Genomic DNA, 139,542 nt, shown 5'->3' with positions numbered 1-139,542 from the left:
TGTGGCATTGTGCTGTGTGACAACACATTTTAGAGTGGCCTTTTTATTGTCCCCCAGCACAAGGTGCACCTGTGTAATGATCATGCTGTTTAATCAGCTTCTTGATATGCCACACCTGTCAGGTGGATAGATTATCTTGACCAAGAATAAAATGCTCACTAACAGGGATGTAAACAAATTAGTTCACAGAATTTGAGAGAAATAATATTGTCGTGTGTATGGAAAAAATCTGGGATTGTTTATTTTAGCTCATGAAACATGGGACAAACTTTACATGTTTGCGTTTTTATATTTTTGCTCATTATATTTAGCAATCTTGGGGGTAAAAGCTGTTCAGGCCAGTGTCCTGTTGGTTCCAGACTACCGTTTGCCATGCGGTAGCAGAGAGAACCGTATGACAAATGTCATTTTCACTGCAGTTTACAGCCTACTCAACTGTACTCACTTGAAAAAAGTAATGCAATTTCTTAATTAGATTGTGCTGTTGTTGGGTAGTCTAGGTAGGATCATGTCATGGTCCCTAAACGAGATCAATAGGGGAGCATTTTGAGCTGCGTATCTTCAACTGTTCTTTAATGCGCAATGAAGCATCTGGCCTCCGCTGCCTATCAGCTATTCCTCTCTTGTGTATTTATATAGCAAATTGGTTCAGATTTGAATGATTTTAGAGAGCCTTCGTGGAAGTATTCAGACCCCATGACTTTTTCCAAGTGTTGTTATGTTACAGCCTTTTTCTTAAATGGATAAAAAATAATAATAATCCGCAGCAATATACACACAATACCCAATAGTGACAAAATGAAAACAGGTTTTGTATTATTTATTTCTTTGCAAATATATAAAAAACAAATACCTTGTTTACGGAAGTATTCAGACCATTTGCTATGAGACTCAAGTTAGCTCGAGTGCATTCTGTTTCTATTCATCATCCTTGATGTATCTACAACTTGATTAGAGTACACCTGTGGTAAATTCAATTGATTGGACATGATTTGGAAAGGCACACACCTGTCTATATAAGGTCCCACAGTTGACAGTGCATGTCAGGACAAAATCCAAGTCATGAGGTTGAAGGAATTGGCCGTAGAGCTCCGAGACAGGATTGTGTCGAGGCACAGATCTGGGGAAAGGTACCAAAAAATGTCTACACTATTGAAGGTCTCCAAGAACACAGTGGTCTCCATCATTCTTAAATGGAAGAAGTTTGGAACCACCAATACTCTTTCTGGAGCTGGCCAAACTGAGCAATCCGGGGAGAAGGGTCTTGGTCAGGGAGGTGACTAAGAACCTGATAGTCACTCTGACAGAGCTCTAGAGTTCCTCTGTGAAGATGGGAGAACCTTCCAGAAGGACAACCGTGTCTGCAGCTCTCCACCAATCAGGCCTTTATGGTAGACTGACCAGACAGAAAGCCACTCCTCAGTAAAGGGCACATGACAGCCCGCTTGGAGACTCAAACCATGACAAACAAGATTCTCTGTTCTGATGAAATCAAGATTGAACTCTTTGGCCTGAATGCCAAGCGTCACGTCTGGAGGAAACCCTGGCACCATCCCTACGGTGAATCATGGTGGTGGCAGCATGCTGTGGGGATGTTTTCAGATTCAAGGACTGGGAGACAAGTCAGGATCGAGGGAAATGTGAACGGAGCAAATAACAGAGAGATACTTAATGAAAACCTGCTCCAGAGCACTCAGGACCTCAGACTGGGGCGAAGGTTCACCTTCCAACAGGACAACAACCCTAATCACACAACCAAGACAACGCAGGAGTAGCTTCGGGACTCAATGTCCTTGAGTGGCCCAGCCAGAGCCTGGACTTGAACCCGATCTCTGCAGAGACCTGAAAATAGCTGTGCAGCAACGCTCCCCGTCCAACCTGCCAGAGCTTGAGAGGATCTACGGAGAAGAATGGGAGAATTGTGTGTAGATTGATGAGGGGAAAAAACGATTTAAAACATTTTAGAATAAGGCTGAAACCTAACAATGTGGAAAAAGTAAACGGGTCTGAATATTATCCCGAAGGCACTGTATGTGTGGTATGATTGCAGATCTGGACAAACGATCCACCTACCACTATTGTCACTATGGATAGATGGTAGGATAGACAGTTTACTGGTAGACCATATTGACCTGTAGTATTGTAAGTGCGTGAATAAGTGTGGTGCATAAGGGAAGTATGCAAGCAGATGAGGAAATGTTTCTATATGGAAGACCTTCATTTATAAAACCTGAAAAATGGAGACTGTAAATCAGGGAAGAAAAGTGCACTACCCTCCCAAAAGCAAAAACAAAGTTTGAGAACTGTCCCTTATTTTGGACCAGCCCCCACACCACAGTACATTTCAAACTGTCCCTAATCCCAAGTTAGGACTTGTGCCTTGATGTGTTTATTGACAAGGATTTCGTGTGAGTTCATTTGAGGACACAAGCTTCAACGGGTATCAAAGGTCCTTTCACAGAGAGGGAAATCATGTGGACACACACACACACACACTGAAACACATCCACGTACTCTGGATCAGTTGTCAACTACCCACACACACACACACACACACACAGAGAGACCACACTTTTATGAAGCTGAGGAGAGAAACGTTAGTTCTCCCCACCCTGAAATTAGAGAGAAAACAACATGGAGCACAGCACTAGAATAACAGGAAATAAGACCCGAACCAAGAGAGAGAGAGGAAAAGTGAGAGTATCTATGTGTGTAACCAGACCCGGCTCAAAAACAAACAAGATAGCTAAACCGGCTCAAATTGTAGACCATGGCAAATGTCCAGAATGAAGTTTCGACATTTGTGCCACTCTCACATGGACGCCAACGTTGCTCTTCTCAAAGCACCTGTTCACACTTATGTTTGCTTTACACTGCAAGGTGCAATTCAGCAACTGGACAAATAACAAATACAGTACCTCATGAAGTAGCTCATGAAAAGAGGCTTCGTACGCTTCATTTACACACAATGCACACACTTAGCTACGTGTGTGTGTGTGTGTGTGTGCGTGCGTCTCTGTTCTGCATAAGGCGCGTGTGTGTCAGTTCTGGGTGAGACTGGCTGAATGGAGTGTTGGATTGGTGTGTGTGGTTTTTAAGGGTGTGCCTCACCCCACAACCCATTCCTCTACTTATGAATACCTAGCTCTAGTCACCCCACAACTCATTCCTCTACTTCTGAATACCTAGCTCTAGTCACCCCACCACTCATTCCTCTACTTCTGAATACCTAGCTCTAGTCACCACACCACGTGGCCGTGTGTTTGTGTGAGCCCAGCATTCTTCCCTGGAGCATGTCTCCCATCTCTGAAGAACTCATCCACTCCCTCCATTACGCGTCCCTCCCTCAGTGGCACGGCTGTATATCAGTCTACGACTGCGGCTCCCGCTGGTGTGCACTCTGTTCTAAATTCGCCGTCTAAATCATAGTCGTCTGCTGACACTGTTATTTTCTATACATTAGACCTGTTGGAGATTTTCTTCATGATTTATGCACCTCCCCACCCCTTCTACTCCACACATAAGGCCTGAATGAAGTCTAGACTTCAATGAACTTGGCGTCGTATACGGTGTGTATACAGTTCAGGACGGTTTAGAAGCAGTCATACAATAACCAAACACACACCGAGGGGACTAGGTTTGTTTGAGCGGATATTCATTCTAATCTGTTCAAAGCTGGAGGCTATATTTAAAACCTCCCAACCCAGGAAGTACAAGGAAAAATAGGGAGAGTACAAAGAAGAGGGGGAGGGGTGAAGGAATTAGGAGAAATGTTACGCAACACCTCTTCAGATCTCCTAAATGTGTTTAACGAGCAGTGAGCACACTCAGTCTGTACAATACCTCGGGCCATATGCCCAAAAATGGAGATAAATATTTGCTTTGTTGTGTCTGTTTACGTAAACAAATAATGCAGTAATTTCAGTCATGTTGCCTCACGGATTTACAAAATGGACGGGGAGAAACTCGTTTTCAGCGAGGACTCTTGATCTCGAAGAGAAGCAGCAGAATAGATGTAAATGAAATCTTGTTTTGTCTTCAAAGCTTGTTTTCTGGTCCCATGCCACCACGAACCCAGCTTCCCAGAAGAGCATCTGCCTTCCCAGTAAAACCTTGTGCTGCAGCAATGCTACAGAGTCTCTTAAACACTCACCCCCTCACATATACATGCATACACACACACCCACATTCACATAAAACGCTCATAGAAACACTCAAACAGTACAGACTGAAACACACCTACTCTACCTCTCATACATGCACACCGATACACGCCGCTGTCTGATTGATTGACCCAGGCCAGGAGAGGGAGTCTCCTTACAGTGCTGAAGGAGGCCAGAAATCATGGGAGGAATTTCAGCGGGATTACCTAGCGACCGCTTCCCAGAATGCCCCAGTCAGCGCATGGAAACGGCTTTCCCAGAAGCCTGATTAGAGGGAAGTGGCAAAGTGCCAGCCAGCCAGAATCCATCCACAGGCCACGCTGCCGTGCTGCAGCTACGACGTACACACACACACACACAGTAATTAAATCACACACTCTGACAGACACACACATTAAATCATACATGATTCCACGTATTTTCAACCACCCACACACACAAATGCACTCATACATTTGCATCATTTATGAACACACACATCGCCATCACACACACTCGCCCTAACCTCACAGACAGACAGACAGTCGGTGACAATCCGCAGTCCAATCATGTCTCTCTCTCTGCCCTGTGGGGGTCACCATGACACTAAACACTAATAAGAGTATTATAAAGAATCCCTATCCCCTGAGTGAGAGTATTAGTAGTCTAGTGTGTACACAGAAACATAGTCAAGCACATTAGCCAGGTATGTTTACATGTGATGTGCGTTAGGTGTAGGTTGTCTGGCGTGTAGGAGTGTTGAGCCAGTAATCGAAAGGTTGCTGGATCAAGTCCCCAAGCTGACAAGGTAGAACTCTGTCGTTCTGCCCCTGAACAAGGCAGTTAACCCACTGTTTCCCAGTAGGCCGTCATTGTAAATAAGAATTTGTTCTTAACTGACTTGCCTAGTTAAATAAAGGTAACATTTTAAAAGGTAGTGTATTTAAATGTAAATAGGCCAATTCCCTGTAGATGAGTGGTTAGGTTAGCTGGACCCAGGCCATGTTGAGGTACCTGATACCACAAGGCTTTCCCTCTGAATGTGTGGCAGTGGATTTCACTGAGATGGGACACAGATATTATCCTCTCTCCTTTTTTCTCTACCCTCTCTTTCTCCTCCTTCGCTTTAAGAGATAAACAATATATTAAAGCTGGATGTGAGTTTGGCTAGTCATGAATCGGTTCATACTGTGTTCTCTTTCCTGTCCTCCTGTCTTTCCCGTCCCTCATGTTCTCTCTCTCCTCCTAATCACTTTAATATCCTCTGTCTCCTTCCCTGTCTCCTCCACTTCATGTGTCTTGGTTTTGGCATTCATCAATCCCATTGTTCTTCCAAACCTTTCCCTTCTTTCTCTCTCTCTTTCCATCTGTTCTTTGTGTACAAGGCAGACTCGAGCATCCCTCCGCCTCCTCCTCCTTTCTTACTCTTCCTGTTCAGAAGATTGCAGGGTTCTGAAGGATCTAACCATATGAGGTGTGATGGAGAATTATTGAGATTGAAATTGGACGTCAGTAAAAACCTGTTTGTTGGCTTCCAGACAAGCTCTCACTTTAATTGGTGCGTCTGTCGGCTCCTGGCCTGATTCCCTGACCCCGAGGGGAAAGGGAAAAGAGAGAGGGGGGATGAATAGAGGGAGGAAGAGGAAAGTGGCTGCGTGTTAGACACGGTTGGCTCAGTGTGTAATTACATCCTCATCTGTTTAAATCCCAACGGGATGTTTTCTCCGAATTAGCCAGCTTTCCAACTCAGGTTTTATTATCCTGATAGGTTTCAGGGAACAGTTCCTTCTGTATCTGGAAAAGAGTCCGATGAACTACTATCTGATTAGTGATCCAGCTGAATGAGTTAGCTTGATTGTGCAGTATAGACGACTCCTGATAAGTGTGCTTGCCTTCGGATAAATAGTTTTACAGTCCCAGTTCAATTACATTATTTTCTTATTTTCTCTTAAAATGGTCTCCTGGAATCTGCATGGCCCAGTTAAGTCCGTGCGACCACAACAGTCCCAAGAACGTGTATGAGTATCTATGAATTTGTTGTTTAGGCTACACACCCACCCTATCTTCACAGAGAGTGACAGGCGGTGACAATCCTCAGTCCTCTGGTTCTCCCCTGTGAATGGGGGTCAATGATGGGGTACACCATGATACTAAACACTAATAGGAGTATAATAAAGAGGGCACTGCCAGGGAGGCCCATAGGGCGGCACACAATTGGCCCAACATTGGCCGGGGGGGGGGGGGGGGCTTTACTTGGCTCAGCGAGCTCTAGCGACTCCTTGTGGTGGACCAGGTGCCTGCAGGCTGACCTCAGTCGTCAGGTGAACGGTGTTTTCTCCGACACATTGGTGCGTCTTGCTTCCAGGTTAAGCGGGCCGATGTTAAGAAGCGTGGTTTGGCGGGTCACGTTTTGGAGGATGCATGACTCGACCTTCGCCTCCCGAGCCAGTTGGGGAGTTGCAGCGATGAGACAAGATCGAAATGGGGTAGAAAAATAGTATTATAAAGAATCCTTATCCCCTGGGTAAGAGTATTAGTAGTCTAGTGTGTACGATATACACGGCACTTAGCATAGGCTACACAAACACAGGCAAGCACATTAGCCAGGTATTAGTAGTGTCTATTTTTTCTTGTATCTTCCTAATTGTATGTTGTGTTATGACTATGTTTTCTGATTTAAATTGGAAAGGGGTGAATTATACAAGAAGAGAATATTCCATATAGTGCCGTAGCGTGAGGAGGAAGCAAGTCTTTTACTCAGCTCTTAAACTTGACAACACATACCACAGGGATAACCACCTCTCAGAGAGCACTGTTTTACACTCCCATGTTTCCACCTCGCATGAACTACACACACCACACATTGACCGACGGGCTCATATGCATAATTGAACCTGCATTCTCTCACACAGACATACAGTACTGTGCATAAATAACAGACACTCAGACAACAATGATCACACACACAAATCCAAACTTATGCAAAGGTGACAAGTGCATGAGACCACACACCGACATCCACAAACACACACACACTCATTTATAGATTTTGTAACTGAGGAGAACCAATGTTGATGCTGTGTGTCAGTGGGTCACACAGCTCAGCATTGATAAAAACCCTAACCTCAAAGCATCTGAAGAAAGTCAATTTTGAGGCTGTGTACATTCAGCAAGGGAAAAGTGTGTGTGTGTGTGTGTAATGGTTATGTAAGGGAAATCTAAATTACAGTAAGTGAATAATGAATCCCTAGTCCTGTGCCAGCGACATCTGAGAAATACTGCAGCAGAGCAGCAAGGAAAGGAAGAGAAATCATTGACCAGTAGCCCTTATTCTCAGAAGCAGCAGCCTACCCCAACCTGCCTCAGCCCCATTGGCAAATTACAGGTATAATGTGGAGTTATTGGAAGCAGCTGTCTCTCTCAGCAGAGGGATTTCTCTACTGGGTCAGGATGAGAGTTGTCTTCTCTCTCTCTCTGAGGAGGCTGGACCCCCGCTGGCCTGGCTGCCGATGGACCTCCTTCCCCCGGCTGAGTTCCCTGAACTGGGAACGCCATGTGGAAATCTGGAACTACTGGGGGGGATTCTAAGTGGGCCACTGATGAATCCATACATCACTGGCCTTTCTGTGAGGTGACCCACGGGATTAGTCCTGTGGCATAATCTAATGTCATTATGACATAACCGCCACCGCATAACGTCTCAGTCAGGAGCGCTGATTCCATATCTAAAGAGCTGTCTTAGACCCAGACATTGGTTGGCAACCATTGATCGAGTTTCACAATAGCTTACAATTCCCATTACAGTGCAATGCTCTTCCTGTATTACGTTTGTTTCGTTACAGAGGGTAACACTTTATATGGTGGGCTATAACTACTGTTAAGTGCCATGAAAAGGGAAATCTGCCCAGGCTATGAAATAGGCCATTAGGACTGTAAGCAACCTGCGTCATCTGAGATCAATTTCGAAGTGTCCTTTGTGATTCACTCATTCAGGCCCTGGTTTGTGCTGGAAATAAATGTAGCCTAAAAAAAGAATAAACAGACTAATGTTGCAGACCCCTAATGTTATCTCTCTCACATATAAGGCCTATCATCACGGTTAAGGTGATTCATCAGGATCTCAATGTAAGCCTATGTATATTATAATAATGGTGTTTTTTTATGGTAAACTCTGGGAGAGTAGGCTACACCTGCCACATGGGTGAACACATCTTTCGGCCAAGGCCTGTGTGTGTTGGTGTAGGCCTACTTGTAGCAATATGTGTGTGTGTCTAACCTAACCTGGACAGCTACTCTAATCGATGTTCCATTTCAGACACTGTGATGGCCGGCGACTTCCTAGAACAGCACTAGAGTGAAATAAACATTTGAAAACTCCTTGGAATCTCAGAACGAGGCAATCGTTCCCGTATTGATCTTCCCACAAAGGGAGAGTCCCGGGATGTGGTCATTACTGTTGCCGTGGTGACTGCATCGCTCCATGGCTGGGTGGATAGGTATTGGAAAATACAAACGTGGGGTGGGGGGGGGGTTTGAGGGCTTTGGGTTGCAGCTATATGGGTACCGAGCTGTACTGTGCTGGCCTAGTTAAACATCTACCATAATATGCTGGAATACTGCATGAAAGGTCAATGTGACAAGACACTATCTGAGCTAGCATGGTACGGTTCAGGTCTTTACGATAGTGTGAAAGGGGTTCTGGTAGAGTACAGATTCAAGGCCATATGAAATCACACAGCCAAAGACAAGTGTGATGAATCACAAGGGCTGGCTTACTGTAAACTCTAAACAGTTTACTGTGTGGGAAACCGCTCATTAAGGATTCCTTTCTCACAAAGGCACATTTCTAATCTAATGCTATGGAGCCTCCCTAAGAAGTCTACTGGTCATGTGTGTGTCGTTTCATTTTGCTGATTGGCTGAGCTGTTGTCTAAACAGTACACAGGATGTGACATCACTTGATTGGTTACAGGTGAATGTTGACTTGGCCGTTAATGACATCTGAGCTGTTATAAAAGCTGTGGCTTAGAATATACCCCTAGGGACTTCACATACTGTAGGGACAAATATATTTAAGATATACTTTATTGTCCATTAACTTGCAGAGAACAGAAATGTGCCTTTACACTCAACCAACCCCCGAACACTGTCACGCCATAGAGAGGCTTTTTATTCTCTATTTTGGTTAGGCCAGGGTGTGACTAGGGTGAGCATTCTATTTTCTATGTTTTTGTATTTCTTTGTTTTTGGCCGGGTATAGTTCTCAATCAGGGTCAGATGTCTGTTGATGTCTCTGATTGAGAACCATACTTAGGTAGCTCTTGCCCACATGGGTTTTGAGGGTAGTTATTTTCTGTTTAGTGTGTTTTGCACCTGACGGAGCTGTTTCAGTTGTTTATTTTGTTCCTTGTTGTATTTAGTGTTCAGTTTATTAAAATAATGATGAACACTTACCACGCTGCATCTTGGTCCTCACCTTCTTCCACCAACGGCCATTACAAACATACACAACCTGAGGGGCTGGAAGAAACGGGTCAGTCCCTTGCTCAAGGGCACAATGACAAGGATGATGTCAGCAACCCTCCTGTTGCCGACTCACTCTAAGCCCGATTTTCCCGTTGGAGCTGGGATCCGTACCTGCAACCCTGCTGTTGATGGCCCTCTTCTCTTCTCTTACTGCTGAGCTACCTGCCTCCCCCAGGGTCCATTTGGAATTGGGCATCAGTTGGCTATTTGTGGAGTCCCTATAGGGCATTGGGAGTGTTAGATTACAGTGAGCTATAATGAAAAAAACATAAGACACAACACAATAAATAACATTAATAGACAATTACAACTGAAGGACAGAACTGCATAAAAGGAAACAATGCATAACATTATTAATTGACAGATACAGGACTGCATAAATTAAAATGTTTAAATGCAATGGGCCCATTCTCAACTTTAAAGGCATCCTCCAGTGATTTAAAAAAAAAACGTTTCCTGTTGAAAGCTATATCCCAAGTATAAATACAGTAAAGTACACACACTAAAGGGTAAAAAAAGAAAATAAGTGTTTTTTAGACACAACTGCAAACTTCAAGGAGTTGGTCTGATGATGCCTTTGTGATGTCATCGACCTCCACCCTTGCTTGAGGAACAAAATTGGAAAGGCCCCCCCATTTGTGCCATGTCATGAGGATACCTGGAACACCTATTGAGATATGCCTTTTTTTAAAGGCCCAGAACAGTCAAAAATGTGATTATCCTGTGTTTTATATATATATTCAGTTTGGAATAATACTGTGAAAATGATGATAATGCCCCTTTAGTGTATGAGCTGTTTTAAAAGAACGCCTGACATTTTTACCTGTTTTGGTGGGATGAAGCTTTGGTCCTTTCAATGGTGACATCACCATTCGGTAAATTAGTTGATAGACCAATAAGAAAGAGAGGTTCCAAACCTCTGCCAATAACAGCTAGTTTTACGTTTTCCCGTGCCCACTGAAGGGGTAAAACCAAAGCCTCATACCTTTTAAAAGGTTAATAAATTGTTTATGAGACCTCTGTGTGTGTGTTAACACCTGTTCTGAGTGTTGTGCCCTTCAGACACTATCAGAAGGTGGAAACCGCCTACGCTCAGACTCCTCCTGTCTGGGCCCCACTTGGCTATTTGAGATTCTGAGAATACGACTGGTTTTCTGAGAGCACAAGGCTGCCGCAGGCCTGATGAAAACAGCCACCAGTCAGAAGATGCTTGGACTCATTCACCTTGTTATGACCCTATACTTGTGATGAAATGTCAAGTTTCAGTCAAACCCACTGCTGAGCTTTTAATTGCTGACAAGATGGTTGCTGCTGTCAGGGGGAGGTTAGATTTATTAAAATGTTGTTGCTAGGGAAACTCACACAAGGAGGACTGGGGAGGCTATATGAGTTACAGGATGTCTTAGACATTTTGCAGAACCTGGGGAGAGCTATCATATACTGTACTCTATACCAACTTCTGCCTACAATTGTATTACTAAAAGAGAATTGTAATACTTAAACAACGAGTCTGTGTTTCCTTTCCATTACTAATGTATGTTTGATAATTATATAGACCTGATCATCTGTTGAAGAAATTGACCAACACTTTGGCGAGCCTGCCAGGAGCGAGTGACCACTTCGCTGGACTGACCATTGATCCACGTGCAAGCCCTACACAATTATAAGTTAAGCAGATGCCTGTTGTATCCAAAGTCTGTAATTTGCTATAGCACGTTGCGGTTAATGAGTCATTCTGGCACGTAAGTGGCGCCTCGCTGTTAAATTTATACGAACCTAAATTTCTCTGTAATAGTGGAATAATTGAACGTGTGAAATTATTGTTACACAACCCGTGGGAGGAAGCACAGACCGCCTAGGTGGAAATAGGTTCTAAATTCCTGGGTTGAATGTTTGTGATGAGACTTGGTGATAGGATTTAGGGCACAAATTCCAAGTTTAAAACGCCGATTGTTGATAGAATTGAGAGTTGTTGAAATATTTTCCGATAACTGAATTTGTAATTGTTCTATTTATGATGTTTTCTGTGTGTTATGACTGTATGGTGGGACATTAAATCAGGAGTTAGTTATAAACAATATAATTCCCGTGTATTTGAATTAACTGAGTGGACATTCGGATCAGATGCTGGAAGAGTTGCCTGTGGGGGTATAAACCTTAATGCATACACCATTGCTGTATTAGGGAATACACCTGCCCGTGTGTTACTGACCCATGCTATTTTAAAAAGAAATAGTTTTGAAGTAATAGTTTCTCCCTTTGAAGGAGTAGATTATCACAGAGATACCAGGATGGTTGTGGAGGTCACACCAACGTTTATACCAGCTATAAATCATCTTGGACCCTTTATTATGTTGTGGTTTCACCATAGAGGATGATTCGTTTACACCACCCATACATTACATGGTATTCAGTTATAATTTACTTATCACCCTGCTTTAAAAAAAAAAACGTTTGCGAGTTAAGGGATAGACTATACACATATAGAGTTATTTTGCACTAATTCATCTGTATTCACATTAGAGCCTAATTAAAAAAAATAGATATGGCAGACTGGAGCTCAGAGTTGTCTGAGGGGCCGGTCGCAATGAAACCCGTCACCCCGCTACAGTTTTTAATTGGGAAATACCCCATGTCATGACGTTGGCCTGGGGGGTTGGTTTATGACAGTCATAAATACCTCTTCCCCCCTTTTTCTTCTCTCTAACCTACTGAGGTTACATTTAAAAAAAAAAACTTGGTTAACATAGAGATTCTGGGAACATCAGTATGTGGGGGGAAATGAACTATTTTCTGGTAATCCGAACAAGTGAACATATGCAGTGGTACTTAATGAATATGATGTCAGTTCGGTTGTCATCTGAGACACTCATCAATGATAAGATGACATAAACTCTACAGTGGAAAGTCTACACATCAGAGTTATCAGATTCACATGGAATTGTTGTTCAATTTAAATGTTTGAATATGAAATTATTTGTGATGGGATGAAATGTGATTTTAGCTTCTAAAATGTGAGATGTGGGTTTTCATAAGTTAGGGCTGCTCACTCAGTGGCCCGCCCACGTGAAGAGACAGAGGGTGTAAACTATGACACACACCCCTTTTCTCCCTTCCTATATAATGCCTTGACGACAACATAACTTCCTGTTCCAATGAGGTAGGATGACGATCCTATGTCAGAATGGTTCAGATAAAAGTACAGAACGAAGCCAACATCAGCTTGAGCTTTGGTTGCGAATGGAATTAACTTTGAACTCTTATTCACGACAGAAGTGATACCTCCTAGCCGTTGAGTTAGCGACTGCAGCTGCAAACGCAGGTTAGGAAGGAACAAACAGAGTATCCCATCTACCAAACAACGACGTTACTACAACTTATCCAAGTGACCACCAGAGACATTCTTCAAAGGACAGACGACTCGGTTTGGCAACACGGCCTTCCATCTACCACCAACCTACTGAAGCGTAGCTCAGAGTAAATATTTATTGCATTTTCCTTTTCCAAATGGGCGGTAATTTAGAATGCATAAGATACTGTATTTATGATAGCACAGCTTCGCCTTTGTTCCAGTCTCCCGCTCTTTTACCCAACACAGCCCCTTTTCCTTTGTGTAACAAGCTGTCATATCTGTTCCGCCCGCAAGGGACGTTTTCCTATTACGTAAAGAATTATCCAGGTATAATTAATTATTTGTATATGTAATTCTGTGTGATTAGTTAGGTATTTAGTAAATAAATAATTAAACCCAATTTTGTATTGCTGATTCAACTTGTTAGCCAAGATTCTTGCAGATAACCAAGAATTTACAACTTTCAGATTATGAGACTGAAGTAAGATGACGATTAATGTTGACTGCTATTGATGTAAAATATGACTAAATCTTTAAGAGTTTATTCGGAAGATAACAGCTCTATAAATATTATTTTGTGGTGCCCGACTCTCTAGTTAATTACATTTACATGATTAGCTCAATCAGGTGATATTCATTACGGAGAAATTGTTTTATAGAATAGCATGTTTTAGCAATTAATCCAGCATAGCCAAAGACGCGACACCCACTATGGAAAAAGACTTAACCTGGGTTTTCATGAAATGGCATGAGTGGACCAAAGAGGCTTTTGAATATGGATGGCCTATGGATGGGTCATTTAACAAAACCGAATATCAACATGTGCAGGACATTGTGAAAAGAAGACAGGAAAATAAGACCAAGGGAAAGAAGAAAAAAAATCCACCCTGTTTTCTGTGACTGCTTTGTCGAGGTCAAAAACTGAGGGTAACCTATTCTGGACTCAAAATAAAGCTACCTGTTTGAAAAAGGAATTGACAAAGATTAAAGACCCTGCCTCCGTCAAGACAGAGAAGTTTCCTCTAGAAGGCAGCGCCCCACCATATGCTCCACCGCCCCCTCCCTACTGCGGAGATAGGTTTAAGGGAATTTATCCACTACTCCCAAACAAATTAGTAGCTCCAGGAGATAATTCTTCTCCACCATCGGCACTGGGTAGAATGTATCAAGAACTAGGAGATATATGGAATGATGCCAGGGCACACTCAACGCCTCTCTACCCTGGAGTTACCACGGCAAAGGACCTCATGGCAGCTCAAGAAAAGAAGGTGCAGAGAGAAATGGATAAAGCTGTTGACAAACTCCGACGACATTGCGATGATGAAGACAAAGACAAAAGGAGGAGTGGAAGTAACATAACAAAGGAATTGAAGAGAAAAGAGGAAAAAGATGAAGACTGAAGAAAAAGCAAGGACGACTGGACTTGACACACAGCTCAAGAAGGCCCAGCTGGACAAAGGAAAGACCAACAACTTGATGGTGGCTGTAGCCTCTACCCCTCAACAACCACCACCACAACCTCACCAACCACAGCAACAGCCACCCTGGCAGCAGAGAGGGAGAGGGAATGCTGGCAGAGGGAACTTCCAAGGTGGTAGAGGTGGAAGACCAGCCTACACTGGACAGCCTCAACCTGTTTTTTTTCCCAGACTCAACCAATGAATGGTCGACAACATGGATGGCTCCAACAGCCTCCTTTGACAAACTAGGCGAGGTTCCCACCGCAGAATAATCAACAATAGGGATGACCTGCCCCCCTTCTCCAGTGTCACCAGTATATACTTCCGGATTGTACCTATTGTACCTATTGTACCTATCATATCATCAGCTTCATTACTCTGAAGCTCAACGATCAAGAGGTACCATTTTTAATAGACACTGGAGCTCACTCCTCCTGCATTGGAGCTACAGGCCAACACCTCGGCCTGGGACTTACATCTAAGTCAGTGAGGACGATGGGAGTCGCTGGGATATCTCAAAAGCTGTACTGCTGAAGATACAACAATTGACCTGGGGGAAGGTAATACTATTAAGGCTCCCTTTCTGACCTCTCCGGCCACTCCTGTTAGCCTACTGGGTAGAGACATCTGCCTGATCAAGTCCAACGTGATTCAAAGGCCCGACCTGACCTTTACGGTGAACCTCGAGCTCCCTGATGTTACTCTCTTTGTCGATGGCTCTGCCTTTATTGATAGGGAGACTGGTAGGAAACATGCAGGGTTTGGTATAGTCTCACTGGATAGGTCATTGTTGATTGAACAGCCCTTGCCTGAACATTTCTCAGCACAACAAGCTGAGCTCCTGGTCCTTACTGAAGTATGTATATTAGGTAGTAGTTTGAAGGTTAACATTTATTCTGATTCTGCATATGCCATTGGTGTTTGCCTCTGCTGGGATGGCGTTTGGAAGGGTAGGGACTTTGTTAACGCGTCTGGTACACCTATTAAACACAGTTTACAGATAGTTTCAAGCAGGGCTTCTATGTTGCTTCCTGCCAAGTCGGCTATTCTTAAGGTCCGTCTCCACACAGGTAACACTGACAGCATTAGTTTAGGTAAGGCTGATGCTGCTGCTAAGAATGCTGCTTCTCGCTGCCATACTCATGCCGTTATGCTTACTACCCCGTGTACGTCTTAAATCACTGATCTGGACCAACACCAAGCTGCTGATGCACTTATTCCCCCCTTATGGGAATCTAGGGGCTGCTCCAGAGGCCCTGATGATCTGTAGAGGCAAACCAGTTCTGCCTCTGCCTCTCGTCTCCTCGGTGTGTCGCCTGGCCCACAGGGTGGGCCACACGCCAAGGGGGGAGATGGTAAGAATAATATCTGACACCTGGTTTTGTCCAAATATGATTCAAATTAGCAAAACACACGTGTATAAATGTACTACATGCATGCAATACAACATTGGTAAGGGTACCCCCCGGAAACCAGGGAAATTTCCAGCGCTGGCCGGCCCGTTCACCCATTTAGCAATGGATTTCATAGACATGGCTGAACGAAAAGAAAGAAAGAGAGATACTGCCTGGTAATAATTGACAACTTTACCAGGTGGGTTGAAGCATTTCCAACCGTGCACTGTGTTGCCAAAACAGTAGCGAAACTTCTGGTAAGGGAAATTATCCCTAGATTTGGTGTTCTGGAAGTTCTTCCCGCAAAAAAATGGCACACATTTCATAGGAGATGTGGTTGCACAGGTGGCTGCCCAATTGGGGATAGATCAGAAGTTTGTATCTACCACCCACAAAGTAATGGGATTACTGAGAGGGCTAATCAAACCATAAAAGGAGGGCTTGCCAAAGCATGCCACTCCACATGGAAGTCATGTGTAGAGTGTCTTCCCTTAGTCCTGATGAAAATGCGCAATAGTATAAACCACGGAACGGGGCTTAGCCCACACAAGCTCTTAACTGGCCGGTCAATGAATGTATCTTTACACAGACCAATGACTCCAAAACTGACTGACCTGACTGCACTGCAAATATATGAAGGAACTAACCCATGCTGTTAGGTTTTTGTATTCCCAATACAGGAAAGCCCAGGAAGTTCCAGAACAGGGTGACCCAGACAAGCCTACCTGTTGATGTTGGAGAATGGATCAAGCTGAAGGTACACAAGAGGAAGTGGAACCGTACCAGGTCATCACAGCAACACCTACAGCGGTGAAGGTGCAGGAGCGTCAGGGGTGGCACCACCTATCGCACCGCCACAAGACGTCCCAACCATCATAACAGAAAAGAGTGTACACCCAGACCCAGATGTTGTTACACATGTCCACTATGGTCACATTGTAAAAAAACAAAACTTTGGGTAAACCTTTGAAGTACATGTTTTTGATACTTTTTATCATCCACCAGCAGCCTCTGTTGGGGGGAATAGATATCAAAGAAAATCAATTGAAAACCAGTAACCAATGGGTAAACATGGCCCAGAACCTGAGCCGACAAGCCACACCCAGTAGTTCATATGTAGTCATTAAAAAAAAAACTCAGTCAGAGTGAATTGCTTGGATCAATTGTAGTCCCATTGCTAAGTATACCTACTCCATGCAGGCCCATTAATTTGGCAGTAGCTGATTTTGCCCTTCTTTCTACTGATGTTCAGAATCTTAAAGCTGTTACAGCCAGGCATAGCCTGGCATTAGACTACATCCTGGATAATGAGGGGGGATATTGCAGGGCCCTAAATTATATTTCCCCCACTGAATGTGTTATGCTTCTCGCTGACTCCTCTGATAATATGACAGAGATTTTGAAAGAATAAACACAATTGGCTGATACCTACGCCCCTTACAGGAGAAGACTCCTGGTTCCCGTTTGGGTGGTTGAAAGATAAGTTATGCGATTTTGAATTGAATTTCCCATTTTGGTCCCATTACTGGCCCCACTGCTTGTTCTGCTGATTTGCATTTGTGCATTCTGTGCAGCTGCAAATGTATACTTCATAAGGCTATGCCAGGCATGTTTATGCTTCGTGTTCCTCATCCCCCAGACCCTTATTTCTATCCTCAATGTCCTGAGGATTGCTTGCAATCTAAGGCACCTTTTTATGGATGATTCTTATAATCACTATGCTTGAGTTACTTCACTTTTGTTGAGGCCTAGTGGCCTCAAAGGGGGGAAGGAAGGGGTTAAACCAAGGCCTCGTACCTTTTAAAGGGTTAATAAATTGTTTTTTGATAAACTGTAAGGTCTCCTCTTTAGGAGACCTTTTGTGTGTGTGTTAACACCTGTTTTAAGTGTTGTGCCCTTCAGACACTATCAGAAGGCGGAAACCGCCTACGCTCAGACTCCTCCTGTCTGGGCCCCAACTGGCTATCTGAAGTTCTGAGAATACGACTGGTTTTCTGAGAGCACAAGGCTGCCACAGGCCTGATGAAAACAGCCACCAGTCAGAAGATGCTTGGATGCATTCACCTTGTTATGACCCTATACTTGTGATGAGATGTCAAGTTTCAGTCAAACCCACTGCTGAGCTTTTAATTGCTGACAAGATGGTTGCTGCTGTCAGGGGGAGGTTAGATTTATTAAAATGTTGTTGCCAGGGAAACTCACGCAAGGAGGACTGGGGAGGCTATATGAGTTACAGGATGTCTTAGACATTTTGCAGAACCTGGGGAGAGCTATCATATACTGTACTCTGTACCAACTTCTGCCTACAATTGTATTACTAATGGAGAATTATCATACTTAAACAATGAGTGTGTTTCCTTTCCATTACTAATGTATGTTTGATAATTATATAGACCTGATCATCTGTTGAAGAAATTGACCAACACAACTCAGACCCCTACCAGACAGTCCTAGCAAAATTCTTGCTTGAGAAATTGCTCTTTGCTTAGTTTATTTTTGTTTATTTTTGACCATTTGAATCGAAATCAATCACAGTAAGGTACTTAATTGTTACCCAGCAATGTGCTGATATTAAGATAAAAACGGCTGCATTGAACCTTTAAGTTAACCAAGCGTTAAATGAGGTGAAAAAGAGACTGGAGACTTGACTTGCAGCTACTAGTTGGGACTGTCGGAGGCCCAGGCGAGGAAGAAGGCGGATGGCGAGAATCTGCCAAATACAAGCAGAGTACTTTCTCGTTTGAGTCAAGTACAGATGAGATACATACATGTTGCACTCCTGAAACCCTGAGCAGTCAACGGATAGCGGACTTCAAATTGAACCTGACAGAAGTGAAGAGGAAGAACCTGCACCGAAGGGTGAGGTGAAGGCTTCCGAGCCTCACCCCAATGATCAGGAAAATGCCCGAGATGACTCTGGCCCAGTGGGAGCACTCTGCACTGACTCTGTTGCACCGGCTCTATGCACACTTACTAGACTACCCACACACTCACACTACACTGACATTCTTAACACACACATGCACACGCGACATACACTCAAACACGTAAAACACAAGCATATTGACGCCACACATAGACACAGTGGCGAGATCGAGACGAAGAAGAAAGACTCCGTCTGTCCTTCTGAGTTTTGATGCAGAATGTTTATTGCTATGGTCATTCATTGTACCGAACAGATGAAAAGGAGATCTCAGAGGATTGAATTGGTATTAGCAGCAACAGAGAAGTTTTTGGGTGTCAGAGATTTTAGTGCAGAAGAACTACCGGGGGTTTTGAGAGATGGGGTTCCAGCCTCCCATGCGGACGGCCTGGTGTATGATCTGTTGGGGCCAAAGTAGTGGGAAGGGGTGGTGGAGGGTATTGGTGATAGTGTTGTGTATATATAGGGTTAGATTTTGGTGACATATCCTTTTCTCCCCATTTCCCTTTTTTTTCTGAACAAATGTACAATGCACTTACCGAACTGTGACAGCAACAAAGCATCTAGTCTGCCGGAAAATCACGAGAAGAAGGAGACTGGAGTAGGACTTTAAGTCCTGGTTTAACATCTGCAGTAGGACTTTAAGTCCTGGTTTAACATCTGCAGTAGGACTTTAAGTCCTGGTTTAACATCTGGAGTAGGACTTTAAGTCCTGGTTATACATCTGCAGTAGGACTTTAAGTCCTGGTTTAACATATGCAGTAGGACTTTAAGTCCTGGTTTAACATCTGGAGTAGGACTTTAAGTCCTGGTTTAACATCTGCAGTAGGACTTTAAGTCCTGGTTTAACATCTGGAGTAGGACTTTAAGTCCTGGTTTAACATCTGCAGTAGGACTTTAAGTCCTGGTTTAACATCTGCAGTAGGACTTTAAGTCCTTGTTTAACAGGAGGAAGATAGAAGCACAGTACCAGAACCTGACCGAGGCTACTTGCATTTGGGTTCTATTTGTACTGTTATTAGAGCGCCATCTTCTGGTACAAAGTTGAAACCTTTACAGAGGTTTCTGCTGTAGTGTATACACAGGGGACAGTTGAATGTATGTGAGCGTACACTTTTTGTTACATGTATTGTGTGTGTTGATTGATTGATTGGTTCGGTGGGCCTGTTTCAAATTAGAACCACAAACAATTGAATATTTTTCTTAGGTGGTTGTTACCTATCCATTTTTAACCCAATCTTAATTCAAGACCTGGTATGTGTGTCACGGTCGTCCTCCTCTTCGTCTGAAGAGGAGAGACGAGATGGATCTGAGGACCAATACGCGGCGTGGTAAGTGTCCATGGCAAATCTTTAATCAAGAAAGACTGAACACTATACAAACGAGTAACAAAAACAATAAACCAAATTCGACCGTGAAGCTACAAAATGAGACCTGTGCTGAAACAAGCCATCAACATAGACAATCACCCACAAACAGTGCAACCCAGGCTACCTAAGTATGATTCTCAATCAGAGACAACTAATGACACCTGCCTCTGATTGAGAACCATACTAGGCCGAAAACATAGAAATGCCCCAAAACATAGAAAAACAAACATAGACTGCCCACCCAACTCACGCCCTGACCATACTAAATAAATACAAAACAACGGAAATAAAGGTCAGAACGTGACAGTACCCCCCCCCAAAGGTGCGGACTCCGGCCGCAAAACCTTGACCTATAGGGGAGGGTCTGGGTGGGCGTCTGTCCGCGGTGGCGGCTCTGGCGCGGGACGCGGACCCCACCTCATCATTGTCTTAGTCCGCCTTATTGTCCGCCTCCGTGGCTTTCTCAGCATGACCACCCCTCTCAATGACCCCACTGGACAGAAGGGCAGCTCGGGACAGAGGGACAGCTGCTCGGGACAGAGGGACAGCTGCTCGGGACAGAGAGACAGCTGCTCGGGACAGAGAGACAGCTGTTCGGGACAGAGAGACAGCTGCTCGGGACAGAGAGACAGCTGCTCGGGACAGAGAGACAGCTGCTCGGGACAGAGAGACAGCTGCTCGGGACAGAGAGACAGCTGCTCTGGGCAGAGGGGCTCCGGCAGCGGCGCCGGGCAGAGGGGCTCCGGCAGCGGCGCCGGACAGGCGGGAGGCTCCGGCAGCGGCGCCGGACAGGCGGGAGGCTCCGGCAGCGGCGCCGGACAGGCGGGAGGCTCAGGACAGGCGGGAGGCTCCGGACAGGCGGGAGGCTCCGGACAGGCGGGAGGCTCCGGACAGGCGGGAGGCTCCGGACAGGCGGGAGGCTCCGGCAGAGGCGCCGGACAGGCGGGAGGCTCCGGCAGAGGCGCCGGACAGGCGGGAGGCTCCGGCAGAGGCGCCGGACAGGCGGGAGGCTCCGGCAGAGGCGCCGGACAGGCGGGAGGCTCCGGCAGAGGCGCCGGACAGGCGGGAGGCTCCGGCAGCGGCGCCGGACAGGCGGGAGGCTCCGGCAGCGGCGCCGGACAGGCGGGAGGCTCCGGCAGCGGCGCCGGACAGGCGGGAGGCTCCGGCAGCGGCGCCGGACAGGCGGGAGGCTCCGGCAGCGGCGCCGGACAGGCGGGAGACTCCGGCAGCGGCGCCGGACAGGCGGGAGACTCCGGCAGCGGCGCCGGACAGGCGGGAGACTCCGGCAGCGGCGCCGGACAGGCGGGAGACTCCGGCAGCGGCGCCGGACAGGCGGGAGACTCCGGCAGCGGCGCCGGACAGGCGGGAGGCTCCGGCAGCGGCGCCGGACAGGCGGGAGGCTCCGGCAGCGGCGCCGGACAGGCGGGAGGCTCCGGCAGCGGCGCCGGACAGGCGGGAGGCTCCGGCAGCGGCGCCGGACAGGCGGGAGGCTCCGGCAGCGGCGCCGGACAGGCGGGAGGCTCCGGCAGCGGCGCCGGACAGGCGGGAGGCTCCGGCAGCGGCGCCGGACAGGCGGGAGGCTCCGGCAGCGGCGCCGGACAGGCGGGAGGCTCCGGCAGCGGCGCCGGACAGGCGGGAGGCTCCGGCAGCGGCGCCGGACAGGCGGGAGGCTCCGGCAGCGGCGCCGGACAGGCGGGAGGCTCCGGCAGCGGCGCCGGACAGGCGGGAGGCTCCGGCAGCGGCGCCGGACAGGCGGGAGGCTCCGGCAGAGGCGCCGGACAGGCGGGAGACTCCGGCAGCGGCGCCGGACAGGCGGGAGACTCCGGCAGCGGCGCCGGACAGGCGGGAGACTCCGGCAGCGGCGCCGGACAGGCGGGAGACTCCGGCAGCGGCGCCGGACAGGCGGGAGACTCCGGCAGCGGCGCCGGACAGGCGGGAGACTCCGGCAGCGGCGCCGGACAGGCGGGAGACTCCGGCAGCGGCGCCGGACAGGCGGGAGACTCCGGCAGCGGCACCGGACAGGCGGGAGACTCCGGCAGCGGCGCCGGACAGACAGGACCACGTGCAGGGAGGAGACAGAGAGACAGCCTGGTGCGTGGGGCTGCCACAGGTACCACCAGGCTGGGGAGCCCTTCAGGAGGCTTGGGGTTAGGAGGAGGCACCTGAAGGACCGGGCTGTGGGGGAGCACTGGAGCTCTGGTGCGCAACCTTGGCACCACCTCCCCAGGCTGGATAACCACTCTAGCCCGGACCGTCCAGAGTGCAGGCACAGGTTGAACCGGGCTGTGGGTAAGCACGGGAGATCTAGTGCTTACTACACGCACCTCTCCCTTCGGCTCCATTCCCACATTCGCCCGGCACGAGCGGAGCGCAGGCAGAGGACGCACTGCACCCTCCCAGCGCCCCGGAGACACAGCACGCAGAGCCGGCGCAGGATACCCTGGACCAAAACTGCGTACCGGCGACCAGACCCGCTGAGCAGGCACCATACGCCCTGGCTCGATGCCCGCACTCGCATGACACTCTCGGGGGGCTGTCCTATAGCGCACCGGGCTATGGACACGTACTGGCGACACCGTGCGCTTAACCGCATAACACGGTGCCTGCCCAGTATCGCGCTGCTTATAATAAGCACGAGGGGTGAGCGCAGGTCTGCTACCTGGCTTAGCTCCACCCCTCGTGTGCCCCCCCCCAAAAAAAATTTGGGGCTGTCTCTCGTACCTGTCGCACTGCCGTGCTGCCTCCTCATATCTCCGCCGCTCAGCTTTCGCTGCCTCCAGCTCTGCTTTGGGGCGGCGATATTCCCCAGCCTGTGCCCAGGGTCCCTCTCCGTTCAGTATCTCCTCCCATGTCCAGGAGTCCTGTGATACCGGCCGCTGTTGTTGTTGCTGCTGCTGCTGCTGTCGTCGCTGTTTTCTACCACGCCGCTTGGTCCTTGGTTGGTGGGTGATTCTGTCACGGTCGTCCTCCTCTTCGTCTGAAGAGGAGAGACGAGATGGATCTGAGGACCAATACGCGGCGTGGTAAGTGTCCATGGCAAATCTTTAATCAAGAAAGACTGAACACTATACAAACGAGTAACAAAAACAATAAACCAAATTCGACCGTGAAGCTACAAAATGAGACCTGTGCTGAAACAAGCCATCAACATAGACAATCACCCACAAACAAACAGTGCAACCCAGGCTACCTAAGTATGATTCTCAATCAGAGACAACTAATGACACCTGCCTCTGATTAAGAACCATACTAGGCCGAAAACATAGAAATGCCCCAAAACATAGAAAAACAAACATAGACTGCCCACCCAACTCACGCCCTGACCATACTAAATAAATACAAAACAACGGAAATAAAGGTCAGAACGTGACAATGTGAGTAGATTCTGGTGTCCATAATGCCAGTCTTTAGGCTAGTAATTTGTCTATTACATTCTAGTGTTAGCATAGTAGGACTAATGCAACATTCTAACCACCAGGACGCAGCAAATGACTAAACAAAAAAAGTCACCTTTGAGTATCCAATGAGGTCAAAAGTAACGTGTGAGGCATGCACTCTCAGTTAAGTATTTAATTGTTAAATCTAAGTATGTATTTCAATCTCAATAAAGTCTAGCCTATGTGATAAATGGCACTGGCATTTGAATAGATAATGTAGGCATTACCTAAAATGCACATTTGGAGACCCTTTGGAAACATTCAAACAACAATGTTACCGATGCATCCTCCTCTGAGATTGAAAGGTGTCACACCTGTATGGGGTCTGAGTTGCCTGGTTTCCAGGAGCAGACATCATTACTCCAGGTACATCCAGCTGACATGCACTGAGAACACCTGAGAGACATTGAGAAATTAAAAAATCTACGAAATGTGTGTGTGTGTGCATGCTTACGGCACAACGGGTTGTGGTGAACTCACAGACTCTGTCTGTTTTCTGCACGCATGCTGGGATAATGGATCACATGATTGTGCCCAGGGGTCAGTAGTAGTAGATTTCAAACCATCCATTATAATTACATACAGTATCCACTGTTTGTGTCCTTTATTAACACTGGTTCATTAAATAAATTAACAGAGCAGATTTAAATCACCAAACTAAAAACCAAGCCTAGGGCCACAGAAATATCTAGTGTATAGAAATGATTTAGTTTAGCTTTGATGGGTCAGTAATCGAAAGGTTGCTAGATCGAATGCATGTGCACGCACACACACACATCAATTTGCATTTCTATAGCAATTCACACACGTTTAAGATCCAACAACATGGGTTCACCTTTGGAACGAGCTATACAGAGGTTAAGAAGCATGCCTTTAACTCTTTTCTATAAATGGCTACTGGCTGTGGTGTTGTCTGCTGGGGAAAGAAAGTGGGCGTGGCAAGCTGTTTTTTTACATACTTTATTTATTGTGTTTTTAAAAAATTGTTACAACTTTTGCCATGAAGCATCTTTGTTTTCCACTGGCTTATTCAAATAATGTGGTTTAGACATGACTACAATTCCCATCAGCACGCTTGGTGTGACCAATAACCCTCCTCTGATTGGTTGACTTTGTATGTGTCCTGCAGTGGGAAGAGGAAAATCAAGGTCCAAGGGTCCCATCTGGAGTTTGTGGGGGGGGGGGTTGTTCATGACCACGCCCCTCAGACCATCCATACCACCTACAGCTCTGGGGTAGCCATCTTAACAGACTGATTTAATTGATTTCTTGACTAAGCGTCATGTCTTTACCCACTCACCTAACCAGTCAGCAACCTAATATGAACCTAATATACACACACCTGACCAAACTTTCACCTTCACACAACACAGAAATCAGTCATGGGGGCCTCAATATCTGAGGTATTCTAATTCATGTTGTTGGTGTTTTTAGACTCTGTGGTACCACAACCACCTCTCACATAAACCAGCCAATCACCTCCACTGTGTCTCTGAGCGAGGCCAATCAGACACTGGCCTGCTCATCACAGCTCCCCTACCCTCCCGATCCTGACAAGTTGAACATCACCACAGCAGAGATCTCAGTGTTGGTTGTTCAGGAGGAGAACCAGGATGTAGAGTGTGTCATGGACACCATCGATACGAGGAAAGGGACTGACTCTCATCTGTGAGATAAAGAACATGCTAACATCAAGTCAGTGAAGGTAAACATCTTATTCCGATGAAACCTCAACCCACCATTTTATTAGTTTCACTGGAACACTGTCCTTGGAAATAGTGAACAATAATCATGCATTATGTTGTCTTTGTTCATCAGATAAGAGTTGGCAATGTCACGACTTCCGCCAAAGTCGGTCCCTCTCCTTGTTCGGGCGGAGTTCGGCGGTCGACGTCACCAGCTTTCTAGCTACTGCCGATCCACTTTTCATTTTCCATTTGTTTTGTCTTTGTTTCACACACCTGTTGTCAATCCCACAATCACGTGTTCATTATTTAACCGTCTGTTCCCCACATGGTTTTTGTGAGTGATTGTTTATTGTAATTTCAGTCCGTCTGTGTGTGCTCAAGATGTTACTTTATATATTTGTCTTTTTTGAGTAAAGCACATTTTTTTTACTCGCATCTGCTGTCCTGCGCCTGACTCTCTCACCAGCACATGAGACGTTACAGGCAATGTCACAATAAACCTTGATTCAACACATACTGTACTGCTAAGACTCTTTCTGCTTATACCCATCATCACAATAGTCGTCGTTGGCAAGTATTCCTTACTTCAGCTTCATTCTCATGGTTTTCGGTAGCTTTTAAATGTGGTTACTTATTTAAGATGTACTATTGAATCAGGCTCCTAGTTTTAGGTATGGTGTGGAGATGGGGATGATTGTGGACTACAGGAAAAGGAGGACTGAGCACACCCATAGACGGGGCTGTAGTGGAGCAGGTTGAGAGCTTCAAGTTCCTCTGTGTCCACATCAACAACAAACTAGAAGGGTCCAAACACACCAAGCTAGTCTTGAAGAGGGCACAACAAAGCCTATTCCCCCTCAGGAAACTAAAAAGATTTGGCATGGATCCTGAGATCCTTAAAAGGTTCTACAGCTGCAACATTGGTTGCATCACTGCCTGGTACGGCAATTGCTCGGCCTCTGACCGCAAGCCACTACAGAGGGTAGTGCGTACGGCCCAGTACATCACTGGGGCTAAGCTGCCTGCCATCCAGGACCTCTACACCAGGCGTTGTCAGAGGAAGGCCCTAAAAATTGTCAAAGACCCCAGCCACCCCAGTCATAGACTGTTCTCTCTACCTCCGCATGGCAAGCGGTACCGGAGTGCCAAACTAGGACAAAAAGGTTTCTCAACAGTTTTTACTCATGAACAGGTAATCAGATGGCTACCCGGACTATTTGCATTGTGTGCCCCCCCCAACCCCCCCCAAACCCTATTTTTACGCTGCTGCTACTCTCTGTTTATCATATATGCATAGTCACTTTAACTATACATTCATGTACATACTACCTCAATTGGGCCGACCAACCAGTGCTCCTGCACATTGGCTAACCGGGCTATCTGCATTGTGTCCCAACACCCGCCAACCCCTCTTTTACGCTACTGATACTCTCTGTTCATCATATATGCATAGTCACTTTAACCATATCTACATGTACATACTAACTCAATCAGCCTGACTAACTGGTGCCTGTATGGAGCCTCGCTACTTTCATAGCCTTGCTACTGTATATAGCCTGTCTTTTTACTGTTGTTTTATTTCTTTACATACCTATTGTTCACCTAATACCTTTTTTGCACTATTGGTTAGAGCCTGTAAGTAAGCATTTCACTGTAAGGTGAATACACCTGTTGTATTCAGTGCATGTGACAAATAAACTTTGATTGGATTTGGTGTGTGTTGTGATGCCCTTGGCACTAACTTCACGTGCCTCCTTTGCCACTCACCACGCACGGGGTCATTCATTCTGAAACAGGAAAGGGCCTTCCCCAAACTGTTGAAACAAATTTGGAAGCACAGAACCATCTAGAATGTAAGTTTATGCTGTAGCATTAAGATTTCCCTTCACTGGAACTAAGGGCCATAGCCCGAACCTTAAACAGCCCCTGACTATTATTCCTCCTCCACCAAACTTTACAGTTGTCACTATGCATTCGAGCAGGTATCGTTCTCCTGGCATCTGCCAAACCCAGATTCGTCTGTCAGACTGCCAGATGGTAAAGTGTGACTCATCACTCCAGAGAACGTGTTTCCACTGCTCCAGAGTCCAATGGCGGTGACCTTTACGCCACTCCAGCCGACGCTTGGCATAATGTATGGTGATCTTAGGCTTGTGGCTGCTCAGCCATGGAAACCCTTTTCATGAAGCTCATGATGAACAGTTCTTGTGCTGACGTTGCTTCCAGAGGCAGTTTGGAACTTGGTAGTGAGTGTTGCAACTGAGGACAGACAATTTTTATGCGCTTCAGCACTCGGCGGTCCCCGTTCTGTGAGCTTGTGGGGTCTAGGACTTTGCGGCTGAGACGTTGTTGCTCCTAGACACTTCCATTTCACAATAACAGCACTTGCAGTTGACCGGGGCAGGTCTAGCAGGGCAGAAATTTGACGAACTAACTTGTTGGAAAGGTGGCATCCTATGACGATGCCACTTTGAAAGTCTATGAGCACTTCAGTAAAGTAATTATACTGCCTATGTTTGTGGTGTCATGGCTGTGTGCTCGATTTTATACAGCTGTTGGCAACGGGTGTGGCTGAAACAGCCAAATCAACTAACTTGAAGGGTTGTCCACATACTTTTGTGTGTATACAGTGCCTTGCGAAAGTATTCGGCCCCCATGAACTTTGCGAACTTTTGCCACATTTCAGGCTTCAAACATAAAGATATAAAACTGTATTTTTTTGTGATGAATCAACAACAAGTGGGACACAATCATGAAGTGGAACAACATTTATTGGATATTTCAAACTTTTTTAACAAATCAAAAACTGAAAAATTGGGCGTGCAAAATTATTCAGCCCCCTTAAGTTAATACTTTGTAGCGCCACCTTTTGCTGCGATTACATCTGTAAGTCGCTTGGGGTATGTCTCTATCAGTTTTGCACATCGAGAGACTGAAATGTTTTCCCATTCTTCCTTGCAAAACAGCTCGAGCTCAGTGAGGTTGGATGGAGAGCATTTGTGAACAGCAGTTTTCAGTTCTTTCCTCAGATTCTCGATTGGATTCAGGTCTGGACTTTGACTTGGCCATTCTAACACCTGGATATGTTTATTTTTGAACCATTCCATTGTAGATTTTACTTTATGTTTTGGATCATTGTCTTGTTGGAAGACAAATCTCCGTCCCAGTCTCAGGTCTTTTGCAGACTCCATCAGGTTTTCTTCCAGAATGGTCCTGTATTTGGCTCCATCCATCTTCCCATCAATTTTAACCATCTTCCCTGTCCCTGCTGAAGAAAAGCAGGCCCAAACCATGATGCTGCCACCACCATGTTTGACAGTGGGGATGGTGTGTTCAGCTGTGTTGCTTTTACGCCCAACATAACGTTTTGCATTGTTGCCAAAAAGTTCAATTTTGGTTTCATCTGACCAGAGCACCTTCTTCCACATGTTTGGTGTGTCTCCCAGGTGGCTTGTGGCAAACTTTAAACAACACTTTTTATGGATATCTTTAAGAAATGTCTTTCTTCTTGCCACTCTTCCATAAAGGCCAGATTTGTGCAATATGCGACTGATTGTTGTCCTATGGACAGAGTCTCCCACCTCAGCTGTAGATCTCTGCAGTTCATCCAGAGTGATCATGGGCCTCTTGGCTGCATCTCTGATCAGTCTTCTCCTTGTATGAGCTGAAAGTTTAGAGGGACAGCCAGGTCTTGGTAGATTTGCAGTGGTCTGATACTCCTTCCATTTCAATATTATCGTTTGCACAGTGCTCCTTGGGATGTTTAAAGCTTGGGAAATCTTTTTGTATCCAAATCCGGCTTTAAACTTCTTCACAACAGTATCTTTGACCTGCCTGGTGTGTTCCTTGTTCTTCATGATGCTCTCTGCGCTTTTAACGGACCTCTGAGACTATCACAGTGCAGGTGCATTTATACAGAGACTTGATTACACACAGGTGGATTGTATTTATCATCATTAGTCATTCAGGTCAACATTGGATCATTCAGAGATCCTCACTGAACTTCTGGAGAGAGTTTGCTGCACTGAAAGTAAAGGGGCTGAATAATTTTGCACTCCCAATTTTTCAGTTTTTGATTTGTTAAAAAAGTTTGAAATATCCAATAAATGTCGTTCCACTTCATGATTGTGTCCCACTTGTTGTTGATTCTTCACAGAAAAATACATTTTTATATCTTTATGTTTGAAGCCTGAAATGTGGCAAAAGTTCGCAAAGTTCAAGGGGGCCGAATACTTTCGCAAGGCACTGTATATAGTGTATCATACCATCAAGACATGCTAACCTCTCACCATTACAATAACAGTGGATGCAAAAATATTTGGGGGGGGTTAAGATATTTGTGGGGTTTACTTTCTTACTCATCATTATTCACTATTCATTCAGGATTATGGTAGCATCTACATTCATGTAGAAGTGTGCTTGATGCAGTCATTGCGTGCTATGAATTTGGGAACAAATACTTACATTTTTACTACTTGAATACATGCATACAGTGCATTTGGAAAGTATTCAGACCCCTTGACTTTTTCCACATTTTGTTATGTTACAGCCTTATTCTAAAATTGATTAAATAAAAATGTTTCCTCGTCACTTTACACACAATTCCCCATAATGACAAAGCAAAAACAGATTTTTAGAAATTTTTGTAATTTATTACAAATTAAAAGGATACCTTATTTACATAACTATTCAGACCTTTGCTATGAGCCTCTAAATTCAGCTCAGGTGCATACTGTTTCCATTGGTCATCCTTGAATTGATTAGAGTCCACCGGTGGTAAAATTCTATTGATTGGAAATGACAGTGCCTTGCGAAAGTATTCGGCCCCCTTGAACTTTGCGACTTTTTGCCACATTTCAGGCTTCAAACATAAAGATATAAAACTGTATTTTTTTGTGAAGAATCAACAACAAGTGGGACACAATCATGAAGTGGAACGACATTTATTGGATATTTCAAACTTTTTTAACAAATCAAAAACTGAAAAATTGGGCGTGCAAAATTATTCAGCCCCTTTACTTTCAGTGCAACAAACTCTCTCCAGAAGTTCAGTGAGGATCTCTGAATGATCCAATGTTGACCTAAATGACTAATGATGATAAATACAATCCACCTGTGTGTAATCAAGTCTCCGTATAAATGCACCTGCACTGCAATAGTCTCAGAGGTCCGTTAAAAGCGCAGAGAGCATCATGAAGAACAAGGAACACACCAGGCGGGTCCGAGATACTGTTGTGAATAAGTTTAAAGCCGGATTTGGATACAAAAAGATTTCCCAAGCTTTAAACATCCCAAGGAGCACTGTGCAAGCGATAATATTGAAATGGAAGGAGTATCAGACCACTGCAAATCTACCAAGACCTGGCCGTCCCTCTAAACTTTCAGCTCATACAAGGAGAAGACTGATCAGAGATGCAGCCAAGAGGCCCATGATCACTCTGGATGAACTGCAGAGATCTACAGCTGAGGTGGGAGACTCTGTCCATAGGACAACAATCAGTTGTATATTGCACAAATCTGGCCTTTATGGAAGAGTGGCAAGAAGAAAGCCATTTCTTAAAGATATCCATAAAAAGTGTAGTTTAAAGTTTGCCACAAGCCACCTGGGAGACACACCAAACATGTGGTCAGATGAAACCAAAATTGAACTTTTTGGCAACAATGCAAAACGTTATGTTTGGCGTAAAAGCAACACAGCTGAACACACCATCCCCACTGTCAAACATGGTGGTGGCAGAATCATGGTTTGGGCCTGCTTTTCTTCAGCAGGGACAGGGAAGATGGTTAAAATTGATGGGAAGATGGATGGAGCCAAATATAGGACCATTCTGGAAGAAAACCTGATGGAGTCTGCAAAAGACCTGAGACTGGGACGGAGATTTGTCTTCCAACAAGACAATGATCCAAAACATAAAGCAAAACCTACAATGGAATGGTTCAAAAATAAACATATCCAGGTGTTAGAATGGCCAAGTCAAAGTCCAGACCTGAATCCAATCGAGAATCTGTGGAAAGAACTGAAAACTGCTGTTCACAAATGCTCTCCATCCAACCTCACTGAGCTCGAGCTGTTTTGCAAGGAGGAATGGGAAAAAATGTCAGTCTCTCAATGTGCAAAACTGATAGAGACATACCCCAAGCGACTTACAGCTGTAATCGCAGCAAAAGGTGGCGCTACAAAGTATTAACTTAAGGGGGCTGAATAATTTTGCACTCCCAATTTTTCAGTTTTTGATTTGTTAAAAAAGTTTGAAATATCCAATAAATGTCGTTCCACTTCGTGATTGTGTCCCACTTGTTGTTTATTTTTCACCAAAAAATACAGTTTTATATCTTTATGTTTGAAGCCTGAAATGTGGCAAAAGGTCGCAAAGTTCAAGGGGGCCGAATACTTTCGCAAGGCACTGTTTTTGGAAAGGCACACACACCTGTCTATATAAGGTCCCACAGTTCACAATGCATGTCAGAGCAAAAACCAAGCCATGAGGTTGAAGGAATTGTCCGTAGAGCTCTGAGACAGGATTGTGTCGAGGCACAGATCTGGGGATGGGTACCAAAAAATGTCTGCAGCATTGAAGGTCTCCAAGAACACAGTGGCCTTATCATTCTTAAATGGAAGAAGTTTGGAACCACCAAGACTCGCTCGGCCACTGAGCAATCGGGGGAGAAGGTGTAATGGGATTTTTATGAATAATGACTAAATTATGTATACATTTAACTTAGAACTATAACTAAACAGAATACTACTCTGTTACTGTATGAATGTATGAATCTTATTATAATCATAATACTGAATATAATGTGTGAAGTTTTAGTCAAGAATTAGAACAAGGACTTTCTGTTCCTTGTTAGAAACTAATGGAGCTATCGTCAGACCGGCTGGAATACTGTGTTCCTTACAGGACATTCTGTCCCTACCCAGGGAGGGGAGAGACCTTGGGCTTGTAGTAGATTGTTTAACAGGTGGCAGACAATGTGAGAAGTCTTGTGTAGTATATTGCCATTGTATCTGAGAGGAGGAGGGACATTTATGACGAAATGTGAGGTATATAAACCAATGTACATGGTATTATGACCAGAGCTCTCGAGAATAAACGCTATTGGCTAATTTTGGTGGCTGGTCTCTGTAAATAAGAACCTTACAAATCCTTAGAAACGGACAGAGTGTTTTAATTGAATTGGTTAATGAACACATAAGAACTAAACTCATCTAACAGAAGGGCCTTGGTTAGGGAGGTGACCAAGAACCCGAACCCGATGGTCCCTCTGACAGAGCTCTGGAGTTCCTCTGTGGAGATGGGAGAACCTTCCAGAAGCACAACCATCTCTGCAGCACTCCACCAATCAGGCCTTTATGGTAGTGGCCAGACGGAAGCCACTCCTCAGTAAAAGGCACATGACAGCCCGCTTGGAGTTTGCCAAAAGGCACCCAAAAGACTCAGACCATGAGAAAGAAGATTCTCTGGTCTGATGAAACCAAGATTGAACTTTTTGGCCTGAATCGCAAGCATCATGACTAGGAAGCCTGGCACCATCCCTACAGTGAATTGTGGTGGCAGCATCATTCTGTGTATCCATGTTTATGAGCAGCAGGGACTGGAAGACTTGGATTAAGGGAAAGACGAACCGAGCAATGTACAGAGATCCTTGATGAAAACCTTCTCCAGAGCACTCAGGACTGGGGTGAAGGTTCACCTTCCAACAGGACAATGACCTTAAGTACACAACCAAGAAAAAGCAGGAGTGGCTTCAAGACAAGTCTCTGAATGTCCTTGTGGCCCAGCCAGAGCCAGGAATTTAACCTGATCGAAAATCTCTGGAGAGACCTGAAAATAGCTGTGAAGCGACACTCCCTATCCAACCTGACAGAGCTTGAGAGGATCTGCAGAGAAGAATGGAAGAAAATCCGCAAATACAGGTGTGCCAAGGTTGTAGCATCATACCCAAGAAGACTTGAGGCCAAAGGTGCTTCAACAAAGTACTGAGTAAAGGGTCTGAATACTTATGTAAATATGTTTATTTATGTGACATTTCAGTTTTATATTTGTTATACATGGATGGAAATAACCTCAAATTAAAGCTGACAGTCTACACTTTATAGACATTGTTTGCTTCACTATCCCAACAATTCCTGAGGTAAATATATATATTTACTTTGTTTAATTAATTATTTTCAATTTTTTTCCCTTTTGCTTGATTTAATCTGCTATTAGGTCTGGAAGGAACCTGCATTCTGAGGTCAACATAGAAGACTGTCCTTTGAGTCTTCGCAAGTATGTTGGCAACTTACTCCAGTGTAAATCGCCTTCTCCTCCATTATTCTTGGATGAAATAGGTCTTACATTTTTGGAAATTGTACAAAATATCATGTACCTGTCAGCCATTCTTTACTTGGGCCGAGACACTATCATTCCTCGCCACTCAACAGTAAACTGCCTGCACTTGATTTGTGTACCACTCTCATATATCTACCTTTTTTTTGTTTTACCATGTTACCATATATTTGTATGTATAAAATAACATGCATATTCTTCATCAATTGCCATTTGCATTAAAACTGTGAAAAAAATATATTTTGTGATTCCCCCATTCAGATGTGGTTTGTGCTATTTGTATATTCATGTAGCTTACATAATAGTGCATAAGGCTAATTTGAGAAATAATGTTACCATCCTTCAATGTGTGAATCAATTAGGCCGTCTGAACTGTTGTGTAAACATGGTACATGGATGTAAAACTTGATTGGTAGCAGAGGAAACTTGTCGACCAGTGTCAGTTGGCATAAGCCTTAAAGCCCAAACCGTACAAATGCCCAATCATACCAACTCAGCGGCCTTGAGGTCAGTGTCTGCCCTGAGGTTGGAGGTTAGGAGTTTGATCCCCGGCTGAGTCATACACTCATAATTAAGGAGATTGCTGGGAAGGCCCTGCGCTAGACTAGAGTCGTCTCCAGGGGGTGGACGTGTACATCCAGCTGCCTCACGCTACAGAAACAGGAGATCCTGTTCCTATGAATTGTTCTGGCTTGCAGAAGCCAAGGCTACTTACTTATAGGACCTTGTGGAGAGTTGGAGCACTTTGAGCTTTATCACTCCCAATCTAGAGAGTGCTGAGAGGGATGCCATGGGCCCATTCTCAATATTGAGTCCTGTATCAAGGGCCTTTTTCTCCGCTCATGCAGGAGTAATAAAGGCCCAGTTTATCAGGGGGAGCTGCAGCACCCTTATTTACCATGGCTATGGGGACAGATGAATGTGTGTGAATGTAACCTTTCAAAAAGTATCATTAGTGCAAGATTTCACTTTTTGTTACATGTATTGTTTGAACACAAACAATAAAAATAAAAACATCTTGTTACCTTTCAACTTGTAAAATTAACGGAGATCTGGACACTAGGAGCTCAGACGCAATAATTTAATAATCTAATAACCAACGTTTCGACAGACAACGTGTCTTCATCAGGGTATAATGACAAACACTGCGGAGGGACTAGTTTATATAGTGTCAAAAGACACAGGTGTCTAATCATGGCAGGGTGTGGCCTGATATCATTGGTACATTCTCAGATGTAAAAATAACATACCAAAAACATGAAAGGATAGCATATGATCATAGATACAATTTGGCTACATAAGCCTACAAACATTTACAATAGCAAAATCACAATAATCACAGAATGGCTTCAGATAAAAGTCTACATTGAGACGGAAGGGAGCAAGAGTCTTTAAATTAAAGATCCAGGCAGCCTCTCGTTTTAACAATAAATCGTCGAGTTCACCCCCTCTCCTAGAGAGGGTGACACGTTCGATGCCGATATAACGTAGGGACGAAATCCAGTGGTTGCTTCCAAGAAGTGGGCCGCAACTGGGTAAATTGAGTTTTTGACCACCTGATGGCGCTAAAATGCTCCGAGATTCGTGCTTTTTAATTCGAGCTTTGTTTTACCCACATCATTTTTACCACAATGACAAGTTATAAGATAAATAACTGCCTTAGTGGAGCACGTGATAACACATTTGATTGGGATATGTTTCCCTGTTTGGGGGTGTTTAAAGGATCTTCATTTATAAGTGCCATTGCATTGAACACAGCCATTACACTTGTAGTTTCCATCCAGTACGGGCGCAAATAGACTTGTAATTAAATCTTAATTCAAGACCTGGTACGCGAGTAGATTCTGGTGTACATAATGCCAGCAGTGGTAGAAAAAGTGACCAATTGTCACACTTGAGTAAAAGTAAAGATACCTTAATAGAAAATGACTCAAGTGAAGTTACCCAGTCAAATACTACTTGAGTAGAAGTATTTGGTTTTAAATATATTTAAGTATCAAAAGTTCAATCATAAATAATTTCAAATGTCTTATATTAAGGCAGCCAGAGGCACACTTCAACACTCAGAAATAATTTACACACAAAGCATTTCTATTTAGTGAGTCCGCCAGATCAGAGGCAGGGATGACCAGGGACATTATCTTGATAAGTGTGAATTTGACAATTTTCCTGTCCTGCTAAGCATTCAAAATGTAAGGAGTACTTTTTAGTGTCAGGAAAAATGAATAGAGTAAAAACTATTTTCTTTAGGAATGTAGTGGAGTAAAAGTTGTCAAACATAAATAAAGTACTGATACAACTGAAGTTTTTGGTGTATTTTACTTAAGTACTTTACACCACTGCATGCCAGTCTTTAGGGTTGTATTTTGTCTAGTAATGTAACACTTTCTCCACCAGAACGCAGTGAAGGACCGAACAAAAATGGCCCCCTTGGGATCATGAGGACATCATAGTAATGTGTGAGGCATTCACTCTTGGTTAAGTATTTCATTATTGAAACAAAGTATTTAAATCTCAATAATCATATAGGTGATGGTGATGTTGACACTGACATTTGAATAGGCAATATAGGCATTACCAGAAATGCCCGTTTGGAGACGTTTTGGAAACATCCAAACAACAATGTTACTGCAACACCCTCTGCTGAGATTGAAAGGTAGGGAACTAACGTTAATCTCGACATCACAGTAGAGAGTTAAACACGGAAATCTGAGTCTCAGTACATAACCGCCGCTACTAAATTGAATGACCTAAAGTTAACACATAGTTGCAGCATCCATCCACTGTGCGCTTTTACGCAATCCCTTTTATTGGCCTTCGGCACAGTAGGAGAGTGGCATCAGAGGCGCAGAACAGAGTTTACCATGCACTCTCTCAGGCTTGACTGACTACATTACATACGAGATGAAGGCTGTTTTCTGGGGGGTTCTCCTCGCCTGTGTGGACTGGGGTTGGGGCCAGGAGAATCTCACATTTGATGGAGACGTCCGCGACTTTGCCATTAGTGACCGCTCCGTATACGTCGTTACGGATGACCGACTCTACCAGCTGAACCATGATTTTACCAAAGTTATAAAGAGGGATACTCCGAATGTAGTTTATCCTAACCAAGAAGCACCTCTTTTCAATGAAACGTATCCATTTAAGGTAAACATTTTACTGCCATTCATCAAAAACAATACCTTGATCACCTGTGGAACCACAAAATGCGGTTACTGTGAAATACTGGATCTCAACGAAATCTCGAAATCTGTGCATTCGGAGAATATTGAAGTGGGTTCCTTGGACCCTGGAGATTCAACCATTGGCTTTATTGTTGATGTCGGGACGAACTCCTACATTATGACTGGAAGGCTGCAGAGCCGTGTGCGTAAAGCGTGTGCGAATTCAGATCATTTGCTTGACCTACGGAATACACTAGAAGGACAGCATGGGGGAATCTTTTCTTATTCAGATGAGAGTACGACTCCGTATATTGACGCCAGACAAAAGGAGAAGTTTCAGTTTGTGGACGGCTTTCAGAGTAATTCACACATCTACGTGTTCTCGAACGTTCCCCAAGAGCGTCAAGTTCGAGTTATTTTGTTCAAGAGCGAGAACAGTAAAACAAAAACTTTGGGGAACTTCCAAGGTGCGACACTCAAATGCTGTGGAAACACGGAGCGGCGGGAGCTCCTGTCTTCCTCTGTGATTCAAGGTTCTGGTGGGCTCCATGGGCAGGTGCTCTGGGCAGGTGTGTTCACGGCTGGTAACACAAGCGACCCTATCAACACCGTGCTGGCCATCTATAACATCAGCTCTACAGGGCCTCAACTCAAATACAAGGACCCAGACTTCTGCTATAAAGGCTGTGCAGAGGTTGGTGAGATGATAATGATTTTATGTATGGTTTATAACCAACACCATAACAAAGACACTATCATTATCGTTACCCTAATTTCTTAGCAAATGTGTTGAGATTGTCTTTAACACTGATATGTATACTGTTCCAGGCATTGCCAACGGGTACCACTCAGGACCTGCATCCAGAGGCGGTGGTGTTTAAATACAGCTCCATGACATCAGTGTTGGCAGTGAGACACAACTCCTGGCTGGTGTTCTTCATTGGGACAGGAGACGGACAACTCATCAAGGTCTGCGGAACACAGTTATGAGAACTCTTAACACACACACACACACACACACACACACACACACACACACACACACACACACACACACACACACACACACACACACTGGCCTCATAACACCCTTCTCGTGTCCTTATTTCTCCCTTGAACACACAGATACTCATACAACAGAATAACAGCATTTTTTTTACAGAGGTCTAAATTAGCCTGGAGAAATCCCACAGTTACTTTATTAGGCACAATAGTCTCCTTTGTGCAGTGTTGTCCCTGGAAAGCTTTAATAATCCAGCCAAATCCCCTGCATGTTTCTAACAGAAATATCACCACCATGCAGTACACTCACCACTACACATCAGTGATTGTTAGTCTATCATGTATCATCATCATCAAATCCATACTCTTGTTGACAGAGAGAATGTGTGCGGTCAACTGATATTTACAGCTGCAGTATAGGGGATTTCCTAGGGCCATGTTATGTATTGTGGTTTGTGAGTGTTATGTGTCAATCTACAGAGAGATGTTATTAAAGTGTCACTCTCTGTCCCATGTCAGCTTGCTGTAGACAAGGCCTACAAACCTGCCTGTCCCAGAGTGCTCTACAATTCAGATGACGACCGCCGTGTGTTTCCCAAGATGCACCTGGATCCAGTGGACCGCAAACATGTGTACATGGCACTGAGGAACCAGGTAAGTTCTACTGTACACAGAGATAAATATTATACAGTACAAGCATTCTGAAATAGGACCCAGGACATAATATTGTGTGTTTGTTGTAGATGGTACGTGTGCCTGTGGCTCAGTGCAGTGAACACAAGAGTCTGAAGGACTGTTGGTCTGCTCAGGACCCCTTCTGTGGCTGGTGTGAGTCAAGGTCAGTCACAAGAACCACAACTACACACTTCTACAACTTACGCTATATAGAGATTTCTTTATTATGTCACATATTTTCTTTTCTAAAATGTACTTTTTCATTCTTGTTGTGAAGATCAACAGTGGCAGTCATTTCAATGTAATTCAATGAGGACAGGTGGTTTGTCTGTGTTAATGACATACCTCGGCCCAGGTTTTTTCATATCATATGATCTTGATTTTTACAAATTCAGAGTGGTAGAACAAAGGGCATTTCCTCTATCACCCAGAGCTTCTTAAAATAAACGCGGCACTATAGATTAAACTTCCTGTGAACATACACTACCGTTCAAAAGTTTGGGATCACTTTGAAATGTCCTTGTTTTTGAAAGAAAAACACATTTTTTTGTCCATTAAAATAACATAAAATTGATCAGAAATACAGTGTAGAAATTGTTAATGTTGTAAATGACTAATGTAGCTGGAAACGGCTGATTTTTTAATGGAATATCTACATAGGCGTACAGAGGTCCATTATCAGCAACCATCACTCCTGTGTTCCAATGGCACGTTGTGTTAGCTAATCCAAGTTTATCATTTTAAAAGGCTAACTGATCATTAGAAAACACTTTTGCAATTATGTTAGCACAGCTGAAAACTGTTGTTCTGATTAAAGAAGCAATAAAACTGGCCTTCTTTAGACTAGTTGAGTATCTGGAGCTACAGCATTTGTGGGTTTGATTACAGGCTCAAGATGGCCAGAAACAAAGACCTTTCTTCTGAAACTCATCAGTCTATTCTTGTTCTGAGAAATGAAGGCTATTCCATGTGAGAAATTGACAAGAAACTGAAGATCTCGCACAACGCTGTGTACTACTCACTTCACAGGACATGGCAAACTGGCCCTAACCAGAATAGAAAGAGGAGTGGGAGGCCCCGGTGCACAACTGAGCAAGAGGACAAGTACATTAGTGTCTAGTTTGAGAAATAGGTGCCTCACAAGTTCTCAACTGGCAGCTTCATTAAATAGTACCCGCAAAACACCAGTCTCAACGTCAACAGTGAAGAGGAGACTCCGGGATGCTGGCCATCTGTGTTCTTTTGCCCATCTTAATCTTTATTTTTTTATTGGCCAGTCTGAGATATGGCTTTTTCTTTGCAACTCTGCCTAGAAGGCCAGCATCCCGGAGTCATCTCTTCACTGTTGGCGTTGAGACTGGTGTTTTTTGTTTTAAAAAACAGACGTTTCCAGCTACAATAATCATTTACGACATTAACAATGGCTACACTGTATTTCGGATCAATTTGATGTTATTTTAATGGACAAAAACATTTTCTTAAAAAAAAAACATGACATTTCTAAATGACTCCAAACTTGTCCTGTTTATCTGTGTCACCCTAAACCTGCTCACCCTGACCCCTCTATGTGATGTGATCTAGATGTTCGTTTCAGGGTGACTGCCTTCAACCTTCAGCCTGGATCTCCATCTCTGAGGACTCCCAACAACAGAACATGGTCTCTTACCAGGTGGAGAAGAGCAGCAGTGGAGAGAGGATCACACTCACTGTCAAGGTCCACCTGAATGTGAATGGGACAGGAAGTCTCACCTTCACCTGTAACTTCTTCAATAGAAGAGGTGATCTGTGTGACAGGACAAGCCCCGCTCCAGCTTTTCCACAATGCTCCTGCCTGTTCTCCAGCGACCAGCTTCCTGCTGAAGGTAACCTTTCACCTTCTAACTCTCCTGTAGATTTTCCCATTGACAAAATGGAGCATCTTGCTTAGAGATTGTTTCCCTGTGTTGTTCCACATAGGTCTGAATGTCACAGTGAAGATACGAGTGGGGAAGCAGAACCTTGCTGAGAAACTGATGCTCACTAACTGTTCAAACATCTCTGGACCACCTACCTCTGCCCTGTCAGTCAGAAATCCCAGATCTGTCATGCTACGCCTCAGCACCTTGATATGGCTATGTTTAGACCTACTTGTTTAGACCTACTTCAATATTTACTCTAAATGCATCTTTTAAATGATATGTTGGGCAGATTGTGTTACACACTTGCCTTTCTGTATGTTATAGATTTGTTAGTCCACATTTTGCTTGAGTAGCAGATGGTACACATGTTTATGATTAAACTCAGTGTAGTATTCTTATTCCTGTCTCTGTGTCTCTCAGGTGTTCTCAGTGCATGACAGCTGGATGTAGCTGGATTAATGATGTCTGCTCCTGGACAACCAGGTCTGCCAACTCAGACCCCATACAGGTATCTCTCTCTCTGTCTCTCTCTCTCTCTCTCTCTCTCTCTCTCACACACACCCCATCTTTGAGGGTGTTCATCTCGCAACTTCTTCACCGTGTGTTCCTGTATCTTGTTCATCAACCCTCTCTCACTTCCTTCCCCAGGACACGTGCAGACTCAGCCAGTCAGGTTTCAACTACTCTGTAAGTCCATCCTGCTGATCACAGCCTTTTCCTCTTCATCAGCATCTCTCAGTGGATCTTCTGTCCCTTATAGGGAAGTTTGATCTCAGAACAGGGAACTAAGTTCGTATGTGTGTGGGTTTTTTTTGTGCGCAAGTGTGCGTTGTGTGTCTGCATGTGACACAGAGTGGACTTGAAGTGGTCTGAGATTTTCACGGTGACATTGCCGGCACAGTCATTTCATGCAAAGTACCTGTCACATAACAGATGTCCTAAGCTATTTGATAAGGACAAAGCTTTCTTGTATATGGTCACTACAACCTATACACTTTAGATGTGATGAATATAGCTGTGTGTGTTTGGTGGTGAAGGAAGTGTTTGTTCCTTATAGGGTTTGGTGTTTGTGAAGTGTCATAAAGTTCCTTTGGCCTTATCAAACCTCACTCTCTCACACTCGCTCTCGAAAGCTAAGATTGAGGACAAAATGAAGACACTCAAATGGATGTCTACCAATGCCAAGATACTATATTCAGTTAGACAGAGCAATATTCATAGATCTGGGCATCTTTTGTAGATTCGCATCCTACATCTAGATCACTCGTAAAATAGAGATTTTATTTCAACCAGACAGATCAAAAAGGTTATATATATATATATATATAGTAAGAAGATGTTTGTGAATAGAGCCTTTGTCTCTGAGTCAAGTCATTATACCTCTTGCAGTGGGGATCATGGATCACATGACTTTGCCTCGGGGCAGTAGTCGTAGATTTCAAACCATCCATCATAATTACATACAGTGAACTCCAAAAGTATTGTGACAGTGACACATTTTTTTGTTGTTTTGGCTCTGTACTTTGGATTTAAAATGATACAATGACTATGAAGTTAAAGTGCTTTAATTTGAGGGTATTTTCATCCATATCGGGTGAACCATTTAGAAATTACAGCACTTTTTGTACATAGTCCCAACATTTTAGGGGACCAAAAGTATTGGGACAAATTCACTTACCTGTATGTGTTTTAAAGTTGTCAAAAGTTTAGTATTTCGGTCCCATATTTTCTGTTTGTTTTGGTTGTTTCAGATCTTTTTTTGGCCCAATTGAAATTCATGTAATTTCGTAATTACATTTCGTAAGTAATTTCGGAGTCACTTTTATTGTAAATTAGAGTAGAATGTTTCTAAACACTTCTACATTAATGTGGATTCTACTATGATTACAGATAATACTAAATGAATCAGGAATAATGATGAGTGAGAAAGTTACAGATGCACAAATGTCATACCCCCAAGACATGCTAACCTCTCACCATTACAATAAAAGGGGAGGTTAAGCATTTTGGGGGGGTATGATATTTATGCCTCTAACTTTGTCACTCATCATTAATTACCAAAACTAAAGACCAAGCCTACAGCCAAAACACATATTTAGTTTTCACTTGTCTTCATCAGAAATATTGTCTGTCTCTGTGTCTGTTTGTTTGTTAGGAGCCAGTGATCTTTTCCATAGAGCCCAGTGTTCTGTCCTTCCATGGGAGAAACCATGCCTTGATGAATGGAGAGAACCTGGATCATGTGACCAAGGTTCGCATCCAAGGGCACATGAACTGCAGTCTCAAGGAGTGAGTCAAAGTGGACAATCGGTTGAATATGATTTGTTTTCTAATGATGCAAACATAATTTTTTGAGATACATAAAACGTGGATTATTTAAATCAATGCTTTTAAACAATGATTTAGATGTTTTTTTTCACTGGTGCTCAATTCATTAATGAAAACCCAATGCCTTACCACTGTGTTTTTGTAAAGTGTGTATCTAACCTGTGTAGTGTGTGTATCACATGGTCAGGTCTCCAGTGTGGAACCACACTGGGTCCAGTCTGACGTTCCACATCCCCAGTGGAGACAAAGGTTCTGTCAGTGTGTGTGCCGTGCTGCCAGACGGTCGCTGTCTGGGCAAGGCCACTGTCACCTATGGGTCCTCACCGTCCTGCACTGGGCTAACACCAAGCACTACCTGGGCTAGGTAAAAACACACACAAACACACCCACATAGGTACGCACATATGATCAGAATTGTTATACACACACACACACACACACACACACAAGCTATACAGAGGTTAAGAAACATGCCTGTAACTCGTTTCCACATATGGCTACTGGCCATGGTGTTGTCTGATGGGAAAAGAAAGTGGTCTGCTTCCCAGAAGTTACTTCATTCAACAGTGTTTTAATAGATGTTTCATTTCCCTCTTTCTCTCATCTGCTCAGCACTGGCTTCCCTTTTTGCTTTTGGTAGCTCTCTAAAGCAGATTATTCATGCTTGGTTAGCTAGTTTTACTTAATTTATTCTGTCAAATGCTTTGTTTTGTGTTACAACTTTTTTTTCTTTCTCTGACTTATTTAAATCATGCTGATGGGACATGACTACAATTCCCATCAGCACGCTAGGTGTGACCAACAACCCTCCTCTGATTGGTTGATTTTGTATGTGTCCTGCAGTGGGAAGAGGAAGATCAAGGTCCACGGGTCCCATCTGGAGTTTGTGGAGGAGGTTGTTCATGACCACGCCCCTCAGACCATCCATACCACCTACAGCTCTGGAGTAGGCATCTTAACAGACTGATTTAATTGATTTCTTGACTAAGCGTCATGTCTTTACCCACTCACCTAACCAGTCAGCAACCTAATATGAACCTAATATACACACACCTCACCAAACTTTCACCTTCACACAACACAGAAATCAGTCATGGGGGCCTCAGTATCTGAGGTATTCTAATTCATGTTGTTGGTGTTTTTAGACTCTGTGGTACCACACACCTCCCTTTGAACACATAAACCAGCCAGTCACCTCCACTGTGTCTCTGAGAGTGGGCAATCAGACACTGGCCTGCTCATCACAGCTCACCTACCATCCCGACCCAGAATTCACCAGCTACACCGCAATCAAGACAGGAAATGACGTGCGTGTCACCATTGAGGTATACACACATGCACATGCATGGAGGCACGGATACACACACATATGTATTTTGGTAGCACACTCCCTCTCTCTTTCTCATTCATTCATACACACACATTCCATTTCTATTTTTATTTCAGAAAAGGGCTGACAAGTTGAACATCACCACAGAAGAGATCTTAGCGTTTGGTGTTCAGGAGGAGAACCAGGATGTAGAGTGTGTCATGGACACCATCGACACGAGCAACGAGACTGACTCTGTCATCTGTGAGATAAAGAACACTCCCAACTTTAACATCAATTCACTGAGGGTAAACCTCTTATTCAGATAAATCCAAAAAGGCTGTTAGTTGCTCTTGGAAACTCCGAATCAGAACTGTCCTTAGAAATCGTATTTTACAGTCAACATGCATTATGATGTGCTTGTTTTTCAGATAAGAGTTGGAAACTTCACCAAAATACTGTTGCCAAAACAAGCTGCACCTTCACTGCTAATCATCCTTGTGCTTATACCCATCATCATTGTGGTCATTGTGGGTAAGTATTCACCTTCAACAACTTTGTTTTGACTTAGTGTCTCACGACCGACTGTAAATGTCCAATCAAGTAGCTGGCACACAAGATTTGGTTCTGGGTTCTGAAATTAGGTCTGACCTGGTTTGGTTGAATAGGTTTAGGTATGGTGGTGTGTGTGTGTGTGTGTGCATAAAGGTCTTGTCCTGTCCTGATCAGGTGCGGTGTTGTATTCCTACAACAAACAGAGGAAAATGGCGGCACAAATGAACAAGCAGCTGGATCGGCTGAAGAATGAAATCGGAAATGACATCAGACAAGGTCAGTCTTCGTGGACAAACCGACCTTGATTTATATTCTTAAATCACACACAGACAGGCAAACACACACTCATACTCACTGATGCACCAAATTGGCATCGTAAATGGATTTTAACAGAGTCAAGGCCCATGACTACCACCCACATGCAATTCACACATAGGGTTCATACGGTATAGTTACACCAAAAACAAACACCTTTACTTACCCTTCTGTTCTCTAGGATTTGTGGATATGCAGATGGAAAAGTGTAATTTAATTGAGAACGTTGGAGCCATCCCTTTCTTGGACTACAAGCACTTTGCTTCCAGGATCTTCTTCCCTGACGTACGTAGGAGCAGAACACAGAACAGAGTCAATTGCAGTATACCTAATACAGTCTGCTTTAAAATAAGAAATGTTGTATTAAATGGACAGATAGGTTGTGTTTTAATGTTCATAGTTCAGTTCGTCCTATTGTTTCTATTAGGGTGGACCTGTGATGACCTCCTGTATCAAAGACATTGGCCAGGTGAGATTTGATTTGAACCGTATGTGAAATCTGCTTGTCTTATTGCCATAACATGACTTTATGAATGTCTGGAAGGGAAACGGAGGATGTAATAGATTTCCATAAGTAGCTAACATCTGTCCTGTGGTCAGGACGCGGTGAAGGTGCAGCCAGACGAGAGCTGTCAGGCCCTGTCCAGACTGATCCGGGATCAGGTGTTCCTCACCTCCTTCGTCCACGCTCTGGAGGAGCAGAAGAACTTCAACGTCAAGGAGAAGTGAGTCAGTGAGGACAGGACAGGACACAATTTAGGCCAAGTGTCACTTAGCTGGTTTGGGTATAGGATATACGACAGATAAGGTCAATGTACAGTAGAAATGGTTTAGGTGTCATTTAAGTAATTATGGATGAGCAGGTTGGCGTCTATAGCAGGTGATAGAGATGTCATAAGTCTGAGGTATGCTGTGTCCTACAAGGTGTGCGGTGGCCTCCCTGCTGACCGTGTCCCTCCACGGTGACCTGCCCTACCTGACCCAGGTGATGGAGGAACTACTCAGGGCTCTGATGGAGCAGACCAGTAACTCCCAGCCCAAACTCATGCTGCGACGCACCGAGTCCATCGTAGAGAAGCTGCTCACCAACTGGATGTCCATCTGTCTCTACGGCTTCCTCAGGGTCAGTCCGTCTGTCTCTACGGCTTCCTCGGGGTCCATCCGTCTATCTATATCAGTCTATATTTATTATTTTCTTGCTACTTTATCAACGCCTTATTCATTCATATTGTATGTATTTCTAAGCCTCCATGTCATTATGGTTAGCTCACAGTACATTTTTTATTTTTCTCTCACACATTTCCACGTGTGTTTGAGTGTCTATGTAAATGAGTGTCTGATTTTGTAACTTTTCATACGAGTGCATGTTAATGAGTCATACCTAATTGTACATGTGAATACCGGTTTGTGTGTGTTTAACTGAGCTGTGTGTGTTGTGTCCCAAAAGGAGAGCGTGGGCCAGCCCCTTTTCCTGCTGGTGTGTGCCCTGACCCAGCAGATGTCTAAAGGCCCAGTGGACTCAGTCACAGAAAAGGCTCTTTACACACTTAACGAAGACTGGTTACTGTGGCAGGCTCAGGACTTCAGCCCAATGGTACACACACACACACACACTGCCACACACACACTGCCACACACACACACACACACACACACACACACACACACACACACACACACACACACACACACACACACACACACACACACACACACACACACACACACACACACACACACACACACACACACACACTGCCACGAACGTCACGAACGCACCCTTCCTGGATCTAGGGCATAGCGAGAGAGGTAGTTGGCAGTTCCTCCTTTATGTTTTGTTTGTTACCAGAAAAGGTGTGGTTAGAGGAGCTAGTCTGTTAGAAAACATATCTCAGTATGCTGGGGCAAAAGTAGATGGGTTGAAAGTGATGTTGCCCTCACAAAGATACTCACATGCGATGTTGACAGGGGAAACTATTGCTGTTTTAGGAAGCTATTAGTAGATATGGCCTCCGCTTTCGCACATTTCTCAGTTTGTCTCTCAGACTCGAAAGATTAACCCTTTTAAATTAAAGAAACGAGTCTAGAAGTAAATGAATCAGAGCCAAAATGGACGCAAACGGTAGTCTTTATAAGCACAGGTTGAGCCATATGGTAATCCTGCTGAGACAGTTGCTCAGTGGTTTCTTAGAACAGAGAAATGTTATCCCTGTAGTGTATAAGTGTTATTGTATGAAGTCCATCAAGTGATATACACAGACATGTGGCTTTATAAATCTTTAGCTAACTGTGTGGTTTCCCTGACCCAAGTAGAAAGATAGTGGGAATGAAGGTTAGCTTCAGTGGTTAGCCACACTGATGAATATATCTCATCTCACGTTTAATTTTCTAACCCAAACCTCATGCAAGTAGCCTACATCATGATGTATGTGTGTCTGTCTGACCGCGCCCTCCACCCTAGAGGCTACAGGTGCTGTTTGCTGTGGGAACAGACGGAGAGGTCAGTGAGCCTCTGGAGGTCAGTGCTCTGGACTGTGACACGGTGGAGCAGGTCAAGGAGAAGATCCTCCTGGCCTTCAAGACCAAGTTTGGCTTCCCCTACAACACCCCTCTCCGACAGATGCACATCGGTCAGTTGTAGTACCTCACGTGTCCAAGACATTAGGAGAGAATGGAAGAGTGATGAGTGAATTATGACTCTAAAAGCAAATGAAACATCTTGATCGATCATACATTCTTTCAAAGGAATGACTTCTCTCTCTCTGTTTCTTGAACTCTGCAGAGTATGAGAAGGATGGAAGGTTTGTCCCACTGAAGGAGGTGGATGCCAGCTCAGGGGTTCTAGGAGAAGTGACCATGCTCAACACACTCAAGCATTACAAGGTTAGAGAACACTACCAAGATTCCTGATACAGGAAATAAGCCTAATCTCATGTTCAATATTTCTCTCCACATCTCAAATCACCATCTAGGACAGAGAATATATACTGAATATATGTTTTACATGTAGTTGAAGGCCTAAACTTTAAAAAATTCAGATTAAAGGTCCAATCACTGGCAGCTGTAGTATTACTCAATGGCTAATGCCTAGATTCCATCAGTACCGCTGAAGAACTGCGCGATTGGAATTTAAAGGCAACATTCCCTTGCCTGTGGAGACTGCATTCACTGTAAACCCTGCATAGGTCGGCTCCATAGGAAAATACCTTTCCATTTCAATCATGCTATGACGCGGATCTTCCGCGATCCGGATTCAATCTAGTCCTGAGTAGTTGTAATAACTAGACGGATTGGGTTGTCAAATTGTTGCTTAATGTCACCAAACCACATGCACAAATGTGTCAGGTATCTTATAAGTAGAGGGTCTCACTAGACTAGAACATCCTTGACATTGAGACATTGAGTTTCACGGCCGATGCTGGAAGAAGACCAAGGTGCAGCGTGGTGAGCGTACATATTCCTTTTTATTAGGATGACGCCTACAAAAACAATACCCCCCAAATAAATAAAAACTTGAAGCTTAAGGGCTATGTGCCACAAACAACGACAACTTCCCACACAGAAAGGAGGGAAAAGCGCTACCTAAGTATGGTTCCCAATCAGAGACAACGATAGACAGCTGTCCCTGATTGAGAACCATACCCGGCCAAAACATAGAAATACAAAATCCTAGAAAACAAAAACATAGAATGCCCACCCCAAATCACACCCTGACCAAACCAAATAGAGACATAAAAAGGCTCTCTAAGGTCAGGGCGTGACACAGAGTACTAAGTACAGTGTACTGCTCTGCTGCTCTCATTCTGCAGCCTGGTTTTTAAGGCTACTAACAAGCAGTATTAGCTCCATTCAAGGCAGCCTGGCTGGTAGGACTGAGCTGCCTGTGTCACAAGGCCAAACCAGACCACAAATAGATTAGAACTCCTGTACTCTTTATTAGTCTCACTGTAGAACATTACTGTATTTTAGGTCTACCAGCTGGTTGAGAAGCTTGTAACTCAGCAAGCATTTATCGACCTTCTAACTCAGTGTGTGTCTACAGGTACCGGATGGAGCGTCCATCAAAGTGCTCTCTAAGACCCATCCCAGTCTGAGTCCTCAGAGCAGCCTGAAAGGTAAGGGTGTCAACAGAGATTGCCATGCTACAGTACAATATGCCTCCATAGCTGCTAGAGATGTGGATCTTGTACACTTCGCCTCACACTGTATTAAACAGGAATGTGTGTGTGTGTGTGTGTGTGTGGGGGGGGGGGGATGCCTAGAGTACACTACAAACAGAGTGCACACGAACAGTATTCACAAACGCATGCTCATAGTTAATGCTCATCACACTGCCACACACGTGGGCACGGAGTAACTTTTGCGATTCGCTTTGTCAAAGTCCATCTTTTATTTATTGTATTTGTTTATTGAAACTTTTATTTCGTCAGGGTGGAGTCCCATTGAGACCAAGGTCTCTTTTATAAGGGAGCCCTGGTGCAAACAATTACTCAATCAAGGCAGCATGGGCCCAAAAGAAATACACAAAGAAACACACAAATAAAAAACAACAATCAACAAAACAAACATTCCTCAGTAAAGTTGAGTTTAAAGTAGACATGTTTTGCTCCACATTTACCCTCCCCATAATGTTGTTATATGGCAGATGTGAAACACAAGTGAGATGCAAAACCACTTAACTGTGTCAGCTTATATAAAACACGAACAGAAACCAGGAAGCTATTTAGCACAATTGTCTGCTATTTAGTCATCCATGGTGACCTGTTGTTGTGTATTTGTCACAGACGATCAGAACTACTCCAAAAAGTACTTCCATCTGGTAAGTGCCAACATGACCTCTGAATTTGATGTCACTGATTTGCGTTTGATATGATTGATTAATGGTGCTGTTTGACCCCAGATTGATCCTGACATTGACCAGGACCAAAAGAAGAACCCGGAGAGGAAGAAGCTGAAACTGAAGGAAGTGTACCTCACCAAGCTGCTCTCCACCAAGGCAAGAAAACTCACTGTTAACTTACATCCTGATCTGTCAAACCAACCCCTTTCAACCTGCCACTGTGCTCTGATAAATGGTTAACTGAAAGATGGAAATCTAGATTCTTCAGTTATGTGAGATCCAGCATATATAGTGACTGTGTAACAGTTCCCTTTTCTCATTTCCCTTATGAACATTGCTTAAAAAAAACATGGATAGGTACTAAAGTGGCTTGCTTGGAGCTGTCAGTGCGGTTTCAGTGTAAGGGACATTATATATGACCATATGCCCTCCACTTCCTCCTTTCTCAGGTGGCTGTGCATTCGTTTGTGGAAAACCTGTTCAGAACGATCTGGGGAACCCCTAACCTCAAAGCCCCGCCTGCCATCAAGTACTTCTTTGACTTCCTTGACGCCCAGGGAGAGAGCAGGAGGATCAGTGACCAGGATGTACTACACATCTGGAAAACCAACAGGTATGTGTTCATCTGGGTCATATGGATGTGTCACTGCAACCTTAAAGATCATCAATGATGTCACCATTGCCCTTCACTCGAAGCAATGTTCTGATGCTATTTTTATTGACTTGGCCAAGGCTTTTGATACGGTAGACGATTCCATTCTTATGGACCGCTAATGAGTATTAGTGTCTCTGAAGGGTCTTTGGCCTGATTTGCTAACTTCCTCTCTCTCAAAGAGTGCAGAGTATAAAGTCAGAACATCTTCTGTCTCAGCCACTGCCTGTCACCAAGGGAGTACCCCAAGGCTCAATCCTAGGCCCCACGCTCTTCTCAATTTACATCAACAACATAGCTCAGGCAGTAGGAAGCTCTCTCATCCATTTATATGCAGATGATACAGTCTTAAACTCAGCTGGCCCCTCCCTGTATTTTGTGTTAAATGCTCTACAACAAAGCTTTCTTAGTGTCTGACAAGCTTTCTCTACCCTTAACCTTGTTCTTAACACCTCCAAAACAAAGGTTGTGTGGTTTGGTAAGAATTATACCCCTCTTCCCACAGGTGTGATTACTACCTCTGAGGGTTTAGAGCTTGAGGTAGTCACCTCATACAAGTACTTGGGAGTATGGCTAGATGGTACACTGTCCTTCTCTCAGCACATATCAAAGCTGCAGGCTAAAGTTAAATCTAGACTTGGTTTTCTCTATTGTAATCGCTCCTCTTTCACCCCAGCTGCCAAACTAACCCTGATTCAGATGACCATCCTATCCATGCTAGATTACGGATACATAATTTATAGATCGGCAGGTGAGATTGGTCTTGAGCGGCTAGATGTTCCCTACCATTCAGCCATCAGATTTGCCACCAATGCTCCTTTATAGGACACATCTCTGCACTCTATACTCCTCTGTAAACTGGTCATCTCTGTATAGCCATCGCTAGACCCACTGGTTGATGCTTATTTATAAAACCCTCTTAGGCCTCACTCCCCCCTATCTGAGATATCTACTGCAGCCTTCATCCTCCACATAAAACACCCGTTCTGCCAGTCACATTCTGTTAAAGGTCCCCAAAGCACACACATCCCTGGGTCGCTCGTCTTTTCAGTTCGCTGCAGCTAGCGACTGGAACGAGCTGCAACAAACACTCAAACTGGACAGTTTTATCTCAATCTCTTCATTCAAAGACTCAATCATGCACACTCTTACTGACAGCTGTGGCTGCTTTGCGTGATGTATTGCTGTCTCTACCTTCTTGCCCTTTGTGCTGTTGTCTGTGCCCAATAATGTTTGTACCATGTTTTGTGCTTCTACCATATTGTGTTGCTACCATGCTGTGGTGTCTTGTGTTGCTGCCTTGCTATGTTGTTGTCTTAGGTCTTACTTTATGTCGATTTGTGCTGTCTCTCTTGTCGTAATGTGTGTGTTGTCCTATATTTTTTATTTTTAATCCCAGCCCTCGTCCCCGTAGGAGGCCTTTTGCCTTTTGGTAGGCCGTCATTGTAAATAAGAATTTGTTCTTAACTGACTTGCCTAGTTAAATAAAGGTTAAATAAAATACAAATAAAAATACTCATTAGGTCACACTGTAGCAAAACATTTTGCAATGGAAAACGAATATGAGCATTTTATTTTTATGAGCATTAAGTTCAAGTAGTCCCTCCATTTTTCAGTGTTTTCTTCCATTTGGTGCCTAATGAAATGACCCCGAGGGTACACCTGTTTGAGTATGTTTATAGTAGAATCCATCTTTCTTAATGTCTTTCCTCATGTCCAATCAATGTGTTGTATTTACTCACTCATACTCAATCCTCTACTCACTGTATTGGGATAGTGATAGAATGTTTGACTGGCCCTCTGTCCTGCTCCTTCCCAGCCTGCCCCTGCGGTTCTGGGTGAACATCCTGAAGAACCCCCAGTTTGTGTTCGACATGGAGAAGACCCCGCCTCTGGACGGCTGTCTGTCCGTCATTGCCCAGGCCTTCATGGACTCCTTCTCCCTGGCTGAGAAACAGTTAGGCAAGGTGGGGACATGATGGAGACATCGCAGAATATAATGACTAACACACCTCATCTCTTGTGCTTTTGTGTATGTTTCTGCAAATCTCAATATCAAATATACAAAAAGAGTTGGTGGTTCACACAACTTTCAATGTAAAATGTACTAGGAGACATGTAACACACAAAGGTTGGTTGTTCAAATCTCATCTCTTGTGCGTTTGTGTACGTTTCCACAAGCCTCAATGTCATTTATACGAAGAGTAGAAAAAGTTAAATTCCTGCTTTGGACCTGAGATGTTTTAGGTTCAAAGTTAATTTCTTGTGTTTTTGTGTACGTTTACACAATTCTCTATGTCAAATATACAAAGAGCTGGGTAAAGAATGTGAAGGAGAATGTGGTCCAATGGTTAAATCCCTGCCTAGCAGCCAAGCGGTTGTAGGTTCAAGCCTAAATTCTTGTATGTTTCTGCAACTGTCAAATTTACAAAGAGAAGTGTAATAAATGTTAAGGAGTTTGTGGCTCTGGTGCAAGAATCTCGCCCCCTAAGGGCAGGGATGTAAGTTTGAACCTAGGTGCCGGCTACTGGGCATGGTTGCCTACTGAGGACTCTGCTGGTCAGTGAGTCAAGGCCATTAGTGAATAGTGCATTTTGAGGTAGTTTTGATTCGATTATCAGTTTTCAATTTCAAATATATTTAATCATGAAATGCTCTACGTGGGTTGAATGCTGTAACACAGAAAAAAACTATTATTAAAAGTCCCATGATGGTAGTGACTGCCCCTTACTGCTTATCACTTATTAACCATCATTCATTCACAATATTTCAGTTGTTTTCCCTCTCAACTGATCCACTTAGACCATGTATTTTCAGGTAGAGATACCTCAAGCGTCTTGTCTCCAATGTTCCCTCTCAACTGATCCACTTAGACCATGTATTTTCAGGTAGAGATACCTCAAGTGTTCCCTCTAAACTGCACAAGCTAGGCCCGCACCTCCTCCAGGCCTGCCACACAGAAGAAATGTCAGGCCACGCAGAGACGCAAGAGATTGAACTTCACTGAGTTCACCCCATTAGTTTGCACTATATAGATCAAGGTTTTTCTGTGATTGAATCAACATTATATCAGCCCCTTTTCAATGGAATGAAACAAATCTAACTTTGCAAGATTTGAGGCTGTGATTTTGTTGTAGGCAGAGCGCAACGGAGTAGAATTCTATTGGTGGGTAGCCCACTAGGGGTCTTTCAATAGAATTCTATTGGTGGGTAGCCCACTAGGGGTCTTTCAATAGAATTCTATTGGTGGGTTGCCCACTAGGGGTCTTTCAATAGAATTCTATTGGTGGGGTACCCCAATAGGGGTCTTTCAATCACCTGCTAGTGAATGAACATGCTTTTCAGATCAGTTCAGAGCCGCTCATGTGAACATTTGTTGATATTCTTTGCTAGTTAGTGAGTTATTACCCTAGTTATAGATAAGTATAGGTCGGCAATGTGGAGGTTCCGCTTCTTACAAGAGCACAAAACTTGTGGTCTACATTTCAAGCCATCTTTGAAAAGCAAGTCAGGTTAAAAGCTTGTCTTAATTAAAGGGGCAGTGTTGTATGTTGAGACAGGCTTGAATAGTCAGAGGGGTAGCCTACATTCTAATTCTCTGTATGGTAATAATACATGCTATTTTGCAAAGATGTTTCTTGCAACATACAACACAATACAATTTACAGTCCCCTATTTGTTCCATAGTGTTACAGACCAAATAAAAAATAATTCATGTCAAGCCCTTCATAATGTAAAATAATGTTTTAAAAAAATCTCATGCAAATGTAGGCCTGCATTGAACACCACATATTAGGATACTGAAGGCTATATCATAGAAATCAAAAGCTATTTCCGTGTGAAAACGTTATGGGATTTGCTTCATTGGCTTTGTTGGTAGGCCTACATTATGCTCAAGTAGCCTATTAGCTATTGTCGAACTGTAAGGATACAGCCTCAATGTTCACAAAAAAATGTGCATCGGAAGTTGCAAATAATTCTCACAACTTTCAAGTTTCCACTCACAAGACCTAAAAATTTCAGTGACCCAAAGAATTTGAGGCAACATTGCTTGTCTCTCCTCTCCCTTTCTATGTTTGCCCTACACAGACAGGCCAAGTAGAAGCACAATGGATTATGGTCATTGTAGTTAATTACCATGTTTTTTTTTTGCAGTATGTAGAATATTGGCTTGTTGGAAACTACAACTCCCTACTACATCGCACAGTTCAGGCTTGATCTGATTTATCGCTAGAGAAACTGCGCATTGAGCTCACAGAGAAAACGAACGAACAAAAATGGAATTCAAATTAACCGACGTCATTCCATTAGTCAGTTAAACGCTCAGCACTAGCATCGATAGGTATAATGCCAGTAGCTGCCTATGGATTTGACAGCTCTACCTTGAATCGAGCCCATAGATGTAAAACAAAATGCAAGCCAGACTTGGTCTCATAACTTGCAGGCCTCTTAGAATACCTGGCATTGACAATGCTAGAAGCTCAAATGTAAGCACACCTATCACCTAGATTTGACATGACTCTTCTACCCTCTCTCTGTTCCAGCATGACCCAACCAATAAACTGCTCTATGCCAAAGATATCTCCCAGTACAAGCAGGAAGTAAGGGCTTACTACAAGCAGGTCAGGGACCAGCCACCAATCAGCAGCTCTGAGTTCAAGGAGTTCCTGCATAAGGAGTCAAAGGTACCTCCCGTCTAGTGGTTGTTTTCTAATTCATTTTGATATTGTGCTTTAAGGACATGAAATGTATATTTGTTTCTTTAGAAACATGAAAACGAATTCAATGAATCTGCTGCCCTCCGTGAACTCTACAAATACATGCAGCTGTACTTTGATGAGGTAAACTGTCTTTTTCACTCCCACCTTTAGTAATCTCCCCTTAATTGGCATTCATGATTTTTCCCATAACCTTCACACTTCCCCTGGATGACTAATCACTTCAACCAGGACTAAACATCTTGGAAAAATATGTTGTTCAGGCCAACATGATATGATCACTGTGTAACTGTAAAGCTGACTGGCACAAAGCTCAGGTCTTGGGAAATGAGAAATAACTGCAGTGTCAAGGCAGAGCATAGCCTATACCACTTCTCTGTGGGGTAGAGTCAGGCTGTTTTCAGTTCTTCATTTTGTAATGATCTATGGACTGTTTTGAGCTCCACAATGGCAGCTGGCCATACCTATGCCAAATATTTAGTTTAAATTTGCCTAGATTGTGTGGAATGATAATCCCCCATTGTGGCATATTGCTACTGGCTGAGGTCTGAAGTTTATGGACACAAGCTGGTCTTTTCCCCCCCCCTGCTTGTGAAAACAATTGGGTGTGTGTGTGGTGTTTCCCTGGCAGATTAAACTGAAGCTGGATCAGAACGGCGCCCCCGTGGAGTTGAAAGAGCAACTGCAGCATGTGAAGAGCCTATTTGACAGCCTCAAGAGCTGTTCCTGGAACTGAGCTCACTCCCTCCCCTTCGACGTGCTGAAGGCCAGAAAGCTGCTCTAAGTACTGATGCCCACCCCGCTTTGTGATTCTAAGATGGAATATGTCAGGAGACGACACAGGGATGTACCATTCTTGAAAAAAAATAGGGAGGCTTTTCAGATTACTGGGATGAACCAAATGATGGCAGGAATTAGCAGGTCACATTCCAGACAGACATTTACCCAGAAGCAGCAAATATACTCTTATTCTGAAGCTGGGACTTTTGTTTCCTCAACCAAAACTGAAAGACTAAAGAAGAGTTCAGCAGTTCTAGTGTTAATGGTTCACACAAGTAAAGCTCACAACAACAAATATGTACACAACCTCAGTAAAGCATAAACATTTATTTGTATGAATTGCAAATACAAAAACACATACATCTTGAAATAACATTACAAAAAATGTTTTTATAAATGTTGTGCAAGTCACAGCTCTTTATATCCATGAAACCAACCTTATTTTTTTTAAATACAAATGCCTTTGGGACTATCATGCTTTTAAAGTTTTAGAGTGATGGTCTTAGCGTAAACATTTGATACAAATCTCACAACAGTCAATTAAAACTGAGGAAGTCATTGGTTGGCCATTGAAATCATTATTTACATAGGCATGGAAGGACTAGAGTACTGTTATTCAACAAGGAATGTAAACATTGAATCATGTAGTTCTCTTTTCATTTGACATCTTTTGTGCCAATAAAATCAAACTGTTTTTCACAAAATATTGGAGAGGTCACTGATTAAATTAGAATATTACCAAACATCACTTTTAGGGAGTAATAAATCCTACATGCTCACTCTCTGGGGGGGGTGGGGGGGGGGGGGTCAGAGAGGTCAGAGTTCAGGGAGAGAGTCGTGCAGGCCAGAGCCCCTGTTCCTGTCCATGGGAGGCCCCAGTTCCTCCATCTGCTGCTGCTGCGTACAGGCTAACTCCTCCAGCCTCTGACGCAGCAGTGATAACTCTCTCTGGTGCTGCTCCTCCTGAGAGAGAGAGAGAGAGAGCGAGGGGTGGGGAGAAGGAGGATGAGGAGGGACAGAAAGTGATGGAGGAGTGACCTCTACCATGTTGCTAACACCTATCAAATCAAAGTTTGTTGGTCACGTAAACAGATGTTATCGCAGGTTCAGCAAAATGCTTGTGTTTCTAGCTCAAACTGTGGAGTAACACACACATAATCCAGAAAAATAGACAAAAATGAGCCATGACTAAAAGTATAAACAAAGAGAGTAAAACAGTATGTAAACATTAAAGTGACCCGTGTTAAATGATTCTGCTAACTAAGAGCCAATTTATGCTTGACCCGAAAATGTGGTCGGAGGCGCCGTATGGATGGTGTGACGAAATTGCGGAGCCCCCAGTGGGCAGATTGAGCTCCGTACCACATCGCCGTGCGCCTCTCAAATGTTGTAACAATGCGGAGGGCTCCGTATAGCTCTGCATTGACATGATTGGTTGACGGTAGGTGAGGGCAGGAGGTCCTGTATAAACATAAACTCACTTCCTTGACAACAGCTCTGTGCAGCAAAGCATTAGTAGTATGAATGCCCAGACTTCTGCAGAGGCCATATCACCTAAATGCTACACGGCCAACGCAGATGTCGGAATGACCATGCAGCACCTTTAAGGTGCAGGGTAGAGTACCGGGTGGTAGCCGGCTAGTTATAGTGACTGAGCTTCAGGGCAGGGTACTGGGCGGAGGCCGGCCAGTAGTAGTGACTGAGCTTCAGGGCAGGGTACTGGGCGGAGGCCGGCCAGTAGTAGCGACTGAGCTTCAGGGCAGGGTACTGGGCGGAGGCCGGCCAGTAGTAGCGACTGAGCTTCAGGGCAGGGTACTGGGCGGAGGCCGGCCAGTAGTAGCGACTGAGCTTCAGGGCAGGGTACTGGGCGGAGGCCGGCCAGTAGTAGCGACTGAGCTTCAGGGCAGGGTACTGGGCGGAGGCCGGCCAGTAGTAGCGACTGAGCTTCAGGGCAGGGTACTGGGCGGAGGCCGGCCAGTAGTAGCGACTGAGCTTCAGGGCAGGGTACTGGGCGGAGGCCGGCCAGTAGTAGCGACTGAGCTTCAGGGCAGGGTACTGGGCGGAGGCCGGCCAGTAGTAGCGACTGAGCTTCAGGGCAGGGTACTGGGCGGAGGCCGGCCAGTAGTAGCGACTGAGCTTCAGGGCAGGGTACTGGGCGGAGGCCGGCCAGTAGTAGCGACTGAGCTTCAGGGCAGGGTACTGGGCGGAGGCCGGCCAGTAGTAGCGACTGAGCTTCAGGGCAGGGTACTGGGCGGAGGCCGGCCAGTAGTAGCGACTGAGCTTCAGGGCAGGGTACTGGGCGGAGGCCGGCCAGTAGTAGCGACTGAGCTTCAGGGCAGGGTACTGGGCGGAGGCCGGCCAGTAGTAGCGACTGAGCTTCAGGGCAGGGTACTGGGCGGAGGCCGGCCAGTAGTAGCGACTGAGCTTCAGGGCAGGGTACTGGGCGGAGGCCGGCCAGTAGTAGCGACTGAGCTTCAGGGCAGGGTACTGGGCGGAGGCCGGCCAGTAGTAGCGACTGAGCTTCAGGGCAGGGTACTGGGCGGAGGCCGGCTAGTAATAGTGACTGAGCTTCAGGGCAGGGTACTGGGCGGAGGCCGGCCAGTAGTAGCGACTGAGCTTCAGGGCAGGGTACTGGGCGGAGGCCGGCTAGTAATAGTGACTGAGCTTCAGGGCAGGGTACTGGGCAGAGTCCAGCTAGTGATTGCTACTTAACAGTCTGATGCCCTGGAGATAGAAGCTCAGTCGCTCTGTCCCAGCTTTGATGCACCTGTACCATCTCCACCTTCTAGATGTTAAAAGGGTGAACAGGCCATGGCTCTGGTGGCTGAGGTCCATGATCTTCTTGGCCTTCCCTGTGACGCTGGGTGCTGTAGATGTCCTGGAGGGTAGGCAGTGTGCCCCAGGTGATGCGTGTGGCTGACTGCACCACCCTTGCGGACAGTGCGATTGCCGTACCAGGCGGTGAAACAGCCTGACAGGATGCTCTCACCTAGCTAGGACCAGAACCCCCCCCCCACCCCTGTCCACATAATCTTATTCATCATGATCTGAAAGTAAAACTGATCCTAGATCTGCACTCCCACTCCGAGACTCTTTATGGATAATGTCCCTGATCTGTGAACACCAGTGATGAGGTATATGAGAAGGTATCTGGCTTCAGTGTACTCACATGAAGACTAGGCCCCTCAGACTCGGGTACAAGGACCGGGCCAAGTCCTGTGCCGGTGGTGGAGGTCATGAGGGCAGGGCCTGTGGCAGAGGTCACTTGGTTGCCCAATAGGAGGCGTCGGAACTCGCTGTGTCGGCGCTGCAGTTCCTTCAGTCGTCTGTTAAGGAGGGCATGCTCTTCAGTGTAGGAAGGACGCCTGGGGAGGAACACACATACTAGTCTTAAAACACACACAGTAATTAACATACACACACTAAGAAAATATACATACTTCTTGGCTGAGCTGGTCTGGAGCTCCAGCTCTGCCATCTTAGCCTCCAGTAGTTGGATCCTGTCCTGGTATCTCTTCTCCTTGTTCTCTGTCATGTTTTTCCTCTGGGACAGAGAGAGAGACATCAGAAAAAGAAGTCAGAGGAGCAAAGGAAGAGAGGTAAAGATGGCAGTGACAGGAAGATAGAAGAGGATGGGGGAAAAAAAAAAAAAAGAGGCAGGTACCTTTTTCTGTGCCAGCGCGGCCCTCTGAAGTTTCTCCTTGGCCTGGCCGTACTTCTCCTGCAGCTCTGCATCCCTCTCCTGTAGTTTGTGTTTCTCCTCTAACCACTCCACACGACGCTCCTCCACCAATCTGCAGAGAAAGGGAAGAGAACAAAGAAATAGGAGAGAGGAAGGTTAGAAATAGAAACCACTTGATGGTTCCAACAGTATAATTTCTAACTGTTCCATTCCGCCTCATACTCAGCATATCTATACAGTATACAGACCACAGTATAAAGGTGATGCAGTGTACCTCTCGGCTTCGTGTTGGGTCCTCTCAGCTTGTGAGCGGGCGCTCCTCAAGTCCTCCCGGGCCCTCTCCAGGGTGTCCCTCAGACGCTGGTTGGTCTCCAGAAGCTCAGCCTCGGCGTGGGACAACGTACCCAGCTGCACCCCCAGCTCCTGGTTCTGCTGTGAGAGGGAGGGACAGGTACATGGTCAACTCAATGTTGTTTGGACATTTACATCAGCCAATCAATGTTGAAAGGGCAATACAAACTGAATGTCAGTCAGGCACTGAGCCTCAGGCAGCTTAGTACCCGTCTCAGATCAGCATTATCTGTCTTCTGTGTCTGCAGTTCCTCCAGCTGAGAGCCCTGCTGCTGCAGTTTAGTCCTGACACACGCAACACACACAGGGTCATTAACACACACACACTTGTGTGAAATATATTAGTAATGCACACTATGCACGGGTAAAGCAGCACACCTCTTACTAACCTTAGGATCTGCAATTCCTTACGGGCAGACTCCTCCCCCAGCTGGGCGCCACGGAGACGATCCTCCCACTCCTCTTTCTGGGTGTGGCCAGCGGCATCCTGTAGCGCCCTCTGCTGCTCCAGCTCAGCCAGACGATCCTCCAGCACCAACCTGAACACACACACACACATTATATACACACGCACACCAGTGGAGGCTGCTGAGGGGAGGACGGCTCATAAAATGGCTGGAACGGAGCAAATGGAATGGCATCAAACAAAGGGAAACCATGTGTTTAATACCATTCCGCACCAGCCATTACCACGAGCCCACCCTCTCCAATTAAGGTGACACCAACCTCCTGTGACACACACATTATACACACATGATCGATGCACACAATTTCAACAAAGTAATCTGAGACCGTGTGTATGTGAGAGTGTGTCTGTGAAAGAGATGGATCCTAACTTCTCCTCGTGGACGATGGCTGTTTTGTGGAACTCCTCCTCGCGAGCAGCCTGCACCCTCCGGACGAGTTCCCTCTCCCTCTCAGCCAGCACCTCCTTCTGTCTCTCCACCGTCCCCTTCAACACCTCCACATCAGACTGCATACCTGACAGCCAGAGAAGAAAGGAAAGGGGGGGGGAGTTGAAGGATATGAAAGGAGAGAGACAGGAACGAAAGAGTTAAGTTAGCAGACTAAAATGAGAGTGATGTACAGTACATGTATGATCAAAACACACAAAGAGGTTATTTGCCGAGTTACCTTCCATTTGGCCCTGTAGTGTGTCTCTCTCCCGCTCCACCTCCCCTCTAGACCTGGCACACTCTAGCTTCACATTGGCCACCTCCAGCTTGTGAGAGTGCCTCATGCCCTCCACCTGAGAGAAACCGAGAGACTGGCATGAGCACACAGCAACCTATTGATATAAGGGGTTATGGTGGGGACTGTAAGTCACTCTGGATAAGAGCATCTGCTATGAGAAACACCGCTGATGATCTCTGGGGTTAGAGGTTAAGGATCACATAGGTACTTACCTGGCTGGTGAGAGTGTTGACCTCTCGCTCAGCCTTGTGTAGTCTGCCGGTCAGCTGGGTGTTCTGTTCATGACTCAGCTGCAACTCGCTCCCCAGACGCTCCAACTGCAGGCGCAGTGACTGCCTCTCTGCCTGAAACACAATCAAATGATTCATTATTCCACAAATCAAAACAAGCACACACAGTAAAGTCATTCTACCAAAGTTTGGACTTACTCCAGATTTATTTCATCATCTAGCTTAAGTTTCATAGTGACAATAACAGTTCAAAACATTGACTGACAGAGAACACAAGTTTTTTACCTCCAGTGACTTGGCTGCAGCCTGGGATTCTGCGAACTGGCGGACCTGGATGCGCTGCACGTTCTCGGCTTGCTGGCCAGAGTTGTCCCTCTGGGCCCGGAGCTCAGCCACCTCAGCCTCCAGGCCCTTCAGACGCAGGTGGAGCTGGGCCTTCTCTCTCAGCAGAGACTCAACGCGTTTACCGTCTCTAGACGGGTCTGTGCCCTGATACTGGCCAATCAGCTCCTCTCTGTCCCTTTCCAGCCGTGATACCTGAACACACACACACACACAACATAATCAGAAAAGCAACTTCTATATACTAACACGCAAATGTATGTAGACACCCCTTCAAATTAGTGGATTCGGCCGTTTCAGCCACACCAGTTGCTGACAGGTGTATAAAAATCGAGCACACAGCCATGCAATCTCCATAGACAAATATTGGCAGTAAATTGGGCTTACTGAAGAGCTCAGTGACTTTCAACGTGGCACCGTCATAGGATGCCACCTTTCCAACAAGTCAGTTCGTCAAATTTCTGCCCTGCTAGAGCCGCCCCGGTCGACCTTAAGTGCAGTTATTGTGAAGTGGAAACGTCTAGGACGAACATCAGCTCAGCCGCAAAGTGGTCGGTCACTCAAGTTCACAGAACGGTACCACTGAAGCATGTAAAATAAATGTCTGTCCTCGGTTGCAACACTCACTACAGAGTTCAAACTGCCTCTGGAAGCAACGTCAGCACAAGAACTGTTCATCTGGAGCTTCATGAAATGGGTTTCCATGGCCGAGCAGCCGCATACAATCCAAAAAAATCACCATGCGCAATGCCAACCGTTGGCTGGAGTGGTGTAAAGCTCGCCACCATTGGACTCTGGAGCTGTGGAAACCGTTCTCTGGAGTGATTAATCACGCTTCACTATCTGGCAGTCCAACAGACTAATCTGGGTTTGGTGGATGCCATGAGAACGCTACCTGCCCGAATACATAGTACCAACTGTAAAGTTTGGTGGAGGAGGAATAATGGTCTGGGGCTGGTTTTCAAGGTTTGGGCTAGGCCTCTTAGTTCCATTGAAGGAAGTCTTAGGGCTACAGCATACAATTCTAGAGGATTCTGTGCTTCCAAATTTGTGGCAATAGTTTGGGGAAGGCCCTTTCCTGTTTCAGAATGACAATGCCCCCGTGCACAAAGCGAGATCCATACAAAAATGGTTTGTAGAGATCGGTGTGAAAGAACTTGACTGGCCTGCAGAGCCCTGACCTCAACCCCATCGAACACCTTTGGGATGAATTGGAACACAGACTGCGAGCCAGGCCTAATCGCCCAAATGAACTAATGCTCATGGCTGAATGGAAGAAAGTCCCCGCAGCAATGTTCCAATATCTAGTGGAAACCCTTCCCAAAAGAGTGGAGGCTGTTATAGTAGCAAAGGGGGGGACCGACTCCATATTAATGCCCATGATTTTGGAATGAGACATTCGAAGAGTAGGTGTCCACATACTTTTGGTCATGTAGTGTATATGGAAAAACAAACATACTGTATTAGAAATCACGTTACAAATGTTCTCTCACACACACACACCTCAGCATCAAAGCGGATCTTCTTCTCCTCCAGTATGCGAGCGCTCTCCTCTCTCTGGTGGTCAAACTCAGACTTCAGGAAGGTGTAGTCGTACCGCAGCTTGTTATACTCAGACCTGTACTTCTCAGTCTCCTGCAAGGAACACAGAGATAAGAGGGCTTGTTATAGTCAAGGAGGAGAAAGAGACAGAAACAAAGAGAAAGTTGAATTTGAATGGATGTACCCTTTTCATTCTCAATAATCTGACAGTGTAAGTGTGATGGCCCACCCTTCCCTGCCCTCAAAAACGTTCAAGTTCTCAAGCAGTTGCTATGGAGATAACGGTTACAGCTGTGACAGTTGGAGAGCACAGTGGAACTAAAGTGTCAAAGCTATCAAAAGCAGCCGAAGCTGGATAGAAGCAGTACAAAGTATTTTTTTTAAAACAGAAGGAGAGGCAGCCGGAGGTGGTTAAAAGCAGTCCGGAGCAGAGAACAGTAAATAGCATTAGAGAATCGACAATAGACAGTGTTCTGGGGCGCGAGGCTCACCTCCTCCAGTTTGTTGAAGCGCTCTCTGACAGGCCCCTCCATCTCCTGCTGCACCTGGGCCCTCAACAGCTCCAAACGCTGGGGGGTCAGCACCTTACAAAACAAACCGACTGCTGTACACACTGGCACAGAGACAGAAACACTGCCATATACAAAAGGGACACTACAGTAGTCATAGGTCAGTGGGTGTGTTTTCTATGGACTAGCTCCAGTACCTGTAGTCGTAGCTCCTCCAGCTCCCTGGTCTTGTCCAGCATCTCACCGCGGAGTTCAGCCAGCAGCAGCTGCAGTTTCTCCTGGGCGGTTTGCTTGTCACTGAGGAGACGCTTCAGCTCTCCCTGCCCCCGGGTAAACTCATCCTGCAGCCTGGGACAGACAACACGGTGAAGGAGATATATACAAGCGTGAACACACACACACAAAATCAGTATTATGGTATTACACACATCTCCTGGGCTGTTACCTGGTATGTTCAGCCTTGAGAGTCCGGTAGTTGGTCTTGTGGTTCTCACATCTCATCCGCTCATCGATCAGCATCTTCTGCAGCTCCATGTCGGACTCCCCCAGCTTCACCATCCCCCCAGGGTCCAGGCTTGGGTGCAGGGGGCCGGACTGAGCAAAGGCAGAGGGGTCCATCTCGCCTCTACTGGATGGATATATCGAGGGAGGAAGAGAGAGTGAGGTTAGGGAAAGCATGATCCGTGCGTTGTTCCGCTCCATCCATTTCCAAATACATCATCCAATTAGTAAGAAAGATTGACATCAAAGCAAGATCCACTTCTTCAGCTCTACACAAAGGCTTTAGCTCAACGAAATTAATCATAAGACAGAACCAACTTCAAAGGGAAGAGACGTGCTGTGCTCTCCTGTTTGCAGGTCAGAGATGGTAAAGACTGATGTTGTAAGGATGGTGTGATGAGTGGTTTGGGGCAAATTGCAGTCGTTACCATGGTAGCCCTAAATTCCCCAGCTATTTGTGCAAATGAGAACCGCTCAGGTAACTAACTACACAGCCTCGGTCTCAAGTGATTTCTCCACGTTCTGTTGTGGATACGCGTGGTCAAGGGAGGGATGATTATGCTTGATTGCAAACACGGCACTCGAACATCTTGGCCTCATCTCAAGCACCCCACCCACCCTGGATAAATGTAGCTACTTACTCTAAGAACAAAAGACAATGTCAGACTCAGATGCAACAAATACAGGCAAGGCAATCCAGCCCAGTAAAGACAAACAGTTCCATCACTGCACACTAAACAGTTCAGCTGACTGTCTTGCCCGGACCATACGACGTTGACTAGCTACAGTACTTGATAGCATAACAACTGTGTTTGACTGATCACTGTCGCACAAAATCAAATAGCAAGGGCACAGATCTCCAAGCTGTCATCAGTAGTTAGCCAGTCATTTAGATTCAACTAGTGCTACTCTTTTTGAAAGTGGCGCTTTAACTCCCGCCGTTCTAGCCAACGTACACTAGCGTGCTAACAACCGGTCTCTGAACAATGTCAAATCAGTTATCAAGTTAACTGGCTAGCTCTTGGGCACAATTTAGAATGCTCCTTCCTAGAAGCTACCACTTCAGCGATAATAAAATGCCGTTTTGATCGTTGCTTACCTCGAACTCGACTCGACTCCTTGACAAAACGAGCTATCTTATCCTGCAGAGAACTACAGATTCGCATGGGCTCATGGGAGATTTATCTTAACTCTACTTCAATTTTAACACCATGTGGTTAAATTGCAACATTACAAAGGCTCTTGGAAAACTCTCGCCACAATGAATTTTTCATTTTCACAAATTGAATAAAAAAGGTCTGATTTCAGACAAGAATCACACACACTGATAATAATGCTCATTAGCAGATTGTCAAGAACAGTTTTATTTCTTGTCATTTTTTTTTAACCACATTTGGACTGTTAACAGAAGTCCAAAATGTTCTCAGTTCTCATTTAACAAATTGTACAACATACACCTACCAAGAGTACAGGGATAACAGTTAGTCATGCCGCCTGGATTATTTTTCAATACAACCCTGTAACAAAACAGGAATGTTAAAACACAATTATCTCCTGCATTGAGCTCATATTAACAAAAATGAGATCTGGGCTACATACTCACTGAGTAACATATGGTAAAAAAATGTTAAAGATTCAACAATAAATAAATAAAAACTCATATGTATCTTCGCTTTCGCCATACTAAAGTAGCTTTGGAATCAGATGGAATTAATGTCTGGATCAAATGTACTATTCAATTTGTAAACATGAGCAGCCCAAAGAAATCTAGTGATTTCCACATTGCATAGTGAGCTACAGTGCTATAAGAGAGGAAAGGTAGTGGCAATCACTGTATTTAAGTATAGATAGCTTAACATTCAAACACATGGCTTACTTCCTATGGCTACAAAATAATCCTTTGAGTAAAGGATAATAACAGTATCCATAAATATGAAATGGAACAACATAAATTGATGGACTCAACCATCACATTCCATGCCCACAAGGCATGTAAGAAGTGCTGTGCTGGAATCATGTTATACTTAACAAAAAACCTCTGCATGTTGAGGCTGAAATACAACCATTGACTTGGCCCAAATGATAAATACACAAAATATCTCACTATTATCCAATTCAAGTTTGCTACATGTTAATTATTGTGAAGCAGTTGCTGGCCGGTTGATCATCATCCCCATTCAAAACCCCTTCATACATTAAGGCACGTTCATTCCTTGTCTGTTTGACAAGAGGGGAAATGCTCTGGTCATAACATCAGTTATCTATTTAACTTAAAAAATAGTAATGGAAGTGCAACTTTTTTGACACTATAATGTAATACAAAATGGTCAAATGACAGGTGGAAATTAACACACGCAACAGTTATGTACAACAATTAGAAAAAACAAAAAAATAACTTAAATCTATAAGTTCTGTACAGCCTTTTTGTGAGGGACATGGCTCGGTTGGAAAGTAGTCATGCCCTCTGACTAGTTACATCATCTTTCCTGGGTATCGGCGAGCGTCTGGCAGTCCATCTTCAACCTGAGCTGCAAGACACGAGAAGAAAAAAAAATGACAATAAGTCCTCTAACACAAACTCTACAAAGAGCAAGCCTGACAATGGCAAGAGACAACTCATCTCATATAAACCTTCTAAGGTTTAGTCAGATGAGAGCAGAGCTTGTTCACCTGTCTGCTGCCTCCTGTTCTGCCTCCGTGGGGCTGCCGTCTGGTTGTGTTGACGAGGCTTTGAGTTTACTGGCATCTGAAAGGAGACAGAGCCCATGGTTAGAGACCACTCATTGGTGGCAGTCAGTATCCCACTAGAGTACTGATTCAGGGTCTGGATAACCCCCCCCCCCCCCCCCTCCCCCCTCCCCCCACCCGTCTTGCAGCGTACCCTGTAGCCAGCGGATCTGTGTGGCGGGCCCGTAGCCCTGCTCGTTCTTGGCGGCGATGCGGAAGACGACAGCTGGCCGGTTGGGGGAGGAGCTGTCAATGTAGGCGTTGGCCAGGTGGGCGGAGCTGACGGTGCAAGAGGTCTTGGTGCCGCGGTAGATCCTGATGAAGGCCAGCTGGCCAGGACGCTCAGAGCTGCTGGACCGGCTCTTCCTCACCGCCAGGTACATGGAGTACTCCAAGATCTTACCTGACGGGGAGGTGGGGGAGTCCCATGTGATGTGGACCGAGTCATTAGCCTGGGGGGAGACAGTGGTTGATGGACAAAGGATGAGAGGAAAAGCAGGTTATTTAGGAGAAACAATGATACACATGATAAAACGAGAAATATATTGTGGAACTAGAAAACTAGTGAAATTGAACAGGCAGCAAGAAATCACAACAATCTCCCACGTGAGCTCTCGGAAGCCTCTGTTGAACAATAATGAATGCTGGCAGCACATTCTATTAATGTGCTTGGCCTCATTTACACACCTCAACAGTAACCTTCTCTCAGTGTAGAGTTTGCTGTTGTAGAGTACAGTACCTTGGTGATCTTGACAGCTGAGGGCGCTCCGGGGAAGCCGGGCTGGCAGGTTTTGAACTCGCTGGTAGGGCTGAAGTCTCCCTGACCACAGCTGTTGATGCCTGCTACTCTGAACCTGTAGGCTACACCTGGACACAGCTCCTGCTTCTCCCTCCACTCATAGTCCTGAGGCCCCTGCAACTTAATCTGTGGGAGTGGGGTGTGTTGAAAATGGTGCGTGTGCGTGTGTCAAATCCAGAAATCAATTAACAGATTAGAGACAAATTAACAAAAAATGACTGCTAGCTGAAGATGGTTTCTGCATGTTATCTGCACACATTCTGGGGGCATGTTTTTTCATTAAGATTCAAACCAAGATGTGGCTTACCTCTTTAGTGTTAGTGGGTCTGCTGTAGATGGTGGGAATAAAGTCATTCCCAGGTGGCAGGTAGTAGTGGGTAACCTCAGAGAACAGGGTTTTGAACACTCCAGCATCAAACCACTCAGACTCACCTGATTTCTCACCAGATACCTACAGGGCACAGTGAGGGATTACTTCCTTCAGTCTCTATGGTAGGAAAATGAATAACTTCTTTAGTATTCTTGTCCTACCTTGCATTTGACAGTGTTGAGAACTGAGGAAGTGGTGTCAGGTTCTTGTCCTGTGAATGAGGAAGGACTGTCATTGTTTATGCAGATGATATTCAAACCTGGTAGAGTAAAAAGCTAGCTTGAGGTCCATGCTGTTACCTGGCTGGTGTTCACTGCTCACCACTGTGTTTGAGGGCTGGGAGGTTTTTGTGGGGTCAGCCTCATGTCCCAAGGGCTCGGATTGTGTTTTTCCACTAGCATCACTCTCCCCCTCTGGATGGGGGTCTCTAACAGCCTCTGACACTTCCATGGGAGTCTCTTTCTGCCCTGAAGCCACCTCCTGGCGTGCGGAGGGGGGGGGGTGTCAGTCAGTGTCAGTCAATGTAGCATTAACAAATCGGGGTGTAACATTTAGCTTAGCTGTTACAGTCTCAATGGCAGTACTAACACCATCTGAATATAGCACTTTCCCAGCACTGTAGCTAAGACAACTGGATATGTATGTAAGGGGTCACCATCTGACCTGTTGGGATGTATTCTGGGCTTCCTGTGAGGTGGGGTCGTCTGGGACCTGAGCTGACTGGACATCTGGAGGAAAACGAGCACATCAAGCATAGCTTTACACATATACAGTGCCTTGCAAAAGTATTCGGCCCCCTTGAACTTTGCGACCTTTTGCCACATTTCAGGCTTCAAACATAGAGATATAAAACTGTATTTTTTTGTGAAGAATCAACAACAAGTGGGACACAATCATGAAGTGGAACGACATTTATTGGATATTTCAAACTTTTTTAACAAATCAAAAACTGAAAAATTGAGCGTGCAAAATTATTCAGCCCCCTTAAGTTAATACTTTGTAGCGCCACCTTTTGCTGCGATTACAGCTGTAAGTCGCTTGGGGTATGTCTCTATCAGTTTTGCACATCGAGAGACTGAATTTTTTTCCCATTCCTCCTTGCAAAACAGCTCGAGCTCAGTGAGGTTGGATGAAGAGCATTTGTGAACAGCAGTTTTCAGTTCTTTCCACAGATTCTCGATTGGATTCAGGTCTGGACTTTGACTTGGCCATTCTAACACCTGGATATGTTTATTTTTGAACCATTCCATTGTAGATTTTGCTTTATGTTTTGGATCATTGTCTTGTTGGAAGACAAATCTCCGTCCCAGTCTCAGGTCTTTTGCAGACTCCATCAGGTTTTCTTCCAGAATGGTCCTGTATTTGGCTCCATCCATCTTCCCATCAATTTTAACCATCTTCCCTGTCCCTGCTGAAGAAAAGCAGGCCCAAACCATGATGCTGCCACCACCATGTTTGACAGTGGGGATGGTGTGTTCAGCTGTGTTGCTTTTACGCCAAACATAACGTTTTGCATTGTTGCCAAAAAGTTCAATTTTGGTTTCATCTGACCAGAGCACCTTCTTCCACATGTTTGGTGTGTCTCCCAGGTGGCTTGTGGTGGCTTTAAACAACACTTTTTATGGATATCTTTAAGAAATGGCTTTCTTCTTGCCACTCTTCCATAAAGGCCAGATTTGTGCAATATACGACTGATTGTTGTCCTATGGACAGAGTCTCCCACCTCAGCTGTAGATCTCTGCAGTTCATCCAGAGTGATCATGGGCCTCTTGGCTGCATCTCTGATCAGTCTTCTCCTTGTATGAGCTGAAAGTTTAGAGGGACGGCCAGGTCTTGGTAGATTTGCAGTGGTCTGATACTCCTTCCATTTCAATATTATTGCTTGCACAGTGCTCCTTGGGATGTTTAAAGCTTGGGAAATCTTTTTGTATCCAAATTCGGCTTTAAACTTCTTCACAACAGTATCTCGGACCTGCCTGGTGTGTTCCTTGTTCTTCATGATGCTCTCTACGCTTTTAACGGACCTCTGAGACTATCACAGTGCAGGTGCATTTATACGGAGACTTGATTACACACAGGTGGATTGTATTTATCATCATTAGTCATTTAGGTCAACATTGGATCATTCAGAGATCCTCACTGAACTTCTGGAGAGAGTTTGCTGCACTGAAAGTAAAAGGGGCTTAATAATTTTGCACGCCCAATTTTTCAGTTTTTGATTTGTTAAAAAAGTTTGAAATATCCAATAAATGTCGTTCCACTTCATGATTGTGTCCCACTTGTTGTTGATTCTTCACAAAAAAATACAGTTTTATATCTTTATGTTTGAAGCCTGAAATGTGGCAAAAGGTCGCAAAGTTCAAGGGGGCCGAATACTTTCGCAAGGCACTGTACCTCTTCTTAGCTCATTATATCTTAGCCTGCGTCAACCTTCAACCCTGGCCAGGTACAGATGTCAACCCTGGCCTTGTGAATGGACCAGATGGCCCTGGACAAAGGCTTCTGCTTTAAAACCACTTTCAAACCCAATAGCTTGGCATCCTCTCAAGGCCATGTGAAATTCACTGTGGTCATTTCTATTCAAACTAGTGGTCTCTGATTGGTTGTGTGTGAGCAGCAGGTAGATTTCTCCTCTCACCTTGGTCCAGGGGGTTCCTCTCCTGGGCACCTGTGCTGGGTCGGGCTGTGGGGTTGTTAGAGGGGGAGACGGGCTGCAGCTGGAGGATGTAACACTCTGCTGCAGGTAGGGGGCGCCAGGCCACATGGAGCATGCTGACAGTGGACTTGACCAGTAGTACTGCTGCTGGGGTGGAGGGCCGCTCTGAAAACACCACAAGTCGCAGTTAGGTTGTAGCAGAAAAATGGCCGAGCAGGTGGCAATATCCATTTAACTTTATCTGAGGGTTGCTAGTGTGAACAAATGAGAAATACACTCTCTCCACTGACTTTCCTAGCTAAATAAAGGTCAAATTAAAATGTAAAAATAGGCTTTAAAGATGGTATGACTCTGCAGCACATATTGAGCTACAGTAATAAGACATGTGCTGATATTAATAGTATCCTTGTCTCTCTCCTCACCTGTCTCCAGATACCATAGGTCCTGGCAGCACACCTGGTAGTTCCAGCTCTTCCGGTAGCCGTCACGGCCGCTCCAGATGTAGAGGCGGGAGCCGATAGAGGCAGCACAGTGGCCTGCCCTGGCTCGGGGTCCCCCGCTGCTGGGCTGGGCCTCTTCCTGGTCACCCTGGCTCACTGTCTGCCCCTGTTGCTGATCTGGGCCTAGGCTCTGCCATGTCATGGTGTCTGAGATCAACAGGAAAAGGGGTCAACTATTTAAGCACTTTGTAACATCTGCTTATGTAAAAAGGGCTTTATAAATAAATGTGATTGATTTAACCTTACTGGGTTCAATTCAATATGATTCTCAAAATATGAATTTAACTAAATGGAATGCCTGTTATGTGACCAGTCAGATACTCATTATTACAAGCTAATCACTTAGGGTATGATACTGACCTAAGTTGAGCACGGATAAGGAGTTGGTACAGATCCATTCAGCTCCGAGGGTGTTAGGTTTGTCTGTCTCTGGAACGGGGACCCACCCCCCAAAAACATACATCCTTCCCACAGAGGCAAAGCAAAAAAAATAAAAAAATATTAGGCAAACATCCATGATACCACACAAACATATACAGCACACACAAAATAACTATTTCCATTACTTGTTTTCTATAACGTTGGCAGAGTGAAGGCTTCTGGGTAGAGGAGGGGGTCCTTTAGTGTCAGGTGTAGACCATGTCATAGATTCTAAAGAGCAGACAGAAGAGAGTGGATTCAGAGAGCCAGTTAGATTTCATCGCCACGACCACGAATGCAAGGTTGCGTTTTATGGAAACCGAAAGTTGGTTACTGCTACAGCAACTTGAATTCACACCAAGGAGGTTAGTTCATTCAAAGTGTTGTGGTCAGATTGTGGTTCATCAAAGCATGGCAGTAGGCTGTGAGGTTACCGAGGTCAAGCTGCCAGAGGTCATCAAGGCGACTGCCTCTCATTCCTCCGAAGATGTAGAGTTTGGGGGAGCCTGACCCAGTGTATGCTACCGACGTGTGGGACTCTCGAGCCCACGGACCCACGCCCTTAGTATCTGGAATGTTCCAACCCTTCACCCCTGACACTGACTGCAGCTCTAGCTCATAAAAGTCATCCAGGTACCTACAGAGAGACAGCCAGAGGGATGAGAACTAGCCTGGTCCCAGATCTTTCCCACTCCTATGGTCATTGGTGTGGCCAAACAGATCTGGGTCCAGGCTAGGTGGGATCAACAGTGACAGAGCAAACATTAAGGTTTCTTATGATTAATCACAACCCTCAGTACCCTGATTAGAGAAGCTGCGTTGGAGACTGTTGGAGCTAGGTACATAGCTCCATACCTTGGGACATTGCCATTGGGGTCCTCACTGTCATTGGCCAGTCCCCCAAACAGGTAGCACTTGTTCCCAATGAGGGTGAAGCTGTGTCCGAGGCGGGGACAGGGGGGCGGCATGCCGTTCTTGGGTGGCCTGGGTTTCAACTTCTTCCACAGCCAGCGGCTCGCCTGATAGACAAGGGGTCAACTATGGCATCTTATCCATCAGAGTGAATACATACAATCTACTGTACAATCTAAGGGGGGAAGACGCTGTACTTGTGAAGACCTTCCATCAGAGCTACAGGACTGTGAATGACAATGTTGCTGCACACTCTTCACCTTATACATAAAACATGACAAGAGGATCCCTATTACTGAAGACACTATTGAGTGAGAGAGCCTCACCTGTAGCTCGTACAGGCTGTTGTTGTATTTGCCAAACTCCACCATGCCTCCAAAGACCAGGATGCGGGTTCCCTCACAGGCAAACCCATGGGCAGCACAGCCTGGAGGGATGTCCCCTCTCACCGCTGGGAGAAACCACTGCTTAGAAACTAGACAAAGGGACAGAGACCGAGCAAAAGTTGGTTTGCTTAACTAGCTAACGTTAGCCTGGTAAGCAAGCTGGCTGCTGCGCTTCAGGGAATGTTTGTGAAACTTTCAAGGCATTAACATATTAGTCGCACCAGACGGCTAGGAAAACCAAATAGCTAACTAGCTCACTTCTCAAACGCAAAATGTGTAGCGTCCATTAGCTAGCCAAACTAGTTAACTAACGTGTTAGCCTAACGTTACCGGTGTTGTAAACATGGAGCTCCTCCGCTATCCCCTCGTTTCCACCTCCAAACACGATAATAAGTTCCCGAATAGCCGCTGCTCGGTGTCCGTGTCTTGACCGGGGAATAGGTCCAGTAAATGAGTTGACTTTTTTCCATAACGGGTCCATTGTACCGTTAGGAACGCAACACACCGGGGTTCGGTCCATTAACGGTTACAGCAGTTTGGCGCTGTTTGTTGTTACCAGAGAGAAATAGGCGGAGCGAGGTGACAAACTCTTACGTTGTTCCCTTCACCAGAACTGCAATACTAGACAGAGGAAGTTGCTATTTTTGTATCGAAATGAATGGAAAAGTGTCCAATTTTGACCGATTTTTTTGTTGTTGCCAATAATAGGTGTTGATTCAATTTATGGATTTGTATTGCCGAAGTGATTTCTAAGCTACTATAAGCTATAAAAATGCAGATTGACATCCTTCCAACTTTTGTGTAGGCTTGCCTAAATGCCAGAGAGCCAGTCAAGAAATTGAGTTGAGACAAAGTTTAACGTTTGATTTTAGTTTGAATCCTTGTCCTCTACTTATATCCTTTACCTACTTTGTCTGCATTATTTACTGGTAATACATCAAGCTACAACATTCAAGAAATATCCCGAAACACTCTTTCTCCAGCCTCACATGGTGCAAGTGGAGAAGATCCACATATTTTTCTTAGAGAACCTCTATTTTAAAAGTGTGCGTGTGTGTTTGTAGACTCAGGGCAGGCGGCCATAGGCAGCTCGAGTTTCAAGTTTGGGAAAGTTTAGGGTAATTATTTCCCCAACACTTTCATCACAACTTTTGGAGATATGTCAACAAAACAATTTGATGATAAATTGATCAATTGTTTTACATTTTGAAAAAGTTGTTGATATATTCCAATCAAGTTAGATCTATATATATATATTTGTTAAATATACACGTAGGAAAGGCTTAAGATAAATAATCCACTTGTTTAGAGAGAAAAATGTAGATAATTTTAGAGTAAAGTAGTAATATGTTGGATGAGTCTGTTGTGGGCAACATCGCCCCCAAGCACATTCATAACTGGCTTCTATGAATGTGCCAAACTAGTTAACTGTCATTTAGACAATGACTAGCCCGGTTAGCGCTAGTTTATGCTAACTTGCTAGCTAGCAACTTCACTAGCAGTACATGCTATCCAGCTAGCTAGTTAGCATAAGCTAGTTAGCATAAACTGCTAGGAGTGGTAAAATACATTAAATAAGATAACGTGACTTAATTGCAGTTGTAAATGTTTCCACTGGTGACTGTTTGCTTTACAGTTAATGTTACTTTATAGCCTTTTAGCTATTTTCCACAGCATGTTATGTCATATAGTAAGTAGTATCTCCCCCGTTTTCAGTCACAGGTGTGGACTGGATTAGGTGTGAGCAGTGCAGGAGGTCGGCTCATGAGCTGTGCTCCAATTTGACTGGGGATAGCTTTATTTGTGACCTATCTACAAATTAGAATTGTGCAATAACAGAGCATAAGAGAGTTGCCACATTAGTGTTACACTGAATTCATGAGTTAAGTTATGAGTTGTTGTTATTAAATGTTATATTCTCCCCAATATTATTTAATGTTATTAGTTATATTCACTTCCAATTTTCCAATTAATATTTTTTTCATTGATTAAAAACAGCTATTGAAAACATTTTGATCCTGAATGTCATTTTAAAGACTGCTAGGATTTCAAATCTTACAATATTAAAATAATATTTAGCGCAATTGTACATAATGGATTGTATGAAAAAGGAACAACAGAAAATGAATGTGCAGGTGAGCTAAAGAGGGACTTTACATCAAATCTCCCCATAGTGCGAATATTAATTGTGACATGTGCAACACCATTTATTTCCCCCCTCCATATTTTATTTAAATAATTAAAATAAGAACGAGACTTAGCTTTTAAGTATTACTTACTAAAGAATTTCTAAATAAAACGGATTAAATGGATTTTAACACACTCGTTTGAAACCCTATGCCATAATATTTTACCAATGTACTTTTATAGAACGCCCCTTTTCTACAAACATTTCATGAAATACCTAAACAAGGTGTAAACTGTAATTTATTTCCCTTAATAGTTAATTTGCCTAAGCATGACCCTCATACCCATGTTTTTTTCAAACATTGCTTTTATGTGTCAGCAATTAGACATTGTTCTTAGGGAGGGCTAGTTACCTCCTAGTACCCTACAATTTATACCGATCTGGGTGCCAGTTATTATTAGTTGTATATACGCATTTTCGTGGAACAGTTTCATTTCAATAATAATGTTTTCGTTTCTCAAAATCATCGTTACGTGGTTAATCATAAAAATATGAAATAAAAATATCTAAAAGTTAAAAATCAACTAAGGCGAGAGCACCAGTCTGCCATTTCAAATCAAATTGTATTTGTCACATACACATGTTAGCAGATGTTAATGCGAGTGTAGCGAACTGCTTGTGCTTCTATTTCCGACCATGCAGTAATATCTAACAAGTAATCTAACCTAACAATTTCACAACAACTACCTTATACACACAAGTGTAAAGGAATGAATAAGAATATGTACATAAAAATATATAAACGAGCGATGGCCGAACGGTATAGACAAGATGCAGTAGATGGTATAGAGTACAGTATATACATATGAGATGAGTAATGTAGGGTATATAGACACATTGATAGGCTACACTACACTATGATCCATTGGCTAAATAAATGAGCGCATGGAAATGTACTTCCATCGTCATCTGAGTCAAATAAATAGGCCTGAAGCTGACAAAATAAAAACAATCAAATATCCTGATGAAAATTCTGGTTCTTTCAATCACATTCATGTACTCCGCCTTGTCTGCCTCTCTTTCTCCCGGTCTTGACTTGAGCTGTTGCAAGTGAAGTGAAACATTTGATCAAATCATCAACTGGCTCCAGCGGAAGCTGTCGCTAGCGAACTTGCAACGTTGTATCAATCAGCCTATTCCGGGCCCTCAGTTTCCTGCACCAGTGAACTCGATCGGGACAGACATCTGTTTTTGAATGACGTTTCCACTGGATTTATGGGATCATCAGATCAAGGTTTGGTGGTTATCGAGGCCTGGAGTGTTGGAAAGTTGTTTCAAATAATGTGAAGAACTATTAGTACTCGCAATGGATAGAAAAAAAACTGTTGCGATGAAGAAGAAACAAATACAGAGAAACTCAGCTTATTAGGGATGGATGTGGTGAGTTAAGACAATAAGAAATAAAACATCCCAAATGGGCACCTTCCTACATACTTCAATGCATGCTCAGGCGCGCATGCTCCCTCAACATGATCAGGACCGAGAAACCAGACACATGCTCATGGCTGACATGCAGCACTCCGAACGAAAAACAATGAAACAATTGCAGTGGTGATTTTAGCATGTCAATCTTGGTGGGGCAAAAAAATAAAAAAGTGGGCTAAATGTCAGCAAAGCAACTACACAACACAACACTAAACAATACATTAATTGCACTAACTAGGAAAAGAAACCATTAAGCTTAGATTTATGACCACACAGCCACTCCACTGAATATCAGGCTAATGATTGCTTTGCAATGCTTGCAGTTAGCCAATGATTCCTTCCTTCCAAAAAACTCATTGTTGAATTTGCGATTTCCAACTTGTTGTGTAATGTTTATGTCCAATGGCCGATGAGCACCAATATGTTTCATATATAATTTATCTTCATATGACATGGACTAAAAATAATTTGCCAGTATATTGTTGACTTGATTCATGAGGATGACTGCTTGCTAAGATTTTGAAAGTATGCTGTTGACCAATCAAAGCTACTGTAGATATAACATGATTTGACTCATTTTATCTGTGGCCAATGACCTTGAGCCTTCTTGGATGGGTACTTCTATTGTAATTCTATGGCAGCACACAAGTGGCTGGAATTTTCTAGCTCTTCCCTTAGACTTGGCAGCAACATAGTGTCCCCATGAGTGACAGAACACTGAGACAATCAAAACGCAACTCTCCATATTTTCTACCCTCCTGCCCCTTCACCACAGAAAGCACTGAGCTAGGCTGAAACACCTGCATTTTGGAGCTGCCTTAAGAAAACAAAAAAAGAGACTATGTTTGTATGTGGCCCTATTAACTCAATAATATATATATATATATATATATATATATATATATATATATATATTGTTTTACATTGTTTGCAAACTGATATGTGACTCGTATTAATGCCGAAATAACATGCAAAACAGGCAATCCAAAAAATATTATATATATATATTGGGGGGGTGGGCGGGGTGTAAAGAACGTGGGGCTCAAAACTGAATGACTGTAATTAATACATGCATTAATATACATTCATGTAACTAAATCATGAGGGATTAATGGTACATGTACTAGGCCTACTGGCGACATACTGTATGTAATGGGAAAATTGATCAAAATAAACAATTGAAGGGCAAACAATTCACACAATGAAACAATGAATTTGCAAGAATTGGCAGGAGACAACTGAGCATATTCTGGAGAGCTGAGTGCATGCATTCTGGAGAGAGACATGCCATATCTTCACAACACACCCCTCTGCTTGTTGCAACATTTAAAATGACACTCAACACACATCATCTTCTCACATATTTTATTCTATTCTATTATTCTATTGCCATGCGCGCTGCCCAAATGGCAGGCTTCCCAAATAGGCGTAGGGATACGCACAGGTATTTAAAAAGCTTTGTGGCTAAGTCATGCTCTATGGTGATGTTTTTTTATTGATTTTATTTAGACAGAGTAATTCAATAATTTAGGCAAAACATATATTTACTTTAGTGGAAGCCAGCATCCAGACAGTGCACTGTGCATCCGCCAACTTTCCAATTCAAAAGAGGCTGAAACTAGATATGTGTATAATGTTGAGATGCTCGTGTCTCCGCCCTAAACATGGGAGTCATCGTCCCAAAGGAGGGAAGACAGGCTACAAGCTGAGGTCTGCATATTATGACCATGCAAATGCATCGGGCTTCGGCTCTTCCTCGCTGCTGAAACTCTCTCACTGGAGAAAGCATCCGAGCGAGCGAAACAGCGCCCCTCTGGTCTGAAGGTTTTCACCAGCAACGAATTCGGCAGGAGTCCTGCCCCCATTCATTTTCGACGAGGACACAGATAAATGTGCAGGGGATTGTGGGAAGGTGAGCAGCGAGAACCCTGCTAGAGGAGCGGTAGAACAAGTTTAGTTCTCCTCTACTTTATGCAAATTTCAACCGAAGCATTGTCGACAGGAGGCATATATGTAGTCCATGTTTCTGATGCTGTCTGGACAGAAATAATATGACATGGGGAGCTGTTTCTCTTGCTCCGATGCTTTATCTGAGATTGATGCAACTTTCTGTCGGGGCGCGTCTCGGTTAAATAAATTATTATTAATATTTCAATATTGTATTTGTACAAGGAGGTAGACTACGGTAGGGCGTCCCAGGCCCCTAAGGCCCGCACATAACGCCGGCCGTGTGTAGGCTACTGACCTACGTGACTGCATGTGTTTTGTGAGGCACAGTTTCCTGTCAGTGAGAGGAAACACATGCAGCAAACCGGAAAAGTGGATACACACACACACAAACGTGCACACATGAGCCTACTTATTGCATTTTCTCATTGACACACAACAACACTAATGCACACAAACATAATCACATCACCACATTCCACTAAGGCCAGGATTCAATCCGACCCGTGTAAGATCCACGGTATAGTGCGCTTGACATTTAATGGTAATTTCCGATTGTACCGACATCTCCAGCATTTACCATGAACTTCGGGGAAAATGCCCTTTAAAGCGCTGTGAATGGAATATTGGACTGAAACATGTGGAACGATTAAAGGGCTCCTCTTCTCCCGTTTTGACCTGAAGTGAAGCCTGTGAGAATGAAAGTGTGTACCCACGTTTGTCTGTGTGTGATGCGGCTGATTTTAAGAATAGCCTACTTTTTAAAATTGAATGTAACAACTAGCCCAATTTCTTTCCATAATTAGATGTCAAGGAGATTTCACACACACACACACACACACACACAGAGAGCACTCAGACTGTATGTGCGTGTGGAGGAAGGAACACAAACGCCTCCAGGTGCTTGCCAAGAAAGTGACGTCAGTTGGGCCCGCAAGTAGTCAGAATTACAATATTACTGTGTGTGCGCGCGCAAGCGGTCGCAGAGAGGAGGAAAAGCGTGTTTACACAGACGGACGAGAGCCTGGGGAATAATGCGCGAGAGGAAGTGAGCCGGCTCTATGTCTGCGCGCTCCGACTTCCTGCTCTGAAGAAGGAGAAAAAACCTCCGGATCCCCTTACATTCTCGAGCGCCGCAGCCCAGACGGCATCAGCATGGAAAACCAGCGCATTATACGGAATTCTCTTTAAAAACATATACGGGAGGAAAGTAGACGTCTAACACCAGGGTATGTGGAGGCATGCTTCTCTATGATATTAATATTCACTTTATTTAACCAGGATAGTCACTGAGTTTGAGTGATGATGACTTAGAAGTAAACTCTGTACCAGAAAATATAGTTTGGAGATATGATATAACTCGGTCATCACAATGAACTTGAAATTTAGGGGACAACAGTCGATAGATGCTGGTAGCGTAACAAATCGGGCAATAACAATCTTGGAACACATGTATACATTTGCGTAAAAAGTATGTGTTTCCTTCTATTCATATAAGTACGCAATTAAAAAGTTACATTTATTTTCGTTTTGATGTTTGCTAACATTGGGCCACTCCGTTATTCACACATTGGATGTCAAACGCAAATCGCTCGGGTCTGTCATGGTGCTCTAGTCTGCTTTTCTCTCGCAATTTCTTGTTTATTGGGATGCATTTGGCAATTCAAAGTAGCTGTTGGTGTGAAAATGCTCATGGCCCTTTAAAAACTATAGTAGACTTTCTGGTTTGTCTGGACTCAACAGACTAATTGCCATGCGCTTCCGGATTGAAACTGGCAGCAGACAACATCTTGAAAATGAGTCATGGGGCAAACAAAGAACCGTTTGAGTGTTCCAGGCTCTCCAACACCGATGATTCTGCACAGACCCGAGCCCGGCGGTCCACCCGTGATAACCCATACATTTTTGAGACTTTAGAGTGTCTATATGCGGCGTTTGGTACGATACACCGACCCGAGGCATTATATAGCCTATGATGTCTAATGATATCACTGGTGGTTGAACAGTACGTGCTAGCGACAGGAGCGCGTAGTATCGTTGTTAGATACTGGAGAAGCCTGTCCAGAGGACCAGCTGTATGATTTCTGTCTCTGTGTCATAACACTATTATAAGATACTAGAAACTCCCCATCAACAAAATAAATAATCCCTACCAGAAGCTGCATGTAGTGTGTGTGTGTGTAGCTACCGGTCCAGGAGGGGAGACACTGGGCTGTGGGCCTATCATCCCATACAGTACACATAAATAACATGGACATATTCAATGCTGCAATAAAACATATGTAAATCTATTGTAACCATATTTTTAGTTGCACCAATCCAGTGTTTATCAGGCAATGCAGAGTTGCATGTTTCCTTACTATTGCTAACTATATCCCCAAATGAACAGATCCTGCTGCTTTGTGTCTGAGCTTGGCTAGTTAACCCTTGTCACTATGGAACATCAAAGACTAAATCCATCATACATCATGCCACAGCATGTCCTGGGGGAGACCCAGAGTACATACATGTATGCAATGCATTCTCCAAATGTTGTTGTGGAATAGGAAATGGGTGGTCTGTGTTGCCGTACCAGAGCGAGGCGAGGAGGAAACCCGTCCATTTGTCCCAACTGTGAGGTCCCTGTGTTTCCGATGGTTCCCGGTGACAGGAATTCCTACCTTTGAGTTGGGACTGGTCTTTCCCTGGGAAGACGCCCTGTAGCAGAATGAGAGGAAGTCCTCATTTAGACAGCTTTATGGTCTCCCATCACACACACACACACACACACACACACACACACACACACACACACACACACACACACACACACACACACGAGACCTCCTCAGGAAACAGAGTCAGAGGGGGTGTTCACCTTTTTCCTCTACTAGATGGTCTCTCTCCCACTGGTGGAGAGGGGGATGGAGGAGGAGGGAAAGCAGGATACTCTGTTCGTTTTTTTCAAACGGACAAGCTTGTGTCTGGGGAATATGTGTGTGTGAGAGAGTTAGATGGAGAGAGAGAGAGGTGCACAGAAAGTTGTCTGTGTGGAGTGTGAGAGAGACAGGCAGTGAAGTCAAGGTAAATAGTGTCGTTGGGCTGTGGCCTGTCTTCGCAGAGGGGCACTGACCACATCCTCTCGTCACCACGGAAACATCCCTCGCTCCACCCATTTGGCCATAGTTGGCAGCACCAAGTCCCTGAACTCTGACACAATCACACACACTTGAACTCTTTATTTTGACCTATAATTAAACATAATTACTACTAAGAAGCGCACAGGCACAAAGCACAGCGTGTGAGTGAGTGGAAGTGACCGAGTGTGCATGCGTGTTAGTGGAGTGGCATAGAGTTTGAGTGGACAAGCTTCTCTGACTTGTCTGATGTACTAAAGCTGCCAGGCAGCCCCTCATTCACAAAGAGCTGCTGTGTTGACCCGTCTTCTTATCATTTGGGCAGCCAGCCAAGCGCTCCAGCGAGTGAAAGTTTTACACAGTCACTGGTGTGTCTCATTACATATGCAGTAATGGCTTTTATTCCCCACTTCAACATATTGTAATATGAGAAGTATGATGTCGCTGGCTGGCACTTGGCCCCATAGGCATACATATGTTTAAAGACAGTACATTGGTTGGCACCGGATCTGGCACACAATGCCAGGAGTAGCATAATACTGTGACTCCAGTGTCTGTAGTGATGATCTAAATGTGTTGTTGGTGTGTTTTCTGTCTTTATGGGTAGGATTTTTATGGTGCAGGAAATGCCTTCTTGGTTGGGGGCGGGACATGGGGGAGGCTTTTGTACTTGTTGTACTTGAGGGTTAGAATCTGTGTGTTTGTCGATTTACATGCAGTGTAAGTGACAATGATATGCCCCCCCCTCCCCCTCCCTCTCTCCAGTCATGGAGAGTGCCATCACGTTGTGGCAGTTCCTGCTGCAGCTGTTATTGGACCAGAGCCACAAGCACCTGATCTGCTGGACGTCTAACGACGGGGAGTTTAAACTGCTCAAGTCAGAAGAGGTGGCCAAGCTGTGGGGCCTGAGGAAGAACAAGACCAACATGAACTATGACAAGCTGAGCCGCGCCCTGCGTTATTACTATGACAAGGTACACCTCCCATAGATTACATTGGCACTACACTAACACACATCTGCTGGTACAGATGACAAGGTACAACTTCCATAGATTACATTGGCACTACACTAACACACATCTGCTGGTACAGATGACAAGGTACAACTCCCATAGATTACATTGGCACTACACTAACACCAAACACACACCTGCTGGTACAGATGACAAGGTACAACTCCCATAGATTACATTGGCACTACACTAACACCAAACACACACCTGCTGTTACAGATGACAAGGTACAACTTCCATAGATTACATTGGCACTACACTAACACACACCTGCTGGTACAGTAGACAAGGTACAACTCCCATAGATCACATTGGCACTACACTAACACCAAACACACACCTGCTGTTACGGATGACAAGGTACACCAACATTGTATAAACCCTTCACAAACATACAGTGAGTTGAGAAATCATGTAACTAAACAACATGAATAAACTATACTATGGAACTAAGATAAATTGTATGAAGAATGATAGTAAAAAGCTCAGGAGTTAAAGTTAATGAAATTTGATGCAAAAAGCAAACTCGGCTTCATCCTTCATTAAGGCAGATGGCTTGTTCATCACAAAACCCTTTGATATTGACAACCACTTTTCATATTTGTTGTTGTTGACAAGATTAGCAAACTTAGGTATGACATGCAAACACCAAATGCTGAGTCTTCCTATTCATGCATAATGGACAAATAATGAAAGACAAGAACTGTAGTTTTGAGTTCCACAAAGTGGGTATGGAAGGGTGAAAAAAATGGTTGCTATCTATAAATAAGGACAAACCTGGTAGAGACAACGTGGATGGTAAATTGCTGAGGTTGGTAGCGGAATACATTGTGACTCGTTTGCCACATCTTCAATTTAAGCCTAGAAGACAGCGTGTGCCCTCAGACAATGAGGGAGGCAAAGGTCATTCCGCTACCCAAGAATAGCAGAGCACCCTTTAATGGTTCAAACAGCTGACCAATCAGCTTGTTACAAGTGCTTAGCAAACATTTGATCAAATATAAAGTTATTTTACAGAAAACCAATTAACAACAGACTTTCAGCATGCTTATACTGATGGACACTCAACATGCTTGGCATTGACACAAATGACTGATGCTTGGCTGAAAGTAGTTGATAGTAAGAAGATTGGGGGAGCTGTTTTGTTAGACTTCAGTGCAGCTTTTAATGTCATTGATCATAACCTATTGCTGAAAAAACCTAGGTATTATTTGCATCCTCTGCCTTATTATGGATTGAGAGTTACCTATCTAATATAACACAGAGGGTTTTTGCTAATGGAAGCCTCTCATGCAAATTCAGTTGAGTGTGGTATACCACAGGGCAGCCAGCTAAGCCCATTATTGTTTTCTATTTTTACAAATGATCTTCCACTGACCTTGACTAAAGCCTGTGTGTCTATGTATGCTGACGATTCAACAGCATACACGTCAGCTACAACAGTCAAATAAATAATTGAAACACTTAACATAGAGCTACAGTCAGTTTTAGAAAGGGTAACTAGCAATAGGCTGTTGCTAAATATCTCAAAAACAAAAAGCATAATTTTTTGGGACAAATCATTTGCTCAACCTCATTTAGTTCTATTATTGCGTAATGTGGCTATTGAGCAACTTGAAGGGACTAAACTGCTGTGTGTAACCCTAGATAGCAAGCTGTCATGGTCAAAACATAGACTCAATGGTTGCTAAAATGGGAAGAGGTCTGTCCATGATAGGGCATTGCTCTGCCTTCTCAGTCGACCAAACGTGTCCTACAGGCCCTAGTTTTGTCGCATCTGGACTACTGCCCAGCTGTGTGGTCATGAGCGGCAAATAAGGACATAGGTCAATTGTAGTTGGTCCAGAACAAGGCAGCATGTATTGAGAGATTGACTGCATCACTATTGGTCTTTATGCAAGGTATTGATATGTTGAAGGTACTGAACTGTCTGTTCAAGCAGACAGTTCAGTACAACACAAGACATGCAACCAGAGGTCTCTTCACAGTCCCCAGGTCCAGAACAGAGGCTGGGAAACGCACAGTATTAAATAGAGCCATGACTAGATGGAACTCTCTGCCACCACAGGTAACTCAAACTAGCAATAAACACATAAAAAAAACAGATAAGTAACACCTGCACAAAGGGGACTGTGACAAGACAGCCATTATATATATATATATAGAGATATATTGTATTGTGATTTGCACTGTATTATGTTTTAGACCTAGATATTGTGTGTATATACTGATATGTAGGCTATGTATTTCAGTCCTTGACTAATAATGTTCTGTACTATGTATTATGTCATGTGGACCCCAGGAAGAGTAGCTGGTGCGTTTGCAGCAGATAATGAGGATCTTAATAAATACCAAATATCTCTACACAGCATGAACATGTCTGTACCAATTCTACAGGTCAAACCACCATATATCGTGGCATGCATGTTAACATTACACTGTTATTACTGTATAACATATGATGCTTCAACTTCTCCTCCCCTCTTCCTCCTCCAGAACATCATCAAGAAGGTGATTGGCCAGAAGTTTGTGTACAAATTTGTGTCCTTCCCGGAGATCCTGAAGATGGACCCCGCGGCGGTGGAGATGGGGGTGCGGGTGTGTGATGAGGCTGGTGGGGCCCTGTCAGAGGGGGAGGGGGATGAGGAGGGGGTGAGGGGTGGCCCCCCAGGGAGGAACGAGTACCTCCACTCAGGCCTCTACTCCTCCTTTACCGTCAGCTCCCTCCAGCATCCCCAGGACCTCCTCCGTCCCCCTGATTTACTCCGACCAATCAAGGTGGAGCCTCGACATGATCACCATGACGACAGTGGCACGGTGATTCGCTTTGTTCAGAACCGCAGCCATAAGGGCGGGGCACTGCCGGTGGTGTCTCTGCCGTCATCCCCGCTCCCTTCCTCCAATGAGGGCTACTATTCATCCAAACCTTCCACAAGGCTAGCCCACTCCTCGTCCTGCTCCTCCTCCCCATCACACAGCCCCACACACACACTCTGGAGGGCACGGAGCCCCGCCCCTGAGACTGACGAATCAGAGCAGAGCGCTCAACCCCTTAACCTATCATCTGGTCACAGAGATCGTGGACAGGCCACACCCATGCCAGAGAAGAGGGGCTTAGCCAATAGCGTCCCGCCAAAAACCAGGAAGCCTAAAGGCCTGGAGATATCCGCACCCTCCCTACTCCTGACAGCCAATGACATCGGCTCTATCGCCCTCAACAGCCCTGCACTGCCCTCAGGGTCCCTAACACCAGCCTTCTTCACTGCACAGGTCAGTACCACCCTCACTCACAATCTTTTCCCAGGTTAGCCCTGAACACAAACGCATACACTCGCTCCACCCTCACCCTCTGTGTGTGCGTGCTGATTTATGTGTGTAATGACATTTGGGGAAAATACATGACTTATCTTGACTTATCTCTGAGTCTCTCTGGAACTGTCTGTCCTTACCCTGAAACAGGCAGGGTAGGGAGAGGAGAGTAGAGGGAGGGAGGTAAGAAAGAGTTATTGAAGAGAGACTGAGAGAGGAAATGAGGGAAAGAGGTAAGCGGAAAAGAGGGAGTGGGTGGGGAGCGAGACTAGTAAGGAGGAGAGAGCTAAAAGAAGGGAGGGGAGAAGGAGAGAAGGGAGGGTGGGAGAGAGGTAAAATAAGGGAGGGGAGAAGGAGAGAAGGGAGGGTGGGGAGGTCTGTAAGTGAAGCCATATGTTTCTAAAGCTCTTGAATTGCCGGCGTGAGGTAAGAGTTGTTGTAATACCACGGATAGAGAGAGATTCTCTCTCTACCCCCCCCCCCTCCAAAAAGCAGGGTATGAAGCTCTCTCTCCCCTCCTGGTTCCGGTGTTTTACTAAAACAAACAGTGGCAGCACAGCAGGACTGAATAACCACAGTGAGAAAGTACATCTCTGTGTTGTGTGTTCATACTCCGCTAGCTCATTTTACAGATCACTGAGAAAAACACCAACAGAACATTGAACAAATTGAAATCTCTCTCCCGTTCTCCATAAACTCTTTGTTCTCCCCCTCTAGACTCCCTCAGGTCTCATCCTCACCCCCAGTCCCCTGCTGTCCAGTATCCATTTCTGGAGCAGCCTGAGTCCCGTAGGACCCCTGAGCCCCGCTCGCCTTCAGGGCCATGGACCCCTGTTCCAGGTAAGAGACACACACACACACACAAACTCTAAAAGAGAATAAAGAGAGAGGAGAAAGGAAAGAAAGAGTGACACCACATGGAGTGAAGACTGATGGAAGGGAGGAGAGAGGGAGGGACAGAGGGGAAAGTTGTGGGATGGGTGACAGAAAGGGGGAGGACAGTATAGTATTTATGCTTGTTCGTACTGAGCTGAGAGGGAAAGGGCTCCACTCTAACTGGTAAACAAAGGAGGGATAGTGAATTCTGACAGTCTGAGGTAGAAGTTTGAGCTAAAACTGGGGTTGCAAAATTCCGGGAACGTTTAATAAAAATCCCTTGTTTCCCGAAATCCCGGTTGGAGGGTCCCGGAACCAGGAGGGAATAAGCAGTAAATCCGCAATCCTCCATCCAGGACTTCTGGAAAACCAGATTTTATTTGGAAAGTTCCCTGAATTTTGCAACCTTTGCTAAGACAGATTTCCCCCAAACAGCCTCATTTTCTCAACAACAACAGTCGCTATTTAGTTTTGTGTGTGTGAGCGGTTCGCTGTGATTATACTTAAGTTTGTGTATGTGTGTGATTCACTGTGTGCATGGGTTTCAAAATAAGCTACAGATGTTTCCTTTCTGGTGTAGACGAGGAGTGGGGGGGCAGCTTCCTGCTTGGGAGGGGGGGTGGTCAGGAGCCCCACCCACTCCCATCAGCCCTCTCACAACAGGAAGTGCCTCTCCTCCCATCGTCAGGAGGGATGGGCGTTAAAATACCTCAGCCACCATTTTAGGGAATTCTTAAACCCAGTCAACCTCTCCAGAGTTAGGGCTGGAGTTCTTTCAAAATAAAGTTATTTGTAGTAGTAGTACACATGTATAACACTAGAATAGGGATATAGATGAATGTACTTTCCCTCAGTATATTATTATTATTGTGTGGTATTTCCTATCTGACAGTGGATCTCTTGTCCTTTGTCCATCTGTCTGTAGTTCCCCACCCTCCTGAATGGGCCCATCCCAGTCCCCCTGTCCAGCCTGGACACCTCCTCCCCCCTACTGCTCTCCCACAGCCCACACAAGTCCTGATCATCCTGGAGGACAGTACCATACCCTACTGGACTGGACCAAAACAGGCTTAAATCAGGCCCGACCAGAACAAATATGCCCAGTCCACGCAATTTCAAATCCTGGACCCCGACACAGCAGGACTCGAGGCCAAGTCAGGTTAAGCCAGTAAATATCAGGACACTGCTGCAAACCTACTGGATCAGTCTTTAACTGCGTCAATATCATTGACTTGAAGATACATTTTCTTTAGCTTAGTTGAAAAATATTTTGTCAGCTTTCTTCTGTTTAGTTTGGATCTCATCCATCTTGAAAATATTTTCTATCCCATATTTATCCACTTCTCAATGCCAGAATGCTGTCCCATGCATTGGACCTTGTCAGCCCTTTATCAAATGCCTGGCATATGGTTATAAATGTTTGTATCATTGTATATTGGTTGATATGTTCATTGAGGCTGTGAACCTGGTTGTATTGTTCTGGCTAAGTGTTTTTCTATGGTATTGTATTACACTTTATATGCATTATTACCTTGTACCGGCTGTGCCTTCTCAAATGTAAGAGTGTTATGTAAATGTTTTATTTTCAAGCTTTAAAACTCTTTTTTTTTGACGAAATTCCAGTTCAATATTGAACAAAAGCTTATTTGTAACAGCTTTATTTTTTTTTTATAAAGGAATTGATACAAATGTATTCTCAATGATTTGCTGTCAGAGTCCAGTAAAAAATGTCTTACATACGGTTTTAAATAAAACATGAAGCATTGAATGCTATTCAAGAAAACCACAATAAAGACAAGGACAAGTGTACTTATCAAACAGACTCATTTTACTGTGATGGTTATGAGAAATAAATAATTACAGGACAACTGTCAGTGTTCCAGAGAGGTTGAGTTTACACCACAGCAGGAGCTCCATATGTCTGGCGCGCACACACACCCTCAGGTAAGCTCAGATCAGTTTTAAACTTGAAAAAGTACAGTATTACAATATTAATATACATCACTGTCGGCTGAAGACACACACCGCGGCTTGTTAAGTCTATTTGAAATGTGTACAAACGCTGAAAAAAGAAACTCGAGGTCCAATGTAGACTATGAAACAAAATGTTTTCTCCTTTGAGAGGCGGAGCTTCTGCCCCTTGACATGCCACACTGACACTGTATTCACAAGGAGAGGTCAAACATAGAAAACAAAAATCTCTTAATACTGTCAAATCAAGTCAGCCATTTTAAACACCAGTCATCATGGTACAACCCCACTCCCATGGCCAGCTACAGAGTAGAGAGCCATTAAAAAAAAAACTAGAAACTGCTTACAGGTTATTGATGCACAAAAACAACCAGTATTGTAGACCTTCAAAAGGCAAGAGAAAATGAAGATCTTGCATACAAGAACTGGGGTCAAGACCATCTAGGGGAGAAGGAGGGGGACTGATGAGTTCCTGTGGGAGGTCACGGCGCTCCTGTGTTTCTCTCCTCCCTAATCATTGCTTCCCTGTTGCCATGACAACCGGAGAGGGAGACCGGAAATGTCCTGGGGAGTCAAACTCTACCTTCTGCTGTGGTCCCATTCGTTGGCTCTGAGGGTTGTTGTGCTCTCCCAATGACTGGGCCCCACCTCAACCCCTTCCTAAAGCCCCGTCTGGCCCCTGAAATGTTCTGGAATGTTCTAGGTCAAGGAGAATGAGAGGGAGGCTGGGAATTGCTTCGGTTCAGAGGAAAGATTTCCAGTTGAGGACCAGACACTCCCAGTCCAGTCCCTCTCTCCCAGTTTGGACCGGTCTGGTCTCATTTCAGTCAAACACCACCATCAGAGGAAGCTTGAGAAAGTACTTGAGGAAAAAAATGCTAAAAAGGCATTCAGTCTCTGAACACAACGACATGCAAAACAGCAAAGGTAACAGCTATGATAAACAACATCGAGATCATCAGTGGAATCATAACCATAATTCATCATTTACAATAACAATAGTAACCTTAGCGACTGGTCGGTTGTGCATGGTGTCGGAGTTCACATCATCATATACACAAACTGCGTGTTAAATACAGACAGTAGTAGTATAGCAGCAAAATATACCCCCCCACCCCCCTTTCCATATCTTCAAATAAATAAACGTAGATCATCTCTCCCTCCCCAATCAACTCCAGACTCACTCGCTCTATTGGGGGGGTGAGGGGTGAGGGGCTCATGCGAGAGGGAGGAGGGGGCTCTGTCCCATTCAGTCTCATCTCAAGCGAGAGTCCGTTACTATAGCAACAGGAAAGAGCTCCACCCAGGAGCAGAAAGTCTAGAAGAGCATGCTCTGTCTTCTGTTCTTGCTGTTGCCTGGAGAGAATTAAAAAAAGAGAGAGAGTGTTCCATGTATGTCATAACAGTTATAAAGCTCTAGGTAAGAAGAGGTGTGTGTGTGTGTGTGTGTGTTTGTTTTATACACACCTGACTCTAGGTTTGAGGAGTTCCGATAGCCAGGGTCTCTCTGCAGTTGGATATCCTTCAGAGTGAATATTGATACACCTGAGCGAGAAAGAGAGCGGAGAGAGATTTGTAATTATGTGCGAGTATCTCCAGGCCATTCAGAGGACTAGACCATCCCAAAGTTTAGAGACTCACTCTCATGCAGTGTGTGGACCCGTGCCCCTAGGCTCTTGAAGTAGGCCTGCTTCATAGCTTCATCTGCTGAGATCCTCCTCTTGGACTCGTACTGGAGAGGAGGGAGACCAACAGTTAACACTCTGACAGTACAGCAACAACAAAACAGAATCAGTAGGGCAGAAGTGACTACTGCACCCCCTGTTGTTATTTTATCAGTACTGCATGCCAGTGGTTCAGAGTATAACTGCGTAGGTTACACAGTGTGTGGGAAATGTAGACGGACAAACTCACTTTCAGAAACGATAACACCAGTTCAATGCCTTCTGTGTCCAACCTGAAAAGGAGAGCGAGAATCACAGGGTTTACTGTCAGTCGGTGATGACTGATGGGAACTTCAGAGGAAGGAAGTGAACAGTTGCTTCACTAAAGTTCCACAGGATTTCCTGCCTCCTGCACTGACTAAACACACTCACGGATACGCATTCACACACCCACACAGAAACGTGCGCTCTCACACATACACACTCATGGACGCGCGCGCGCACACAAGCTACCTGGGTGCATGGTTGATGAAGGGCTGAGGTTTGTATTTGGGGAAGTTGTAGGATTTGAACTCGTCGACGCCAGAGATCCCTGGCCAGCTGTCCTCTGATGGCGTGCCTGGAGAAAGAGAGAGAGAGGAGTCTTTAGAATACGCTCGATCAACGTTTAGCTAACGCTCAAATAATGTCCCCATCAGCAGCAGCATGTCTGAGGACTCTCCTGCTTATTTAGAGAGTTCTGTGGTTGTGTGTTAGTGTGTTCGTCCCTGTAGCAGACACTAGGTGGCGCTAGGTCAGTGGGTTAGTTAGGCTGTAACATCCAAATCAGGCTGTACTCTGTCCTCACCCAGCAGTCTGAATATGAGGTGGAGCTCGTCCTCTACGGTGGAGCCAGGAAACAGGGGCCGACCTGCAGCCATCTCATAAAATATACACCCCACACCCCTACACAACAGAGAGAGAAAATCACACACACATACACACACATCAAAAATAGAGGCTAGGGAGTAGGATGAAGGGGTTAGGATGTATAGCTCTTACTCAAAGTTTATATGTGTAAAATTCATTCATGAATGACGTGGCTGTAGTTCCTAGGGTGTAAGGGCCTCAAATCTGGACCTCGAAGCCAGTTCCATTGCTTTTTTATTGATTTTATTCTTCCCCTCGAATAAGGGACTAATTATCAGGTAGAAGAGAAAACCAGCAGTACTCCGGACCTCCAGGGTAGTATTTTCTTACCCTTGGCGTAACTTGTTAGGATGTAGTGTTCTTACCACATGTCAATCTGTGTGGAGTACTCGGAGGAGCCTAGCAGAACGTCAGGTGTAGTGTTCTTACCACATGTCAATCTGTGTGGAGTACTCGGAGGAGGCTAGCAGAACGTCAGGTGTAGTGTTCTTACCACATGTCAATCTGTGTGGAGTACTCAGAGGAGCCTAGCAGGACGTCAGGAGGCCGGTACCACAGAGTCACCACCTCGTTGGAGTACGTCTTAGTGGGGACAGACTTAGCCCGCGCCAGACCAAAGTCAGCCAGTTTGAGTTCCCCTCTCTCGTTGATGAGCAGGTTCTGGGGCTTTAGGTCTCTGTGGAGAACCTTCCGCTTGTGGCAGTAAGCCAACCCCCGCAAAATCTGGAACAAGAAGATCTAGAACGGCACAAACACATGCAATGTTAACCACTATGATGCAAGGGTTTTTATCTAGTGACTTACAGTACAGTGAGTGCTAGGTCATTCGCCTTGGTCATACTCACCTTGACGTTGTGCATACTCATGATGTTCCCACAGTCATCCATGTACTGCTTCAAGTCTTTATCCTGCACAGGAAATGAGGTCAGCAGTCAGTCAGACAAGACAGGAAGAACATGTACAACAGCCTACTTAGGACTAGAAACTCCTCAGATAATTAGGGCAGATTTTTGACTACAATGACCGGCATGCAGTGTGAGCAGAGTCAGGTAGTAAGTGATTCTCACCAGGTACTCGAAGACCAGCGTCAGGCTCTTGTCTGTGTGGACGATGTCATGTAAGGTCACGATGTTGGCATGTTTCAGGTCCTTCAGTAACGACACTGCAGAGAAGGAAAGAGAGGGATGAGGGAGAGAAGGAAAGAGAGGGATGAGGGAGAGAAGGAAAGAGAGGGATGAGGGAGAGAAGGAAAGAGAGGGATGAGGGAGAGAGTGAGAGAAGGGGTAATACATTGACAAAGAGGAGGAACAATAGTAAATGAGAAAGACAAAAAAAGACAATGTGGCATTGAAATCAGTAATGGGAGGATGAGGGAGAGGAAGAGAAGGGGGGATAACGTGATAGAGGAGGAAAGGAAGAGAGGTATAGACTCACCTTCTCTGATGGCGGTGCAGGGTGCTCCCTCTTCGTGCTCCAGCCTGATCTCCTTTAGCGCCACCAGGTTGTCAGTCAGCTTACTGCGCCCCTTAAATACTGTAGCATAGGTCCCCTATAGAAAAAACAAACTGGTTATGACCGGAGTCAAAACTAAATCACTTTCGGGAACCTCGTGAAAAACATGTTTTCTGAGTTTATAGGAGTGTTTGTGTGTTCTCTGACCTCTCCCAGTTTGTCCAGTTTGATGTAGGTCTCCAGCTTCCCAAAACCAATCTCCGACTGAAAAACAGAAATAAAGATATCATCTTCCATGTTGTTTAGGTCTTTTTTTTCCTGTGTTGAATGACATTTGTACAGAATACCTTCATTCACTGAACAAGATTACATACAGAGACAGTCCAATTCAACCTCATGCCTGTTGCCATGGAGACAACCAGAAAGGAGGGCGGTACCTGAACGCTGTCGGGTAATAATGTTATATTCCTTCAATCGCTCTCTCACACACACACGTACCAGGGAGGCCCTGCGTGAGAGTCGGCTGAGGGGCTGGTCGAAGGTAGGGCTGCTCAGCTGCAGCTTCTCCAGGTAACCGTCAGGGATACGGATGTCAGCAGGCAGAGACAGACGCTTGTTCAGGTCCTACACACACACACGGGTTAGAGACGTAACATACACATCACATATATCATGTGTCCTATCAAATACTGCGTCTGTCTGTGTGGAACATGTAGCCATCTCCATGATTACACCCACACACTTTGTCCTAGAAATGACTCTCCTCTCCTCCCACTCACCCCTAAAAGAGAGACAGAAGAATAGAGGCGCTTCTAGAAAAATTATCCATACATGAAAACAATCGTTATTGAAGAAGAGAAAGCAAAAACAACAGAGATAAGCAAACAAGCATCTTGACACACACACACACACACACACACACACACCATGGATATCATGTAACACACTTGTATACCGCCTGCCATCTCTCGCCCGTAGAAGTAGATGAAACGAGAGCATCATGTTCTCTCAATAGATAGTGATATGAATTAGTGTATTGTTACAGCCTACTAACCCCATCAACACTCCGCTTCAAAGGGAACTAATGGGCAGAATGATATGTACCCACATGAGTGTGTTTGTGTGAATCTGGTTAGATGTAGTAACCGAGATGACGTGTGTGTGTGTGTGAAGAGAGAGAGAGATTATTCAGATGTCTGATGATTCCCATCTAAAAAGGTCAAGCACCTCATGTCTCCGCTCATACTAATATGATAAACGCTTGGCATCAAGGAGAAATAGGTCAATCCCTGTGTGCGCATGCAATAACCTAATACTGATATTTAGGTAAAGTACTGCTTACATTTCTCCAGACTGACCACCAGGTGGCAGAATGTCACCAGGCTGAGGAAACAGCATTCCTACCAGTGATTCTATAGGAACTCAGTAAACAGAACCAGTGAGACAAGCACTAAATCTATTATCCATATAATAGGTTCTAGTCCACGGGACACCAGAAACTAAGGTCATACTTCACAGCATTCACTCACATAGAAAATAGAAAAAAATAACACAGCTTATCCATACAGAAAAAAAACAAAAACGAGTCACAGAGATGAAAGGAAAAACATCCCCGGCCTTAAAGAGTGACTGAACATACTAGTGTTTTTCTGTTGCTTATAAGAAAAACAGGATTTCAGTATTGGAGGTGTTTGTCCCTCATGAGACACTAGACTCAGAATTTCACTTCCTCAAAATCCCCAGAATGAATCCAAGACAACTCAAGAAATCTGTAATTAAATAGAATTAAAGTTGTTGCCGTGGATGTTTTAGTTAGGCAATTTGACATACAACCAATGTGTTTGGGGCAGTATTTTTCAAGTAAAAAAAAATGCACGAGGCATTGTCTTATGTAAACAAAGTGGGAGCTGCTGGGCAGGTCTGTCACTCTTTATGCTATTGGATAGAGAGCGATCACCGCAGCTGTTCACCCCATGTTAGTGGGCAAATGGACATCATCCAATTAAAAAATGCAACCTTCATTTACCGTTGTGACGCACGGATGAGACTACCTTTTTGACCAAAATGATCCTATTTACACTTCGCAGTAAATGTTGAGACACTAGAACAACTATTTGATTCAGACTGATGCCACATCAGTACATTTTCAAAAAGGGATTCGTTGCTTTTTAAAGGCAGTCCCCCTTTAAATCCCGGGTTCTCGCTGAGCTAAGTGGAGCAGTTGCTCTCTCGGTCTCCATCCCACTCCCTGTCCCGAGGTTCCTCTCAGGATTGTTGACCAGCTATGTGGCAGGGGATCGTCTGGAATGTCAGCAGTCAGAGGCCAAGCGTGCCACAGATTACTGTCTCATGACAACATTCCATTAGTCAGTCAGTCTAACTGTTCGTGGCCTGAACCGGCTCATACTTCCCACCCAGCCAGCTGTGCTGGTGTACCTCCATGGAGATGCGTCGTTGCACCCTGTTCCTCAGACACACCCCGGTGGGCGACTGCACCTCGTCGGACGACGTCCCAGACGCCTGGTCACTCTCCCCGTCTGAGCCCATCTTCAGGTTCTCATGGACGATGTCTTTGGAGGAGAGGAAGAGGAGAAAGAGGGAGGAAGAGTTAGAGTTCAGAAGCTGAACTTGCTCAATTTCAACATTTTGCCTGGCAAATGACACTTGTGATAAAATAAACATGGCAAGGACTTGCTATAGCTTGTGTCAAACTGAGTCAGTAGTCTGCTGTTTTAGTAAGAATAGGAGAGAATAAGTTAGACATTACAGAGAGGAGTGCTTTCTCTCATTCTGTCAACAGTTAGTTTATGGCCTGGTTCTGATCCTACAACCTCACCTTCTCTCTCAAATTCCCTTCTTTCATCATCCTGCAGTCCCGCTCTCACCCCTTCCCCTTCTCACCCCACAGGCCAAAGATGAAACACTAACCAACCCTGCTTCCTCCAGGGTCATAAAACCAAAACTACTGCCTCTGGTGTAGAACATGGTGCGTAGTGGGGGGGGGGGGGTGGACTAGTGAACACACACACGAAACATATATGCATTTAGACACACACACACACACTTAATGAGTAGCTGTATCTAAGTGTGCTGGCACATATTCTCTCCGTCATCAGTGTCAACACCTCCAACCCAGCAGCCTGTCATCATATCATCCAGCACACTACTGTCACACACCCCCCCCCCTCCTCCTTTCTGCTTCTCTCTCTGGCCGTCTATCTTCTGCTCTGCCTACCAAATACCCCTCCTTTCTTTCCAACTCCACTCGCTGTCCTCTCCTTGGCCCTATTTCTCCCTCGCTCTCTCCCACTCTGTTGTTTGAGCTAACCAGGCATTTAACATAGTGTGACAGTGTGTTTTAATCTAGTTCCATCTTGTCCCAGATAGACTTGCCTGGTTGTCTGTTCCCCCCCAAAATCCCCAAACTCATGTAACTCTAACTGGGACAGAGTTCAGTCTGAGGAGAAGCTCTTCGTGAAAACTTATCGACGAGACCGCGGACCATAATAGTTGGCTCACCCTGGAGACCAGAGAACAGCAAGGAACAGCTATCGTCATGGTGACGGTTCAGAGAACATGCGGGGAAGATGTTTGTCCTCAGACACACACAAATGAATGAATCACATACGCACACAAACATCACATTTTTAGACGCAAATATACACCTGCACAAACACAGTGTAGAATGAGAAAGGTCGAGTCGTACAAAACGCACTTAATTGCGAGGAAGGTTGGAGATAGAGACGGAGACAGACGAGTCTGGTGTTGTGTGTGATGAAAAGTCACACCATGACCGTGTCAGGACAGAACTCTCAGGGGCTATGACTCACTTCCTGTTTGTCCTCTGTCGCCATCTGCTCTTTCTCAGTCACTTCCTGGCGCACAGGCACGAGCATGCCCGTCTCCACGGCAACTCACCTTGGCAGCTGGGTGGCATGGCCATGAAGGAGAACAGGCTGCTTATAGTGGTGCTGCTAGTGGGTGTGTCATTAGTAAATATGCCTGCATGTTTGAATGAGTGTGTGTGTGCGTGTGCAAGCATGTGTGCCGTTAGTGTATACGTGCTTGTGCATCTCCGAGTTTGTTTGTTTCTCTCTCTGTTTAACTCACCAAGGCGGCTGCCATTGCTGGGGAAGGTCATGAACGAACCCAGGCTTCCTCCGATGACACTGTGTGGCCTGCGGAGGGGGGGCTTCTTGAAGGAGCCGGTGTACTGGTGCAGGAACGAGTGCATACTGTGGGAGGAGGGCGGTCGCCCATTACGCACGATTGGCTCTGCAAGGAGAAACAATATGTCAATCAATTAGTCAATATGTCAATCAATTGGCCCATCTATCCATCCATCCGATTCATCACGCATTCTACCAGTGAATCAATCACACATTCTACCAATTAATCAATCACGAATTCTACCAATGAATCAGTCATTATAAAACAAGAAGTTCATATACTGTTCAGTCTTCTGTCGAGCAGAATTCAGTAAACAGAGTGCTTCCTTGTTTTATATAAAAACAGTAGAAAATAACACTTACGCAACCTAAAGTAGGCCAGAGGATTTTAGCTTTATACTTCAACAGCCCAACATGTCTGTTTGTTTACATGTGAGTGGTTTCCTTTTCTGTGTGATGTCTTTTCCACAAACAGTGTGGCAGCATCACCTGCCGTCCCCCTGCGTTGTGTTTATTTTCCCAGTACGTGTTTCATCCCACCAGGCTGCTTCTGTTGTTACATAAGGACATAAAGAGCTACTCTCCAGAACACGATCATTCACACTGCTGCTCGCTTTCCCTGTGTGTCAATTTCCCCTCTTTCTCCCTCTCCATGTCTCTCACCCTGTTCTCTCGGTCTCCCTCTGGCCATTGGCACACCATCTCTTTAAACTCTCATTAGCCATCAAATTAAATCATTTCAGATGGCAAGAAAGGATACTGCTGGCTGCCAGCTACATCAAACATTTCAACTGTATCCTCGGGGTGACCAAAGGGCACTAGTGTGTGTGTCCACTGGCTGGCTGTATCCTTCTCTACTGGCATTCAGTCAAGAGTCACTTCAGAATAGTAACATCATCAGTCTCTTATCACTGGGACTGGCACAGAGCACTGGAGCGTGTGTGCTCTGTTTGTTTACTAATACAATCTCGAATACTCTCTCTCACACACACACACACACACGCACGCGCATGCTACTGACCATTGTCCTTGTTGCCGCCGTCCTCGATGGTCATCTGCTCGGCCAGTTCAGACAGAGACTCGTCTATGGTGTGGCTGGAGCGCAGCGTCAGGGACAGGCGCCGCTTAAACCTCTTCATCTTCTCCATCACACACTCCTCAGGGTTGGCTGGACTGGCAGGGCACAGAGGGAAAAGGTCAGCACTGGACCCACACACATTTTAGGTGGCCAGGCGTAAACAAGTAACTTGTAATTGTCTCGCTAGTCACTTCTAGTCCAATGTTGCTCACATAGCGACACGTTAGCTTCCTTATGTTGAGATCGGCACAGTTGGGCTGGAGTAAGTGCGTTGTGTTGTCGTGATGATGTTTTTAACCCTGTGTGGACTGGTAGTGTACATGCTACCAACACCTGGACACAGACCGTGAGAAGCCCAATCCTTAAGCTGCAGGAGTAAGCATGAGAGGCGGAGAACACACGGATGTGCTAAAATAGCACCGTTCATAAATAAACTACGCCTCCTTTTAATCTAATATTTATGATGAGTAGAGGAAAACTGAAGTCACCACACCTCCCCTCAGCACTCACCTAGGGCCTTCATAAAGCACAAACTAAACATTACTTTAACATCCAAACATGAATACTGCTTTCCTTAATTGCAAGCAAAATGCACACACGCTTATACATACATACATACATACCCACACAGATGCAGAAGCAGACACACATCAATAATTTGTCAAGACCATCTACTGTGGCTAAAATGACATAATGAGAGGTGCAACACAGAGGTCAACTTCAAATCCACAGTACCAGCTAAATATAGGACTAGCAGTCACACACACACACACACACACACACCCTCCCCATCAGTGTCCTCAGACTGGCCACACCCTAAGTAACAGCAGTGGTCGTCATGTGGTTGTGTAGTATGATGTGATTGGTGGGCTGCAGTGACAGACCTAGTCCAGCGGCTGCAGTGATTGGCCGAGGCAGGCTGTCTGGCTGAGTGTGATGGGAGGTGAAAAGGCCAGCAAACTGGGAGAACTGGCCACATTTCATGGCAACACAAATACCTGCCTGGTCCGATGGTATGGCTGTGTTGTGTGTGCATCCATTTTGTGTAGGATCTACTGTATGTGTGTAAGTGTATCAATTAATAATGTGTTGTGCAGATATGCTAGTGTATGATTTATGTGCGTATGATAAATATGCATGAATGCATGTAGAATATAGTGTGTGTGTGTGCATGTGTGTATGTATGGTGTGTGTATCAGTGTATGGTTTGGGTATCAGTGTGTGTGTTAATGTGTATCAGTATGTGTGTATCAGTGTGTGTGTGTGCGCACGCATGCTGACACAGCAGTAAGCCAGGTCATAGGAAACACCTTGTTCTCTCTGCCTCAGGCCAGTTTCCCTGCCCATTGTGTTGCCGCGGTGACTCCCCTCGAGAGTGGGACCCCCTCCCTCCTATAAACCCCTCACACCATCCCGTACTGGACACAGCGATAACACACTGCCAGCTAGCAGTGAAGGGTGCGGTGTGTGTGTGTGTGTCTCACACGTGGGATACAGTTATCCACTACAGCATGAAAACATCCTAACACAGCACTAACCTCACATCAGACAGACAAGAAGAGGACCAAGAATATCTAGATATTCATCTCTCCAGCCATCTACACTATATACACAAAACTATGTAGACACGCCTTCAAGTTAGTGGATTAGGCTATTTGAGGCATACCCGTTGCTGACAGGTGTATAAAATTGAGCACACAGCCATGCAAACTCCATAGACAAACATTGGCAGTAGAATGGCCCGTACTGAAGAGCTCAGTGACTTTCAACGTCGCACAGTCATAGGATGCCACGTTTACAACAAGTCAGATAATCAAATTTCTGCCCTGCTAGAGATACCCCGGTCAACTGTAAGTGCTGTTATTGTGAAGCAACAACGGCTCAGCCGCGAAGTGGTAGGCCACACAAGCTCACAGAACGGGACCGCCGAGGTGCTGAAAAGACTGCGAGCCAGGCCTAATCGCTCAACATCAGTGCCCGACCTCACTAATGCTTGTGGCTGAACGGAAGCAAGACCCTGCAGCAATGTTCCAACATCTAGTGGTAAGCCTTCCCAGAACAGTGGACGCTGTAACAGCAGCAAAACGGGTGAACCCACTCCATATTAACGCCCAGGATTTTGGAATAAGATGTTTGACGAGCAGATGTCCACATACTTTTGGTCATGTACTGTACCTTTCGCTTTCACTCCCTCTGAGATCATTAGCTCAACTGCATACACTTGAGACACCATCTGTCTGTCTAGACACACATCTTGGTCATCCTTAAGATTCCTCTGTCATTCCTGATGGAATCATTCACTCAATGAGCCCAAGTGCACATACACTCACCATGTACAGACTAAGCTTATAGGCTCAAATCACCTCCAGGTGTACAGATGCCAGCCAGTAGGGCACAACGTCAAAGAACGATCAGATACAAATATATAGTGTAGAACAGACATGCCTCTCTGTCATGAAGAGTGAGGAATCACATCATCTCTAATGACATTTCTATCTGTGCCCTCAAATATGCCCCAGGCCAACGCATACAGCAGCACCCTCCCCCCCACCCCCAGTCAACCACTAATCTACCAATGAAAATCGATGAAACACAGTGTGTGTGTGTGTGTGTGTGTTAGGGGATGAAAGATTAGTCTCCCCCACCTTTTGCCCCCCACATGCCCTAACACCCACCATGTACCTAGCTGGGCGAAGGCAGGGACGCTTTGATGTCAGGTTTAAGCGTGGGTGTGGGTGTGTGTTGCACGGGTATGACCTGGTTCTCTTCTCGGCTGGAGTTGATCTCATTAAAACAAATTTAGTTAATGGAGTGTGTGTGTGTAGGTGTGTGTGCACGCGCATGTGTTTTTAGTTTTACTATCGTTGTGGGGACATTCCACCAGTCCCCATAAGGAAAAAGCTCATTCTAGGCTTAGGGGTTAGGTTTAGGGTTACGTTAGGGGTTAAGGATTAGGTGTAGAGTTAAGGTTAGGGAAAATAGGATTTTGGATGGGAATCAACTGTTCGGTCTCCACAAGGATAGTAAAAAAGGTGTGTTGACGTGTGGGCGCATCTGTTTAAGCACAAAAAACCTGCTGGAGGGGGGGGGGGGGGGGGGGGGGGGCAAGCGAGAGAGGGGAAAGCATTAACAAAAAAACATAGCAAACTAGAATGCTATTTGGCCATAAAAACAGAGAGAACACAGTGGCAGAATACCTGACCACTGTGACTGACCAAAACTTAAGGAAAGCTTTGACTATGTACAGACTCAGCGAGCATAGCCTTGCTATTGAGAAAGGCCGCCGTAGGCAGACCTGGCTCTCAAGAGAAGACAGGCTATGTGCACACTGCCCACAAAATGAGGTCGACACTGAGCTGCACTTCCTAACCTCCTGCCATATGTATGACCATATTAGAGACACATATTTCCCTCAGATTACACAGATCTACAAAGAATTCGGGGGAAAAAACGATTTTGATACACTCCCATATCTATTGGGTGAAATACAAGTGTGCCATCACAGCAGCAAGATGTGTGACTTGTTGCCACAAGAAAAGGGAAACCAGTGAAGAACAAACACCATTGTAAATAAAACCCATATTTATGTTTATTTATTTTCCCTTTAGTACTTTAAATTGAAAGGGAGGTAAAAACAGAGAGAGCAGAAGAGTGAGAGAGAAAAACAGAGTGAGCAGGAGGGGAAGAGTGTGTTCGGAGTTCACAAATAGGATTTTCCAACAGAACATTCTCCATTTATCTTATCAGCCACACTTGTGGTCCACACACACAAACACACACACACACCGTTTGACAGTATTGAATGCAGTAATGCCAATAAGGCTATGATATTAACATGCTATGTTACCATTCCAACAACTCTATCCTGTGCGAGACACAGGCCTGGTCATGTGGCTGGGGCTGAGTATGCCTGTGTCTGCCCCTCAGGGCATCACTGTCCTTGGGCAGACAGGCTAGGAAAATGGGCAGGCTGTGGAGGATTGGGTTGCTGAGACCAAGGTTGTCTGCTGCTGTAGGGAGTGACACACACACACTCACTCTTTCCTGCTGCATTTTTTAAAATGTTTTCATTTAACCTTTATTTAACTATTTACCTCAGCTCAGCAGCATGAGCTGAGCTGGCAAGGAAATATGAGAAGAACTGAGGGCCAAGGAAGCCACAGCTGTCCTCCAATGTGTGTGTGCGCATTGGGCAGTCTTTTATATCCAACAATGAAAAAACATATGCTGCTGGTCCCACCTTCAGTAACTGGAGCAGATCCCTCTCTGCCACCCTGCAGCGTAGATATAGAGTTACTAGATTAGCTGTTCCCATTGGACAGAGTCCAGAATCTTGTATCAGCAGCACAGGGAGAAAACGCAACCTCTTTCTCCCTCCCTTTCGCTCATTCCATCTCATTCTCTAACTCACCCTCTCTCTAGTGGTTGCACTCACTCACACAGTACAGCAGGGATCATCAACTAGATTCAGCCGCAGGTCGATTTTTTCTTGAGCAGTTGCTCAGGGGGCCAGAGCAATTACAAATCATTTGAAGAATGCAAATTGACCATAAGAAGCCCAAACAGTAAAATATTATATCTAAAACATAATCATTTAAAACCTTGCTTACATTGTATAACATCACATACACTGAGTGTACAAAACATTAAGAACACCTTCCTAATATTGAGTTTATATACACTGCTCAAAAAAAATAAAGGGAACACTTAAACAACACAATGTAACTCCAAGTCAATCACACTTCTGTGAAATCAAACTGTCCACTTAGGAAGCAACACTGATTGACAATAAATTTCACATGCTGTTGTGCAAATGGAATAGACAACAGGTGGAAATTATGGGCAATTAGCAAGACACCCTCAATAAAGGAGTGGTTCTGCAGGTGGTGACCACAGACCACTTCTCAGTTCCTATGCTTCCTGGCTGATGTTTTGGTCACTTTTGAATGCTGGCGGTGCTTTCACTCTAGTGGTAGCATGAGACGGAGTCTACAACCCGCACAAGTGGCTCAGGTAGTGCAGCTCATCCAGGATGGCACATCAATGCGAGCTGTGGCAAGAAGGTTTGATGTGTCTGTCAGCGTAGAGTCCAGAGCATGGAGGCGCTACCAGGAGACAGGCCAGTACATCAGGAGACGTGGAGGAGGCCGTAGGAGGGCAACAACCCAGCAGCAGGATCGCCACCTCCGCCTTTGTGCAAGGAGGAGCACTGCCAGAGCCCTGCAAAATGACCTCCAGCAGGCCACAAATGTGCATGTGTCTGCTCAAACGGTCAGAAACAGACTCCATGAGGGTGGTATGAGGGCCCGACGTCCACAGGTGGGGGTTGTGCTTACAGCACAACACCGTGCAGGACGTTTGGCATTTGCCAGAGAACACCAAGACTGGCAAAAAAACGACTCATTCAAGGGTTTTTCTTTATTTGTACTATTTTCTACATTGTAGAATAATAGTGAAGACATCAAAACTATGAAATAACACATGGAATCATTTAGTAACCAAAAAAAGTGTTAAACAAATGAAAATATATTTCAGATGAGATTATTCAAAGTAGCCACCCTTCGCCTTGATGACAGTTTTGCAAACTCTTCACATTCTCTTAACCAGCTTCATAAGGTAGTCAGTCACCTGGAATGCATTTCAATTAATTAACAGGTGTGCCTTGTTAAAAGTTCATTTGTGGGATTTCTTCCCTTCTTAATGTGTTTGAGCCAATCAGTTGTGTTGTGACAAGGTAGGGGTGGTATACAGAAGCCCTATTTGGTAAAATACCATGTCCTTATTATGGCAAGAACAGCTCAAATAAGCAAAAGAGAAATGACAGTCCAGTACTTCAAGACATGAAGGTCAGTCAATCTGGAAAATGTCAAGAACTTTGAAAGTTTCTTCAAGTGCAGTCGCTAAAACCATCAAGCACTATGACAAAACTGGCTCTCATGAGGACCGCCTCTGCTGCAGAGGACAGGTTCATTAGAGTTTAGAGGTCGACCAATTATGATTTTTCAACGCCCGATACCGATTATTGGAGGACCAAAAAAGCAGATACCGATTAATCGGCCAAATAATTGTTTCCCCTCTGGATGAGAGTTTTTCTGTTTGCTTATGGCGGTATACAGCTCATTGAGTGCGGTTTTCGTGCCAGCATCGGTCTGTGGTGCTATGTAGACAGCTACGAAAAATACAGATGAAAACTCTAGGTAGGATAGTGTATCTCATGATAAGCTGTAGACCACACTACCTCAGGCAAGCAAAACCTCAAGACTTCCTTAGCTGTCATGGACCAGCTGTTGTTTACATAAATGCATAGTGCACCAGCTGTTGCATACATAAATGACCCATGTCTTACAAGAGGGCGCTGTTCTGTCCTGCCGATAGAGTATATAACCGACCAACTGTATGTTCTTAATGTTGTCGTTCAGCCACGATTCGGTGAAACATAAGATATTACAGTTTAAATATCCCATTGGTAGGATAAACATGCTTTCAGTTCGTCCCATTTATTTTCCAGTGATTCAATGTTAGCTAGCAGGACGGAAGGCAAGGTCAGGATAGCCACTTGTCGCCTGATCCTCACAAGACATCCTGATCTCTTTCCGTGAAATCTACATTTCCATCTCCAGCTAATAACGGGGATCTGGACCTGGTGTATGTATTATATTCCTCCCGTCTGACTCATTGAAGAAGAACTCCTCAGCCAGTTTGAGGTGAGCAATAAGACGACCTTCCCCTCCGACGCCATCCTCCTCCCCTCTGGTTTGCGCATAATGAGCCTATCATTTATTTTTCAACAGGGCAATGACCCAACACACCTCTAGGCTGTGTAAGGGCTATTTGACCAAGAAGGAGAGTGATGAGTGCTGCATCAGATGACCTATCTTCCACAATTAACCGACCTCAACCCAAATGAGATGGTTTGGGATGAGTGGTCCGCAGAGTGAAGGAAAAAAGCAGCCAACGAGTGATCAGCATGTGGGAACTCCTTCAATACTGTTGGAAAAGCATTCCATGTGAAGCTGGTTGAGAGAATGCCAAGAGTGTCCAAAGCTGTCATCAGGGCAAAGGGTGGCTACTTTGAAGAACCTAAAATCTCAAATATATTTTGATATGTTAAACACTTTTCTTGGTTACTACATGATTCTTCCATATATGTGTTATTTCATAGTTGAAGTCTTCACTTTTATTCTACAATGTAGAAAATAGTAAAAATAAAGAAAAACCCTTGAATGAGTAGGTGTGTCCAAACTTTTGACTGGTACTGTATGTATGTACAGTTAAATCTGAAGTTTACATACACCTTAACCAAATACATTTAAAATCAGTTTCACAATTCCTGACATTTAATCCTAGTAAAAATTCCCTGTTTTAGGTCAGTTAGGATCACCACTTGATTTTAAGTGAAATGTGAAATGAATGTGAAATGTCAGAATAATAGCAGAGAGAATGATTTATTTCAGCTTTAATTTCTTTCATCACATTCCCAGTGGGTCAGAAGTTTACATAGTAATTGAGTGTATTTGGTAGCATTGCCTTAAATTGTTTAACTTGAGTCAAATGTTTCAGGTAGCCTTCCACAAGCTTCCCACAATAAATTGGGTGAATTTTGGCCCATTCCTTCTGACAGAGCTGGTGTAACTGAGTCAGGTTTGTAGACCTCCTTGCTCGCACACACTTTTTCAGTTCTGCCCACACATTTTCTATGGGATTGAGGTCAGGGCTTTGTGATGGCCACTTCAATACCTTGACTTTGTTGTCCTTAAGCCATTTTGCCACAACTTTCGAAGTATGCTTGGGGTCATTGTCCATTTGGAAGAACCATTTGCGACCAAGCTTTAACTTCCTGAGTGATGTCTTGAGATGTTGCTTCAATATATCCACATCATTTTCCTGCCTCATGATGCCATCTATTTTGTGAAGTGCACCAGTCCCTCCTGCAGAAAAGCACCCCCACAACATGATGTTCTTCTGGGATTGATTTGCACTTTTCACACCAAAGTACGTTAATCTCTAGGAGACAGAACGTGTCTCCTTCCTGAGCGTTATGACGGCTGCGTGGTTCCATGGTGTTTATACTTGTACAGATCAGGCATTTGGAAATTGCTCCCAAGGATGAACCAGACTTGGGATACACGATATATTGGTGAACATATCGGAATCCGATGAGATTAGCTAAAAATGCCAACATCGGTATTGGCCCGATGTCTAGTTTAACGCCGAAGTCCAAAACCGATGTCAAAGCTGATGTGCATACCTATATAACCTAGGTACATGACATAATGAAGCCACGTACAATTTTGCGCTACTCGTGCAACACAGCATTCCTAACCTAGCCCACAATATCTGCTGTGTGGATCAAGCAGTCAAGAAGTCGAGCAGTCATTTGAAAGAGTAAGAACATTTCAGCGAGACAACTCAAAGGCAAAATCCATTAACGCCAAGATAGTGGAATTCATTGCCCTTGACAACCAACCGTTCTGTCGTGGGTAGGCCGTCATCGTAAATAAGAACTTGTTCTTAACTGACTTGCATAGTTAAATAAAGGTTCAATTCAAATGTAATTCAAATGTTAGCTTTCGCCGACTGGTCGAGCACCGGTACACGTTGCCCTACTTGAGTTACACAGTAATGGCTTTACTGCCATTAGCTTCACGACATACTATGGAACGCCGTTTGGGTCTTTACGTGTCAAATAACACTAATTTACAATACCGCATTGGTAATAAAGCATTATTTGTTCAACCGCAACTTCAGGGGTAGCTAGCTTTAGCTTGGTACCTAGCTAGCACCAATACAACCAGCCTGAAAACAATGACCAGTAGAAACTGCAGTTATTTTCATTATTCTTAGCAATGATTTAGGAATCCTTGTGAGTAAGTATTAGCTAGGTAGCCACTTTTTGTTCGCCTATTGAAATTGAACTTCAGTTCATGAAAATAAATAGCTAGCCAGCTACTTAACCCTGTTGCCCAAAACTAACGTTATAAGCAGCCAGCTAGCTTCATCTGGCTAGTGAGCCTCGACCGGACCAGGTTATGTGCTGTGAAGCTAGCCACAATAAGCATTATGCACAATAGTGGAATTAGCGATTTGCCTTCAAAATAAACATACCTCTTTCAAAGTGATACTGAAGGTTACAGTTGGTGGAATCATGCCATATTTAGACTAGATAATGTTAAACCAGGTTGGAATGTGAAGCAATGAAATGGGGTATCAGTCTACTCGGTGACACCAACAGAACACAAACTCTTGACAGTTACGCAAATATTAGCGTTGTAGCTCTTATTGCAGGACTGTGACTGTGTGAAATCACCTCCCCAGGCAACCTGTTATGTGTAATGACATTCATATTGCACTGTATAGCTTTCCCTAAGGATTGGGGATCAATGAAATGGGGTATCAGTCTACTCAATACCCAATTTTTTTTTCTCCCTCAGACTTCAAAACAGCCACGCAGAATTGGTTTTCCTCAAAAATAGTGATCAATACACATAGGTTGACAATAAATGTGGCTCAATTCACAGTTGTTTCAGAGTCCCGCAATAAGAGCTACAACACTAATGTTCTCTGGGTGTCATTGAGTAGACTGATACCCCATGTCATTGGTCCACAATCCATAGGTAAGGCTATGCAGTGAAATAAGTATGCCCCCAATGCAATTCTAAAGTACAATACAGTGTGATTTCAACAGATTTGTCAAATTAACAAATTGTATTTTGTTGATATATTTAACAACCTTCCAACCTCATTTAGCACGATCTATTCAATTATGGCATAGTTCTACTATTTGTAATCATTTGCATCACTGTCAATGACATACTTTTATTTAAGGCTAACTGCAAAGTCCACTATTGTGGCTAATCCTTATTGTGGCTAGCTTCACATAGATGGGTCCGACCACCATTAATCAAATAAGAACTGTCTTAACCCTTACTGGGTTATTTTAGATGACACCTAGCTAGCTAACTATAGCTACTGAAACGGATGTTGTTTTGCTATGTTTTTGGGGAAGAACATTGTTTGCATCCATTAGCTAGCTAGCTTTTTTTGTTTTGTTCGACCAGCACTGTATGTACGCGAGAAAACTTTACCAGCATCATAGCATACGTATCGATGAGTCGTTATGACATATGAAAAATACGAGTGATAGTGTAATCAATGTGTAATAACTACAGAGAAAATGTATGAACGCCTTAAATGATTATGTGACGTGCAGTCATATTCAGATCCTGACTGGTCAACAAGCTTATTTGACACGTCAAATAGTGTTACTTGACACACAAAGACCCAAATGGGTGTTCCATAGTATGAGAAATCCTGGTTGAGAATGAAATGACTGAACAAATGAACAACGCAACAGCACAGCAAGTAAGTGAGAGAAATAGGTTTTGATTATGTTCTACTGGTAATGGGGATATATGTAAATGCCAACAAAATAACTTAATGGTCAGTGTGGTGTGTGTGTGTGTGTGGTGTGTAACCTTTATTTAACTAGGCAAGTCAGTTAAAAACAGAATCTTATTTACAATAACGGCCTACCCCGGCTAAACCCGGACGACGCTGGGCCAATTGTGCGCCGCCCTATGGGACTCCCAATCACGGCCGGATGTGATATAGCCTGGAATCGAACCAGGGACTGTAGTGATGCCTCTTGCACTGAGATGCAGTGTGTGTGTTAACTATTTAACTGTACTAGAACACTTAGAAGGCCGCTAAAATGTTAAATAATCGGTTATCGGTATTTATTGGCAAAGAAAATATCGGAATTGGCCAAAAATGTCATTTTGGTGCATCACTAGTAGGAACCAAAGTGTTGGTCAGAGTTTCAGGGGACCCTTATTACATTTGAATGTTCCATTCATAATGTAAAAAATTTTAAATCAGTCTTGAGATAAGGATATTGCACATGTCAATATTGCAATTTTGATTAAAGTGTGATTCATTGTGCAGCCATAAGTACGAGATTAGCACTCTTTGTCTCAGATACAGAGGGGTGTAACAGAGACGGGTATTATCACTGGGCCACACCAAAACAAAGAGAGCTCATGTGACAGGGCTGGGGGGCTGGGGATAGGGAGGGGGGGATAAAGCATCTGGCATATCTGAATGATGTGAAATGGAAAGCACAGAGAATTCCCCATCAAACACAATCCACACACGGGCTGATGGGCTCTGTCCCGGTATCCCCCTCCATCTTACTCGTCGCTCCCCCTCACCCCCTCATTCCTCTCGCTTATCAGCATCCCTTCAAAAAAAACATACATGTGCAAGCAGGCACACACACAGTCTAGAAATTATTCTGTGAAGTCCTGACCCAGAATTTCGAACCCAAACCAGGCACCCCCTCAGATCTCCCCTCAAACATCTTAGCCTGTGCTTCTGGGGGTCCCCCAGTGCATCGTGGGTAGGCCAGAGCCCAGCGAAGAGGAGGAGACAAAGGGTAGGCGAGGGAGAGACGGCAGACGACAAGGCCTAATTAAGTCGAATACACACACACATCAAATTCAATTAAAATGTGACAACTAAGACAGCTCCCTTGAAGTCATGTCCCTAAAGATACAGTAGTTCCACCCCCATTTAGGGACATCTGCCTTGAAGTTGAATAAGAACAGCAACTTTTGTCTCTCTCCCTTTTGTCTCTCTATATCCCCGAACTCCTCTCTCGTCACCATGGTGACCAAGGCCCCAGACTCTATATTCTGCTACCAAAAGATTAGTAGGTCTAGACTATCCCAGAACCCTCTCTGGCTGGCTGCTCCTTTCCTTCTCGTCTCACTCTCACTATATGTCAAGTAACTAGGAAATTATGATATGATCAAATTAATATTCAATTGAAAATGGAAAAGATCAAACGGAACGAGAAGAAACGTGAATGTGTGCACGTTGATGTGCGCATGTGCGTGTGAGAGTGTGAAAGCCGAGAGCGAGCGAGGGATAAAGAGAGCGAGGAAAAGAGAAAGTGAGCATATTTCGAGTGAGAAGAACAGAATGGTGTCTTTGTGTTTGTGTAAGAGGCATGACATCACCGGGGGTAACTCCAGGCATGTACTGTTAGCTGAGGAAGGAACAGACGAGAACAGAGAAAGAGAACAGAGACAGGGCTGTACTGGAATTCAATACCAAACCAGGCCAAAATTATTTTTTAAATACATTATTTTGAATTGTTCACGAAATGTAATTCATAGAAGTGATCTTTGGAGGAAGTTGACATAAGTATCTAAAAGCATAACTGAGAAATAATTAAGTTAATTAAAGCCTCCTTTAAGACTCCACAATGTATCATCTGTAGGCGCTACAAAGCAACAACTGGTGTCATATGAAGGTTTACTCTGTGATATGAATAGTAGATTGATTTCAATAACACATTTTTACATTCATTTAGCTTAAAAATAAACAAACATGACAATAGAAAACTCATACTTCAGAGCAAGCGATAAAGCTTCATATGACACCAACTTTTGCTTTGTAGAACCTACAGATGAAACACTTTGAAGTCAAAAGGACTGGGTAAGGGCAAAATGTAATAAATATGCCAACTTTGATTAATAGATTCAAATGTCAAATACATGACCCTTCCTCCACATTGACCCGAGGCTAATATGGTTAACACTGTGATAAGCTATTCTGAGGCAAAGGCCTAGTACCTGCCCATAGGGCTTGGGGGATATATCAAATTAATTCACATTTTGGTTTTAGCGTGATGTTCCAAATGCCGGTATTGCAAGAATGCTATTTGTTGTTGTTTTTATGAGTGTTCTGAATCTTTTTGGTCTAGGCTCCTTTGCTCCTACTGTGCTGTGTGCACCTTCCCACTGGCACAGACAACAAGCCCCTCCCCCTGCCACTCACAACAAATATGAAAGAACTTCTTCCTCTCTCACAACAAGCAGTTTAAACTCAGTATTTGCATTTGAGATTTGGGCCAACAGAATCGGTCATATTGACACCGAAACTCTTAGACATTATTTTACTGTAATAGATGACCTTTCTAACCATACCCTTTTTATGTCTCAACTACCAAAATGTTGAACAGAGCAGACCCTACTAAAACGAGAGTATCAATGAACATGTTATGGGAAAGTTACGCTCAATGGGATTGAGATCCGGGCTCTTCGCTGGCCTCCAAATCGATCCTGCTCCAGAGTACAGGCCTTGGTGTAACGCTCATTCCTCAACAATAAACGCAAATCTGACCATCAGCCCTGGTGAGACAAAACCGCAACTCGTCAGTGAAGAGCACTTGATGCCAGTCCTGTCTGGTCCAGTGACGGTGGGTTTGTGCCCATAGGCGACGTTGTTGTCGGTGATGTCTGGTGAGGACCTGCCTTACAATAGGCCTACAAACCCTCAGTCCAGCCTCTCTCAGCCTATTGCGGACAGTCTGAGCACGGATGGAGGGATTGTGCGTTCCTGGTGTAACTCGGGCAGTTGTTGCCATCCTGTACCTGTCCTGCAGATGTGATGTTCGGATGTACCGATCCTGTGCAGATGTTGTTACACGTGGTCTGCCACTGCGAGGACGATCAGCTGTCCGTCCTGTCTCCCTGTAGCGCTGTCTTGGGCGTCTCACAGTACGGACATTGCAATTTATTTCCCTGGCCACATCTGCAGTCCTCATGCCTAAGGCACATTCACGCAGATGGCAGGGACCCTGGGGATCTTTCTTTTGGTGTTTTTCAGAGTCAGTAGAAAGGCCTCTTTAGTGTCCTAAGTTTTCATAACTGTGACCTTAATTGCCTACCGTCTGTAATCTGTTAGTGTCTTAACGACCGTTCCACAGGTGCATGTTCATTAAATTGTTTATGGTTCATTGAACAAGCATGGGAAACATTGTTTAAACCATTTACAATGAAGATCTATGAAGTTATTTGGATTTTTATGAATTATCTTTGAAAGACTGGGTCCTGAAAAATAGACTTTTTTTGGTTGCTGAGTTTATACATTTGATTTTGTTTGCAACTATTGTTGAAGTGTTTTCTATTTACCTTTTTAGATATTGATATTTTGTTACATGCTTAAATTGAAAATTTGCAGAGGTTCTAAATAAAATACTCATATTTGATTAAGTACCTTTTATTTGTTGAGTATAATTCCAAATGTAATAAGAAATAGGTATTTACATGTGGTCATTTTATATAAACTATTTATTCATGGAATTGACAGAAAATGTGCTATATTGTGATATGTATCATTATCGGGATATGAAATGACCTATAATCGGGATGAGATTTTGGCCATATCACCCAGCCCTTTAGTGTTGTGTGTTCCTTCCTTCCAAACAACACAACTGTAGTTTCATCTGTCCGCAGAATATTTTGCCAGTAGCACTGTGGAACATCCAGGTGCACTTTTGCAAACTTCAGATGTGCAGCAATGTTTTTTTTGGACAGCAGTGGCTTCTTCCGTGGTGTCTTCCCATGAACACCATTCTTGTTTAGTGTTTTACGTATCGTGGACTCGCCAACAGAGATGTTAGCATGTTCCAGAGATTTATGTAAGTCTTTAGCTGACACTCTAGGATTCTTCCTCATTGAGCATTCTGCGCTGTGCTTTTGCAGTCATCTTTGCAGGACAGCCACTTACAGGGAGAGTTGCAACAGTGCTGAACTTTCTCCATGTATAGACCATTTGTCTTACCGTGGACTGATGAACATCAAGGCTTTTAGAGACACTTTAACCCTTTCCAGCTTCATGCAAGTCAACAATTCTTAATCTTAGGTCTTCTGAGACCTCTTTTGTTCAAGGCAAGGCAGCTCTAACCAACATCTCCAATCTCGTCTCATTGATTGGACTCCAGGTTAGCTGACTCCTGACTCCAATTAGCTTTTGAAGAAGTCGTTAGCCCAGGGGTTCACATACGTTTTCCAACCATGTTTAAATGATGTATTCAATATAGACAAGAAAAATACAATAATTGATGTGTTATTAGTTTAAGCAGACTGCGTTTGTCTATTGTTGTAACTTAGATGGAAAATCAAATCAAATTTGATGACCAATTTATGCAGACATCCAGGCAATTCAAAAGGCCCCACATACTTTTTCTTGACACTTTATAATTTTACAAGCCTTGAATTCATTAGATTATTGCTGACTGTTTGAAATGTGGTGTATTGACCTTTAAAATTGTGCAAAGCAAAGCTTATTCAGAGGGAATTTTTTAAAATAAAAATGGAGATAAGATTTTTAGGCCATATAGCCCAGCCCTACCCGTTCTGTCTCTGCTGTGTACATGGAGGTGAGTAACGGGCTACAGCTACAGGCCTAGCCCTGGGCTAGCTAACATCACCCCTATGATATAAAGATCACAGACAGTCACAGACCCCTGTAGGCCACCACACAAACACACCTGTGTAAGAGAAGAGGGGGTACAGCAGTGAACACAGTACGCACGGACACACACACCAGTGCCAGAGGGGTTCCTCATCTTGCAGGTGAGCCTTACTAACCAAAACCACCACTGTCGTCAAATGAATGGGATTAAAGACATGCGGACTACAATATACTGCCGAGCACTCCCAAACACAGTATTACACTCTCTTCCTGGACCCTGAGGGAGTTCCATTAAGTTGAACCACGGTGCACAGGGCTATGGCCCGTGATGTGAAGGGGGGGGGGGGGAGGGCCTTTCTCAAATCAATCAGTAATCTGCACCACTCAGTCATGTCAACAAGGCAGCATGATACATTGTTTAGAAACATACATATATTGTCCATAAAATATTTCAGAATTTTCAAAGTAGTTTTCATTGAGAAAGCAGATAAAGTGTTTTTATCAAAAGCAATCCCTTTTGCATGTGAAAGCACAGAATCCTACTCATTGCTCCAGGTGCTTAAGCTGTCACTTGTGTTGAGCCAACCTCGCAGGCTAACTCATTGATTATGCCCTTGTGTTGAGCCAACCTCGCAGGCTAACTCATTGATTATGCCCTTGTGTTGAGCCAACCTCGCAGGCTAACTCATTGATTATGCCCTTGTGTTGAGCCAACCTCGCAGGCTAACTCATTGATTATGCTCCATTGTACACTGTACATTGTACACACGCTCTGGAGGCAGCTCAGTTCCAAATCTAATACAATCAACGCTAACCCGGTTAGGCCCGAAGCATTAATCAATGCCCCTCCCCCTCTCATCAATGCCCCTCCACACCCCTAACCCAACCCTTACCTTATCCTACACACACACCCCTGCCTCTTAACAAAACTCAGCCTTATCTCAGCTATCCTACCCAAACAACCTCCCCCAAACACACAGATGAGGTCGTACCATAAATAATGGAACACAGCTATTAGAGACATAACGCTGCCTCCTCTCTGATCTTTTGACCCGCAGCCAGAGAGGTTGAGCATATCACCATGACAACCTGTGACCTCTGAACTCCCAAAACCAACACGAGCCAACCCGGCTGAGAGGTAATGGCTGCTGCAGCCAATAACCATAAACCAGTGGTGCCAGGGGGGCAACCGTTCACAGTGATGTAATGGGATGTGTTAGCACAAAACGCTGCTGCTAGACATCCATCACACTGGTTGACTGGAACTGAGCCAGTCACGCCAGCTCGCGCACACACCTCTCAGTGTAAGGAGCTAAAAGGAGTTTCAGCGTGACTGACCCTGGAGGGATGAGCTGAAATAACAGCGCTAACGGGTAATGGACGTGTGTGTGTGTGTGTGTGTGTGTGAGTGAGTGAGTGTACATTAGAGGCACTTGGGCAAACAGAGACAGAAATACCTATGTCCCAAATGCTGGAAAATGTCCTTCAGTTTGAGAGTGGAAGCCAAGACAATGAGACAGAGAGAGAGGAGCGATCGGATCCTGTAGAGAAGGAGGGCAGAGAGAGAGAGAGGAGATAAGAATGGGGAGATAGGAATAGCGTAGGAGAGAGGGGATGGGTGAAAGGGGGAGGGAGGAGAAGAGAAGGAGAGGGGCAGTAAGGGGGGTTATTTTTAGGACTGGGTACTGCAGACTCTCACAGCTGAATACACAGTGTGTTCTACAGAGGACAGGCCTGCCATTATACACAGACGAGCATAAACACCACACAGGCACGTGCTCCCTCCCTCTTTACATTTGACATTTGAGTTATTTAGCAGACGCTCTTATCCAGGGCGACTTACGGCTGGGTGCATTCATCTTTAGCTACTGTGGCTAGGTGAGACAACCTCATATCTCAGTCATAGATTTTTCCTCAATAAAGTAGCTATCACCAATCCGAGCTAGAGTCTCTCTGATAAAAATACAAACAACCCACAGAATAAAGCAGCACAATTAGTTATCATAGCCCCATAGTGAGTGGCATGACACACACACACACACACACACACACACACACACAGGGTTTGAATTGGTGCACAGACACTACAGTGTCATCAGTGTGCAGCAAGGGGGGTTGGAAAGGGAGAAAAAGCACTGCGTGTGCGTGCGTGCGAGGGAGGGAGATAAGAGGATGAGCACGGACGAGGCTATACATTATCCCTGTGTCAAATGGAGAGATGAACGGGACAGACTCCAACAGGACCCAGACCTCACCCCTAAACACACTCGCTCGGAGCCAGTTAAACACAACCCTTCAGGGTTGCCTGGACCGCTACCCTTTAACCAGCTTCAGCAATGTCTCAGTCTCACATGACGACCCTTTGAGAAGATAAAAGACCCTGTGCTTCGCCGTCTCCCTCTGTGTGTGCGAGGAGCAGAAGGCCATACCGGTGCGGTTATTGAACCCCCTGTAGTAGTCTGACAGCCAAGTCAATAACTGTCAGCCCATCCATCCTCTCTTCCTGTAGCACCTTCCTCCCACCAGCCCTCTCAGCCTTACAGTTACACATCTTGCTATTTACTTCTTCTTCTTCTTCTTCTCCTTTAAAGCCATGCCACACTAACGAGGTCTAACGAGCTGCTTCCGGACGACTCAGGACAGCCAGCCAGAGGAGCACAACAGGGAACGTGCAAGTGTGTCCCAAAACACAGGCTTCCTCTTCGCAAGGAACAGCTGGAATAGTTCCCATTCCCACAGGACAGAGATAGGTAGGTGTAGGACGTGAGGACACACACGCAAGATGGATGTGAACATTAAAGCAGTGAAATGCCTAAGTTTCCTGGAAGTGTATTCCAACAACAAAGAGCAGATCAATTATTTCATCCTTGCACGCTTCAATGGTTTATCACTTCACGGTCTTTTCTGCCCACTGTTATCCTTTCCCTGATCTCTCCTTTCCTGTTGAACCTCCCCTTTCCCACGACCCGCCCCAGGCCCCACCTCTACACCATAAAGCCCTAGAGAACAGGTGTGCCCACCAGGTGCCCCTAGGGATCGTCCCGGAGACACCCAGGCCAGGCACAGGTGGTTGTTGCGTCCCACAGTCCCCGTTCTGTTCCCACTGGACCAGCCAGCGGTGCTTCCTGTCTTTGTCCGGGTCGCTCCTGGTGTGACATTCCTCCTCTTCACCCGAGTGAGGGTTAGGAAGTCAGGAAGTCAGGAAGAGAAACATTCCACCCTCCCGCTCAGGCTTCTCAACAGTTTTAGCTCGTCTCCTTTCCTCTCCGCGATCTCCTCTGATTTGGCTGTGAAGGCAGAATGGCTAGGAAATGAGACTAGGATAGGAAGCTATTTAAGAGTATCCCCTGCCTCTCAGCCATATTACCCCTTAGCTCATTACCTCCTCCCAATACCACTTTAACACCACTTGCAGTCAAGACGACCAAGCCTTCACAAGTGTCATCTTCAACACACACACAGCCTGCCACCCAAGACCCTCCAAAAGAGTCCTGAGGCTATCAGCACCAACATACAGCGTCTGACACGCACACACACGTAACATGAGTCCAGCTACTGTCTCATAACAGAACAAACCTTTTTTGTGATGTAACTTTACCTTGGGCTAGATGTATTTCCTTCAGCCTCTTGGCAGTTTGCTAACAAGGTTCCCATGACTTCCTAAAGCTCCACGGTGTCAGCTGAACTAGTGAACCAGAGTCAGACACTGTACTCTGCTGTCACTGTGCTATCACTGTGCTGTCGCTGTCACTGTGCTATCACTGTGCTGTCACTGTCACTGTGCGGGTTGGGATATGAGGGTCTGTGAGGGAATGTGAACAAAGTGCCTGTCAGAACAGTGTGCTCGGTCCCATTAGGACCCACTATATGAAGTTACACCACAATGTAGGGTTTGTTCTGTTATGCTAGCTGAAGTCATGTTACTCTGTGTGCCGGAGTATAGAGTTCGCTGTGTGGAGATCACAGCTCCTTGACTATTTCAACATGGCAGACAGGACAGCCTAACGGGACACAGTCACTCTGTATTAGACACAAGTCACTCTGCATTAGACACAAGTCACTCTGCATTAGACACAAGTCACTCTGCATTAGACACAAGTCACTCTGCATTAGACACAAGTCACTCTGCATTAGACACAAGTCACTCTGCATTAGACACAAGTCACTCTGCATTAGACACAAGTCACTCTGTATTAGACACAAGTCACTCTGTATTAGACACAAGTCACTCTGTATTAGACACAAGTCACTCTGTATTAGACACAAGTCACTCTGTATTAGACACAAGTCACTCTGTATTAGACACAGTCACTCTGTATTAGACACAGTCACTCTGTATTAGACACAGTCACTCTGTATTAGACACAGTCACTCTGTATTAGACACAGTCACTCTGTATTAGACACAGTCACTCTGTATTAGACACAGTCACTCTGTATTAGACACAGTCACTCTGTATTAGACACAGTCACTCTGTATTAGACACAGTCACTCTGTATTAGACACAGTCACTCTGTATTAGACACAGTCACTCTGTATTAGACACAGTCACTCTGTATTAGACACAGTCACTCTGTATTAGACACAAGTCACTCTGTATTAGACACAAGTCACTCTGTATTAGACAGTCACTCTGTATTAGACACAGTCACTCTGTATTAGACACAGTCACTCTGTATTAGACACAGTCACTCTGTATTAGACACAGTCACTCTGTATTAGACACAGTCACTCTGTATTAGACACAGTCACTCTGTATTAGACACAGTCACTCTGTATTAGACACAGTCACTCTGTATTAGACACAGTCACTCTGTATTAGACACAGTCACTCTGTATTAGACACAGTCACTCTGTATTAGACACAGTCACTCTGTATTAGACACAGTCACTCTGTATTAGACACAGTCACTCTGTATTAGACACAGTCACTCTGTATTAGACACAGTCACTCTGTATTAGACACAGTCACTCTGTATTAGACACAGTCACTCTGTATTAGACACAGTCACTCTGTATTAGACACAGTCACTCTGTGCTGTTGTGCGTGTGTCTACTTCAGGGAATTTCCCTATGAGTGTGTATGAGTACAGTATGTGAAGTGTGTATATGTGTCTGTACAGTATGTGTGGTGTGCTTAGTGTACGAGTGCTACTGTTCGTGTGTGTGTGTGTGAATAATCCGTCTGTCTGCTGCTCGGACAATGCCACCCTCTAATCTCCAGATTACAAGCCAATGTCCCAACCCCCACAGGGCAACGCACGATGGGACAGTCTCCCCAGGGGGAGGGAGGGAGGGAGGGAGGGAGGGAGGGAGGGAAAGAAAGAAAGAAAGAAAGAAAAAAAGAGAGGACAAAGACAGAATGTGTGAGTGCACACACACAGTGCTGGTCTGTGCATGGTACCGGGGCAGTGTTAATCAGACCCTGGGCTCCTTCCAAAAGGGCAGCTCCAGTTCCCACAATGCCCCTCTTCAAGCAACGACAGGAGGGGATTAGGATAGTCTACAGAACCCCCCCGGCTTCCCTCCATCAAACTCTTTTCAGGGGACAGAAAGTGTATCCCTCAGTAGAAGTCGTCGTCCCATTCCCACCAGAACACAGGCCCACGTTGACTCTAGTCCAGAGCCATTCACATAAGATGACATCACAGCCAGATAACAATAGACTGGTATTGTACTGTTGCCCTACACACACACACACACACACACACACACATACCGCAGGCTGATATAAAAATGGCTTATTACTGTATATATGATCTCAACGCTCTCCATTGAACAGCAGGAAGGAAGCTGCGGCTCTGTCGCCAAAGCAGGCCAAAGATGTGTGCGTGTGTCCAGCACACCTTGAAAGTACAGTCGAATCATTTGGAGAGCAGTACACCAGACAATGAGACAGCGACGACCTCTGACAGCATTTCTAATATACCATGGCTGGTCATCAGATCATACCACTAATCAACGATACTGAAAGTCTTCTACAGTTGAAGTGTCCACACACCACAACTTCCTCAGTTTCACTTTAAAACTGTGAACACAGAGACAGAACGAGATGATCCCCCACCATACAAACACACACACACACCCAAGCCCACCCTGTTCCACATTCCTTACGTGGCTGACATAGCGTCCATAATCAGCACGTGCGCATATGTCTCCGTCCCTCCGCCTCCCCTCGCTAGTTGTGCTGATTCAGTCACCCATGTTCTGAAGCAGGCCTGGGAAAAAAGAGCTGGGCAACTGTTGTCACACACACAGCAGGGGTCGGACACAGGCAGCTGCTACGCAAGTGGAGAAAGCCAATAAGTCATTCGGTTTCAGGCGTGGTCACCCATCAAATGAGCCCCACTACACTTTAATGGTGTATTGTCAATACTTAGTCACGTACAGTATAGACAATGTACATGACTATGAAATTGGGAAAATAGCAATGATAAAGTGTTAGAAGTAACACCTCGGTGTATTCCATCTTACAGAATGCTGTTCTCTGGCTAGTTCTATAGCCGTCTGAACATTCCTTTACCTCTGTTCTATGACTCTTTAAATGTGTCTGTGTGGGTGTGAGGCACACTCAGGCTGCAATAATTACACTCATTATCAAGCCTCCAATTAGACTGCCCCGGAAATAAAACTATTGCTAAGCGACCCAAAATACACCCAATGACAACGAACCTTGTCCCGAAGACACATGGCATCAGATGATAGATAAACGGGGGGGCTTTGTCAGCATCCACTCCTCCTCCTCCCACTCTTCTCTGTCCTCCTCTCAGGAATCAGGAACTGAGAGAAAGCATCGGATTGCCCCTAATGATAATCTGATGTCACATTCCACACTTCCAGGCAAACAGTTTAACCCTTGGCTGACCAGACTGGGGGGGGGGGGGGGGGGGGGGGCCTGTGTGGGTTAGCCTGCCTTCCCAATCCATCTCTTCCTCCACACATAATCATACGAGCAGGAATAGGGATGTGCACACCTCACAGACACACACATGAACATTCACACAAGGACTAAAGAGGAATAAAGTCAAGGAAAATGTATAAATTGCTCTCTCGCCCCGCACGCAGTTGTTCATCCCTCAGTACGGTGTTGACGAGATCTTCAGTGATAGGTACAGATCAGGCTGTGGGCACGGTGTGTGTGCTGTATCTCTTGTCCAGAATCAATGAGCTCTCTCAAGACACAGTAACAGAAGACAAGATTAATGCCTGATGTGATAGTGAAAGAGAGAGAGAGAGAGAGAGAGAGAGCGATAAATCTCGTAAGTTGGGATGGACAGAAATCGAGAAAGAGATAGCGCCTGGTTCTGTTGTCAATGGCAACAGTGTGTTCTAACCTAGGATGATCCTCTGTAAGCCTGTCAGAGTGAGATATCCCCCCTCCCATAGCAAACAGGAACTTTATGACCATACTGCGTACTTCAGCACATCTGCACTGAGAATGTGTGTACTGTCATTGTGGGCATTACTCTCTAAACACCACCCCTCCACCCACCAGAGTTAACACATTCATATAGGGAGAACAGTCTGGACCCCAGTGGTGTAAAGTACTTAAGTAAAAAATACTTTAAAAGTACTACTTAAGTAGTTTTTTTGGGGGGGGGGGTTCTGACAACTTTTACTTTACTACATTCCTAAAGACAATTCTGTACTTTTTACTTCATACATTTTCCCTGACACCCAAAAGTACTCGTTACATTTTGAATGCTTAGCAGGACAGGAAATGGTCCAGTTCACACACTTCACTTATCAAGAAAACATCCCAGGTCATTCCGACTGCCTCTGATCTGGCAGAATAACTAAACACAAATGCTTTGTTTTTAAATGATGTCCGAGTGTTGGAGTGTGAACCTGGCTATCCGTAAATAAAAAAATAAATAAATTGTGCCATCTGGTTGGCTTAATACAAATAAGGAATGTTATATTATTCATACTTTTACTTTTGAAACTATATTTTAGCAACTACATTTACTTTTGATACTGAAGTATATTTAAAACCAAATACTTTTAGACTTTTACTCCAGTAGTATTTTACTGGGTGACTTTCACTTTCACTGGAGTCGTTTTCTTTACTTTAACTCAACTATGACACTGCTGGACCATCTCCTCTATTTTTCATCCCCCTCCTCTCCTCTCGTCTCCCCTCCCTCAGACTTGATCTGCTGATTTGCATGTGAAGGCAGACAGACATATGGATTGAACATTTGTCAGACAGACAGACAGGCAGACACTGTGGGTATAGTAAGCAGAGGGTCTTATGACAAGAACACTCACAGAGGAACCTTCCCAAAGACAGAGGGAGAGAGAGGATGGCACCGGCTTAGAGTCTGGTGTCAAAGGAGGAGTGAGGGGAGTTGACACAAACACACAGAAACAGAGGGGGAGAGACAGAGCGAGAGAGACAGCGAGAGAGACAGAGCGAGAGAAAGAGGGGGCTGGCAAAAGACAGACTGTACCGCACGACATTCCGTGCATCTACCATGAATAATCGGCATGATCATATCCAATCGGACCGGATGAGTGTGAGCCCTTTCATGAGTCACGACAGAGGAAACTCACAGAGCACCAGTACACCATCACTTCTGAATATAATCTGATTTGGTCTCTGTTATCCTTCCATGCGCTTCACCTCCCAGCACTGAGACTGATCAATATCAAGGTTATCGTGGCATGCTATTATCAGCTGGGTTACACTGTAGCACTAGAGAGAGATTAGAGAGAGTTGGGACAGAAACATGAGGGTTTGGGTCAGTATAATTAGCCTGTCATGAGGGATTGGTTTCACACGGATAGAACAACTTGGCTACATACTCCTGATCTGGGTCATTCTAGCTGCAGGGAACTGCTCGGTCTAACCTGAGTACATGTACACACATACCTCTTGGCCAAGAACTAACTGACAACTACTAAGATTTGACACACACACACACAGACACACCTATGGTGGATGAAAAACACACTCCGGACACATGCAGTGCTGGGGGGGATAGATGGTGGGGAGGGTGCGTATTTCAGCCCAGGGCCATATTGGCTCCAGACGCACAGTAAAGGGCTGTTCCAAACAGACATGTAGGCTACACCACCACTGGAAAAACATCACAGGGGTCAGAGGTGAAATGACACAGCTCCAATGAGACGAGCACAGGAGGACGAGCGTCATCACAACCACACACCTGTCATAATTTGGAACTGCCAATAGGATAGGAAAGATGGACATAATGTGTACCTCAATAGGAAAGATGGACATAATGTGTACCTCAATAGGAAAGATGGATATAATGTGTACCTCAATTCTTCTCTATTGTTGCCCTCTTCCAACTACACTATCAAGGTTTGACCTTCATGGGGGATGTATCCAATGCCAGTCTGCTTGCCTGGTATCTTTGTGGCATGGTTTTCAGAGGGAAATCTGACTGAACTGATCCATTTCCACCAATTATACCATGATATTGTTTCCCTGAGAGGCAGTCACAGCTAAGCGCTGCTAGACTGAGATTAGAGTGTGCCAGGTATTACTGTGGTCCAAGGAACCAATTCCTCATCATCACTATTACACACTTACAGTAACCCTCGTTCAGACATCTACATGCTGTGAATTATAACTTATCGGCATATCAACCTTACATTCATTGATAACATTGTACACAGTAGCCAATCAGTTTCATATATGCACATTTGACACAAACGTACAATGTGCGACACCTGTTATGGACCGTAAAGCCTATAATACATTGTTATTTTAACGGTTCAGATAGGCTACAGCAAAACATAAAATTGGGCAAAAACAAACGAAGCCAGTGTAACCCTGAAAGGAATCTGTGTATAGAATGTGATGACATGCATCTAACTGACACGGCACAAGGAATTGGCATACTCAGCACTTTCAATGTAACCTACTGTATGTGACGTTACATGCTTCCGATTTTCCTGGGTTATAGCCTAAAAGATGTTGACAACATGGTGTTGAAAATCCGATGGTGCGTAAGTTAGCCTATAGGTTGAAGGCAAATAAACAGCAATGGTATTGCCCATTGTAACCACTCACTAAGGTATTTAAACCACACATATCATTGTGTTAATACAACTCATATTAGTAGGTGTCCGGTAGCTAGTCCTATTTTGACAAGCGAGCAAAATAGTTGGTCAACTCAACCAGACCCTTGTGGCGACGCAACATTGCGCGCTGGTAACATTGTTTCTAGTCATTTCAGTAGCCATTCGGATGGATAGTGTGCTTGTAAACCTACATGAAGCCACAACATTTGGCTACTTACCAAAAACGATGTACGTTGTTTCTACCTGACTTCCACACCTCGATGGGCGCTTCCTCGGAGGCCGGATGCCCGTCTTTCCACCCACCCGTAAAAAAACAGTTCGTCTACGTCTTGCTTTTCTCTTGCTCACATTATTCCGTACAGAATGTTCTCACTTGAACACCGTATTCAAAATTCAAATGATACAAAATTACAGACCAGATTCCCGAAAGCTCACTTCTATGACGAGCAGGGAGTTTATGGGGAGCGAGAACGGATTGTGTCCGTGGATGAACCGGTAGAGGTGCAAACTGTGGCTGCCCACATTCTGACGCCTCCGCCTATGCTGCTGCTGACACGGAGAGAGGGGGGAAATAAACTGAATGCGATTGGTGGCCGCATACCAGCAGCACCAATATGGCCCTTCACTCAATGAGTAGTTTTTTAGCGCCTCCTGCAGTAGGTTTAGTACACAGATACATCTTAGCCGACATTCTCTGACAACTAGGACTATTAATCAGTGGTGCAAACTACTTAGTAAAAATACTTTTAAGTACTACTTTTAAGTACTTCTGAGTACTTTTGGGGGGTATTTGTACTGTACTTTGCTTTACTCTTTATATTTTTGACTACCTTTACTTCACTACATTTCTAAAGAAAATAATACACTTTTTACTCCATGCATTTTCCCTGACACCCAAAAGTACTCATTACATTTTGAATGCTTAGCAGGACAGTCAAATTGTCTGTTTTCACACACTAATTAAGAAAACATCCCTGGTCATCCTTATTGCCTCTGATCTGGCAGACTAAACACACATGCTTCATCTGTAAATTTTGTCTGAGTGTTGGTGTACCCTTGGCTATCCATACATTAAAAATACAAGAAGATGTTGCAATCTGGTTTGCTTAATATAAGTCATTTGAAATTATTTATACTTTCACTTTTGATACTTTAGTATATTTAAAAAAATATATACTTTTATACTTTTACTCAAGTAGTATTTCACTGGAGGACTTTCACTTTTACTTGAGTCATTTTCTATCTAAGGTATCTTTACTTTTACTCAAGTATGGCAATTGTGTACTTTTTCCACTCCTGTTATTAATTGATTAACTCTTGGAATTGGATTGGGCCCTTTGATTTTGGAAGCGTGCATGGATCGATCTACTTAGGCTAAGGGAATTAATTCTCACTTGAGTCTGCGCCTGTTGATTTCTGTCCCCTAATAGTTTATTCAATATTAAGGCTATATCTGTTGATCTCTGTCCCCTAATAGTCCATTCAATATTTAGGCTATATCTGTTGATCTCTGTCCCATAATAGTCCATTCAATATTTAGGCTATATCTGTTGATTTATGTCCCATAATAGTTCATTCAATTATTAGGCTATATCTGTTGCATGTTTTGTAAGTTTGTCACAAAGATGCTCTGTTTTCTTTTATTCTCTCATGTCTTGTGGGCATATGCGGATGGTTGCCATCGGACAGGATTGAGGAGTGGTATTTAGTGTTTTGTGTCCAATTATTTGTTTCCTTGTTTGTTTTTGTTGTTGACCATGACTGAAATGAGCTCTGCGGCCAGGCTGAAATGAGGGAAAGCTTCCATTCAATTAATAGTGTGTGTGTGTTTGGTTTTACTATCCTTGTGGGGACCAAAAGGGTTACAATTAGGGTTCAGTTTAGGGTTAGTTTTATTTTTATTTTTAGTATTAAGGTAAGGGTTAGGTTAAGGGTTAGATGTAAGGGAAAATAGGATATTGAATGGGACTCAATTGTTCTTACCCCAAAAGAAAAGTACAACAAACGTGTGTGTGTGTGCGCGCATCTGTCAATGTCCTTCTCTATCACGTTTAAGGTAAGACCCAGATGCAGACTGTCAAAGTAACAATGTTTATTACAACAACAGGGGCAAAGGTATAGGATGGCAGTCAGGGTCAGGTCAGGCAGAGGTCGGTAATTCAGAGTAGTGGGGCAAAGGTGCAGGACGGCAGGCAAGCTCAGGGTCAGGGCAGGCAGAAGGGTCAAAACCGGGAAAACCTAGAAAGCAGGAACCAAGACAGGAGCAAGGGGAAACGCTGGAAGGTTCTACAAACGAAACAAACTGGCAACAGACAAACAGAGAACACAGGTATAAATACACAGAGGATAATGGGGAAGATGGGTGACACCTGGAGGGGGGTGGAGACAATCACAAGACAGGTGAAACAGATCAGGGTGTGACATTCTCACTTGTGAACCTTGACCTAGTTGGAGAGTAGCCTACACCAGCCGCATAGGTCTACATAACAGTGGGCATATGGCTGTCTGCGCATCGAAGGGAATACACAATAAAACATATATTCTTGCAAAATGTCTGGAGCGGCAGACAGACTGAAAGTGGTCGTGAATCATCTCGATCGACCATCTTCTTTTGTTGTATCCTTTTCAACTGTTTTACTGTAATTGTCAGGCTTTTTCAGAGCAAACTGAGCATTGGGAGTGGAACTGTAACATTGCAAAATGTATTTATTTTCTGTAAATGTGTTCATTTATGCATATAAACTACATTATCTTATAGCCTATGAATGCGTAAAAGGCCCGCTTGTATAGTCTAACTATTAGGCTATAGCTTATTCACAATTTAATTTGTTGTTGTAATTAAAGGTATAACATAGCTTACATAAATGTGTAATAGCTACAAATAACAATTTTGTTGTAAGAAATAATTCATATATGGCCTTAATTCATTGCATAAAGCAAGCATCTACCTCTGGCCAAAACGTTGCCTACTATCAACCACAAGCACTGAGGTACAGTAAGTGACACATCAATCTCCTATTTGAGCTGTTTTTGACCATGTCAATGGCCTTATATCAGGACAGTCTAAAAGTACAGGTATTGACCCTTGCCCTACTTACTGTGCACATTACACAATGCTGAGATCATCTCAGTAGTTCAACTTTGAGTTACCATCACTCTGTATCTAAACACATGAGTCTAATAAGCGTTTATCACACTGTCATTCACTTGCTGTATCCAGGTATTCCTTTGACAATGATCTGCTGAGCACTGAGCAGAGAATCTCCTATGAGGAGGATGGCTTCCTCCTTATCAAGGGCCTGGTGTCTGGGGAGGACATTGACAGATTCAGGTAAGAACACAACACCATGAGCGAGACAACAGAAAAGGTCTCAGATGTGACTGAAAGGATAACACTAGATAAACAAAAAACAGGCGTCTAACGTAGAATGCTCAATGATAAAAGTAGAAAAAGACCACAGAAGAGAAGAATGCCTGAAGATCACTTCACTTGACTGTCTCCACCAGCGCTTCAATATGTCCCCTGTCTTTGACCCCACATGCAGCATGGTTCACCAGCAGAACACTAGAACACTGCTCCTCTGTACCAGAGACACATGGCTTCACCAGCTGGGCTTAATTAGTGATGCTACACTGAACAAGGACTGAGTTTGTGTGTGTGTGTGTGTGTGTGTGTGGCAGGGCGGCGTTTGAGCGGATATTCCGTCGGGAGGTGCAGGTCCCGGGGCTGGTGGTGATGAGGGACATGTCCATCGCCAAGTCAGAGTTCATCCCTGACCAGAAGGCCATCCCCAAGCTGCAGGACTTCCAGGAAGAGCCTGAGTAATTCCGCTACTGTAGCCTGCCTCAGGTACACACACTGCATGGACACACACCCACGCATGCGGACTGCATCAGATCTCATAGTTTCCCTTCGAAATTCGACATCTTTTGGATTAACAGCTATATTTGATGGATTAATTATTCATTGCGGCTTGCTAGAGCATTGGGAGCTGCCGTAGCACAGTGGTCTGAGCAGCGAGCTTCGTCCCCGAACATCGGGCGCCGAGGAAGGCATACATATGTTTTTAGGACCTTTTCAAACGTCTGAATTCGAAGTGTATTTCTAGTGATCAGGCTGACACGGACGGATTCATTCACACACACGCACGCACGCGCGCACACACACACACACACGCACGCACGCACACACACACACACACACACACACACACACACACACACACACACACACACACACACACACACACACACTCTCAAGCACACAAGCTCAACACACACGTTCTTCTTACAGTCTTTCTTTCCTTTATTTCTTTATTATTTCGCTTGTCTTTGTCGTTCTCAGATCCTGCATTCAAATCAAATCAAAGTGTATTTGTCACATGCGCAGAATACAAGACCTTAACCAACAGTGCAGTTTCTAAGTGAAAAATAGGTATTAGGTAAACAATAGATAAGAAAATTCGATAAAAATAAAAACAGTAAAAAATAACGGTAGCGAGGCAATATACAGGTGGTACCTGTACAGAGTCAATGTGCGGGTGCACCTGTTAGTCGGGCTATTTGAGGTAATATGTAGGATTAGTTCAAGTGACCATGCAAAGATAATAAACAGAGAGTAGCAGCAGGGTGAAAGAGGGGTTGGCGGAACACAATGCATAATCCGGGTAGCCATTTGATTAGCTGTTCAGGAGTCTTATGGCTTGGGGGTAAAAGCTGTTGAGAAGCCTTTTGGTCCTAGACTTGACGCTTCTGTACCCCTTGCCATGTGGTAGCAGAGAGAACAGTCTATGACTGGGGTGGCTAGAGGCTTTGACAATTTTGAGGGCCTTCCTCTGACACCACCTGGTATAGAGGTCCTGGATGGCAGGTAGCTTAGCCCCAGTGATGGTCGGTGCCGTATGGACTACCCTCTGTAGTGTCTTGCGGTCGAAGGCTGAGCAGTTGCCGTACCAGGCAGTGATGCAACCACTCAACCGCTCTCAATGTTGCAGCTGTAGAACCTTTTGAGGATCTGAGGACCCATGCCAAATCTTTTTAGTTTCTTGAGGGGGAATAGGCTTTGTCGTGCCCTCTTCACGACTGTCTTGGTGTGTTTGGACCATTCTAGTTTGTTAGTGATGTGGACGCCAAGGAACTTGAAGCTCTCAACCTGCTCCACTACAGCCCGGTCGATGAGAATGGGGGCGTGCTCGGTCCTCCTTTTCCTGTAGTCCACAATCATCTCCTTTGTCTTGATTACGTTGAGGGATAGGTTGATATTCTGGCACCACCCGGCCAGGTCTCTGACCTCATCCCTATAGGCTGTCTCGTCGTTGTCAGTGATCAGGCGTGTCATCTGCAAACTTAATGATGGTGTTGGAGTCGTGCCTGGCCATGCAGTCGTGGGTGAACAGGGAGTACAGGAGGGGACTGTACACGCACCCTTGAGTGGCTCCAGTGTTGAGGATCAGCGTGACAGATGTGTTGTTACCTGCCCTTACCACCTGGGGGCGGCCTGTCAGGAAGTCCAGGATCAAGTTGCAGAGGGAGGTGTTTAGTCCCAGGATCCTTAGCTTAGTGATGAGCTTTGAGGGCACTATGGTGTTGAACGCTGAGCCGTAGTCAATGAATACCTGTCACGCCCTGGCCATAGAGAGGCTTTTTATTCTCTATTTTGGTTAGGCCAGGGTGTGACTAGGGTGGGCATTCTATGTCCTTTTTTCTATGATTTTCTATTTCTATGTGTTTGGCCGGGTGTGGTTTTCAATCAGAGGCCGCTGTCTATCGTTGTCTCTGATTGAGAACCATACTTAGGTACCCTTTTCCCCCACCTGTTTTGTGGGAAGTTAACTTTGTAGTTGTTCAGGGCACGTAGCCCAAAGCTAGGTTGTTTTGTTGTTCTTCGTTTTGTCGGCGTCATTTTTAAATAAAGTTAAAATGTACGCTTACCATGCTGCACCTTGGTCCAGTCCTTCAGCCAGCCGTGACAATACCATTCTGACATAGGTGTTCCTTTAGTCCAGGTGGGAAAGGGCAGTGTGGACTGCAATAGAGATGGCATCATCTGTGGATCTATTTGAGCGGTATGCAAATTGGAGTGAGTCTAGGGTTTCTGGGATAATTGTGTTAATGTGAGCCATGACCAGCCTATCACAGCACTTCATGGCTACAGACGTGAGTGCTATGGGTCGGTAGTCATTTAGGCAAGTTACCTTAGTGTTGTTGGGCACAGGGACTATGGTGGTCTGCTTGAAATATGTTGGTGTTACAGCCTCAATCAGTGACAGATTGAAAATGTCAGTGAAGACACTTGCCAGTTGGTCAGCACATGCCCGGAGCACCCGTCCAGGTAATCCGTCTGGCCCAGCGGCCTTGTGATTGTTGACCTGTTTTAAGGTCTTACTGACGTCGGCTACGGAGAGCGTGATCACACAGTCGTCCAGAACAGCTGATGCTCTCATGCATGCCTCAATGTTGCTTGCCTCGAAGCGAGCATAGAAGTTATTTAGCTCGTCTGGTAGGCTCGTGTCTCTGGGCAGCTCGCAGCGTTGCTTCCATTTGTAGTCTGTAATAGTTTGCAGGCTCTGCCACATCCAATGAGCGTCGGAGCGGATGTAGTATGATTCAATTTTAGTCCTGTATTGGCGCTTTGCCTGTTTGATGATTCGTCAGAGGGCGTACCAGGATTTCTTATAAGCGTCCGGGTTAGAGTCCCGCTCCTTGAAGGCGGCAGCTCTACAGTGCCTTGCGAAAGTATTTGGCCCCCTTGAACTTTGCAACCTTTTGCCACATTTCAGGCTTCAAACATAAAGATATAAAACTGTATTTTTTTGTGAAGAATCAACAACAAGTGGGACACAATCATGAAGTGGAACGACATTTATTGGATATTTCAAACTTTTTTAACAAATCAAAAACTGAAAAATTGGGCGTGCAAAATTATTCAGCCCCTTTACTTTCAGTGCAGCAAACTCTCTCCAGAAGTTCAGTGAGGATCTCTGAATGATCCAATGTTGACCTAAATGACTAATGATGATAAATACAATCCACCTGTGTGTAATCAAGTCTCCGTATAAATGCACCTGCACTGTGATAGTCTCAGAGGTCCGTCAAAAGCGCAGAGAGCATCATGAAGAACAAGGAACACACCAGGCAGGTCCGAGATACTGTTGTGAAGAAGTTTCAAGCCGGATTTGGATACAAAAATATTTCTGAAGCTTTAAACATCCCAAGGAGCACTGTGCAAGCGATAATATTGAAATGGAAGGAGCATCAGACCACTGCAAATCTACCAAGACCTGGCCGTCCCTCTAAACTTTCAGCTCATACAAGGAGAAGACTGATCAGAGATGCAGCCAAGAGGCCCATGATCACTCTGGATGAACTGCAGAGATCTACAGCTGAGGTGGGAGACTCTGTCCATAGGACAACAATCAGTCGTATATTGCACAAATCTGGCCTTTATGGAAGAGTGGCAAGAAGAAAGCCATTTCTTAAAGATATCCATAAAAAGTGTTGTTTAAAGTTTGCCACAAGCCACCTGGGAGACACACCAAACATGTGGAAGAAGGTGCTCTGGTCAGATGAAACCAAAATTGAACTTTTTGGCAACAATGCAAAACGTTATGTTTGGCGTAAAAGCAACACAGCTCATCACCCTGAACACACCATCCCCACTGTCAAACATGGTGGTGGCAGCATCATGGTTTGGGCCTGCTTTTCTTCAGCAGGGACAGGGAAGATGGTTAAAATTGATGGGAAGATGGATGGAGCCAAATACAGGACCATTCTGGAAGAGTCTGCAAAAGACCTGAGACTGGGACGGAGATTTGTCTTTCAACAAGACAATGATCCAAAACATAAAGCAAAATCTACAATGGAATGGTTCAAAAATAAACATATCCAGGTGTTAGAATGGCCAAGTCAAAGTCCAGACCTGAATCCAATCGAGAATCTGTGGAAAGAACTGAAAACTGCTGTTCACAAATGCTCTCCATCCAACCTCACTGAGCTCGAGCTGTTTTGCAAGGAGGAATGGGAAAAAATTTCAGTCTCTCGATGTGCAAAACTGATAGAGACATACCCCAAGCGACTTACAGCTGTAATCGCAGCAAAAGGTGGCCCTACAAAGTATTAACTTAAGGGGGCTGAATAATTTTGCACGCCCAATTTTTCAGTTTTTGATTTGTTAAAAAAGTTTGAAATATCCAATAAATGTCGTTAAACTTCACGATTGTGTCCCACTTGTTGTTGATTCTTCACAACAAAATACAGTTTTATATCTTTATGTTTGAAGCCTGAAATGTGGAAAAAGGTCGCAAAGTTCAAGGGGGCCGAATACTTTCGCAATGCACTGTAACCTTTAGTTCAGTGAGGATGTTGCCTGTAATCCATGGCTTCTGGTTGGGGTATGTACGTACAGTCACTGTGGGGATGAAGTCATCGATGCACTTATTTATGAAGCCAGTGACTGATGTGGTGTAGCTTAGCATCTGCGTCATCTGACCACTTATTTATTGACCGAGTCACTTGTGCTTCCTGCTTTAGTTTTCGCTCGTAAACAGGAATCAGGAGGATGGAATTATGGTCAGATTTGCCAAATGAGAGCTTTGTATGCGTCTCTGTGTGTGGTGTTAAGGTGGTCTAGAGTTTTTTCCCTCTGGTTGCATATTTAACATGCTGATAGAAATTAGGTAAGACTGAATTCATTTTTCCTCCACTGTCCCCGGCCAGTAGGAGTGCCAACCTGGGTGGGCGTTTTCCTGTTTGCTTATTTCCTTATACAGCTGACTGAGTCTTAGTGCCAGCATCCGTCTGTGGTGGTAAATAAACAGCCACGAAAAATATAGATGAAAACTGTCTTGGCAAATAGTTTGGTCTACAGCTTATCATGAGATACTCAGGTGAGCAAAATCTAGAGACTTCCTTAAATTTCATGCGCCAGCTGTTGTTTACAAATATACACAGACCGCCTCCCCTCGTTTTATCTAGCCGGTGCAGGGTATATCATGCCAGCTGAATGTTATCCATGTCATCACTCAGCCACGATTCGGTGAAACATAAGATATTACGCTTTTTAATGTCCCGTTGGTAGGATATTCATGATCATACCTCGTCTAATTTATTGTCAAATGATTGTACGTCGGCAAGTAATATTGATGGAAAGGGCAGAATTCCCACTCGTCGTCGGTGGATCCTTACAAGGCACCCCGCCCTGTGTCCTCTATACCTGCGTCTCTTTCTCCTGCCAATGACGGGGATATTGGCCTTGTCGAGTGTCTGAAGTACATCCTGTGTGTCCTGCTTTTTGAAGAAAAATCTTTGGCTGATCTGATGTGAGTGATCGCTGTCTTGATATCCAGAATCTATTTTTGCCGTAAGATACGGTGGCAGAAACATTATGTACAAAATAAGTTACAAATAACACGAAAAAACAAACACAAAATAGCACAATTGGTTAGGCGCCTGTAAAACGGTTTCCATTTCTTCCGGCACCATCTGAGCACTATTATGTGGAGTGTTTCACTGGTCCAACATCATGGCCATGCACACCATGCTGATCAACAAGCCCCCAGACACAGGTCTAAACTCTAACCCCTGACCCTCAACCCCTAACACTGACCCTTATCCAGAAAGACACACATAGACACACCTTTGAGAGAGTGAAAACAGGGAGCCTGTCTATTTAATGTATGTTTATTTGTGTGTGTGTGTGTGATCTAGCTCAGGTAATAGGACATCTCGTCACTCCATGCACCAGGACCTGCATTATTTTCCATTCTGTCCGGCGGACCGTATTGTGTGGTCCTGGACCGCCGTGGAGAAGGTTCACTCCCTGGTGGTCCTTCCTGGTTCTCACCATGGCACCCTCAAAGAACACGACCACCCAGAGTGGAAGGTAGTACACACACAGCTGCTTCCTCAACAAGCATGACTACCCCCACTTGATCTTGTGACATCACTTCCCTTTCCTCTTCCTCGGGGCGGGGTCAATAAGATGTACCACGGTGTCCGTGACTACGATCCAAATCATCCCAGGGTGCACCTGGAGATGGAGAAAGGAGACACAGTGTTCTTCCACCCTCTATTGATCCATGGATCTGAAATGAACCAGAAGCAGGGCTTCCGCAAGGTAACACACTCACCACTGAAAAACACTCTGGAAGCCATATATACCTAACCATTCTAGGATCCATAAATCATGGAAGTGTGTGTTTTGTGTGTGTGTGGGTGTAGGCCATCTCCTGCCACTATGCCGGAGCTAACTGCTACTACGTTGACGTGAGGGGAACCACCCAGGAGAACATAGGGCAGGAGGTGTACGAGATCACAGCAAGCAAATATGCTGTTGATGACGCCACATTCAAGGTACATCACATCTCTGCAGGAGTGACACAGTATACATCAAACACATTGTTAATAAACTGTGTGTAACAGTGTGCTGTGTCTAACACTGTCTGTCTGTGAGAGAGCCCGCCCACCGCAGTGTGACGGTCACTCACCACTAACAACCTACCAATCAAAGGAGATTGAAAAAAGTTGACAAATCCACCAGCCAATAAACTGAGTCTCAGTGACAGGAGTCATTTATTCATTGGGCGAGAGAGAGTGTCCAAGAGTCCAGTCAGGGATGTTTTCTGGGTGTGTTCAACATATTAAACTAAATGGATGTTAATTGCACAGTTAAACATTGATTGAAGTAATCATCTTCTGCCTAACAATAAAGTACTTACTGTGTGGTGGACTGAAGTGAGAGGAGCAGAGGTAGAATGTGTGTGAGAGAGAGAGAGAGAGAGAGAGAGAGAGAGTGTGATAGACTGGGAGAAAGAGAGTGTGTATGAGAGAGATGAGTGGATGAAGGTGAATAGCAGGCTGTTGCTGTTATGAATATGGGTGTGTTTTAGTACACTTTGTAGACCAGTCCACCATGAAATACCAGTAACCTTGATGCCTCAATATAACAGAATCCTAGGTGTATTTTACATCACCGCCTTAACAATCAAATCTATGCTGCTTTTAATGAGTTTGTAATGAGTACTTGTGTTTAAAAATGGTTTGAAAATGAGTTTATGTGATTTCCTTTCATTATTGTCGATGTAACTGACAATGGGGTGAGATTGTTAAGGCTGAGATTGAGGGTGAGATTCTAATGAGGAGGGTGAGATTCTAATGAGGAGGGTGAGATTCTAATGAGGAGGGTGAGATTCTAATGAGGAGGGTGAGATGCTCTTTTGGTTTCCTCACTCCTTTGTGCCACATCCCAGACACACACACCACCTCGGAGACCATTCTTGATCCCCTAAATCTGATGTGTTTTACCTAAACTTCCCCTTCCCCCTCGACCCAATCTGCTTTCCAGACACACTCCCAGCCAGCTCCTCCCCCCAGCCCCAGGCCTCATGAATATTCAGCGGCTAAAGCTCTGTGAAATCTCCATCACCTTGGAGACACGTACAATCCCAGTGTCCCACCTTGTCCCAGATCCAGACACAGTGTTGGGGGGAGGTAGAGTTCTTAGAATAGTGGGGGGTGGGGTGGGTGGAACAAAAAGGACAATTTAAAGACAGAGAAAGAGCATTACAATTAAGATGGATAGCATCCAAGTCCAATTTCCATATACAGCACCAGTCTGGATACCAGGCAAGTGATAGGATCTACGTATGTGCGAAGGAAAGAGAGTTCCTGTGTGTTGGCGAGTGTTTCCCCTGTGTTTTCAAACGGAGGCTGAGATGTTTCCTGACTAGGGCTGGTACCTCTCCTGTGGAACCAAAGAAAACACCTAAGGGCTGCGTGTGTGTGCCGTGCCGTGCCGTGCCACGCGCGTCTGTGTGTCATGGAAAGGAGAACAGCCATTCCATTCAGAGTAAAGGGGAAACCCTTAAGTCTACCGTTTAATCACAGACACCATACATGATATCCCACCAACTTTACACATGTAATTCAGTGTCAAAATCAATACCCACAAACCTCATACTCTTTTCATGATCACACACACACACACACACACACACACACACACACACACACACACACACACACACACACACACACACACACACACACACACACACACACACACACACGCACACACACACACACGTCTCTAAGGCACTCATTCACTCAGATAAACAGAAGCCAAGGACAGACTCCTCTGCCCAGTTTCCTATTGAGAGAATCTTAAAGAGAGCTCTTCTTGATTTTTCCAGCACATAGACAACTGCATGTGTTTATGTAAATGCATGAACAGTCCTCAAGGTGGAGTTATTGCGTTTGTAAACTGGATGATGACTTCTGCAGTATTTGTGGAGGTGGTCTGGCTGTTTGTCATTGTTGTGGCTACATAGATACTGAAGGTAGATTCCTTTTAGAGGAAAGAAGAAAAAAAGCTGAACTTCACCTTGAAGCTTGAATGTGAAACAGTAAAAAGTTATTCAGCTCTTCCCCCTCAGGAGGCTGAAAAGATTTGGCATGGGTCCTCAGATCCCCAAAAGGTTATACAGCTGCACCATTTGAGAGCATCTTGACTGGCTGCATCACCACTTCCCCACATGGAAAAGATATAAAATAATTTAACAAGATTCTTATCTGTTCTACCTGGAACTTGTCAGTAATATATATGGCAGCAAATACACTAACAAGATTCATAGAAGATAATTGCAAAATCTGACTTCTATGGGTGGTTAACATTTAGACAACAGAAATGTTACATGTATTATATATAAAAAAACATACAAGAGACATGTAAGCTAAGCCTTCTAAGATCTCATATATATGGGACATACACATTTCAAAGCACTTGGATAACACTGTCTGACGTCATTGACACATGTAATGTAGCACTTGTTGAAAAAGAGAAGAGGAGGAGAGGAGGTGGAGGAGGAGGCAGGTCAGGAGAGGAGAGAAGAGAAGAGGAGGAAGATGAGAGAAGGAGGACATGAGGAGGAGGAGAGGAAGAGGAAGGGGAGAAGGAGGAAGAGGAGAGGAGAGGAGAAAAAGAGGAGGAAGAGGAGTGGACAGGAGGAGGGTGTGGAGGAGGAGCAGGAGGAGAGAAGAGGAGGAGAGGGGGATAGAAGGGGAGGAGAAAAGAGAAGAGAAGGAGGACAGGGAAAGGATGAGGAGGAGGAGAGGGAGAGGAGGAGGAAGAGGAAGGGAAGGATGAGAGGAGGAGAGAAGAGGAGGAGAGGAGAGAAGAGGAGGAGGACAGGGAAAGGAGGAGGAGAGAGAGGAGGAAGAAGGGGAGGAGGAAGGACTTTGATAGCAGCAGTGAATCTATTTCGTTATTAAGTGGAGATATCTCAACAATAATTCTCACGATAGCACATTTAGTTTGCCTGCTTGCCAATCATACCTGTGCGTGTGTGTGTGTGTGTATGTGTGAGAGAGGTACATCAAAAAAACTCACCTTCTTCTATGCAACACACTCACTGCAAGGGTCACACACCATCACACACCTGGGGTGAAAGGTCATAAACCAGGTATGAAAAAAAGGAAAGTAGACCATAAACAGGTTACAGGGAAGGAACTTCACTAACTGATGCTGGAATTACAGTGATCATTTGTAAGACTTACCATTTGTGTGTGAATAAATTGTGTGAGTTCATATGAGGGTAATGTCAGTGGAGGCTGCTAAGGAGAGGACGGCTCATAATGGTGTCTGGAACGGAGCAAATGGAAGGGCATCAAATACATGGAAACCATGTGTTACAAGTATTTGATACCATTCCACACATTCCGCTCCAGCCATTACTATGAGCCCATTTAAGGTGCCACCAACCTCCTGTGGAGGGCATAGCACATTGTTAGTAACTTATGAGAGCTGTGCCCGTCGGGGCAATGCACAGTACTGAGATCATCCATACCAGAGTGGCTAATGGGCTCTGCTGCTTTGCATATGCCCAGGTCTGTCACGGCTGGCATGCATCAACACGAAACACACACACCTGCTTCTCCTCAGGGGGAAAACGTATGCAAAAAACACACACAATACAACAGGTGGACACACACAGCAAGTTAACACACAGACAAACACATTTTAATCCCCATCTGCATCTCCTCATTAAGAGTCTCCTGGTCTACAAGTCTTCCAAGCAGCAAAAAACAGAGTTGAAAACGCGAAACACACACTACATCTTCACGCGTACAAACTGACAGATACAAAAGCAGCTTTGACATCTCCAGCGAGACCCTGGTCACTGATTGGATAGTGATGAAAGATGTGCCATCATTGGCCTGAACTGACCTCAGATCAGTAACCCGGAGCAGACCACACACACACTATCCTCCTCAACTCCCTGTGCTGTGTGTGGCTCTTCTACTGCGACTTAGATCAGTGACACCCTTATGATTTGTGAGGTGTAATGAACGTCAATCTCTGCCTCTGCTCCTTCTCACGCGCTCTCTCCTTCTCCTATTCTTCCCACTCTCTCATCCTTCTCTCCTATCTCTCCTTCTGCGTGAAACATTTTGTTTGGAAGTTCAAATGATCCTTTAAGTGCCTCGAACTCATTGCACTCTGCAGATTTTTCTCGTGGGTTTTAAGTGTCTCTCAGTAACGACAACACAGATTCTGTCTCAGGTTATATTTCATGCCTCCTTTCCTCACCCCTCCTCTGTGCGAATGAAATTCCAGCTGTCCCCCCTCCCCCAAAACTCCCTCTCTTTCTCTTCACACCCACTCTCTCCATCCCTCGCCTCTCCCTCCCTCCCCTCTCCCTCCCTCCCCTCTCCCTCCCTCCCCTCTCCCTCTCTCTCTCAGTTCATAACTTGACTGTTCGCAGCGTTGCTTCACTGTATTCTTCATCATGTCCTGGACTCATCTGGTCTTTCTTTCTCTGCTCGCCACCCTCCTCATCCTCACACGTAAGTACCACGATAGGGGGTTGACATGCTGGGGGGGTGGGGGGGTCAAGGAAGGGTATGGTAGAGGAGGTGTAGGGTGACTTTTTAAACGTTTTTTTTATGGCAAAGGTTTGATGTTTTCAGACCTATTCTGAAAGGTGCATGTGCAGAATTTCTAGAAAGAGGACTTGCTGATCAGCTCAAGTGTAAAATTGACAAAAACCTCTGTCTTTCCCAGTCTCCCCCGGGGTGCGGAGTGCATCGGTGGCAGATGGAAGAGAGGGAAAAGCTGCAGATCCCAAAGGTGAGTGTCATATGTTCCATTCCCCCTCCCCAACCCGAGTGACCCCAATGGCCCTCTTTGACCCTTCCCTGCTACCCTCTGCCCCCAGGGTCAGCACGGCGAGTCTTCATGCCCGAGGTGGATGCAGCCAATTTCTTCAAAAAGCGTAGTCGGCGCTCGGCCAAACATGAGGCGGAGGTCCTCGGTGAGGCTGTTTACCATCACTATGGGGCGTCACCATGGAGCCAGGGCAGGGGCAGGACAGGGGGCATGCGGGTTGATGATGGTAGTGTTTGCATGTGGTTGAAGTTGCTAGTGCCATTATGGACAGTTTGTTTTGGGAGGTTTACAGCACTCTGTAGAGGCTGGTGGTGTGTGTGTGTGTACTCAAAGTCTATTCATTTGATGGTCTGTGGATTAAAATGTTGGATGGTGTGGTTTGAGGTCATGGCTGTGAACTCTGAGGGCAGACTAAAGACTCCAAATCACCCACAGGTGAATCGCTAGCAGCTGCCCCAAAAGCTTAAAAGCATTTGAAGCCATCTGTTTCACACACACACACACACACACACACACACACACACACACACACACACACACACACACACACACACACACACACACACACACACACACACACACACACACACACACACACACACACACACACACACACACACACACACACACACACTGGCTGGAGGCAGCAAAAGGAGTCACAGGGTAGTATGGAGCAGCTTCTCTCCCTCTCTCTCTCTGTCCCTCTCAGCCAGTCCCAGAGACAGATAGGCTGTCGTCTGCTCCAGCTCCCTGTCAGTGCACCTCTCTGGGCCACCGGTCAGAGAAAATAAGCCCACATTCCTTGAAAGTTTTAGTTACAAAATACTGTTTATATCGCCTGCCAGCCAGTCACTGAGGCGCTAGGTGTGCACGAGAGAGAAGGGGGAGAAGTGTGTGTGTGCATGAATGTGTGTGTAGGTGTATACGACTTTGTTGTGACCGTGTTAGGGGAGTGATGCGCAG

The 139,542-nt window shown here is 44.7% G+C and overlaps 6 protein-coding genes and 1 pseudogene across 16 annotated transcripts in view; 4 read left to right on the top strand and 3 right to left on the bottom strand.

The window, feature by feature from the left end:
* Positions 1–36,297: 36,297 nt before the first annotated feature.
* On the top strand, positions 36,298–56,305 carry LOC110500150 (plexin-C1). Of its 3 annotated transcripts, none has more exons than XM_021577341.2 (30): positions 36,298–37,483; positions 37,618–37,758; positions 38,311–38,445; positions 38,535–38,629; positions 40,048–40,328; positions 40,423–40,525; positions 40,785–40,872; positions 41,013–41,051; positions 42,520–42,653; positions 42,880–43,056; positions 43,536–43,638; positions 43,838–44,017; positions 44,139–44,309; positions 44,433–44,535; positions 44,731–44,832; positions 45,053–45,156; positions 45,299–45,340; positions 45,490–45,596; positions 45,796–45,994; positions 46,319–46,465; positions 47,333–47,501; positions 47,654–47,754; positions 48,914–48,986; positions 49,656–49,690; positions 49,772–49,867; positions 50,161–50,324; positions 52,183–52,330; positions 54,908–55,048; positions 55,130–55,204; positions 55,713–56,305. In XM_021577341.2, the coding sequence occupies exons 1-30, from the start codon at positions 36,530–36,532 to the stop codon at positions 55,815–55,817; spliced, it is 4,512 nt and encodes a 1,503-aa protein (XP_021433016.2). In that variant the 5' UTR covers positions 36,298–36,529; the 3' UTR covers positions 55,818–56,305. The 3 variants fall into 3 exon arrangements, with proteins under 3 accessions (XP_021433016.2, XP_021433015.2, XP_021433014.2); XM_021577340.2 differs by having other exon boundaries at positions 45,484–45,596; XM_021577339.2 differs by having other exon boundaries at positions 36,299–37,483; positions 45,472–45,596.
* Positions 56,175–65,395, bottom strand: cep83 (centrosomal protein 83). 4 transcript variants are annotated; one of them, XM_036957474.1, is made up of 16 exons: positions 65,312–65,395; positions 64,157–64,339; positions 63,909–64,059; positions 63,694–63,786; positions 63,164–63,295; positions 61,604–61,855; positions 61,301–61,432; positions 61,029–61,143; positions 60,731–60,875; positions 60,284–60,433; positions 60,104–60,179; positions 59,818–59,975; positions 59,526–59,655; positions 59,302–59,405; positions 59,031–59,226; positions 56,175–56,824 (listed from the first exon to the last, which is right to left on the bottom strand). In XM_036957474.1, exons 2-16 carry the CDS (start codon positions 64,327–64,329, stop codon positions 56,678–56,680), a joined length of 2,154 nt encoding a protein of 717 aa, XP_036813369.1. In that variant the 5' UTR covers positions 64,330–64,339; positions 65,312–65,395; the 3' UTR covers positions 56,175–56,677. The 4 variants fall into 4 exon arrangements, with proteins under 4 accessions (XP_036813369.1, XP_036813371.1, XP_036813372.1 ...); XM_036957476.1 differs by having other exon boundaries at positions 64,157–64,336; positions 65,312–65,375; XM_036957477.1 differs by lacking the exon at positions 65,312–65,395 and adding an exon at positions 64,854–65,080.
* A 152-nt stretch (positions 65,396–65,547) lies between these two features.
* LOC110500149 (host cell factor 2) lies at positions 65,548–73,605 on the bottom strand. Of its 3 annotated transcripts, none has more exons than XM_021577337.2 (16): positions 73,313–73,605; positions 72,923–73,071; positions 72,540–72,703; positions 72,119–72,321; positions 71,831–71,915; positions 71,625–71,728; positions 71,187–71,411; positions 70,747–70,929; positions 68,772–68,836; positions 68,408–68,588; positions 68,270–68,319; positions 68,046–68,189; positions 67,679–67,864; positions 67,094–67,391; positions 66,883–66,958; positions 65,548–66,735 (listed from the first exon to the last, which is right to left on the bottom strand). In XM_021577337.2, the coding sequence occupies exons 1-16, from the start codon at positions 73,500–73,502 to the stop codon at positions 66,690–66,692; spliced, it is 2,349 nt and encodes a 782-aa protein (XP_021433012.2). In that variant the 5' UTR covers positions 73,503–73,605; the 3' UTR covers positions 65,548–66,689. The 3 variants fall into 3 exon arrangements, with proteins under 3 accessions (XP_021433012.2, XP_021433013.2, XP_036813367.1); XM_021577338.2 differs by having other exon boundaries at positions 65,548–66,740; positions 73,313–73,604; XM_036957472.1 differs by lacking the exon at positions 72,540–72,703.
* A 5,893-nt stretch (positions 73,606–79,498) lies between these two features.
* Positions 79,499–88,665, top strand: LOC110500148 (ETS domain-containing protein Elk-3). 2 transcript variants are annotated; one of them, XM_036957470.1, is made up of 5 exons: positions 79,499–79,771; positions 82,424–82,632; positions 85,168–85,941; positions 86,698–86,820; positions 87,782–88,665. In XM_036957470.1, exons 2-5 carry the CDS (start codon positions 82,426–82,428, stop codon positions 87,875–87,877), a joined length of 1,200 nt encoding a protein of 399 aa, XP_036813365.1. In that variant the 5' UTR covers positions 79,499–79,771; positions 82,424–82,425; the 3' UTR covers positions 87,878–88,665. The 2 variants fall into 2 exon arrangements, with proteins under 2 accessions (XP_036813365.1, XP_036813366.1); XM_036957471.1 differs by lacking the exon at positions 79,499–79,771 and adding an exon at positions 84,660–84,739 and having other exon boundaries at positions 82,496–82,632.
* Positions 88,664–123,997, bottom strand: LOC110500147 (cyclin-dependent kinase 17). Of its 3 annotated transcripts, XM_036957469.1 has the most exons (17): positions 123,635–123,997; positions 114,821–114,904; positions 98,043–98,194; positions 96,963–97,127; positions 95,289–95,422; positions 93,351–93,476; positions 93,060–93,116; positions 92,835–92,949; positions 92,468–92,562; positions 92,246–92,308; positions 91,894–92,138; positions 91,339–91,436; positions 91,005–91,110; positions 90,742–90,784; positions 90,469–90,559; positions 90,295–90,372; positions 88,664–90,183 (listed from the first exon to the last, which is right to left on the bottom strand). In XM_036957469.1, the coding sequence occupies exons 3-17, from the start codon at positions 98,167–98,169 to the stop codon at positions 90,146–90,148; spliced, it is 1,581 nt and encodes a 526-aa protein (XP_036813364.1). In that variant the 5' UTR covers positions 98,170–98,194; positions 114,821–114,904; positions 123,635–123,997; the 3' UTR covers positions 88,664–90,145. The 3 variants fall into 3 exon arrangements, with proteins under 3 accessions (XP_036813364.1, XP_021433009.1, XP_036813363.1); XM_021577334.2 differs by lacking the exon at positions 114,821–114,904; XM_036957468.1 differs by lacking the exons at positions 114,821–114,904; positions 123,635–123,997 and adding an exon at positions 120,036–120,116.
* Positions 123,998–126,329: 2,332 nt separating this feature from the next.
* Positions 126,330–135,381, top strand: LOC110500146 (annotated as a pseudogene).
* Positions 135,382–138,129: 2,748 nt separating this feature from the next.
* LOC110519772 (unique cartilage matrix-associated protein) overlaps positions 138,130–139,542 on the top strand; it is a 3,519-nt gene continuing 2,106 nt past the window's right edge. The window contains exons 1-3 of the mRNA XM_036957467.1: positions 138,130–138,257; positions 138,475–138,540; positions 138,629–138,724. Coding sequence (XP_036813362.1) covers positions 138,200–138,257; positions 138,475–138,540; positions 138,629–138,724 — 220 coding nt within the window. The 5' untranslated portion in view covers positions 138,130–138,199. The remainder of the gene's footprint in view (positions 138,258–138,474; positions 138,541–138,628; positions 138,725–139,542) is intronic.

This window comes from Oncorhynchus mykiss, chromosome 21 (assembly GCF_013265735.2).
Source record: "Oncorhynchus mykiss isolate Arlee chromosome 21, USDA_OmykA_1.1, whole genome shotgun sequence".
Taxonomy (NCBI): domain Eukaryota; kingdom Metazoa; phylum Chordata; class Actinopteri; order Salmoniformes; family Salmonidae; genus Oncorhynchus; species Oncorhynchus mykiss.
The sequence above is the reverse complement of the archived record's forward strand: the minus strand, read 5'-3'. Positions and strand labels throughout refer to the sequence as shown.

Bases quoted from the DNA above. Each gene is read 5' to 3' on its own strand.
- LOC110500148 (XM_036957470.1), top strand. From the start codon at position 82,426: ATGGAGAGTGCCATCACGTTGTGGCAGTTCCTGCTGCAGCTGTTATTG. The intron at 85,942-86,697 runs GTCAGTACCACC...CTCCCCCTCTAG, and splicing joins CAGCCTTCTTCACTGCACAG to ACTCCCTCAGGTCTCATCCT. The intron at 86,821-87,781 runs GTAAGAGACACA...ATCTGTCTGTAG, and splicing joins GCCATGGACCCCTGTTCCAG to TTCCCCACCCTCCTGAATGG.
- LOC110500149 (XM_021577337.2), bottom strand. From the start codon at position 73,502: ATGGACCGAACCCCGGTGTGTTGCGTTCCTAACGGTACAATGGACCCG. The intron at 67,865-68,045 runs GTAAGCCACATC...CCACTCCCACAG, and splicing joins GACCCACTAACACTAAAGAG to ATTAAGTTGCAGGGGCCTCA. The intron at 66,736-66,882 runs GTGAACAAGCTC...CTTGCAGCTCAG, and splicing joins GAACAGGAGGCAGCAGACAG to GTTGAAGATGGACTGCCAGA.
- cep83 (XM_036957473.1), bottom strand. From the start codon at position 64,643: ATGGTAACGACTGCAATTTGCCCCAAACCACTCATCACACCATCCTTA. The intron at 63,787-63,908 runs GTACTGGAGCTA...TTGTTTTGTAAG, and splicing joins TGGAGGAGCTACGACTACAG to GTGCTGACCCCCCAGCGTTT. The intron at 61,856-63,163 runs GTGTGTGTGTGT...GTGTGTGTTCAG, and splicing joins AGATCCGCTTTGATGCTGAG to GTATCACGGCTGGAAAGGGA.
- LOC110500147 (XM_036957468.1), bottom strand. From the start codon at position 120,058: ATGCCATGTGTCTTCGGGACAAG. The intron at 92,950-93,059 runs GTCAGAGAACAC...TTTTTTCTATAG, and splicing joins AACTGGACAAACTGGGAGAG to GGGACCTATGCTACAGTATT. The intron at 92,139-92,245 runs GTGAGTATGACC...GTGCCGTTCTAG, and splicing joins TGAGTATGCACAACGTCAAG to ATCTTCTTGTTCCAGATTTT.
- LOC110500150 (XM_021577339.2), top strand. From the start codon at position 36,530: ATGAAGGCTGTTTTCTGGGGGGTTCTCCTCGCCTGTGTGGACTGGGGT. The intron at 40,526-40,784 runs GTCAGTCAGAAA...TGTGTCTCTCAG, and splicing joins GGACCACCTACCTCTGCCCT to GTGTTCTCAGTGCATGACAG. The intron at 44,536-44,730 runs GTAAGTATTCAC...TGTCCTGATCAG, and splicing joins CATCATTGTGGTCATTGTGG to GTGCGGTGTTGTATTCCTAC.